Consider the following 144,179-nt stretch of genomic DNA (forward strand, 5'->3'; position numbering starts at 1 on the left):
TGACAGCTGGAGAGTTAGATGGCTGGGGTGTGGATGGACCAGTGGTTGTTCCCATGTTAAACCATGGAGTACTTTCCCCTGTTCCCAGTGTATTTGTGCCCAGTTCTTAATGACTTCTTGTTCAGGCTTATTCATTATTCTCTTTATCGCATTAACACAGTTCCACTTAAATGGCTTTATATTCAGTATCTCTCGGAAGAGTTTATCCCGCCCCATAACCATGCCCCTACGGCTTCTCTGTTATCCCATTCTCCCTGTCACCTCTGCATCTGCTTGGCGCTCATTCGGGTTCTCTTCCTCCCACTCAAATCTTGTGTTTCTCAATCTTGTCGGTGTCCCGCTCTCAGTCCTCTCTCTCATTGGACCGACTCTCGGTGAGGGTAGCAGGGTGTCTTGCTGACTCACTGGCTGGGTGGTTTCGGCACTGCTCGAGGGGTGCACGGCCCATCACAAAGTGATCATGGTCATGCCACCCACGGGATTAGGATTCCCTTCTCTGCTTCGCTTTGCTTGGAAATGTCAGGTCTCCAGGGTTTCCCTCTCACGTCCAGGACCTCTGGCTCCGCGGCTATCCTCGGCTCCACCTTCTCCAGGCATCACGTTGCCAGGGGGTTTCACCCGCTTGCACTCTTCTCTCTTTCTCTCTCTCTGTGCTTTGCCACTCCTCTCCTCGGTGTGCCCCTGTCTTCAGTCTACTCGTTTCAGCTATATGTACCTCTCTCCTTAAAGAGACAGATCCTTGTGCTTAATGAGGTATTTTAGTTTTGTCTGCAGCCACATCTCTGGATCTCATAATGTTTTCACATTTGACAGTTCCATTCATGCTACGATGATGGATGGTCTAGGGAGTTTCTTACAGTGGCAGGCGCCCTTGTCCCCTAAGGGGGAATCTCTCCCAGTGAGATCCCACTTGCCCAGACCTCCAGGAAGGGTATTGTGCAGTGCGCTCACCTCCCTAGTCTCAAAGGTGGAGGCTCCCCCTTGTGAAGAAGGGATGAATACCCTTGATTCGTCACAAGACCCAAACAAAGACAATTGAAGACGTCTGTGGGAGAGACAGCCACAAGATCCAACTAAGGTCACCACAGTCATGCGGTGACATGCGATCGTACATCAGTGAACACTGAATCAGCCCCACCACAGGTTTCCTTAGAGCTAACCGGCTGAAATGTTGAGGACAGGAGAGCTGGATATCTGCAAAGTTCCAAGGCTCTGGAGAGAATGATGACCTCTGCAGTGAGGAATCCCAGGAGAGTGCTGGTCAGTCCACCAGTTGGGTTAAGGACACTTCTGAAGGCTCAGAAGGCATGGATTCTCAAGCAATGGTTGAGACTGGTTGTTCCACCGGTCCAAGGGTTGTAGCACCAACGAGGGTCGTCTAAGATCAGGCAGAGGGACAAGGCCTCATCGGGCCAATCATTGGAGCTGCAGGGGTCGTCAGCGGACTGCTCTTCATCATAGATGGCAGGTCTCCAACATTGATCTCATGAGCAGTTGCAGGAGCCCTCCTTTTATCCAAGATTCAGGCTGGGAGCAAGCCCAAGTGCACCAAATGTAACAATCTGCAACATTCAAACAGCCCAGGGTTGCTCAATCATTGACAACCAGTGGTCATCACATCCATCCAGCAACAAATCTTGGGGCACCAGATGATGTGGACCTGGACCAGACAGTTTCAGCCTCTCCCTTTCTCTTTCTCTCTCTCTTAACCCTCTCTCTCGTCCCCCCTTTCTCTTCCTCTCCCTCCCCCTTCTCTCTCTTTCTCTCTTCTCCCCTCCTGTCTTTCTCCCTCTATCTCCCCTTCTCTCTCTCTCTCTCTCTCTCTCTTTCCCTTTCTCTCTTCCCCTCTTTCTCCCTGTCTCTTCCCCGCTCTCTCCCACCCCTTCCTCTTCTCCCACCCTCTCTCCCCTCTCTCCCTTCCCCTCCCATCTCTCTCCTTCTATCTCCCCCTTCTCTCTCTCCATCTCCCTTTCCCCCCTCAATCTCCCCGCATCTCCCCCTCCATCCTTGCAGAGACTTACTTCATTATCCCTATTTGGAATTAAATGCATTCCTGTGCAAATGGATTCATGTTTGTTTTACTGTACTCTTCTACATTACACATGTCTGTTTCTTCAGATGAGTACCTACTCTGGATACACAAAAGATGAATAGGAAGGGTATTGCATTTCCCATAAACTGTCTCATTTGAATGTTCACTTAAAGACACTTAATTCTGCTATTAAACCTTACAAACACTCCGAAGTGTGTCAGAAAATAAGTGAGGTTTCATGGACAGATGTCCCCAATGATCCAGGATTAGACACTCTGACCAGTTGCAAGAACCCTCCGTTTATCAAAGATTCAGGGTGGGAGCAAACCCAAGCGTGCCAGTAACAATGCAACATTCAACCAGCCCAGGGTTGCTCAATCATTGACAACCAGTGGTCATCACATCTATCCAGAAACAAATTTTGGGGCACCAGATGATGTGGACCTGGACCAGAGTGTCTTAGCCTCTCTCTCTCTTTCTCTCTCTCTTCCCTCTCTCTTTCTCCCCCCTCTCTCTCTACCCCTCTCACCCTCTCTCTCTTCCCCTCCCTCTCTTTCTCCCTCTATCGCCCCCTGCCTGTCTCTCCCTCTCTCCCCCTCCCCCTACATCCCTGTGGAGACTTACTTCATTATCCCTATTTGGAATTAAATGCATTCCTGTGTAAATGGATACATGTTTGTTTTACTTCACTCTTCCATATTACACAGGTCTGTTTCTATAGATGAGTACCTACTGTGGATACACAACAGATGAATAGGAAGGGTATTGCATTTCCCATAAGATCTCTCATTTGAGTGTTCATTTAAAGACACTTAATTCTAACATTAAACCCTACAAACACTCCAGAGTGTGTCAGTAAATAAGTGGGGTTTCACGGACAGAGGTCCCCAATGATCCAGGATCACACACTCTCGTCAAGGGGTAGAAGAAGGGATTTGAATTTAGAATGTATTGTTTCACAGTCACCCTCTGCCCCACTAATCAACATCTCCTTTATACTATTAGTTGGATGGTAAATATGTTCCTGTCAGCTTTTGGATTGTGTGTGATGATAGTGAAATTCATTTCCCAATAGGGATGGTGTGTGATTATGGTAAAGTTACAGTCCCCACATAGACTGTGTGTGATTATAATAGTGTTAAACTCCTAACATAGAAGGTGTGTGATAATGGTGATGTTAAAATACCTCATGGAGACGCTGTATAATAATAATAATAATAATAATAATAATAATAATAATAATAATAATAGTAAAGTCCCCATAGAAATGTTGTGTAATGATTAAGTCCCCACGGAGTGTGTGGTGTGTGATTATGAAAAGGTTGAAGTACCCACAAGGACAGTGTGTGATTATGATAATGTTAAGCTCCCAATTTAGCAGGTTTTTGTTGATGGTGATGTTAAAGTATCTCATGGAGATTGTGTTTGAAAATAATAATGGTAAAGTCTCAATAGAGATGATTTGTGATGATGTCCAGGTCCCCACAGAGATGGTGAATGTTACTAATATAGTTGAAGTCCCCACATAGGTCGTGTGTGATAATAATGATCTTAAAGTCCACACAAGGATGGTGTGTGCTTATGATACTGTTCATGTCCCCGCAGAGATGGTGTGTGAGTTTGATGATGGGAAAGTCCCCATAGAGGTTTTGTTTGGTGATAATTATCTTCAAGTCCCAGCAGAGATGGTGTGTGATTATAATGACATTAAAGCTCCTATAGAGATGGTGTGTGCATGTGATTACTATGATGATGTCGATGTTAAAGCTCTCCCAGAGATGGTGTGTTGTCTTGATAATGTTAAAGGACCAAAAGGGAAGCTATTCAATAATAACGATGTTGAATTCTCCACAGAGATTGTGTGTCATAACAATATTACAGTCCTCACATAGATGGTGCATGATTATGATGCCAAACCTACTCACAGATGCTGTGTGATAATGGTGACGTTAAAGTCCCAGTAGAGATGGTGTGTGATAATGATGTTGCAGGCCTCAGAGATGGTGTGTGATTATAATGATGTTTAAGTCCCCATAGCGATTGTGTGTTATGAAATTCATGTACAGGTACCCATAGAGATAGTGTCTGAATACAAAGATGTTATAATCCCCACAGCAAAGTTCTGTGATGCTCGTGGTTTTCCAATGGAGATTGTGTGCCATGATGCTGGCGTTCCTACAAAGTTTGGGTGTAGTTATGATGATGATAAAGTCCTAACAGAGATGGTGCTTGGTAAGAATAATGTTAAAGTCCATACAGATATGGAATGGGATGTTAATTATGTTATGTAAATGGGATTCATTCATGTTACCACATCTCCTGCTTTTCTAGTGCACTTGTTTCCCCATGTCCTGCACCTGGTTGGTCCTGCTGCTTCATTCAGGGCGGCCTTCCGCGTGGAGCTGACTTCACCTTTGGTTTGTGTTTCCATCCTATCATTCTTTGACACCTGCTTCCACAACTCTAATAGCCACTGCCATTTGCACAGCCTACAGGCCCTGAGATGGATCTGAAAAAGAGGAAGCAATGGGTTTCTTAGTGGGGGAAGAGGGAGAGTGCACAAGTGCTTTTGCTGTTGAGTTGGTAGTTTGTTTGTAAAAAACAGTCTGTATGTGTATGTTTGCTTCTATGTTTAGGATAGGTGGGTGTGCAGGTGCCTGTGCCTGTTTGGGCGGGCTTTGTGTGCTCATGGCATAGGGGTGCATTCACCATGTTGTGATTGTGTAAGTTATCAGAAGGGGTGTGGAGTGTTGCTGTTTGGCGTCAGTGTGGGTGTGGGGTGTTGTGGTTACTGTCTGTGGCTGGCATAGCTGATCAACATTTACTGTTAGTCATCTAAAATTCGCTTAGGCATTGCACTGAGAATTTTACAAGGTAATGGCTTCCCTGGCAAATCTCCTTTGTATGCTAGGTACTCATTGGTTGAAGTACTGTTCTTTTAAAAGGCATACATCTATATACCCATGTTTTTCTATGTCCTAATATTTGGAAATAGGGTCGCATGCCCTCTCACAGAGACTTCTGTTCAATAGAACACTTTCTCTGAACAGATGCCCACACCATTAAGTTGCAGATCCTGCTCCTCTCATTGTGGCTGTATGAAACCGCTTCAATCGCTAAAGCCCAGAAGGAGTAGCTGCAATCGACAAGTACATCTGAAAACCTTCTTTCCTCTGCTTCAAAACATGTACTTCATTCTTTCATATAGTGCATCAAGACAACACATTGGGCCTGGCTATTGTTGCAGTTGGGGGTCAGAATGTCCTGCAATGTTGGACTCTGAAGTCCCTTCAGTATGGACATTTGTGGTTAATGCTTCCAACTCTTAATTAGGAATTTCCTTTCTGGATTCAATCAAAAAAACGATACGCTGGGGTAAGTTTGATCATCCTCCTTGTGATGGTAAATGATTGTACGTTCAAGCAGGGGATACATCGACTTGTGGATCTGGAAGTGGCAGCTGGGTACTAGAGGTATGTAAAGATGGATCTAATGGATCTCGGGTTAGGGTTGATGTTCCACAGGTCACAAAAGCATTTGTAGAGATGTGGGAGCAGGTGACGGAGAACAGTGGGATGGAGCCATGGATTGGGGGTGGGTTGGCTCTGTGTGGCGGGCAGCTTTGAGTGGGGTGGCGGGACAGGCCGAGTTTGGGACATGGGAAAACAGGTGTGTTGGACAATTGGGAGATGTGGTAACAGATGATGAATAAAGCATTTACAGAATTTACGGGAAGAGTTTAAAAAAGGTTGTAAGAACATTTACAGATAATTGCAATTGAGACAAGCCCTTAGGGGCTGATCTTGTAATTCCCTGAGCCGTCGCTAATTGAACTGAGTGCACTCAAAACCCAAATAACCTCCACATAGTTTCCATCCTCAATATGACACTTAACTTGTTTATGCGCATCCATTGGATAAGCTGATGTTGCGCTGGGTGGGGAGGAATGTGGGCACGCTATCTAAGGATGATTGAAGGGAGTGTCTGCGGTCTCTGAAAGAGGTGCTGGCGTTGAGTACCAGTTTGCATCTCATCCAAAACAAATCATTGCAAAAGTATTTCTTCTCAAAGGAACACATATTTCAAAAGGGCTTGAGTAGGGGTGACTGATGCCACAGGGGCTTGATGAAAAAAAGGTACAATTTGTCATATTCTGTAGGATTGTGTTATGTTACTGTAGTTTATGCAATGAACCATTGCCATTTGCATGGTTTCCAGGTGCTCAGGCTGTTGGGGAGGGACCCCCAGGTATGCCAGAGGGACACTGGAAGTCTGTGAACTTGACGGCCCAACAACCTCCCACAGGATACACAGAGGACTCAGTCAACGGCAAGTTTAACTGCAGTTTTTTACAGACAAAACCAACAGGGATCAGTACAGGAACAAGAAATATTCATGCACATCTCGCTATTCCTGTTTTTACTTCCAAATGGCGTAAGCACTTCGTCACAACTTGGGCCCCTCTCCAGAAAACCTATCGGGCCAAGTGATTGAGTAAAGAGTATTCTATTACCTATATAGGACATTATATATGTTATTCTACTGGCCCTTGCACGTCAGGTGGCTTGGCTGTCACATCCCATGACGTCTATCTTCTACATTGTTGCAGAGTAATGGTCTCATCATTGGCTTGTGTCCCCCTTCTAGCCACCCCTGGACACTAAATTGTGATTGATCAGTGCTGTCGACCCCAGGCCTGGGACTTGAACTAGCTCACAGCACCCTGTGCACCTCTTCAAGGTGATGAGAATGGCTATGTGTCTGCATTGTAACTTGTGTGTACCACCTTTTTCTCATGAGAATGCGCATCAGATGTTGCAACAAATGTCTCCATCTGTGCTTGTTTTCAGCTGGAAGAGACTCTCTTTCCCACCATCGATCGCTATCCATTGTCTGCTTCGGCCGAGTCACGTGTTCGGAGACCATCATTTTGAGCCTAGCAGCTCTGAATTATGAAGCTTTTATTTGTATATTTTGCAACTGGTCCCTTTGTCGTCTGAGGATTGGAATGTCATCCATATCTCTTGAACTTGGCTGTGGGTCCTGTCTCACTCTCTGTCCATAGCAAAACAAAAGAGGTGATGGCTGGATGGTTTAGAATAATTCTTAACCTCTGGCATTGCTCTGGGCAACCCTCCAGACCATCGTTCTTCGCCTGCCAAGCCATTTCAAAAGGGGAAAGACCATATGCAAATCAGGCTTGGTTCCACCCCCAAAGGGGTAGTCCAGCCCGAACTGCTAGGTCACATCCCTTCTGCACAAGACCACAAGCATCCTCAGACATGTTTCAGCCTTGTTGGGCGTCATCAGTGAGGAGTAGCTTGGGTCTCTAGGCCCAGCAAGCACGGGACCCACATCTGGGCACACCCGTCCCACTCGGGGTGACAATAGCAAAACAAAAGAGGTGATGGCTGGAAGGTTTAGAATAAATCTTAACCTCTGGCATTGCTCTGGGCAACCCTCCAGACCATCGTTCTTCGCCTGCCAAGCCATTACAAAAGGGGAAAGACCATATGCAAATCAGGCTTGCTCCCACCCCCAAAGGGGTAGTCCAGCCCGAACTGCTAGGTCACATCCCTTCTGCACAAGACCACAAGCATCCCCAGACATGTTTCAGCCTTGTTGGGCGTCATCAGTGAGGAGTAGCTTGGGTCTCTAGGCCCAGCAGGCACGGGACCCACGTCTGGGCATACCCGTCCCACTCGGGGTGACAATAGCAAAACAAAAGAGGTGATGACTGGAAGGTTTAGAATAAATCTTAACCTCTGGCATTGCTCTGGGCAACCCTCCAGACAATCGTTCTTCGCCTGCCAAGCCATTACAAAAGGGGAAAGACCATATGCAAATCAGGCTCGGTCCCACCCCCAAAGGGGTAGTCCAGCCCGAACTGCTAGGTCACATCCCTTCTGCACAAGACCACAAGCATCCCCAGACATGTTTCATCCTAGTTGGGTGTCATCAGTGAGGAGTAGCTTGGGTCTCTTGGCCCAGCAGGCACGGGACCCACGTCTGGGCATACCCGTCCCACTTGGGGTGATAATAGCAAAACAAAAGAGGTTATGGCTGGAAGGTTCAGGCTTGGTCCCACCCCCAAAGGGGTAGTCCTGCCCGAACTGCTAGGTCACATCCCTTTTGCACAAAACCACAAGAATCCCCAGACATGTTTCAGCCTTGTTGGGCGTCATCAGTGAGGAGTAGCTTGGGTCTCTAGGCCCAGCAGGCACGGGACCCACGTCTGGGCATACCCGTCCCACTCGGGGTGACAATAGCAAAACAAAAGAGGTGATGGCTGGAAGGTTTAGAATAAATCTTAACCTCTGGCATTGCTCTGGGCAACCCTCCAGACCATCGTTCTTCGCCTGCCAAACCATTACAAAAGGGGGAAGACCATATGTAAATCAGGCTCGGTCCCACCCCCAAAGGGGTAGTCCAGCCCGAACTGCTAGGTCACATCCCTTCTGCACAAGACCACAAGCATCCCCAGACATGTTTCATCCTAGTTGGGCGTCATCAGTGAGGAGTAGCTTGGGTCTCTAGGCCCAGCAGGCACGGGACCCACGTCTGGGCATACCCGTCCCACTCGGGGTGACAATAGCAAAACAAAAGAGGTGATGGCTGGAAGGTTCAGGCTTGGTCCCACCCCCAAAGGGGTAGTCCAGCCCGAACTGCTAGGTCACATCCCTTTTGAACAAGACCACAAGCATCCCCAGACATGTTTCAGCCTTGTTGGGCGTCATCATTGAGGAGTAGCTTGGGTCTCTAGGCCCAGCAGGCACGGGACCCACGTCTGGGCATACCCGTCCCACTCGGGGTGACAATAGCAAAACAAAAGAGGTGATGGCTGGAAGGTTTAGAATAAATCTTAACCTCTGGCATTGCTCTGGGCAACCCTCTAGAACATTGTTCTTCACCTGCCAAGCCATTACAAAAGGGGAAAGACCATATGCAAATCAGGCTTGGTCCCACCCCCAAAGCCAGTGGTTCAGATTCATTCAAAACCTTCCACCCATCACTATTGTGCTTACTGTTTGTCTCACTATGTGAGAGAGGGTATGCCCAGACGTGGGTCCCTTGCTCGCTGCGCCATAGGGAACCAAGCTGCACCTCACTGAGGAGGCCCAACAAGGCCGAAACATGTCTGGGGTTGCTTGTGTTTCCGTGCAGAGGGGACCTGGCCTAGCAGTTTGGACTGGGCTGCTACCATTGGTGGCAGTACCTGACTGATTTGCATATGGCTGGTCCCCTTTTGCAATGGCGCAGATGGGCTAAAAAACGGTGGTGTGGAAGGTTGCCCAGAGCAATGCCAGTGGTTCAGATTCATTCAAAACCTTCCACCCATCACTTTTGTGCTTACTGTTTGTCTCACTATGTGAGAGAGGGTATGCCCAGACGTGGGTCCCTTGCTCGCTGCGCCATAGGGAACCGAGCTGCACCTCACTGAAGATTCCCAACAAGGCCGAAACATGTCTGGGGTTGCTTGTGTTTCCATGCAGAGGGGACCTGGCCTAGCAGGTCGGACTGGGCTGCTACCATTGGTGGCAGTACCTGACTGATTTGTATATGGCTGGTCCCCTTTTGCAATGGCGCAGATGGGCTAAAAAAACGGTGGTGTGGAAGGTTGCCCAGAGCAATTCCAGTGGTTCAGATTCATTCAAAACCTTCCACCCATCACTTTTGTGCTTACTGTTTGTCTCACTATGTGAGAGAGGGTATGCCCAGACGTGGGTCCCTTGCTCGCTGCGCAATAGGGAATCAAGCTGCACCTCACTGAGGAGGCCCAACAAGGCCGAAACATGTCTGGGGTTGCTTGTGTTTCGTGCAGAGGGGATCTGGCCTAGCAGTTTGGACTGGGCTGCTACCATTGGTGGCAGTACATGACTGATTTGCATATGGCTGATCCCCTTTTGCAATGGCGCATATGAGCTAAAAAACAGTGGTGTGGAAGGTTGCCCAGAGCAATGCCAGTGGTTCAGATTCATTCAAAACCTTCCACCCATCACTTTTGTGCTTACTGTTTGTCTCATTATGTGAGACAGGGTATGCCCAGACGTGGGTCCCTTGCTCGCTGCGCCATAGGGAACCAAGCTGCACCTCACTGAGGATGCCCAACAAGGCCGAAACATGTCTGGGGTTGCTTGTGTTTCCGTGCAGAGGGGACCTGACCTAGCAGTTCGGACTGGGCTGCTACCATTGGTGGCAGTACATGACTGATTTGCATATGGCTGATTCCCTTTTGCAATGGCGCAGATGAGCTAAAAAACAGTGGTGTGGAAGGTTGCCCAGAGCAATGCCAGTGGTTCAGATTCATTCAAAACCTTCCACCCATCACTTTTGTGCTTACTGTTTGTCTCATTATGTGAGAGAGGGTATGCCCAGACGTGGGTCCCTTGCTCGTTGCGCCATAGGGAACCAAGCTGCACCTCACTGAGGATGCCCAACAAGGCCGAAACATGTCTGGGGTTGCTTGTTTTTCCGTGCAGAGGGGACCTGCCCTTGCAGGTCGGACTGGGCTGCTACCATTGGTGGCAGTACCTGACTGATTTGTATATGGCTGGTCCCCTTTTGCAATGGCGCAGATGGGCTAAAAAACGGTGGTGTGGAAGGTTGCCCAGAGCAATGCCAGTGGTTCAGATTCATTCAAAACCTTCCACCCATCACTTTTGTGCTTACTGTTTGTCTAACTATGTGAGAGAGGGTATGCCCAGACGTGGGTCCCTTGCTCGCTGCGCAATAGGGAACCAAGCTGCACCTCACTGAGGAGGCCCAACAAGGCCGAAACATTTCTGGGGTTGCTTGTGTTTCGTGCAGAGGGGATCTGGCCTAGCAGTTTGGACTGGGCTGCTACCATTGGTGGCAGTACATGACTGATTTGCATATGGCTGATCCCCTTTTGCAATGGCGCAGATGAGCTAAAAAACAGTGGTGTGGAAGATTGCCCAGAGCAATGCCAGTGGTTCAGATTCATTCAAAACCTTCCACCCATCACTTTTGTGCTTACTGTTTGTCTCACTATGTGAGAGAGGGTATGCCCAGACGTGGGTCCCTTGCTCGCTGCGCCATAGGGAACCAAGCTGCACCTCACTGAGGATGCCCAACAAGGCCGAAACATGTCTGGGGTTGCTTTTGTTTCCGTGCAGAGGGGACCTGACCTAGCAGTTCGGACTGGGCTGCTACCATTGGTGGCAGTACATGACTGATTTGCATATGGCTGATCCCCTTTTGCAATGGCGCAGATGAGCTAAAAAATAGTGGTGTGGAAGGTTGCCCAGAGCAATGCCAGTGGTTCAGATTCATTCAAAACCTTCCACCCATCACTTTTGTGCTTACTGTTTGTCTCATTATGTGAGAGAGGGTATGCCCAGACGTGGGTCCCTTGCTCGCTGCGCCATAGGGAACCAAGCTGCACCTCACTGAGGATGCCCAACAAGGCCGAAACATGTCTGGGGTTGCTTGTGTTTCCGTGCAGAGGGGACCTGACCTAGCAGTTCGGACTGGGCTGATACCATTGGTGGCTGTACCTGACTGATTTGCATATGGCTGGTCCCCTTTTGCAATGGCGCAGATGGGCTAAAAAACAGTGGTGTGAAAGGTTGCCCAGAGCAATGCCAGTGGTTCAGATTCATTCAAAACTTTCCACCCATCACTTTTGTGCTTACAGTTTGTCTCACTATATGAGAGAGGGTATGCCCAGATGTGGGTCCCTTGCTCGCTGCGCCATAGGGAACCAAGCTGCACCTCACTGAGGAGGCCCAACAAGGCCGAAACATGTCTGGGGTTGCTTGTGTTTCCGTATAGAGGGGACCTGGCCTAGCAGTTCGAACTGGGCTGCGACCATTGGTGGCAGTACCTGACTGATTTGCGTATGGCTGGTCCCCTTTTGCAATGGCGCAGATGGGCTAAAAAACGGTGGTGTGGAAGGTTGCCCAGAGCAATGCCAGTGGTTCAGATTCATTCAAAACCTTCCACCCATCACTTTTGTGCTTACTGTTTGTCTCACTATGTGAGAGAGGGTATGCCCAGACGTGGGTCCCTTGCTCGCTGCGCCATAGGGAACCAAGCTGCACCTCACTGAGGAGGCCCAACAAGGCCGAAACATGTCTGGGGTTGCTTGTGTTTCCGTGCAGAGGGGACCTTGCCTAGCAGGTCGGACTGGGCTGCTACCATTGGTGGCAGCACCTGACTGATTTGTATATGGCTGGTCCCCTTTTGCAATGGCGCAGATGGGCTAAAAAACGGTGGTGTGGAAGGTTGCCCAGAGCAATGCCAGTGGTTCAGATTCATTCAAAACCTTCCACCCATCACTTTTGTGCTTACTGTTTGTCTCACTATGTGAGAGAGGGTTTGCCCAGACGTGGGTCCCTTGCACGCTGCGTAATAGGGAACCAAGCTGCACCTCACTGAGGAGGCCCAACAAGGCCGAAACATGTCTGGGGTTGCTTGTGTTTCGTGCAGAGGGGATCTGGCCTAGCAGTTCGGACTGGGCTGCTACCATTGGTGGCAGTACATGACTGATTTGCATATGGCTGATCCCCTTTTGCGATGGCGCAGATGAGCTAAAAAACAGTGGTGTGGAAGGTTGCCCAGAGCAATGCCAGTGGTTCAGATTCATTCAAAACCTTCCACCCATCACTTTTGTGCTTACTGTTTGTCTCACTATATGAGAGAGGGTATGCCCAGACGTGGGTCCCTTGCTCGCTGCGCCATAGGGAACCAAGCTGCACCTCACTGAAGAGGCCCAACAAGGCCGAAACATGTCTGGGGTTGCTTGTGTTTCCGTGCAGAGGGGACCTGGCCTAGCAGTTCGGACTGGGCTGCTACCATTGGTGGCAGTACCTGACTGATTTGCATATGGCTGATCCCCTTTTGTAATGGCGCAGATGAACTAAATAACGGTGGTGTGGAAGGTTGCCCAGAGAAATGCCAGTGGTTCAGATTCATTCAAAACCTTCCACCCATCACTTTTGTGCTTACTGTTTGTCTCACTATGTGACAGAGGGTATGCCCAGACGTGGGTCCCTTGCTCGCTGCGCCATAGGGAACCAAGCTGCACCTCACTGAGGAGGTCCAACAAGGCCGAAACTTGTCTGGGGTTGCTTGTGTTTCCGTGCAGAGGGGACCTGACCTAGCAGTTCGGACTGGGCTGCTACCATTGGTGGCAGTACCTGACTGATTTGCATATGGCTGGTCCCCTTTTGCAATGGCGCAGATGGGCTAAAAACGGTGGTGTGGAAGGTTGCCCAGAGCAATGTCAGTGGTTCAGATTCATTCAAAACCTTCCACCCATCACTTTTGTGCTTACTGTTTATCTCACTGTGTGAGAGAGTGTATGCCCAGACGTGGGTCCCTTGCTCGCTGCGCCATTGGGAACCAATCTGCACCTCACTGAGGAGGCCCAACAAGGCTGAAACATGTCTGGGGTTGCTTGTGTTTCCGTACAGAGGGGACCTGGCCTAGCAGTTCGGACTGGGCTGCTACCATTGGTGGCAGTACCTGACTGATTTGCATACGGCTGGTCTCCTTTTGCAATGGCGCAGAAGGGCTAAAAAACGGTGGTGTGGAAGGTTGCCCAGAGCAATGCCAGTGGTTCAGATTCATTCAAAACCTTCCACCCATCACTTTTGTGCTTACTGTTTGTCTCATTATGTGAGAGAGGGTATGCCCAGACGTGGGTCCCTTGCTCGCTGCGCCATAGGGAACCAAGCTGCACCTCACTGAGGAGGCCCAACAAGGCCGAAACATGTCTGGGGTTGCTTGTGTTTCCGTGCAGAGGGGACCTGGCCTAGCAGTTCGGACTGGGCTGCTACCATTGGTGACTGTACCTGACTGATTTGCATATGGCTGGTCCCCTTTTGCAATGGCGCAGATGGGCTAAAAAACGGTGGTGTGGAAGGTTGCCCAGAGCAATGCCAGTGGTTCAGATTCATTCAAAACCTTCCACCCATCACTTTTTTGCTTACTGTTTGTCTCACTATGGGAGAGAGGGTATGCCCAGACGTGGGTCCCTTGCTCGCTGCGCCATAGGGAACCAAGCTGCACCTCACTGAGGAGGCCCAACAAGGCCGAAACATGTCTGGGGTTGCTTGTGTTTCCGTGCAGAGGGGACTTGGCCTAGCAGTTTGGACTGGGCTGCTACCATTGGTGGCAGTACCTGACTGATTTGCATATGGCTGGTCCCCTTTTGGAATGGCGCAGATGGGCTAAAAAACAGTGGTGTGGAAGGTTGCCCAGAGCAATGCCAGTGGTTCAGATTCATTCAAAACCTTCCACCCATCACTTTTGTCCTTACTCACTCTCTGTCCAGCCTGAATCACTTCAGTGGCCTGAGGCCTGCTGTAATTTTCCTAAACCTTATAATGTGGTTTCCACAGTGTCCATGCTGTACTACATTTCCATAGGTTAGTCAGACTTGGCTCAGTCAGGTCCCGTAGGGGCTCTTGCAGTTCCATAGGGTTATTCGCGGGTAAGCATCTGCTGTTTTTGTCCTCTAACTGTACAACTGTACGCTTATGTTCTTCGTGTATTTGAGTGCGTGTTTGTGTCCCAAAGTGTGGATCACACGTGTGCTTCATGTCTAAAGCTGCTATCTCATGGTGTCTCTAACGAAAAGCAACATGGCTTCTTGGGGTTTAGTCCAAGCTGTGTATATAGGTTTCTCTAATCATGGCCTGTGGCTCTTCATCCACACATGGATAGGACTGTATGCCCCTTGATCCATATGGCTGGCTGAGGGGATACCTCTCAACATACTTGTCAATCATGGGTTTGTTGGGAATTCGTCCAAAATAGAATGGGTGATTACAGTGCTTTCTGGCCTTGTCATGAATTTAGTAGGAGGGATAGTGGTGGCAGGCTTCCCCATTCCTCTTCATTCCATCCTCTGGTTGACCTGTCAAACACACCCTTATACGATAGTCCTTTTGCTCTTGGCTGCCATATCTACGTTATTCCTCTGAGGTGCCCAGAGTAGTTAGTGTGGTCATCGTATGACCAGTTCATGCAACAGCACACTCCTTCAGGGTTACACCAAACCCACTTCCCTTCATAGTACTTTCCATCAAATGGGTTGTCCAGCTTTATTGCTCCAATTGGGAACAGTTCACACTGTGCTATTCTTTCTCTTATCTTGTGCCTTTCTGCCACAATCTCGTCCTTTGTTCCTCCTATATTCACATCCATCAGGATCTGCATCCCGATAGCTTCCTCTGCTGTTTTCTTGCACCTTGCCATGCAGATTTTAATCCTACACATGATGTTGCTGCCGGCAGTAGTGCTCCGATTATCACTTTTCGTCCATCTGACAGCCATGATGGCATCCATAACCATATGTACGCTATCCAGCTCTGGTCCTTTCCTGTCGCCCTGGCTTCTTCTTCCATTTTGGCATGCATCTGCGCCAGCTGCGCCACTGCATCTGATAGTCTTCCGCTATCTTCATCATTGACAGGTAGGAATGTGCAACAGGAACTCCCTATCTTTGTGCAAACTCCTCCTTCCATGTCTGTGAGGAGGTCCAGAACATATCTATTCTGGAGTGCCACCAACCTTATTGCTCTGAGCTCTCCCTTTATTGTGTTGAACCCATTCACTTTGGAGTTGATCATCACCATCAGCTCCCAGTGGGTGATTTGTAACCACTTTGCATTTGTGTACGTTTGTGCAGATGGTATAATTGATGCAAAGAACATTTGTGCCCAGCTGAACAGACTATGATCTGCAGGATTTTTGTATAGTTCTGTTTCTGATGCCTCTGAGAAGTAATTTCCTCTTCTCTTTAATGTGCTCCATCCTGATGGCTTGGCTGCTTTCTCTGCCTTGGATGTTGGTACCACTTCGATTGACCTTTTCTTTCTTTTGTTATTGTCCATTTTTGGGAACTTATTGAGCTTAACATCCTGATTTGGCACGGCCAACGAAGGCATGTTGATGTGTACCATCGAGTAAACTCCTCCCCAGTCAGTATGCCTTCGATCCGCAAGCCCATATGTGGTCCGTAAGTACTGCAGTTCCTGTCTTCATAGCTGCATGTTGTTCAATGCTACTGCATCCAACATTTTTGCCAACTTCAACTTCACCATTATTCTGATAACACAGTGCTGGTGTCTTCAGAGGTATGATTGTATGATTGGCATCAACTAGCTTCATTTTCCACCCATGTCAGTAGGTTTGCACTTGTGTCCCATTCTTTCAGGCACTTGTTGTTTTCTTCCTGTACCTTGTTCACTAGCAACTGTGCTAGCGTCAGCGCTTTGCTTCCCACCACTCCATCCTTCCATCCATCTTAAGTGTGCACTTGGCCATAGCCCAGTATCTGTGGTCTTTCACAGCAACTTGCCTTTCCTCCTGTCTCCTTCACTCCTGTCCTTGCACATGGTAGTTCCTTCAGGGTAAGTCTTTGTTTTTCCTTTGTCAGGCCCATCAGTTATGTACTGTATAGCTTCATCTAGCTGCCAATAATTGTTCATAATGTCTAATGTCTTTATGTAAATATCCTCATACGGGAACGTTGCTTTAGATATCCATCTCAGTGCCACTGTCTTCCCTTGAAATCTTCCTTGAGTTGTCACCATCGAGAGATACATTTGGCATTGTGCTCTTGCTTCTGGTATTTCAGTTGCTATGAACGTTTTGGAGGCACTCATAGCATAGTGGATTAAGGAGCAGACATAACAGTTCTCCCCGGTGGTTTCCTTACCTACCTTGTTCATGTGTTTGTACCACATGTTATTAGACACTCAACAGTGTCGGTGAGATACACGTCTACCCCCTTCATGTCTGTGTCAACACTGCACTTACCTCTCCTTACCTTATCAGCCGTACTCTCCTGTCCACCTGACATGGTCATTCCACCTGCTCGGGTTGGGGAATATTAGAAGAGGCTGCAGCGGTAGAACTAGCACTGCAAGCAATTTTCCAAAATACAAATATAATAACACTGCTAGGAATAAGTAGGACCAACAGAACCATCACATCTTTTAATATGTCATTCATTTTCACTTACGCTGCTTGATCCTTGCAGCTTGAAGAAATAGTTGCCAGCCTGAAATGTACGAATAAATGCATTATTTTGTTAGTATTGTAAATGCTCTTAAGCCCCGTGGACCAAATAATCGCTTATGGCGAATGCAAACACTTCTTCCCACACTTTTCTTACTGATGGGTCTCTCAGTGTGGCGAGGACGGGAAGATTTCCATGCTCAAGCTGTGGGTATGTTTCGGCCAAATACTCTATAAAGGCAAAAAAGTACACTCCTGCGGACTGGGCTCTGAATCTGCTGGGTCTCCTCACAGAATGGACAAATGAAATTGAGAAAGTATCAGGGTGATGGACAGAGGGCAACACGGACAATCATCAACAATTACTACGACTTTCACGTTGGTTATGTGCGGAAAAGAAAAATAACAAACAGACACTTCATACCCAGAGGTTTCTAAGCGTGGACCTGGGGATTGAACCTGTGTTGCTTTGTGTCGTCTTACTTCCAAGGCTAGCACTTTGCCCCTGAACTATCCTCCCAACACCCTGTAGCTCTCCTAGGTGCTGAGTATTGTACTTGTCGGTCAAGGTGACCTTGTTTTCAGGCAAGGCCGCTGCTTTTTAGCACTTGACATCAGCCTAGTAGTTCCAGATCAGCTTCCTCTCGAGTATGACAGCACGGTCGGCCACTTTCTCCACGACGTGCGTACCCGTGAACCTTGGTGCATTCCAGCGCCTTATGACACTTCTGAGTAGGACAAAGTCCCCCACCTCACAGGGTTTTTAAATTCAGAGTCTTGTGGTGCGCTGTCGCATTTACTCTCTTCACTGTCTTCTGGGCCTCCCCGGTTTCATTGTATCTAGCGAGAGATAAAAGAAGCACCAACCACCAAAGAAGTAACATAGTCATGCATCTCTTGCCCTAACACATCTGCACTATTCTCACAATCCTTCAGTGCTCTTGTGGGAGGAGCCAGGGGGAGATGCATGTGCCATCCCGTCACCTCCTCATGCGGTGTTAAATGGTGGTCAGACCCAGGTTTATTGCGCAAAGCAAACAGTGCGAGTGGTAAGCAGTGCAGCCAACTCCTTTATGTGCTCTGCTGTGTCTTGGCCATGCACTCCTTCAGGAGGCCAATTAGGGGTTAAAACACCCTATTTGCTTGTGGTTCATACGCACAGGCAAACTTGTGTAGAATGCCCAACAAGGCTGGGATGTGCTGGAATATTTCCTTAGTGAAGTGAGGTCCATTGTCAGACCGCAGGACGTCACACAGGCCCATTGTCAGACCGCAGGACGTCACACATGCCCCATCTTGGGAACACTTCCCCGACCAGGAACGTAGCTGCTCTAAGGGCATAAGAATGCGAACAGGGGCCTGCCCAAATCCACCTCGAGAATGGGCATACAACCACTATCATGTAGCGGTATCCTTGGAAAACCTGGATCATGTCTACATAATCTGCATGTAAATGCTGGAATGGGCCTACTTCCCTCGGTATGGCTCCTCTCACAACTCTCAGAGTATGCCCTGCTGTAAACTGCTGGCAAATCAAACAATTCCTACTCAGAAGTGTCTTCCAAATTTGGACCGAACCATGTTTCTTCAATGCGTGTAGCAATGACCTCCTTCCCTGTGTGTGTTGGATAGTGCAATTGTGTCAGTGCAGTGTTCAACAATGCTAGTGGCATCACCACCTTTCCTGTGTTATCCTGACGCCATAGGGCATCGGTTAGAGACATTGTGCATCCCCTCCTTGTCCACAGTTTCTTCTCTTCCTTGGGTGCAGCTCCCTGCAACTCCAGGATCTGTGCTTCTGGCAGTATGTTGTACCCCTCCTTGAGTACCATATTTCTGGTGCACTCTCTCACATTTGGAGCTCCTCCTAGTTCCGATGGCTCCCCAAAATATGCTGTACATTTTGCCTCAAGGTCTGCTGGTTTGTTTTCCCTTGAGATGGGATTTTCCCCTTTAGTGTATGCTTGGCACTTCACTATTGCTACCTTTCTTTGCTAAGTAATTACTTCAATTAATCTGCCCAATAAAAGTGCATGTTGTACTGGAGTCCCGTCCGCCCTTCTGAAACCTCTCCTGAGCCATCGTGACAGTCCAGAATGTACTGTGGACGTCAAATAGGTGGAGTCAGAATATATTGCCACTTCCATCTCTATGCTGTGTTTCAGTGCCAGTAGTAGGGCCACTAGTTCTGCTGCTTGTTCTGAGTAATGGAATGGTACTTCACTTGTCCTGTCTTCCTTCAGTCTTACTACTGCAGTTCCTGTATGCCTGACTCCATCTCGCTGATCAATTGTTGAAGACCCGTCAATGTAGAGCACGTCCCCCCCTCAAGTGCAAACTCCACTACCATGCAAGTGTCACTGAACATCTCTATGTTTTCTGTACAGTCGGGGGCATAGTCTCCTACCTATAGGATATCTACTAGAAATGTTGCATGGTTGACAATTCTTCATCTCACTATCTTCAGTCCTACATTTGATAGTGTCACCTTGTATCCTGATGCTCTTTGCGTAGTCAGAGTACTCTTTAGCTTCTGCAGTATTGCAAAGAGGGCGTGCTCCACGTAAAGAGTGGTGTTGCACATCATGGTTATTGCTGCTGAATTCTCCACGCAAATGCAGCAGCTGCCAAAGCGTGTTTGAACTGATGTTGTCCTCTCATTACTGGGTTGAGTTTCCCACTGTAGTAAGCTATTGGCTTGTGTTCTATGTTTGTCTTTTGTGTCAGTACTGCCTTCATCACTACAAATTCCTTTTTGTAGGCTGAGATCCCTAGCACTGGTGCCGTGCTTTTTGCTTCCTTCAGATCTATAAATACGTCAGATCTCAGTGGTCCATGTCAGTGTCTTATTTCCTTTCTGTGCTTCCTTCAGGGTGCCCAGTAGTGGCCTTGTGTATGTTTTGTAGTCAAAGACCCATGATCTGTAATAGTTGCATAAGCCTAAGAACTGTTGCATTTCCCTCACTGTCGGTGGGCTTAGGTGTCTTGCGTATTGTCTCTGCTCTCTCTGGGGTCATCTATCGGCCATCTTGGGATATTGTCTATCCAATGTATAGCACCTCCTTCTGACAGTACTGTAACTTGTCCTTGTTCACCTAGATTCCCTTGTCAGCTAACATAGTCAGCGTATTTACTGAGTCCTTCCTACACTGATCTTCTGTCGTGCTGCAAACCAAAATGTCATCTACATACTGTAAAACTGTGTTCTCCATTTGCATGTTGCTTAAGTCCATCTGTATCACTCTGTTAAAGATAGATGTGACTCACAGTAACCTTGTGAAAGACGAGTATGTTTCCACTTCTGATTTATATACATAAAGCTGGTCAAGTATTGTGAGTCTGGGTGTAGTGGCACTGAGAAGAATGCATTCTTCAAGTCAATGACCGTGAAGCCATTCCCTGTGGTACTTCCCTGTATTGTATTTGTAACCAGTAAGTCACACTCATCTTGAACACCATTTCTATTTCTAGTCTCTCTTCCCTGAATAGCTCTTCATCTGTCTCCATGCCCGTCCCGTGTCATCCGTCCGATGTACTGCTATCCAATCCTCTCTCGCAACCAGTGCATCTATTTCTATTGGCACTATAGTTCCCTCTTCCTCGTCCATTGGTAGCTCAGGCTTGAATAGGTACTCATTCGGAACTCAGGAGACCCCACACGGCAAATCAAACAATTAGAATACCTAATTTGCAAGGAGATAAACCGGAAACTTCATGCAATAACACTCAGCAGATACTATAGAAACCAAAGAATACCTAGGGGCTTACACATACAACTAAGACCAACCCTCTGTAAAGAAAATAAGGAGTTTGTAAAAAGATGGGAAGCTATACTCAATAAATGTTCTCTTGATCTCATTCTACTAACAATTCAAGAATTGGTGAAAAATCTTAATGAATTGGGGCAGGAAATAGCAGAAATAGAGAAGGAACTGGTTGCAACCCTCAATCGAGAAGAAGTAGATGCTATACTAGAGGACATCAACACAAAATTATCTGATTACACAAAGGAACTAGAAAGTAAGAAGATCAGGAAATTTGAAAGGGATACTTATGACTAGTTCAGGAACAGATACTGAAAAAGATACTATCCAACAAGAAGAAGAATCCACTCCAGGTACTTCTGGAGCAACAGGGAGTTCAACAAATCTTGATAGAAACAGAGTTCCTTTTTTAGACAGAGGTCGAAGAGAACAAGAAGGGGCAAAAGAAAAACGAAAAGAAAAACCAAACACAAGATTGCAGCAAAAGAAAACATAGTGATCAATTTGTCTTCGAGAATGTTAACACCCCTGGAGAATCAAACCTTACAGAAAGGGTTGAGCTATGGTCCTACATATGACAGTACCCTTTTTGAGTCAAAAATTGAACTCTACAAATTAGTACGCAACATGAAGTTGAAAGTGTTTTTCAGTGAATTGGAACAGGACAAACAAATGGATGATGATCCGTTAGATCTCAAAGAGTTTAGAAACAAGAGCAACTTCATTCCACCTATCACTGTACCTTCTGTTGAAATATTTCAAAAGCAAGTTACCAGAGATCTAGAGAAAATTAAATTTGGACATTCAAAGAAACGCAATATGAAACCGCACAAACTGAAATTGATCAAGGATTTGTATGGAGATGAATCTATCACAATTAGATCTGCAGACAAAGGGGGCAGTCTTGTACTACTCAATAGTCAGGACTATGACCAAGAATGCATCAGACAACTGAATGACACTAATGTATATGCTCTACTTGATATTGACCCCACAGAAGAAATTAAAAAGAACTTGGAAAGCCTACTTATTAAAGCAGAAGAGTTGAGTTGGATTAATCATAATACGAGAAAATTCCTGACTAACTCCTATCCACGCATTCCGCATTTTTATATTCTTCCCAAAGTTCATAAAGATCCCCTGAAACCACCAGGAAGACCACCAGGAAGACCCATAGTAGCTGGGATAGACAGTATCCTTGAACCACTGGGTAAATATATTGATTTCTTTTTACAACCCATCATTCAAAAGACTAATACCTACATCAAAGATTCCACACATTTTTTACAGCTACTTGAATCTATACCATTCAACTCCAATAACATTAGTTTCACCGTAGACGTCAAGAGTCTCTACACATCTATTCCCCACGATCAGGGTCGAGAAGCGGTGGAATGGCTACTTTTGCAAGAAGAAGACATACCAGCTCAAAAGGAGTTTATAATGGCATTACTAGAATTTATCGGTAACAACTCCTATTTCCACTACAAAAACTCATTTTTTCTCCAAATAGCTGATACTGCAATGGGGGCAACAATGGCCAACGCATTTATGTATAAATTTGAAACCGACTTTGTTCTGAAAAAAATCCAATGGAATAACAACATAGGATTGTGGATCAGGCATATAGATGACATTTTTGGTATCTGGACAAGTACGGAAACCGAACTACTAGAATTTTTTCAACTATTTAAACAGTATTGACCCCAGGATACAATTCACTCATGAACATTCTAAAGAAATCATACATTTTTTGGATGTTGAAATAAAGATCACAGACCATGGGTACCAAACAACCATTTTCAGAAAAAGTACTGATCGCAATAACCTTTTACATAGACTCAGTTTTCACCAACCAAGCTTAATCAAAAATCTCCCCTACAGCCAAATGCCAAGGGTCAAAAGAATAGTTAGTGACCCTACTGATTATGAAAAAGCGGTGAAAGACATGGGAGATAAGTTTTTGGAGAGAGGCTACTCTGAAGTTGAAATAGAGGCGGCGGCAGTCCGCACAGCGACACAAGACAGAAAGGAATTATTAAAACCTCAAACAAAAAACAAATCAGCACCCATTCTAGTCTTTGTATCTAAATTTTCCAGACAAAGCAATCGAATCAAACAAATAATCAAGAAGAACTGGAACACGATAACTTGTGATCAAAGAATAGAGCATCTGTTCAGGGAATTCCCAACTTTCGCATATCAACGCAGTCAGAATTTGAAAGACAATTTGGTGAATACCAAACCTCCACGCAAGAAGAAACTCACAGACCGTATTGGCACATTCCCGTGCCTCAATTGCAGTAATTGTCAGTACATCATGAAAGGACCAACCATTAACCATCCCCATTCTGGAGAAAAAATCAAATTAAAAGATTTTGCGACGTGTGACACCCAAAATACCATCTATGGTATCAAATGCCCCTGTGGACATTTTTACATCGGACAAACACAACGTACAGTGAAGATTCGCTGGAATGAACATAGACCTTGTATTAGGAATCGAACAGTCACCTCGGCGGTAGCAAGACACTGGTGTGAGAAACGTCACAGTTTGGCACAAATTAAATTTGTTATCCTAGAAGTGGTAAAAAGGTATAACAAATATGAAAATTTGCAAAAGAAACATGATCAACGCGAAACTTACTGGATTGATCGTTTGGGGACCCTGGCACCTAGGGGGATCAATGAAGAAATAAACTATATGTGTTATCTGTAATTCCCTTTCTTTTCCTTTAAGATGTTTTCCTTGAAATTTGCTGTGATGGATTTCCAATGACACAGTGGGCTGTTTTTACGAAGATATTTACGGACAGTTTTCATTTGATTACAGAACAATGAACTGTATCTTATTTCTGTTCACTAACTTCTAATGATATATTTGATTACACATTTCTTGTGTTCCACTTTATGCTTTTTCACCACTTGACCTAGATATGCATCGCCAGTTTATGCAGCACGAGAACGATTTCGATATAATTGTACTGATTGAGCTTAATTGTTTCTTTATTTATTGTGCATTTTCATCATATATTGCTACATACCTATGTGACAGCTGCTAAGACACACGACATTGTTGTTCGCTTTACCACTTAGATATACGAGAATGTTGTGCGCCTAAGTTACAAGGGTTGAAACACCTACATGAACAAGCATCCATTCTACGGATCACGTTTCTATAGTGATGAGTCCCGCCTCCCGTGACGCCACGGTGGTGGGACCCAAGGCGTACGTGCTCAGACACGACGCCGTTTTGGTCACCATGGGAACGTTTAAATTTCCAGACTGACATTCGCGCGCGCACCTGTGCGAATGCGGCTGACACTGACTCAGCGTTGCTGCACGGTAAGGCTGACTTTACTTCACTCCCTTCTCGGTATACATGGCCTTAATTGTTAACTACTTGTTACTGATTAACCCTCTGGTGGTTTTGCAGGAACTTGAACTGCAAGTTGTTGTCTTTTCCACTTGATGGTAATACGAACACGAACCATTTGGATATATAGGTATGAACAACATAATTTTTTTATTCAGTTCTGCCTGACTTACGCTGTGATAGCAACTAACGTGTTTTTATGCTTAGTGATTGACTTAGAATTTCTCTCTTTTTTTCATATCATCATCATTATGGAACACTTGGATCTGGTATGTGTTTGGAATTGCTATTGTGATAATCGTCACTATTACTGTTGATTTATTGATATATGTGAACAGATTATTGATTGAATGTACCGCCCTGATGAAGGGTTTCTTCAACCGAAATACATTGGCATATGTACATATAATCCTAGCCTTATTTTGGCGCAGCCTCATGGAATATGATATCTAAATATTCATTTGAGTGACTCTCTAACTAAGAACTACCAGGAGATGTGAATAAACATTTCTTTAATACATTTAGTTAATGTTCACAATTTATTTATATTTTGGGCAATTGGTCCATATTCTAATGTGCAGCCCTATTTTAGGGCCAACTGAGAGCACCGTTTTTTTGATAGAGCAGTTCAACTCTATCTTTTTGCCTGTAAATATTTTTGGTCCTTATGCCATAGGACCTCTTTAGAACCGGGTGCCCCAGGTTAAAGTTTATTAACTAAAATCTACCGTGGACTAAATTTAATTAACAGTATTTTTGTAGTGCCCACCTTTTTACTTAGTTTACTCATTCAGAACTCACCACATCTTCCCTGCAATTATTGGAAGTCATGCATTGGCAATCTCAGTACCATAGTGGAACACTTCTGCGACCACTGGCACCCCCTCTGTACTTTGTGTCCGCAATAGGCTTGGACAATCTGTCTTACATTGAGCATGTGTGCTCCTGGGGTGGAGCACACTATTCCCTTGTCTGTGAATGAGATGGTCATGTTCAGTCTGCTCACAGTATCTTGTCCCAGTATGTTTACAGGTGTCTGTCGAGAGTAAAGTAAAGGCAGTGATAGATTGTGATCTCCTGTAGAAAGTGAGATGTTGTCTGTGAAAGGAACCACTTCCTGAGCACCAGAGAATCCTTGAGTGTTTATGGCATCGCCTGACAATGTAAACGCTCCTTCCCTAAGGCAGGACCTAGTCGCCGCTGTGTTACCAAGAAAGGAAAAAGTTTTGTCACCCATCGCCACCCCTATGCGAGGTTCTTCCGCAGGGTTGGGTGTGATCAACAGGATGGGACACATCAAGTTATCTATGGGCTGTCCTATTGAGGGTACAGATACATCCAATTCCCTGTAAAGGGGTTGTTCCCCACCATGGTAACTCCTCCTAGTTGTCTGATAGAAACTGTCGCCATTGAGTCCCCGTGTGTTGCTGCGTCATTGCTCTGTTTCTGTGCTAGTTGCTGTGTATTCCCTCAAATCTGAAGTGCCTGTAAATACTGCAGTGCCGGTACTGGCATCTGTGGTACCTGCATTTATGCTTGTAGCATCTGTTGATGTGTGCCCTGCATCTGTCCTTGTTGTTGTTGGTCCTGTGCATAGTAATCATCCTGGTTCCCTTGATAAGGCTGCCGGCCCTGCGCTCCCCTGTTCTGCTGCATCCCCCTGTACCTACACACTCTTGAGATGTATCATAACTGCTCACACGTCCAACACTGTGATGGCTCCCTCCCTTGTCCTTGGAAACCCCCCCAAAAATCTTCTGGGTTCTTCTGCACCTATTGCCCATATCCTCAAACCCCCCCGGAAAGCCCCTTTGGTTCTGATGCATCTGTGGTTCGAATCCACACCCTCTCTGTTGGCCCTCTCCCTCTGAACCCTTGCTGGGGACAAACCCACACCATGAACCCTCCCCCATGGGCGGTGCAAACTGCTGTGGTTGTGCCTGCTGCTGCTGTACCTGTGGGGTGGGGCAGGTTAAGACCGCCCCCTCCATCGCGTACTTCGATAGTTTTCTCTGTAGTAGTTTTGCTTCATCTATCTTCCTGTCCTCTGCCTTTTTCTTAATCTTCTCCTGCCATAGCCTACAATGATGAACTATCGTGAGTTGTATTTCTGGCCACCCTTTTGCTTCCATCCCTACCAATTTTCTTAAACTCTTCTGGACAGGCTCTGTTAGCCCCTGTACTAGTATGTGATAAAATATTGCTACTGTTTTGTCCCACAGCTCTCGAGTTTCAAGGCGCCAAAGCTCTTAAATCTCCTGAATTTACTGCACTGGGTCTTCATCTTCCCTCATCTTCTGAGATGTAATTGCCCCAATGTCTGATGTGTCTGGGTATTTTGCCCTCAGGGCTTGCCATACTTCAGCTCTGCAGTTTGCAAACAGTGACCTGTCGTGTGCTGTGTTTTGTGTCGTCACCCCTGGGAACTCCATCCTTTTCCATTCGTTATCAGCTGCATCTCTTACAATCGACACTAGGAGTCCCTTTACATCTCCCACAGCTAACCTGAGTCCCACTGTCATTTTCTCCATTTCATAGATCCACTTTCCAGCCCCTGCACTCAACGATGGTAGCCTACACTTCACATTCTCCTTGTCTGTATGTTTCCATGGTACATACTGAGGTCGTACCCCTTCATAATAAGGGCATCCGCGTGAACCCCACCTCCTCATGCATCCTTCTAATCAGCCCGACTTGTCGTCCCCTCGCTCGTTCTCAATGCCTGCTCATACATCTATTGGCTCTAGCATGGGTACTCTGGTGCTGTCGTCATAGCTCCATGTTAACCGTCCCCTTGAACAAGCCATTGCTGTCTCCCCTTTCCTTTGTCCTGGGAGGTCTCTAATCCTATCAATATATGTAGTGGTGTCCTGTTGGGTGTGCACGTCGGTTGCCAGTCATATCTGCTCATTCGGGCTGCCCCCTCTACCTCCACCTGTGTGCATCCTAAACTCCCATGACACCCGCTTGTCTGTTCCTGTCCCCGTTGACTGGGATTGGAACTGCTTCCCCTCTCGGCCCCACTGTACCTGTCCTCATTGTCAGACCCTGTGTCCATGTTACTACAAAAATTGCCTGCGAAACTCAGTCTTCTCGACATTAAGTCTATGTTAGGCTTTGTGCTAAGGTCAATATCCCTCAAAGAGTACTTGCTTCCTCCTCCCCAGCCCCCAAGGCCTGCTCTGTCCCTTTCTGTGGTGCTCCTGCCTCTGGTGCTCCTGCCTCATGAGCTTGTGCTGTCTGGTTCTGTCTGTCATCCTCGAGTCTGTTGCTTCCCCTCTCTAGAGCTCCTTGTGTCTTTACTGCCCTTATTGCTCGCTCGTACTCCTCACTGCATGCTCGTTCCCATGCCAATCAATCCAACTGTAACTTCCACTGTTCCAACTCTGCTAACTCTTCTTCCACTTCCCTTGTCTTTCTATCCTGCTGCTCTTGCTCTACTCTCTTCCTTTCCCTGAGGTCTCTTTTGATCCTCTCGTCCCTTTTTATGCACTCCTTCTCATCCTCCTCCTTCCTTCATTCCCTATCCTCCCTCTTCAGCTTCTCTTCTCTCCTCCTCTCGCTGTCCTCATCGTCTAATCTCTCCTCCCGGTCCTTCTCCCTCCTATCCTCCTCATCCATTATCTCCACCCAATTTGATGCTTCGCTGCATCTCTTCAGACCCTCCATTGCCTCAGTCGCATCTTCTGCCTCTCCATCTGTTTTCCCTTCCAGCTACAGGAGTATCTGTCCTCCTATCCACTCATTCGTAGCTATGCTCCTGAGCCCCTCCCTCGCGCCCTTCTGCAACTCGCCCCTTAACATGTAGCTGACTGGCCTGTGCCGTTTGGCCTCTCCTCTTAGCATATAAGGAGGTGGCTTATATGTCGGATTTGAGTACCCCTCTCCTGCCGTTAATTATCGCATTGAGTACATCCCTTGCTCATTATCTGTGTTGTCAGATGCTACACTTGGAGGAACATGGGGAGATGCGGAGGGATGCCCCCCTGGCTCCTTCACCTCCTGCTGGCTTACCATCCACTGACGGCCCACTCTATCCTCCTCGCCCTCCTGAAATATGCACCACAACTCGAATATGGCCACGCGTTTCGTTAACTTCTTCCCTTGTAGGTACCCTGTATGTGTGTCAGTAGTGATTGCTGCACGTCTTTGGAGAAACTCCCACAAGGTGGCCATGGTTTAGTTAACTTTCCCTCTGTACTTTTGGACCACTCTATGATATACTTGCAAATCTTCTCCCGATGAGGTGGGGGTGTCTTACACAGGTGCTGAACGGGCATGTGTCCCCCTACACTTCCCCTGATACATATTCAGTACCTTTACCTGACCTCAAGTCGAGGGTTTCGACAGTCCGCTGTTTAGGGAAAAAGGTACAGTATAATGGCAATACTTTTCAGTTTCTACAAGCCTCTCTGGCTCCACAAATTATTAGGCATGCTCTGTGCCCTGCCCTACTTCACAATCACTGTCTCCTCAAGCACACCCACAATCTTGTGCATGCGCCTTCCTCGCACCACCACTGATTCACCTTGTCTGCCAATCACAAGTTTCCGATACTAGCTCCTCACCGTCTCATGCTCAGCGTGTCTTATGTGCAAACCCACAGGTGACGTCACCAATCTATTGACCCAGGTAGTGCAGAAAAATCAAATACTGCAAGCACATTGTAATACCCCATTACTCCCAACCCACACAAAAAACCCACAGTTGTCTTCCCGCCTCCAAGCAGAGTATGCCAATATTCTCTTGTGATCAAACTGTACCTGCGGCGTTGCCTCACATCCAAAATGTCTAACTCCAGGAGACTTAATCAGTCGACTCACCTTCCGCAATCTAGGCCAGCTCCCTTGCTAACCCTTACGGGGATACTGTCATCTATGACCTGAGCTAAAACAGTCAACCCACAGGAAAACTACTTATTTACATGTCTTCTGTCATCCGTGCCCTCGAGTCAATAATCTAGGTTATTCACCAGAACCGTTTACCTCTGAAACTGAATGTGCCCTAAACATAGAAGAAGGACTTCTACCTCTGATCCTATCCCTACTAACTTTGAAAATACTCAACAATACTTTGGCAATACTCAACAACACTAAACAATACTTCAAAATACTCAATACCCTCACTCACACCCACAGTTGCCGTTAGACTGTGTCAATACTTACACTCAGCGGCCTGCTGGCACTGCTCAGCTGCTGACTGCTCCAGAAGGTGCTCACTTCCCCACCCTGGTCTGCCTGGACTCTTCGCTGACTTCAGGCAAAGGGCTCCTGACGGTTTTTCCATGGGCACGCGTTTTCCGTTCTTCTCGAAATATGCGAGGGTCTTGCAGGCTCTCAGGTGCAGCGGCGGAGAAGGTGACCTGGTGCCAGGCTGGCACAGCCATCCATCCTCTCTGCTACCAACTTGATGGGGAGGGACCCCCAGGTATGCCAGAGGGACACTGGAAGTCAGCAGACATGGAAGGTCCAACACCCTCCCCCAGGATACATGGAGGACTCAGTCATCGGCAAGTTCAACTGTCATTTATTACAGACAAACCCAACAGGGATGAGCACAGGAACAAGAAATATTCATGCACATCTTGCTCTTCATCAGCTTGCAGCCTGGTTTTACTTCCAAATGGCATCAGCACTTCATCTGTCACAACTTGGCCCCCTCTCCAGAAAACCTATCAGGCCAAGTGATTGGGTTTTGAGTATTCTATTACATATATAGGACATTATAGATGTTATTCAACTGGCCCTTGCATGTCAGGTGGCTGGCCTGTCCCATCCCCATGACATCTATCTTCTATCTTGTTGCAGAGTAATGGTCTCATCATTGGCCCATGTCACCCTTCCATCCACCCCTAGATACTGAACTGTGATTGGTCAGTGATGTCGCCCCCAGGCCCGGGACTTGAAGTATCTCACAGCACCCTGTGCATGTCTTCAAGGTCATGGAAATGGCTATGTGTCTGCATTGTAACTTGTGTGTACCACCTTTCGCTCATGAGAATGTGCCTCAGACATTGCAACAAATTTTACAGTCTGCGCTTGTTTTCACCTGGGAGGGTCTCACTTTCCCACCGTCGATCTCTGTCCATTTTCTGCTTCGGCCATGTCATGTGTTCAGAGACCACAAATTTGAGCCTTGCAGCTCTGAATTATTTTGATTCATTTGGATATCCTTCGCTGGTCCCTTTGTCATCTGAGGATTGGAATGTCATCCATATCTCTTGACCTTGGCTGCGGGTCCTGTCTCACACGTCTTTCTCTCTCTCCAGCATGAATCAGCTCAGCACGTCTCTTTCTCAGAGGTCTGAGGCCTGCTGTAATTTTCCTAAACCTTATAATATGGTTTCTACAGTGTCCGTGCTGTACTACATTTCCATAGGTTTGTCACACTTGGCTCTGTCAGGTCCAATAGGTGCTCCTGCAGTTCCGTAGGGTTATTTGCAGGTAAGCATCTGCAAGCTCTGCTCAGGATCTCTTACACCTTGTGGTATCTGCATTGCTGCATTTGGCTAATGGCAAAAACAATAAAAGCAATTACAGTATGTATATGAGATCAATTTAATGGTTTTAATCACCATAATATGATTGCTTATAATGACTTGTGATTAGTTGTGTATCTAATGATTGTTTAACTTACCTTTTAGAAGTGTCATTAATGAAATATGTGTTATGTTTTATTATACAAAGAGTAAAATGGTGTGAATGAAGCAATAACCATGAAAAATCCCCAAACGAGAATGAGAATGTCAGAATATTGGATGAAAAAATGAAAGATGATAAATAATGTATTCACCTTTGCGTCACGCAGCAAAAGTACTGTAGGAAATTAATAAATGATACAATTGTATGCAGATAAAGAGTAGAAGCATAACATGTTCTTAATGATACAGAGGGAGTGGTTAAGAGAAATAAACCAAATCCAGATGTTGAAAACCAAAGGAACAGTGTAACCATACATGCAACGGCTAACAAATGTGATCTACATCCTGATGAATGTTCTACATTTAATGAAATAACAGAAACGTGTTGGGGATACGAGGTACACAGATACAGCTGGTATCCCTGAATACAGCAACTCAAGTGAGAAGTAGAACAGTAATAGAGAAATATTAACTCCTATGAAAGTTTCATGTTTAGATATAGCCAATATGTAGAGAGTACAGTCAAGCACTATAGGACAGTGGTAGGTAACCTGATGTTCTCCATATGTTTTAGCCTACAATGCACATCAGTCCAGTTAAGTAGTGTCAACAGTGAACGATCAGTCAAAAACATCTGGTGAGCCACAGGTGATCTAACCCTGCAATAAATAGATTGTAATCTTTAAATACGCTGCTAAATGCTTATGATCAATATAATTGGGATAAGATATGGCAAAAAATGATAATGTTAGGAAAAGGAAAGATAGGTTACTGTTTTTTTGTCTTAACACCGAGTCACATATTCAGAACAGTTATGAAAGGGGAAGGGACCTGTACAGGATGTATTGAATGTGGTCAGGGTAGACATAATCTGCTAATATCAACTGGATATCCAAACTATTTTAAAGATACGAGTGCTGTGATCGGACATTAGTAGGATGTGTATTTACAAAATGGATGGTACAGTTTTAACTTCTGTCAAGTTTTGTTGTATGTTGTGGTTAGAGGCCAGAACAGACAGCACCCAAGTTCAATGTTCCCTAAAATGGTTGGCCTGGGGACAAGTATCTAACCACTCTGTTTTAACTGCATTGGGCAGGGGATAACAGTGCCAGTTTGTTGATCAGGACGTGGGTTTGGGTGGAGACCAGGGTGTGAATCACTTATTGAAGACCAAAATCAGAGACGGGGGCCCTATGCAAAACGACAAGGTTATATAGTTACTGGGGCAGGTGCTGAAACCCTACTGAGGGACTCGGGAGAACATTCTGGATGTGGATAAAATGCAGGTGTGGTGAAACACTGAGTGCTCATTGACTGCATCTGTGTGTTCTATATTAGTACTGCATTTCCCCTCCTTTAATCCAGTTTTTTAATGGTTTGCAGTTATTTTCAAATGTTTAGGAAAAAGCAAAGAAGCCGAATGGCTATGTGTGGTTGTCTTTGTTTGTATGAGTGTTTAAACGCTCTCCACAAGTGCGTCGACTGTAAACATGACCCCACTTTGGCACATTATTTTCAACAGAGGCAAAATTCCTATTCTGCAGAGGTGGGCAACATACAACTCTCCCGATGCTTTGGCCTACAACTCCCAGGGAGTCCTAAATTGCTTGGCCTACCCCTGATGTGTTCTATGCATGGTCCCCGTAAAACAAAAAGACTGTTTCGAGGTTCAAACTTCCACAGGAGTTAGATGAAAGCGGCGTCCACATTAAAAGCTGCATTACCTGCACGTCTATCTTTGCAATTAAAACTGACATTTAGTTTGCAGCCTACCCGGGAAAAGTCATTTAATGACATACGTCGTGCTTTGGGAAAGGCAATGGTCCTGCGAAGCCTAGAGCGCCTCTTAATAAATATGCATGAAGCAGTTCTTTTCATTCCAATACACCAAAGGCAGAATTCGAATCTCTATTTCACCCAGAGAAGGAACGCTTTCTTTTCATGTCTTTCTTTTTCGGTTCCTAAATATAGTTAGGAAAATGCTAAATGTATTTAAAATATAAAAGCGTATCCTTTGTTCCATTGTGGTTAAAACTCAAAATACCAAGTACGTGTAAATACTGGATTACAAATGTGCTGTTCGTGGTGGTAAATTAATTAATTTGATATTTCATCTTTCATAAATCAATCACATGAACAAAAATATAACCCTTTCTCAAATCTAGGTGACCTGCACCTAACAAATAGTTTTGCTTTTTATTTAGGAATGATTCTTAATTTTTGGTTTCCTTGCTTAAAAACCTAATGATAAGATTCATCGATATTGAGCCATATATCAAAAAGGGGACTAACTGAGCTCGAGAAAGCTTTGGAGTATGGCCAGCAGATGACTCTATGTTCCTTGTGCACTTCTAGTACATTCCCGGGCTTAATTTTAGAAATCATTGGAATTAAGTACGTTAGTCCAATTTGTTCAATTGAAGTTGGGCCTCATTACATGTTTGGTGGTATCCCGCCGGCAAATCTGGTGGGAAACCACCAAACAGAATTATTGTTTCCGGCACCTGGCCTGCTGGAATTTCCGGCAGATTACAAGTGCTGGTGATTCCATGGGGGAGTCGTCGGTAATACTAGCAGTTTTTGATGGTGGGCTGCTGGAATTACCTCCAGCTGTCAGCTGGAGGTATTTCCCGCCACCCCACCACCAAACTCGGAGTTGGCCAGTGCAGTAACGTGCCAGTAAACGGAATCACCAGTATGTTTCCACTGCAGAAGCCAACTCATAATGAGGCCCACCTCTCCTACAAAGCATCAGTTTCATAAAGGAATGCAGAGGACGGACTGGAAAAGTGTTGTCCCAGTGATATGATTACTCTAGGCAAGTGTCTGTATTTAGATCTTTGATTTAAAAGTTAAAGATGTTCAAAATTATAGCATTGCGAGATTATTTTTCAAATCCTGTGCCCCACGATGGCTCTTCTCCATTAGGTGAATAGCCCATTTCTCATGTTTTAACTCTTCAGTACATGTATCCCAAAAACTGCTTTTCAATTCTGTTTTATGCCTTTACAAAATCTGAAAGTTAAAGTAAACCACCTGAAATCAGAAAAAGGAAGAGGCAGCGTGTTGTGAAGAAGCAAGAATGAGAAACCCCTTCTGCTGCATGTGATCTGCTTCACTGCACTAAGGGGGGGACCCTGATGTACGCCAGGACAGTATTTGCATTGGTTGAGTTCTACACATTCGGTCCAAGGACTCAAACCACATGGTCTCAGCCAACCAAAATCAACCAAGCCAATGCAAGACGGAAAATCCCTTTCACCGGGGAATCTACTGCATGCGCGACCTGGCACTGATGCAACGTACAATGCAGCCTTCAATTTCCAGTGTGGGCCTTCTTTGGCGACATTTAGTTTTCTCACTCTAAACCACCACAAAATGTATAACTGATGAACAGACTGTCTTAAGTTTAGATCTGTCTTCATTGCTGGAAGGCAACATTTTTTATAATAAGGATAAAATAGTTTTTTTAATTCATATCATACGAATTGGGCCTTATCACGAGTTGGGCAGTATCCCTGGTGGTATTACCGCCGGGGCTATTAGCGATACCGCCAAACCCCCGGCACTATTACCACCGGATCACGGGTTTGGCGTAACTGTAAGTCTCCAAACAAATTCCCCATTCCCCATTGGGCCCAATGGGGAATTTTCAGCGCTACTGCCACCGGCAGTATTAGCGCGCGGTAATAGCGCTAAAAATCAGCAAAATCGCTGCGCATTTGCCCCAGCTCAGAGCTGGCGGTAAATCCTGCCAAACCTATGATTTGGCAGACCCTTAAATGTGACAGTAATAGCGTTACCGCACATTTTAGGGTTACCGCCAAACTCGTGATGACCCCTTATAGTATTTTCTGATCTTTCAGTTTTTTCTATGTGACCGAGTGCAGATTTTTCTTTAAAGTGGATTGAGGAACTTGCGTGTGGTATGACCAGTGATTTAGGGCGGCCTGGCAACTCTGTGGTCAAGCCGTGTAGGGAAGTGTCTGCCTTCATGGTTTGATCTTATCTAGTCTGTGATAATGAAAACTCTTTGCAGTTGTAATAGATTAAGCAGCAATAAGACAGCTTGAAGTGATTTCAAAGGAATCTGAAACTGTGACCTTTTGAACAGGACAAAACTGAAAACCCCACCTCTCCTGCTCACCTGGGGACCCTCACTTTCCTAATCACCTAAACCATATGACTTAACACTTTAGACCCATTATGCCAGCCCAGCCAGTACGCGTTAATCTCAAATCTGAATCTTTTTTCGTCCTGTGAAAGGTTATCTTACTTGTACCTATGTTTTTGTACTTGCTTCATTGTAAATTATTATGTTTGTTAGTGGCGTGTGTTGTGTGACGTTATTGACAGAAGTGTTTGTCAATGGTCCAAGACCTGTCTTGGACCTGTAGCCTCAGCCCAAGCTATTCTCCTTTCCTAATTTGTTTCCCCCTCTTGTTTTCCCTCACCTCCTTATTGTATGTACCTTATCTCCCAAGAAGCTTTGAAATGGCACTCCTACAAGATCGCTCCGTAACAAAACTCTTAAATAAACAGATAAATAAATAAATAAATGCCTCTACACCAGATGTCTGCAACGCAACCTGAGACTCTACAGATGTTTTCGAATACCACTTCCATGATCCCTCAACTTTGATGGTTGGAGCTAATAGGATTTGTAGTCCATAACATCTGGTTGCAGACCCCTGCACCTAGCCCACCAATTCCGAAAGCTGTGCCCACTCATGTATAAGAAAGTAGGACCCAATTCACAAAAGGACTGCTTGCTCTCCAAAACACATACAACCACTTTACATCTCAAACAAACCCACGACTAAAATGCACCTCATTAGCAAAAGAGCATAGAAGGGCAAATATTTCACATGTCCCTGATCCTTTATGAATGGGACTCCTGCCAGGGGCACATTCACAAACCTTCAGGGACATCCGAGTCATTTAAGACATTAACATTTTAACACTCGTTATTTTATTTGTGTGCAATTTACACATACAAATTCGGTGTAATTGTTGATTTCCTTTTGTCAATCTCTCCACCAAAAGTGGATGAAAGGGCTTTTGGGAGAAAGTGTTCGTTTTGCGAATCAGGCTCTGGATTTGTGAAGACTTTCTCCTGAAAGACAAAGGTATACTTCATGCAATCAAGCACTTACCAACCAGTTCATCTGTACGTTTTCGATTTCTTACTTGTATTGTTTTGCTCAATACAATATTAAAAATGTATTTATTATTAGTTTCATTTTAGAAAGATATTCATTAACATTGTTTTCAAAACATGTTCTTGGATAAATAAATAAAGAATGCACCCTTAACAGATTTGTTATGAGTTACAAAACAGATCATCATTATCACACTATCACAATCCCTTAAAAAATAATTAATTATCCCCAAGAAGCACAGTACAAGATAGCACTTTAGATAATTCAATAACATTTCCCATCCATATTGGCTACGCACTTAATTGGCAAGTCCTCATAAGCCAGATACACATTAGATGATTCATTTAGCTGCAGTGAAGGCTGGCGAATTTGTGTAATTAGAGGGTGTAAATATGTGCCACAAATAGGTTAAAGTGACTGAGTGTAGCGAGGGAGCCCAATCCAACTAAGGGAAGTTCGGCTGGTTATTTCCCCGACAATTTGTTTTGAATCATTGGTTAAAATGGGGCATTATGCAGCATCATTTCTGTGAATAATTGGGTAAAAAGTCAGTTTGCAATCGGTTATGTAGGGTAACCCACGAAAAGATCTGATAGGTGCAAGTCACCAACAGTGCACAGGAGCATTTCCCCAAACATTTTCATGGTGCTATTCCCCATAATGTATGTCCGTATTAAAAACATTTTCACGCTGGCTGTGCCGATACATTTCCATGCCGGCTGTACCAATATATGCCAGTATTACCATATACGAACATAGTCATGTTTGCGGAAAATGCCAGTAATGATACTATGAGAAAACATGTCCAAGCTGACTCTGCCAAAATATTTCAGTATCTCTATGTAAGAACATACACCTGTTGGCTTTGCCACAAAATATCATGCCACAAAATGAAAAACATGTCTAACTAAACTGGATGCAACAATATAGGTAAGTCAAGACATGTCATAACACTTTTGTTTGTTTTTATCATAAAGGCTCAGTAAAAAATGCCATCCCACAGTAACTAGACTGCTGCACCAAAATATCAGTCTAACCAGATAACAACACTTTTCATGCTTGCTTTATCATAGATGCCCAGTAAGAAATGGATAGATTGGTTGCGCCAAAATGACAGTCTAGCCACGTAATAACACATATCATGCTTGCTTTATCATAGATGCCCAGGACAAAAGTCATGCCACAGTAAGACATGGCTACAGTGGGCACACCAAAGTTCCGGTCTAGCTACGCAATAACACTTATCATGCTTGCTTAAACATAGATGCCCAGATAAAAAGCCATGCCATAGTAAGAAATGGCTAGGTTGTCTGCACCAAAATGCAAGTCTAGCCACATAACACTACTTATCATTTTTTCTGAATCATAGATGCCCAGAAAAGGTTTTAACATAACTATCCCCAACCTATCCAAACCAGTGTACTGGGCTACACAAGCACACACACATGCCTTTGCTATTTCAATGTCGTACTCCGTAGGGTATGCCACGGGATACGAAGAAGTAGAGCAGACCCGCTCCTACCAAAGACAAAAAGACTTTCTTCCTGAGAGCACGGCTTGCGGGGTATAATAACCTGTCAGGCCAAGGGCTCAGGCAAAAGGCAAGAGACACAGCAGAGCTGTTGGTGTCCCTTTAGTGCAGCTGAACCTACTTGTGAAGGATCACAAGGTGAGTTGGGGTGGAATGACGTCAGAAGAACACAGCTGATGTCCAGAAGTGAAGGCACCTGTTGAAGGTATATGCGTAGGCAAGGGAAATCCCTAACTCGGGCGGAACGAGGGTGCAACTGGGGCAGAAGAGGGCAAAGTAATCCAGTGGAGTGTCAGCAGAGGGTCCATGAATAAAGTCCCAAAAAAAAGGGGGAATCCAAAACCCTTTCACTTAAATCAGCAGAGCGTCCACAGAAGTGAAGGGAAAAGCATTCCATACCGAACCACAGGAAAGCGTTTGACCTCAGGGTGAGGTGAGCATGTCCTCGCTTAGCAGCAGAGCGTTGGAGGAGGCGAGGACACATATAAACAATGAAGAAAGCCCAGCTAAAGGTCAGCGGGAGAACACCAGGGGGAGAGACTAGAAAAGCAGGGTGACAGGACTATCAGAAATGGATGGGTCACGCAGAAGCAAGCCAGGAATCAGTCTGTGGTCAAAAACACAGGGGGAAGCAATCCGAAGGAACAGGGAGCCAGACACAGAATCAAAATGAGGCGTGGCACGCATGGAAGCAAACGTTCCACGCCCTCATCGAACGCAACTCCTGCTGGATAATGTAGTACCATGAACACAGCGCCAATGGCGTTGCCTTAAGTGCCATGGCCAATGTTTTTGGTCCTCTGTTGAATCTATTTTTCCCCTTTTTTCTAGAGCTGGTCCATCTAGTACGTTCAAGTGACCAATCTAGTTTTCTAATTAGCGGACCAGAACACTTGTTATTCAGACTTTAAAACTTCAGGAGGCCTTCTTTTTTGAAACACATGAGTAAACATGTACTGAACAAACAATTACTTGGGTCGATTGTTAGACTTGTTAGGCAACTGATGATGCTGTCTGTTTTTTTGTTTTTTGCTGTTGAATTTCATTAGTTTATAACTTTGTTTTACAGATTTTCTTGTATGCTGTGATGTGACGTTTTGCCCATGGACAATACTAACCCACCAATGATTTTGAAATTGGTTGCTATTTTCTGTACTGTACTTACTTTTGTACTATTATTTTTGTATATCATGATTTGTATAGGAGAAAAATGACAAAATGACTGCCAATACAATAAAGCAGTAATCTAAGATACCGGATTGACTCTGCAGTAAATTCTGACTCTGCAGTAAAATCTCTTCTCCCTAAGGATACTTGGCTTACTATTTGAAGCATGTAAACGTAACTGAACTAACAGAATATTATAGGCATTCTAACAGGAATGTAATGCCAAAAAATGCATATGTGGTTGGAGCCCCCTTTTTTGTTCTCCTAAGTGCCATGGCAACCATCAGGTCTTTCCCCCACGGGCACAGCAGTATCTTGGAGAGGCACGGGCATGACATTCATTCGTTAATTCAAACAGACATTTACAAAGCATTCACTCCCTCATTCACATACAGCATTCCCTTGTTCATTCACATGCGCACCCCTAGACCATCCATCCATCCATCAATCAATCAATTAATACATTTTTGTTCAACAATAGTTTTTACAAAGAATAATACGAATTTAAAAGCCAATAAAGAATTTTTCATGAACAGATAAAACATACAAATATTAAAACAGGATACATTTTAAGACCCTAGGCACGCCTGAGGGTGAGTCATACAAACAGGCAACTCATTCACGCCTATCTACCCATTTCTCATCCTGATCATCCATGCTTGCCAAATGAAATGAGCCACTACAAACACAACCTCCTCATTAACTGAACTAGAGACCCAATCCATTGCTTCATGCGTGCACCTGATCCCAATCTTTTTTAGCATAGGTTTCAGCCATTTATTGCTGGGTTTCGAGTAACGTGGGCATAAAAACAGGAAATATTCTGTTGTCTCACTTAATGTGCCACATGCATAACATAAGTTGCTTACAATAGATCCCTTCCATTTCCCCACCTTCTCTGTCAAGGACAATGAGCCAAGACGAAATCTAGCATAAAAAGCCCTCACATTGGGATTTTTGATTTGATCAAAATTCTTTTCCCTACCTGTACAGTTACTAACTTGTAGGTAACAAGCAATCCCAGGGATTTTGACTGCTTTTTCTAACAGTTTAGTGTCCTTAATCTCCCAGTAGTTTGCCTTAGGTAGCTCAGGCCTTGCTTTGTATTGATAGTTGGATATTCCCAAAGATGAGCCAAGCCCCGAGCTGCTAACCCTTTCCTAATTGATCTAAACCAAATAAGATTTCCTGAACCCGGATATGCACATTCTTTAAGGTGGCTTTTATATTTATTTATTTATTTAATATACACTTAGCCAAACCGACTTTGTATAAACATACATCTCATTCCATTAAAATAATAAAAATACTAATGCGATAAAACATGATTCATATCTATGCTAATACACACACTTCACTACAGATTATTTATCATCAAATTGTCATCACATAATCAACATTTATAATGGATTTATGACAGTGAATCTAAAATGTTCATCATTTCTATCCATCAACATATTCCTTAAAATCAATTTGTCAGCTCAATTAAACATATTGTCAAAGGATTTTAAGTATTTGGTCCCTAGAGTTTGTAGACTCTCACAGTAAATTAAAATATGTTTTATGGACTCAATGTCTGCAGATCCAGATAATCTACACAGTCGAGTGTTTTTACATAATCCTAGTTCATGCCCATAGATCTCAAGGAGTGTTGTTACGTTGAATTTTAATAGCAGGTATTGTGGTACTATAAAGCTGTCTGGGTATGTTACCAAATATCTAAGAACTTGTGTACGGTCCATCAAGTATTGGATACAATTCCCACTGTGAACATTGGATGCCAACTGTATAATATCAGTCTCTCAACTGTATATATCCAATTTGTGTTTAACCCATGTTTTATTTGCTAGAAGCTGATTGCCTTGGGCAAGATATTCAAATCCCATTAGCCATGTCTCATTCTTAAGTAACAACTTGCCAAGAGTGCAACAATAAGCAAAGTTCTATAGACCTTTGAATGCTTTTATTACATTGACCATAATAGTCCCATTATCAAGACTTTTACGTTTTTCGTAACATCGGAGCATTCTGCAGTTATAGTCTACCACATTCCTTTTTGTTCAGTCTCTAATCTCAAGTATTCAATAGATACATTTCACGGCATTCTAAATAGCAGCTTTAATATCTTTAATTTATTTTATAGTCGTCCAAATCCTTACCCAGAGGATTAGAGGTTTTAACTCCAACACCTCAGAGATAGGTTTTATACCTATTTTTTTCTGTGTCAGGATTGATGATCTTGCAGACAGAATCCTTAATAATGATTTCAGAAATATGTTCACTGCTCTCTGTAATATGAGCAAATTTACATGGCCCCAAAGTTCACCACCATACAGTGCTCTAGCTATGGCTCAATAGGCTGCTAGTGGGGCACCAACAAATCATCTACCGAAGCGGCACGAATAACAGAGTATCCCTCCCACTGCCTGTTCAGTGTACTTTTCTCCACCTGAGGCTTACATGATCCATTACAGACAAATCTAATCCCCAAGTAATTAAAAGATTTAACTTGTTCAAGAAGGGCACCACCTAAGATTATCTTAGAGTGGATTAATTAATTCCCATGCGCACTCAACTACCCATACATTATGCATGCATACATACATACATAGCAGCATACACATTCATACATTCAAAATACAATTTAGTTTCTAAACATACCTTCAGCCCCGGTGCGGATGCTGCTCCTCACCGAGGTACCGCCACCCTTGATGAGGGCCCTCTGGCTCCAGCGCACAAGAACAGGATCCAGGAAGCATGCACGCCAGAGCCAGAATGCACCACTGTCACTACCACGGATAGTCTTAATTTTGCAGGGAGGTGCTGGAGCACTCCTATGCACGTTCAGAGGTGCAGTTTCCCTGTCTGCATTTCTAAGGGGCCATGCACGGCTGGGGAAGCAAAACGCACATGGCCTGCATAGTCCATTGTCTAATTTAAAATTTGTATTTTCACTCATCAAATACGTTACATTAAAATCAGAACAGTTAGTGCATTTTATCAAATTGGCAAATAGATTCAATTAGACAATAAAAGTCTGTTAAAATCGATCATCAGTTAAAGGAAGAAAGGAAGAGAAGAGAGAAAGCACAAGAAAAAGAATAAGGAATAAGAAATGGCAATAAAATAAAAACACACATTAAGCGCACAGTTAACAACATAAGTTACATTGTTCAAGCATTAACCATATGTATCAAGAAAAGATCCCCAAATGTCTGTAAGTGTATCCATGTTTCCAGAGTGCTTGTAAATTGCCCTCTCATATGTGGAGATAGTTAATAACTCATCTATCCAATTATCAATACAAAAGGAGGTCACAGACTTCCACCCCCTTAGGATCATTTTATTTGTCACCATGCAAGCTCGGAGTAGCCATACCTTCTTGTGAAATGGCACATCCTCCAATGGTTTTGTGTCTCCTAGAATCATAATAGATTCCTTCATTTCAATTGTGGAGTTCAAAACCAGGCCCAGCCTTTCACAAACACCTTTCCAAAAGTCTCTTGTTTTGGGGCGGGCCCAGAGTAGATGACTCAAGGTACCCTTCTCAAGCTTGCATTCCCAACATTTCTCAATAAGATGTCTTTTGAACATGCGTTCCGGACTCTAATAGGTCCTGAAGAGGAGTTTGGTCTGCAACACCCTCAGTCCACAATCCAGGCTCACCAGGCCAACATTATTACAGCACCGCTGCCAGCAATCTCCATCAATTCTCTCACCTAGCTCATTAGCCCAGACATTGGTCAGCTCAGGGTCTCCCTGTCGACTGGACAACAGTATGCCATCCATACATTGTGGCCGCTGGATCTAGTGCACGTTTGCAGAGCTCCAGCGCTGCCCATGCTATATTTTGAGTCATTATTTGCGCAGGATCGATTTTGGTGGCGATGATTCCCCTCAGTTGTCTGTAATCTGCATAGGTGCAATCGCTCACGTCAAAATCATTACACAGACATGCAAAGGGGACACAATATCCGTCCTTGATCAGATCCCTTATGTATCTAACTCCTCCCAAGAACCAAGATGGCCAAAAAAGCACTTTTCCAGTGCAGGTTAATGTAGGATTCATCCAGATCAATACATCCAAGAATAGGTACGGGTCACATCCAATCCGGCGTGAAATGTTACACCAGCACACACGCATGAACGCTATCAGGGGATTCTTTAGTCGAGACGGCCTGTTGACTGTTGTCAAAATGGCTTTTGGTGCTAGATGAGAGACTATTGCACTTGGCTACAATCTCAGCTGGAATTTCTTCCTCTGTACCCAGTCTGACTTAAATGTCAGATGGAAAATGCAAGATGATAATCAAAGAAGTTTGGCAAAATCAGACCACCTTGTCTCAGTGGCAGCTGCATTTTCCATAGGGCCAACTTCAGTGGTTTGCCATCCCACAAAAACATTTGTATAGCACTATCCAGCTCTTTGAAAATCAATCTTGGCATCTTAATCGGGAGCATTGAGAGGATGTCGTTTTTTCTTGGAGCCATATTCATTTTAATGCAATTAATTTTGCCCCACATCGACAGTTTCAGAAGTGCCCACCTCTCCATATCAGATTTCAGTTTGAGTATTATAGAACCAAAGTTCATTTTGGTAACCTTTCAAGTTCTAGCACGGCAAGGTATTTAATTTTGTCAGAGCACCAAACGAAGTTTAACTGGCTACATGTGTGCCTCATGCATGAGTTGTTGATGGGAAGAATCTCAGATTTGGTCCAGTTCACCTTGTATCCTAACACCATAGAAAAGCGCTGAATACCCTCCATTAAATGTGGAATGCCAGTGTCTGGGTCACTAAGAAACACCAACAGTCATCAGCGTAGAACAAATTTTACGTGCACTTGCCCCTCCACCAACTCCATGGATATCTTAATTCACACATAGCATCACAGCCAATTGTAGGATGAACAGTAGAGGGGACAGCTGACTTCCTTGTCTAGTGCCCTTTTTTAAATTGAATGGTTCCGAGATCAATCCATTTGTGAGCACACTGGTGTTAGGGTCATTATAAAGGGGCCTCATCCATTGGCTGATGTTCTACCCAAATCCCATTTAATCTAAGCACTCAAATAGGTATGGCCATTCGACCCTATCAAAGGCCTTATCAACATCCAGAGAGACCACTGCAGCAGGACGCCTTTGCCTACATCCAATATTAATCGCCTCGTGCCGTCACCCTATATTGTCTACCACTGACCTTCCTGACACAAATCCCACCTGGTTATCATGCACAAGTGATGGAATAACTGGTTCTAATCTTTTCACCAGTATCTTCACCAGGATCTTGCAATCAGTATTAATCAGGCTAATCGATCTATAGTTCCCACATCTTGTTGGTGATTTGCCTTCTTTGTCAAAACCATCACCAAGGCATGACACTTAGAGTTTGGCAAGTTCCCAGATCCGAACAAAGTGGTCAGAACATCACACAATAGCTGTAGGGCACACTCAGGTAAGATCTGATAAAATTCAGCAGGTAGTCCATCAATACACAGCATCTTGCCCTCATGGAGTATTGAAACTGCCAGGCTAACTTCTTCCACAGTTATTGTGTTCTCTAAATGCATGGCTTGCTCATTTGAGAATCGTGGGATGTCAACACAGTCTAGAAAGCCTTTTATTATATGTTGGTCACAATTTAGTTCTGATTTGTAAAGTTCTTCATAAAAACCTCAAAATATTTCATTTATGCTCTTCTGATGTGTCACCAGTTTGTCAGATGGTTCTCTAATCGCAGTAATGCATTGTTCGCTCTCTGCAACCTTTAGTCTGTGCGCCAGCAACCTTCCAGCTTTTGCCCCATAATGCATAGTCCACCTGGTCTGATTAAATTTTGTTTAACTCATATTTCTTTTTCCTGAGTTCAGACCTTACATTCTGGTTCTGATTCGTTGCATATTGTTTCTCCAGTTTTTTTGCATCTTAAGTTCATTTATTTAATTCTTCCTCTTTCATTTTCCGGTTTTTCCCCGATTTGGACATCAATACGCCTCGTATATAGCACTTCGATGTTTCCCAGACAGTTGAAACAGCGATATTACAGAACAAGCATCTGAAAGAAGAGATTGTGAATGAAGTTGAGTCTTTTATTGCATAGTGCATTGTCAATGCACAATCGGGAACAGTTTAATTTGGCTCCTCCATGATGGGCAACGGTAGGGGTCGGTGACCAATCACCCATTATGAACGAGCCGCCCCTGTGTGGCAGAAGTAGGCGAAAGAGACAATCAATGACACAGGGCAATAGACTCAACAGTAAAGTTAGGAAGGTGAGACTGCATGAAACACGCAGGAATATAGCGTTAACAGGAGCATAGCTGCAGATCCAAAAACGAATCAAGAACGCGTCTGCTTTTCCGCCCCCATTCTGTATTCCCTGATGTACCATTTGTATACCCACGTCTCCATGACCTTCCATGTGTACCCTCAATATGCTATCCTGGGGGTACCTGGTTGGAAGAGAAGGAAGAATTTATCAGAGTGGTGATGAAGGGGGCTAGGTTTTTCGTTCCCTCTTTAATGAAGGTGGCTGGGCAGATATCCCCTTGGCAGTGGGAAGGTTTTAGGCTTTTTATGATGTCTTCTACTTCCTTTGAGGTAATTTGTGAGAGAGAAGGGTGTGCAAGATTGTGAGGTTTTCGCTGGGTCAGGAGCGGACTGGGAACCGTTAGTGAGGCTTGCCTTTTTAGCTTCAATCTTATTTTGGAGTAGAGTGATTTTATCTGCGAGGGCTTGCTGGATTTTTGTGCACCATTCTGCATTTTTGATGCAATCTTGTGAGGGCGGTGCAGGGGATTTGACCTCTTTTAGGATGCTGGATTTGGCATTTTGGATTCTTGAATTATAGGCTTCTTTTTTTGCTGAAAGGATAGACGCTTTGTAAGTATCAGAGTCTGACGTAAATGCAGTTTTGTTGGTGATGGAGGGCGATTTATGCCAGGTGGATTCTGCTAATCTTTTGATGTTTCTGAGGCTTTTTAGTTTGCGGGTGAACCACTTATTGAGGTGTGCGATGGGTTTGGTTTTCCTGAGTTTAGGAGGAGCCGCGATATCTAATGCTGATTTAAGAGTGTCATTGTAAAGGTCTACCAATTTGAGAGGGTCGAGGCTGCTGAACTTGGTCTCATTGAGGATGTAGTTAATGACGAGGCTGGAAGCTGTCTATGGTGATGTTACCTACCCTGAGAAAAATCATTTAATGACATACTCGTGCTTTGGAAAAGGCAATGGTCTTCATTTGAGCTGCGAAGCAGAGAGCAACTCTTAATAAATATACATCAAGCAGTTCTTTTCATTCCAATACACCAAAGGCAGAATTCAAATCTCTATTTCACCCAGAGAAGGGCCTCTTTCTTTTCCATTTCTTTATTTTTTTTAATAAGTTCAATTGGTTCCTCAATAAAGTTAGGAAAATGCAAAATGTATTTAAAATATAAAAGTGTATCCTTTGTTCCATTGTGGTTAAAACTCAAAATACAAAGTACTGTGTAAATAATGGATTAAAAATGTGCTGTCCGTGGTGGTAAATTAATTTTATATTTAATCTTTCATAAATCAATCACATTAACAAAAATATAACCCTTTCTCAAATTGAAGGCGAGGTGACCTGCACCCAACAAATAGGTTTTATTTTGATTTATAAATAATTCTTACTTTTTGGTTTCCTTGTTTAAAAATCGAATGATAAGGTTCATTGATATTGAGCCATACATCAAAAACGGGACTAACTGAGCCCGAGAAACCTTTGGTGCATGGTGAGCAGATTACTCTATGTTGCTTGTACACGTCTATTACATTCCCAGGCTTAATTTTGCATATCATTGGAATTAAGTGCGTTAGTCCAATTAGTTCAATTGAAGTTGCGCCTCTTTACATGTTTGGTGGTATCCCGCCAGTTAATTCAGTGGGATACCACCAAACAGAATTACTGTTACCGATAATTGGTCTGCTGAATTACCAGGTGATTACAAGTGCTGGTAAGGGTAGTTACTTCCCATTCCACCACTCCATGGGGGGAGTCACCAGTAATACTGGCAGTTTTGATGGTGGCGTACCGGAATTACCTCCAGCTATCAGCTGGAGGTATTTCCCGCCACCCCACCACCAAACTCTGAGTTGGCTGGTGCAGTAACGTGCTGGTAGACCGGATTACCAGCACGTTACCACTGCACCGGCCCACTCATAATGAGGGCCATATCTCCTACAAAGCATCAGTTTCATAAAGGAATGCAGAGGATGAACTGGAAAAGTGGTGTCCCAGTGATATGATTACTCTAGGCAAGTGTCTTTATTTAATTAAGGTGCCACTTACCCGTTAGATTTTTAATTTTTTCATTTTTTTTCATTTGTTAAGCGCACAAACAGCCCATGGGCATTGTGAATAAACGGCAAGGTTTACAGATGCCTGCATGTAGGTTCAACGACAATAGTAATAATGGATCCAGGCAGTAGTGGTTGTTATTAAACAGCCATGTTTTCAGTGCTTTGCGAAAGGTCCAGTCATGTGCTCGGAGTGAACGGGCATTGATGAGGGCACATTTCAGTAGTGGCAGAGTTTGTTCCTGTACTTTCTTAGTGTTGGGGTGCAGAGATGTGGAGACAGTGGCGGGGGTGTTCGTGGGTGCTATGGGCGTAGGGTTGGACTGAAGTGGCGCAAGGTTGGGGACGAGGATGGAGGAGACCTTGGTGGAGAGATTGGGGAGATTGATGCCGGAGAGGCAGTAAGGCCAACAGTATCGATGGGTGGGGAGGATCTGTTAAAGGAGGAGCTAGCTTTGGGGTCCTTTATAGTGCGAAGGGCCTTATTGGTGCTGGTATTCCTGGCCGTGATATCAGGGCTAGGAACAGTTTCTGCAGTATTGACATCTTCCACAACATATTGTATACAGTTTAAAGCCAAGACATTTGTATCATGAAGGACAACGTTGATGGCCAGTGTGGCCTCTGTAGGCATGGTATTACCTCTGTTTCTAGAGCCATTTTTGGAAACAGCACACAACAGTACACTCTCTGGGCAGATAGCTGTAGTCATAATGTTCACCTTGATGGTAGGTGGCAAGGTAGAGAGCGTGCCTCTGATGTTTTGTTGCGCTGGAGAGGGCAGGGATGTGGCTGCAGGGTGGGATACCACTGAGGAGACCTTAGTTTTGGGCATAGAGTAACGTATCATATGTGCATCTTTGTTGATCCGTGTGAGAGTGGGGCATTTGTCGGTCGTTGGTGGGTGAGAGATGCTTTCCTGAGCATCTACTTCGTGGATCAGCGCAGAGAACTTTTTCCAGAGGTGTGCTTCTGATGCTGGAGGATTGGCTGGAGCTGGCCGAGGGGCGGTTGGCTATGGGGGTTAGTGTGGAGTGCATTCTTAACAGGAGGTTGCATTTGGTGGGTGTCTGTGGTAGGGAGAGATAGTCAAGCGGTCTGGTGCGCACTCTCAATCAGTAATTGCAATGAAGCCGCGGGACGGACGGGTGAGTCAAGGCTGCTGCATTAACGGAGGCAGGTGAGCAACCGTGCTGGTAAGGCCGTGGTATGAGTGGTGGTGCTCAAGTGGGGCTCGATTCGGGTGTGCTGCTGTTGAGAGTGGGCCTGGATTGCCTGGGGGGGTGGGCTTCTGATGATTTTTTGAAGTGGGCAGGGAAGGGCGGTGTTGTGGAGAGAGTATTGAGGTGGCTGGAGTGCTTGGGTTTGGGCCTGGGCAATGCCCTGTGCTCGTTTTTGTTGAGCCACTGGAGTGTGAGGATCCAGACATAGGTAAGCGGCTGGTGCTGCGATCGGTGAGAATGGGGGTGGTAGGTGGGCCGGCGTCAGGAAGTGGGATGTGGCAGAATCAAGATGTGCCTAGAGCACTGGAGGGTGAAGGGACGCGGGAAGGGGTGAGGTGGGCGTATTGAGAGGTTGCAGGCTTGACTGAGGGTCAGCTGATTACCTGTACCTGGGACCATGGATAGTCTTGTTGGTAGTTCTGCGGGTAGTGGTGGATCATCTGGGCATCGCAGGCAGAGAATGGCAGAGACTGTGAGAGGCCTTAGCTCCTGCCCTTTGCTCCGGGTCGGCTGCAGCGGTCGGCTGGATGGGGCAATCCCATTTGACGAAGGAAGGCAGCCAATGTGAAGTGGTGCCTGGTGGAGGCAGAGCCTCGTTGTTGTTGTTTGTTTACCATTGCAACGGCGACAGCCATCTTAGATACCCCAAGCTCCTTGGTGTGCTGTCGGTGTTAAGTTGTCTTGGGGATGCTGGTGCTTCTGTGCTGGATCCTTTCTTCTTGGAGACTGGCAGAGACTGTGAGAGGCCTTAGCTCCTGGCTTTTGCTCCAGGTCAGCTGCGTGGTCAGCTGGATGGGGCAATCCCATTTGACAAGGAAGGAAGCCAATGGGAAGTGATGCCTGGTGGAGGCAGAGCCTCGTTGTTGTTGTTCATTACCAACGCAACGGCGGCGGCCATCTTAGATACCCCGAGCACCTCTGTGTGCTGTGGGGGTAAAGTTGTCTGGGGGACGCAGGCGCTTCTTTCTTCTTGGAGGCTGGCAGAGACTGAGATCTTTGAAATAAAAGTTAAAGATGTTCAAAATTATAGCATCTCGAGATTGTTTTTCAAATCCTGTGCCCTAGGATGGCTCTTCTCCATTAGGTGAATAGCCAATTTCTCATGTTTTAACTCTTCAGTACATGTATCCCAAAAACTGCTTTTCACTGCTGTTTTATGCCTTTACAACATCTGAAAGTTAAAGGAAACCACCTGAAACCAGAAAAAGGAAGAGGCAGCGTGTCGTGAAGAAGCGAGAATGAGAAACCCCTTCTGCTGCATGTGATCTGCTTCACTGCACTGATGGGGGGGCGCTGATGTACTCCAGGACAGTATTTGCATTGGTCGAGTTCTACACATTCGGTCCAAGAACTCAAACCACATGGTCTCAGCCAACCAAAATCAACCAAGCCAATGCAAGGCGGAAAATCCCTTTCACCGGGGAATCTACTGCATGCGCGACCTGGCACTGATGCAACGTACAATGCAGCCTTCAATTTCCAGTGTGGGCCTTCTTTGGCGACATTTATTTTTCTCACTCTAAACCACCACAAAATGTATAACTGATGAACAGACTGTCTTAAGTTTAGATCTGTCTTCATTGCTGGAACGCACATTTTTTATAATAAGGATAAAATAATGTTTGAACTTCACGTCACAAGAGCTTACAGTCACAGTATTTTCTTATCTTTCAGTTTTTTCTATGTGACCGAGCGCAGATTGTTCTTGAAAGTGGATTGAGGAACTTGCGTGTGGTATGACCAGTGATTTAGGGCGGCCTGGCAACTCTGTGGTCAAGCCGTGTAGGGAAGTGTCTGCCTTCATGGTTTGATCTTATTTAGTCTGTGATAATGAAAACTCTTTGTTCGACATATTAACAACTGGAAGAGAGCTCCTACCAGCATGTGTAAGAGGCCAGATAGCGAAGTGAAAATAAATACCCCCTATCAGCCATCAAAGGATATTGCAAGTCACCTCTGAATTCCAATCCCTTGTAAAGGAAATTGGTTTTTGTCATCATTTTACTTTTTGGTCATAAAACTCCTTGGAAACTTGCTGTATTTTTTAAGAACAGCTTAGTGGGTCCTTTATCCCATATATATTATATATACATTGTTTGGTGTTTTATATTTATAATTCACATCGCATAATAACTTTCTTCAGAATTTTGTAAAAAGACATTTCATTTTCAGTCTAGCAGTTTTGTATTGCACATCTGATCTTTTTTTATTTATTTTTTTAGGAAAACACGAGGAAAAAAGAACTCCAGGGAAAGGGTGACACGAAGACATTTTATTGCCCCTTTAATACAGAACAATATTTCTAGCCCATATAGTGGACAAAATTGTTTTCCCACATATGTAGCACAATATGCCTATGTTTACTTGTGTGCCAGTGTGTGTGCATCATGCAGGTGAGGTACCCCCCCAAAAAACAACAACAAAGAAGTATTTGTTTCTGAAATAAAGAAACGCATAGTACGTTTTTCCGCATATGGGTCAATTTGCAAAACAGGAGACATGTGGTCTAGCCAATGAGCTTCCAATTTAACTAATATAGTTTACACCGCTACTTTAATGAGGTCACCACCTCATGCTTTCAGAGGCATCATTGAACCGTTGACCTACTTGAACTCACTGGCACATTGGTGAAAATGGCACAGTCAACACAGACACCAATTGTTTGTGTGAAGAAGCTTGCATTAATTTGACAGCTCAAAGTTCACAAAACTAGGCTAAACTGGCTTGCTGCCCCTAACAGACTAATGCCCGATTAACGTGAAAATACATGTAACATCGTATCTGCTTCTTCCACCCCCTCCTGTAAATCAACTGCCCTAGATCAAATCCTCTCCTTTTTTCTTATTACCAAATCAGGGATAAATACAAGGGTACCTAGAAATATAATAGGTCCTCCAGGTAAGGTATATCAGAACTAAACAATGGACCTAGATATGTGTGCGGCTAGAGTCAGTACTGTCACAATTTACAAAGACAATTTTTCGAATATAAAAATATATTTTATTTATTTTTACACACAGTTTTCATGTTCTTAAATCAGAACATATTTGCACCACATAAATGTTTTGACATCATCGTCTCTTCGTTCAATCATTGATTCATACACACACACTGGTTATTTTTTAAACAGAAAAAGTGAGACCTCAGTTATCAGAACAAAACATAAGACAATCCTCTTTGTATCAGTGCTATTTTAGTAACTTAATATATGATTAGATGTTCATAGAGTAGTTGTAATTCCTCTCCCTTGGATCTAGATATGTTTTGGTCGATCTTAGACTGAATTAAGTCCTCTTATTACTCCGACCTTCTTCAGGATCTAGAAACCACTCTTTGGGGTTCCCATCTAGCACGAGAATGTGATGTCTTCTGTGGCATATCTCTAAAAAAAGTAAAGACACCCAACAACCTATTTTACTCTAGCCTCATTGTTTTGATAAGACACAATTAACTGGTGTGTATCTCTTATTACTTAAGACATTCATCCCCACTCACCTCTAACCACAATAATGTCAGGGGTAGTGTTGATGCCGGAAATCAATCCTCCAGGTTATTGAGTTAAATTTCATGCCCCAGAAATATAGAACACAAAATGGATATATACATAAATAAATATCCTGTCTTGTCATCTAAGCTCAATATGTATATAAAGCTGTCAATTGAATATGGATCTGCACTTACATGTGCCTTTCCTAGATGCAACACACAGGGATCCTCTCTTATTGATATATCTCAAACTTAGTAAGGTTCCTCTAGATGGTGTGTTAACGGGGCTCTTTACCTCATCCGCTGCCACTACAGAAAAATAAATAAAAAATAATTTAAAAAAAGGGCGCCAATCAGTCTACTCACCCATTGTACCACACAGTTGCAGAACAAAAGCACAGCAATAGGTTGCCACAACTACTCACCACCTCACTTTGAGTTGAATGGAAGAAGCGTGCTGGTAGTAACGTCCTCCGATATCTCTTAGTGTTCTAAAAATGATTTTGGAAACATATCCGCATTTTAGACCCACTAATTGACTGTAGTTCCCTTTGTGCAACATTATAACTGCGAACCACGTAGCTTGTTATATATATATAGCCTGAATACTTCAGACTATATAACTATGGTCCCCTCAGTTACCTGACAGTTCACATGGCCCTAATCCTGTCCAAACTTCTAGTGGCAGCTCACACTTATTTACTGCGATACTTCTGCTATGGAATCTCGAATGCGCACATATTGCATAGGCCAATAACCCCACATAGTGTTACACAGCGTTTCCCTGTCCTTTTCAATAACTCTCATATGTATCCTCACTCCCTGATTGAACGAGTCACATTTAATCACACTGTTCTAGCTGTAGTGCCCGTATTATCTGCATATCTCTAAAAAATTACAAGCATATATGGGCAAAACGCTTGTGCGTGTCTCATTACATGGGGGCGCTTTCCTCGTAGTCAATCGAGATTAATCAGCGGTCATTCAAACACTTCTGTGTACATCCTCGCTCCCTTGCTGTACGCATCTTATTTCGGCAGGCGTGGTTACAATCCAAGCATGGGACAAAGAAAAGGGACTACAGGTTTGTGGCCTCCCGGAGTGGTAATAGAGAGAGGACTGTGACGTGAGTCAATGGATACTCACATAGCTACAATACCGTGGCCCGCAGCGTATCTACAGAGATTATGCATGAATTTCCAGAGCCCGTACTACTGTATAAATATACACAGCCCAGACTCGGCTTGGAAAATTAACTTAAAAAATGTTTATATTTCCTTAGAAACTGACAGAATACATTTGACAAATATAAATCCAAAATATATTTGTTTTTAGAGGAGTGTGTAGAACTATTGCCCGAATTAACAGGGCCTCACACATACCGCCTCCCCTATGATGGCATATCTGTACATCATATATCACAATGATGTGACCTACTAAAAAAGAGAGAGACAAGGTGATCTACCTATGTTGGATAGATAGGAAAAACCAACAGGGGATCACCATGAGGTGTTAGAATCGGTCCTCAGGTGGCATATCTGTATATCGTGTATTACAATGATGTGACCTGCTCAAAGGAGATCTCCCTAAACTGGACAGAGTGGAAAGACCAACAGGGAGATCACCATGAGGCGTTGTAATCGATCCTAAGGTGTAAGTCAGTTTGTTCCAAGTAGTTGGAAACTGTCAATTGGGGAATCACAGAAGAGTGTTATGAGCCACATTCAGGTGTGAATCAGTTTGTTCCATTCAATTGAAACATTCAGTCCCTGCTTGACAGAATTCAGAGCATAAATCCATCTTTGTTCTGCCCAGTGGAGTACTGTTGACATATCCCCACCTCTCGTTGGTTGTTTAAATGTCTGCAGTACAAACCATCTGATATCTCTATCGGTATGTCTTTTCAAGTCAAAGTGTTCCACCAGGGGTTTGTCAGGAACATGATTACGTATACATGAGCGATGCTCTGATATGCGTTGGCGTATCTGGTGGCTCGTTTTGCCCACATAGATTTTGTCACAGGGGCACATGATTATGTATACCACATATTTTCGTCAGAGAGTTGGTATGCCCCTTCATTTTCCATTTTGTTTCACCCCATTCAAATGTTTTTCTTGTCTCTGTAAATTGATATGCCACACACCTGCCACACTTATAGTGGCCCACAATGGGTTCCAGACCCCATTGATTTCTCACAGTTTGTTCTGATGTTTTTACTTCACTGTATGTGTGAACTAACTTTTGCCTCAGGTTTGCACTTCGTTTGAATGCAAATAACGGTTTCTTGACCAGAGTGCCGGAGCCTTCATTTGTGCTGTATATCAAACACGACTTTTCTTTTAATTCTACATGAGTAATGAAATTGTATTAACTGTTTGACTTCTTTTTGAATGTATATAATCGTTTGCACTTGCAAAAAAATTGGGTCCCCGGAGAAACTGCCAGGCAACCTATGCATGCCACTCTGCGATCAATATTAGACATTATAACAGCGGATGGATTGTCGCATAGGTCTGTCTGGAGAGAATACTGCAAGGGTGCCAGGAAGTGACCAGCGTGAATGTATGCATTAATGCAGCTTGTCCGGTTTCCTCCTGAATCCAATATGTCTGTGCAGCCATACCTTCAATGCTCAACGCATATGTGACTTTGATGAAGCCTTTACATTTCTTCATTCCTAGTCATTTTAGATCATGTGCCTTTCATAAGTTGCCCCTGTGACTTGACACTCATCTATTTGGGGGAGGGCAAGAACAACGGGTACATTTTTTAGCTCTGATCCAGGTGGAACTGCAAATAGACAACCTGTCCAAATCAACCAGATGAGCAGACAGCCGAAGGCTTTCCTCAGTCCTTTTCCAAATATCTTCCCAAATCTTTTCCTCTGCCTCCCCCTCTGCATCATTTAATTCCAAATAAGACAGCTAATTGCCTGTAACATCATTGCACGTCAATTCAGCTTGACCCACCTGCTCCTTATGTCGAATGCTCTGTTAGTGTTACAGAAGTGTCTTGTCTAGTGGACACTGGAGCTACCCAGGTCCCATGGAAAGCTTCATAATTTCCACATGTTCTATGTTCACATGAAGTCACACATGCTGTGGGTATTGGCGGTCAGCTTATACCCCCCCCCTATTTCACAACCTTTGCCTGTTACTCTGGGTACTATCTATGAACATCACGTTTTTCTGCTGAGCCCTTAAAAACCTGTGAACGTTTTGGGATTAGAGCGATATGAAGAATGGGTTGCACTATTTACTGTTCCCCAAGTGGTACTTATTTGGAAGTCCCCATAGATAGGTAACTAGAGTTTTTGGTTGACGGATGAACCGCAGAACAGATATCCCTCGTTGCAGCAGGGATTGGTGGATCAAGTTCCTCCGCAATTATGGTTCTCATATGCAAATGAAGAACATATATTCAATGCAGAACCTGCGTGTAACCATGAACCCAGACAAACCCCACCCCTGTATCCCTCAAAATTAAATTTTTAGGGAAGCAGAAGAAGTAAGAAATCCTGTCATTCAATCTATACTTCAGCAAGGGATCATTGTACCGACCCAAAGCTCTTGCAATACCCCAATCCTGATATGAAGAAAGCAGATGAGGTGACGTATTGATTGTACAAGATCTCCATGCTGGGAATACAGTCATTCTGTCGACTTTTCCTCTTGTCTTAAAAGCTGCAACCATTTTGTCTTGCATTTCTGCACACGCAACCCACTTCACAGTTGTAGATCTGTGTTACGCATTATTTGTAGTACCTGTCCACCGTGACAGCCAATATTTGCTCACCTTTACTTATGAAATTTTGCAAAATACCTTCACACCTTCACAAGCTTTCCACAGACGTCCTTTAGTGAATCAAGCAGTTTATGACGAATACCTTTTAAACGGATGAATACCTTTAAGTACATATTCCTGTTTATATGCAACAAGCTGTGTAATGTTTCAATTCAACTGTGAATTAAGGTGCATGAGTACTACAATATTATTTTATTTGTTTTGACTTCAGTTAAATACCTGGATTTTTGGTTGCATACTGCACCCTTTGACTACCCATGGGCCGAAACTGGCCATATCGGAGGCATTTCCCTAGAAAAATAAAGATTTGCCATTGTTTACTCAAAACCACTTAAAGATTTTTCTCTGCAATGTACTATTTCGGTTATGGAAGTTATGTTATGTTATGTTATTTTGCATTTATATAGCTCCTTATATACCATTGGTATGGTCTAAAGGCGCTGGTAGGTTGAACGCCCTTGGGAACTGAAGTTCGGGTCAGTAGAGAGAGTAGAGAGAGTCCAAAGGTGCGTGTGCGCACCAGGTATGTGTGCAGCTGGTGCGGAATTTGTGTGGTAGCTGCTTCTTAGCGGTAGGTGTGGTGGTTGAGAGATCAGGAGTATGTGTTCGCTCTGGCAGGATTTATCCAGACCGAGTGTGGCTGTGTTAGGCCTGAGGAGAACGCCTGGCTAGGAGTGTGAAACCAGCAGTGTTTACTTAGAGTGATGGGGAGTGAGCGGGAGATGTTGATATGAGAACAGTTATACCGAATGGTGTCATAGGGCCTCATTACGACCCTGGCGGTAAGGGGTTAACGCCAGCGTTAGCTGCGCCGACCCCTTACCGCCAACTACGAGGTCCCTTAGCGCCATGGCGCTTTTAACACCTGCTTTTAGCAGGTGTTAAAATCCATGGCGCTAAGGGACCATGGAGTTAATTACGCCACCGTAATTTACGGTGGCGTAATTAACGCCTTCCCCACTCCCATTATGCCCTATGGGGCAAAAATGGGAATGGGGAAGGGTAAATGGGGATTGGGGACTTACCGCCCCGCCGACCTCGGAATGGGGCGGTAAGTCCGCCAACCACCATGGCGTAAACGTAGTTTACGCCATGGTGGTAAAGTCACGGCCCAGGCGGTAACTTACCGCCTGGGTCGTAATGAGGCCCATAGTATCTCTGTGTTCTAGTTGAGAAGTGGTGTAAAGAAGAGAGTAAGCGTGGGGTGTGGTATGATATATGTTCTTTCAAATGTTCCCTGCATTCCAAAGAGCATATTATGTACGTCACGCAATTCTATGCGATCAGGTCCGTTCTATGCATTTTTATTCATTTCAGGCGTTCAAGATTGCCCTACACACTCCTGTCTGCTCGACACACTCACGCACTCTAGTCCCCCTTGCGTGCTCTAGTCTATCCCTCATTCTCCAGTGTGCCCCATTCCATACGCATGCGCTCCTGTCTTCCCCGCGCATGCACTCCTGTCTACCCCGCGCATGTACTCCTGTCTGCCTACGCACTCATCCGCTCTGTATACTCATCCGCTCTGTATACTCATCTGTTCTGTGCGCTCATCCACTCTGTACGCTCATCCGCTCTGTACGCTCATCCGATCTACACGCTCATCGATCTACACGCTCATCGATCTACATGCTCATCGATCTACACACTCATCCGGTCCACATACTCATCCGCTCAACATACTACTCATCCGCTCTACGTACTACTCATCCGCTCTACGTACTACACATCCGCTCTACGTACTCATCCGTTCAACACACTCATCCGCTCTGCATACCCATCCGCTCCATACACTCATCCTTCCATGCGTTCATCCACTCCACACACTCATCCGCTCCACATACTCATCCGCTCCACACACTCATCCGCTCCACATACACTCATCCGCTCCACATACACTCATCCATTCCACACACTCGTCCGCTCCACATACACTTGTTCGCTCCACACACTCAACCGCTCCACACACTCGTCCGCTCCACACACTCGTCCAATTCACACATTCGTCCAATCTGCACACTCGTCCAATCTACACGCACTTATACATTTATAGAGTAGACGTAACTTTCCACAGACAGGCTATTGGGCACACTTGAAAGTGCAACTTTCCACTGACAGGTTATTGGGCACGCTTCTAAATGCAACTTTCACAGAGAGGCTATTGGGCACACTTCTAAATGTGACTTTCACAGAGAGGTTGTTGGGGACACTTCTAAATTCAGAGAGAGGCTGTTGGGCACATTTCTAAATGTGACTTTCACAGAGAGGTTGTTGGGCAAACTTCTAAATTCAGAGAGAGGCTATTGGGCACACTTCTAAATGCAACTTTCATAGAGAGGCTATTCGGCACACTTCTAAATGCAACTTTCCACAGACAGGCTATTGGGCACACTTCTAAATGCAACTTTCTCAGAGAGGCTATTGGGCACACTTCTAAACGCAACTTTCACAGCGAGGATATTGGCACACTTCTAGATGCAACTTTCAGTGAGAGGCTATTGGGCACACTTCTAATTTCACAGAGAGGCTATTGGACACATGTCTAAATGCAACTTTCAAAGAAAGGCTATTGGGCACACTTCTAAATGCAACTTTTCTCAGAGAGGCTATTGGTCACAACTTCTAAATGCAATTGGGTACACTTCTAAATTTTTCTCAAAGAGTCTATTGGGCACAGCTTCTAAATGCAACTTTCTCAGAGAGGCTATTGGTCACAACTTCTAAATGCAATTGGGTACACTTCTAAGTGCGACTTTTCCCAGCGAGGCTATTGGGCACAACTTTTAAATGCAACTTTCTCAGAGAGGCTATTGGTCACAACTTCTAAATGCAATTGGGTACACTTCTAAATGCAATTGGGCAGACTTCTAAATGCAACTTTTCTCAGAGAGGCTTTTGGTCATAACTTCTAAATGCAATTGGGTACACTTCTAAATGCAATTGGGCACACTTCTAAATGCAACTTTTCTAAGAGAGGCTATTGGTCACAACTTCTAAATGCAATTGGGTACACTTCTAAATGCAACTTTTCTCAGAGAGACTATTGGGCACAACTTCTAAATGCAATTGGGTACACTTCTAAATGCAATTGGGCACACTTCTAAATGCAACTTTTTCAGAGAGGCTATTGGGCACAACTTCCATTAACTGTATCAGACATCATTGACGGTTCTTGACTAGAAACCGCCCGTTATTTTGTGTGCCCAGCAGCCATTTTGTGGGCCTACTTTGTGGACTTATTTTGGAAGTTCGGTTAATCGCCTCATTAACCATTAAATATGCACGTTTTTTATAACCAACAACCTATCTCTGAGAATGTTGTATTCCTGCGTCTTTCAGAGTGGTAAATCCTAAGCTGTTGCTGTGCGGTAGTCCCCATGTTCTTATTCACATTTGCCCATCCTTTGTTTCTAATGTTTCCTTGACAATCTCTAGTCCTAGAGGTCATCAAGTATGTGATCAGTCACGTATCTCTGAGCAGTGCTATGTCCCCTAGGGTATTAGTAGCACTATTAGTCAAATGTATTTATAAAGCGCAGTTTATCAACGGGTGGGCAGTCTCAAGGCACAGTACAAATTAAATAAACAAACACAGTATACATAAACACAGAGCCACAAAAGTAATACATTCTAAACATGACATGTTAAACCAAGGCAGCATAAAAGAAACCTCTAGATAAAATTACGGCACATAAAAGGTCAGCATATGCTGCTTAAGTCTAATTTTAAAAACGGACAATGTGGAAGACTTTCTAATAGCTAGTGGATATTGTTGCATGAGAAACACCCAACCTAAGGTGTGAACCAATCTACTCCCAAAGCAGGTTGCATTATGTTTGCTTACGGTCAGCAAATCCTTGGCGCTGCACCTGGGGGAACGAGTTGGAATGTAGTGCTGTGCCCTCTTAGTGAGATAACATCGGGCAACACCACAGACAATCTAATACTCTCATCTCAGTTTTGGACTCTATAGGTAGCCAGTGCCGGGATCTTCTTTCTTCTGACACAGGGTCAAACTTACTTTAAACGCAAATCACCCGCACTGCACAATCGAAAACAGCCTCAAGTTTGAGGAGGAGTTTCTTTTAGTTACCCAATAGATTGACGGGCAGTATTGAATACGCGATAGCACAACATCTTGAACCAGAGTTTTTACATGATGTTGATCCAGCAGATTAGAACATCTACTAATAATGTCGAGATGTAAATGTGCTTTTTTAACCCCCACATCTACCTGTTTGGCAGACGACAGTTGATCATCACCTACGTTCATGACGGACTCTACAGGTATAGGAATGCTCCAAGCCCAGTAGGACATACAAATGGGAGGGAAGATTGGGACACCCTGCCAAACCACAGAATTTCTGTTTTATCATCATTCAGGCATACACATTGTTTTGCATTCAGTGTTGCACAAAGTCTAAGCACTCTCTTTCACAACTTGACTTTCACTAGAATTACTGTGAAGGACAACAAAAATGTGAGTTTCGTCAGCATTTAGCTAGCATATCACTCCTTTATCCTCAATTAGCTGTGGCAAAGGGTACATGCAGCTATTAAAAAGCAGGGGGGAAAGTGCTGACGACTGTGGTACACAGCTGGATATCGAATGGCTAGTGGAAACAAAATTGCCCAGCTGGACCTTCTGTTGTCAGTCCTTTAGAAATTAATTCAGCTATGCTGAAGCGAGACCAGAGATATTCATGATCTATTTTAAGCGTAGCAAAAGCATACTGTGCTGCACAGTGTTGAATGCTGCAGAGAGATCTAAGAGGATAAGAGCAGCAGGATTTCCTCTACCCCGTAATTCCAATAATTTGGGTCCGCGTTACACCACTTGATCTATTTCCCTTTTAAAAGTTGCCTTGAGTAGCTGATTGTGAGGGCTCCATTCTTTGGTGGTAGATTGAACGCAATATCTGGGAGCACCCCCGTGCTACACTCTGTCGATAAAACTACGATCGTTCTATCCTTGGAACTCAATACAAGGTCCTACAGGCCCTATTCCTATTAAATGATGCCTGTAATAAGGAAGTGGCCATGTAGGGCCATGGCTCTGCCAGACTGGGATTTGCAGGGGCTGTGAAGGTGAAGGCTAGATAAGACCAACATGAATGGGTGTTTATTTGCAAGTTTTAATCTATTTCTGGGTAGTTTTCCTGGGAAGAAGCCAACAAAATGTGAATGTGTGTGATCCTGCTGATCAAGCCGACTCCAACATGTTTGAATAAATGGTAATGTCTGATTGGGGCGTTAGACCCTTAGACTGACCCTAATTCCCCATGAATGTGTAGTGTCTGGTATTTCTACTTTGTACTAGACCTGGAACAGTAAGAATATGCCAACATGACGACTAGACCAGAAGAAGACCTGCTCTAACTTGCAACCTTCCAACGCACACCTTATCCTGAAATTCTGCTAGTGACTTGTAGAAAGCAAACTTTCAGTTAACATCGTGAGACCATTGAGACCCAGAAAACATGAACCCCTCGTTCTTCATCCCTAATCACAGGAGAGTGATTCGCCGCCACGTTTTCGAGGGGTTCCCATCCGTTGCACTTTAAACTAAACAGAAGGACCCTGATAGTTGATTTGAGATGGTCTTGGGTACTATTAACTCTAACCATTACCCCTTAACTTGGATTGGTTCCCTTGGTTCAGCTGATATTTGCCTTCAAATCACTGGGGCATAAGTAGACAAAACATTTTGTTTTTAATTGTGATACGGTTACAAAAACGTACACATTAATGCACACTATCAAACATCATTATTCAACCATTATAACACAAACTTTGAAATATTATCACATTATGTAATTAAATATACAATTGAAATGTTATCCTTCCAAAAGTGTTGTGAAAACCTAGTATGGACATCAGTGGTTTTGCACGCTTTCATTCTTTAAACACACTCTGTATTTTGCCTCCAAGCTGTTGCCTGAACAGAATACCACCTTAAAAAAGGTCTGCATAGAGCCAACAGATTTTGAGCAGCGTCGGTGTGCATGTTCCTTATTTGTAAACAATGTCTCATCAAGATTCATGAACCGGCTGCCAATCAAAAGGTATTGTTGAATATTGGGAGAATCCCCTCAAGTGTTAAGGACTGGACAAAGGGGAGGAGCATCAGGGTAATTGCCTACCTCAAGAAGTCCTGTATCTCCTCAGTAACATACACCTTGGGAGAAGGCTTGGCGAGTGATCGTGCCAATCAGTGGCCATGTCTCTGCGACCAGAGGACACTGGTTACCTGTATCAGAAGGCACACATCACTTCTTTGTCCTATAAATCCGTTTAAGGCAATGTAGTAAAATATCTTGGAGACAGCCAAACTCAATATTTTTAACAGAAGACGCTCTTTCATCAGATTAAAACCGTTTCATAAATTCTTAATCCTGTTGAATCACCGGGTGCGGGTTGAGGGGGGCGGGATATAGGTATCTTAGTTTCCTTTCCCAAGCGTGGAATACACTTCGAGGGATCTACATCTGAACTTCACATTCTATTTCTTGAAACAACTTAAAATTATCGGCGCCTAGAGTCAATTTAGTTTGAGGTGGCACTTAATAATGCTTAAACTTACCTCGCCATTGAAAAATAGTTCCAACTACAATCCTATATGTAGTGCGGTTCTTTCACGTCACTACAAAGAGAATAATGCAGCTAGGGGCATGCCATGCTACAGTCACTCGAACGTTCCTCTGATGAAACAACTGAATTGCTTTATGCCGGGGGTATGTGGTTTTCCTATCTGCACACAACAGGAAGTCATCATTTGAAAGCCTATATTTCTGCAACCAAAAAAAACAATATTTCTTTACATATGAAGTCTGCGTGTCTGGGGTTTAAGGTAGCATGTCATGGAAACACTAGGACCCTGGAAAACATGACACATTTTAAGAGGGCATCATGCAGTGACTTTCCCAGAGGCAGGGCTGAATCTTGCTTTCTCTCTGGATGCACCCAGTCCAAATCAGATCACGGCAATGAAAGCGACAGTGGAAATATGTTTGATGCAAAATGGGTTCAAATGTGGCGTGACCCGATGACTACGTGTCAACGGGACGCATCATTTCCAGTCCTGGGCTTGCCTTTTACCAATCATTAGTCCTAGGTGTGTAAATCTAATTAATAAAATTCCTGTGAACCAAGACTACAACTAAAAAAATACTTATGTTTGTCAAATGGCGCCATCTTCTCTCACCAGTAGACTGATGCTGATGAAGGGGACTCTCTCCATGGTTGCTTGCAGGGGTGTTGCTAGCTCTGGAAAGGATCGGGGGCTATGCTAATGTTGGGACTGTCGGGACTCGGGGCTAGCTAGTCTTTTGGTTGTATCCTCTGAGCTTCTATCCACGGCTACAACCCAAAGGCCCGGGGATAAAGCCCCCTCAGCCCCCCCTAGCAACGCCTCTGGTTTCTTGCAACATTTGAATGCAGTCAACTCGCATCAACACTCACTGGGATACGCGCATCATGATGACCTTCGTACTTCTTCATCACCATAATGAATATGCAGGTGGTAGCCGCTCACTCAGGTTCTGCACATTCAATGGCCCAACCCTGGCCTCCATGTCCCTTTGTGAGGAAGAGATGTGTTTTGTGCCAGAGGGCAAGGACAAGCACAACTCCTTTTTTGACCAAATGCACAAATCTAGTAAGATGGTGCCCTTCTCTGTGCGAATCTATAAATGCCTTTTAAATTTCCGATTTGCGCATTTTGGGCAAATTCACAATTGCACTTCCGCAAAGCAGATTTTATGTTGCCATAAATTGTGCCTCGTAGTGAGTATGGCAGTGTGGTAAAATTGGTGGTAAAGTGGTGGTAATTCTGTTAATGCCACATTATCACTGCATTAGAGTACCCCTGTGCTACACATTTTGGCAGCAAGTGTAAAAAATAACTTCAGCAAAAAGTTGGAGGGGCGTCCTCCACTTTAATGCCGCAAATTGTTGGAATTACAGCAGCGGAATTACCGCAGGCAGTAATTCTGAAAAAAATCCCCATAGAGTCCTAGGGACCCCAGAAATTAGGAATTACACTCTTGGCACCATTCGTAATCCCATTTTAAATCCTCTGACTGTGGCGGTAACTGTATTCAAGTTTGGCATTCATTTTGCAGACTTACTGCCGATTTACCCGCCAGACCCAAGATGAAGCCCAACATGTTTTGTGAGTCTGGCCAAATGTCTTTTTTTAAAGATCATTTTAAAGTAGGGATTTGTCCCAGCATTAAATGAATAACATTAAGTTTATGCCTGAACCAAATTGTTGGTATTTCAACTTCTAGTATACTGGGGAGAGGTTTACGAACACTACATACATATTGTTGTGTAATCACAAATGTTCTATTATCAATCTTGTTGTACATTCTTTGAGATAAAGGGTTCCTCACCTTGATGTGGCCTAAATCTTTTCTTATTAAAGCTAATCTTTTTCAAGTACAAGAAGATTAATTCTAGAGTCTTGCCCAGATCCAGAAGGCGCAGGAGATACTCTGCAGCTTCCTCCCCAACATTTCACAAGAATGCTGTCCTCTGGATAGTTAACATTCCATGTTCCATGCTTACCTAGAGCTCTAGAGCAGCTAGTACCAGAAATATAACAGCACTCTGCCGTCTCAATTATTTTCTTCCAAATCACCAATTAACTCTAATTCCTCACCCTCACATTCTCAGACTTGGCCTCTCCTCCCCCTCACTTCCGCGCCTTAATGCGTTCTGGATACGTCACCATCACTTTGCTGGAGATTCTTGGTAATTTATTTTTGCAAAGCCAACAACACTGATTTCCTCCTCACAACATGCATGACGCCCTTCACAGTATAACTTGGCCATGGCATTCTTCTCCGCTCTGTTTTGTCTCAACGCCACATTTTCTTAAAATCTGTGACCATAATATTCAACTGTTCGAAGCATCCATTTAATTGCAGATGATACAGCACAGCCCAGGCTTGTTTTGCTTTAACAAGGTTTCAATTTCTTCTGAGGCACTCTGAACCCTTATTGCCAGGAATAAACCCAGAAAGCCCATCCTTGTCACAAATATGATGAAGTGGCCACCATCGTAATGTGTCCATGTATTTATTTGAAGAACAGATTGTCGATTCGATCAGAAATGACTTACAATCCCACATTTACAGATGACGGTGGCATTCCCATGAAGGGTGCCCGTACAATAGCACAACGATGAGTACAAGTGTTAAGCCAGTTCATGAGGGAGTAAACAAGTGGGACATATATCAGGGACAAAAGGAAACAGAAGATAATGTATATAAGAAAACAGGTGACTTAGAAAGGTAACATTAACCTAAGGGGGCAAGTGTTTCAAACTAAAGAGGAGTACTATTTAAATATAGAAAATTACCTTATTCACAGTCACTGGAGTCAGTGGTGGGGTCAAGACGTGAGCATGGGGGAGAGGGCAGCAGGTGCTCCCTGTTTTACAAGTAAGTGAAGTTTAAGCTGAGCTTTGAAGAGATTCATAGTTGGGCTGGCTGTGATTGCTTTGGGCACTGCGTTCCAGTGGAGTGGGGTAAGTAGGGAGAAAGAGTGGAAGTGAGAGGAGGCACAGGAAGGGTATGAGACAGTGACGTTGAGTGCAGGGGATGATCAGCAGAAACAAGATGGTGAGTAAAGAGAGATACAATTAGACAGGTACAGAGGAGCAAGACCATTGATAGCTCTGTAGACTAAAAGAAGGAATTTGAAAAGAGAGCAGTTGTGCATGGAGAGAAAAAACAGCATGTTGTCAGTAGGTAAAGGTGGGGGGAGGATCTGGACCGGTTGTAGAGAGTGAAGTTGAGGACTTTGTCTAGAGGGAGGAAGGAGCATGTAGGCAGTCCAAGAAGTAGGCTTGAGTGGTAGCCAAGTTTGCTGAGCACGAGAGTGGAGATTAGAGTTATTGTAGAGTGGTTACTAAGAAAAGGACACATTTTGCAACTCTTGAGGAGGTTAATACAAGCAGCAGAGCCAGTGATGAATTGTTGTAGTCGTTGGTCACTATCAAAGAGGAACCCAAGATCACTAGCCTTGTGTGAGGGTGCAAGAAGTTCAGGTGGGAAGGTAATAGGAGGGGAGAGTAGGGATGGCATTGGAAGCCAGGAGAAAAATGACTTCTGTTTTTGAAGAGTTCATCCTGATGCAGCAGAGAGCCATCCAGTGATGAATTGCAGTGTGACAGTTCATAATTCGTGCAGAGATGGACGGGTGAAGGTGGGAAGGATCAGATAAGTCTTCCTAGGGAAACAGGTATAGATGGTGAAGAGCACACGTTCAAGCACTGATCCTTGGGTCTTGCTGCCAGGGAGAAAGGTGGGGTCCGAGGTTTGCGAATTCCAAGAGGTGCCAAAGGATCAACCTTTCAGCAATATAAAGCAATCATTATGTATGAAATAATTGTTCTGTTGGGCCTTAGACATCTAGGAATCGTTCCATTAAAATGAAGGAAGAGGCCGTCATGTGCACTAACGTGCACACACATTCTCTCTGTCTCTCTCTCTTCTCTCTCTCTGTATCTCTCTATCTCTCCATCTCTCTCTCTCTCTCTCACACACACACACACACACCCTTTCAGTAAGTCATAATGTCAGAAACATATATCAGGAGGCAGTATTGACATCAGTAAAGTATTCAGACACGTTTGCCATCAGCCAATACCATATCAGTATTGCCTCCTTTCACAGGCTTTACAAAACACTGATAGCTTTATCCTACGTCTTAACTCACCACTATATCCCCTACCTTTCTCATCTTTGCCCTGGGTCCCTACCTCTCTCCTCTCTACCCTCACCCATCATACCTCTGTCCTCCCTACCCCCATCCACACTCCCACACTGCTTTCTTTAAAACAACTTTTATTTAACATACTGTGAGTTAAGACGTTTGCATGAACACAAAGATCACAATTCAAGGGCAAGTTGACAAGGGGTACAGAATAACATAAGGTCTGCACATCAGGAAGAAATTCTGCAGCCAAGAGTTCCACAAAACACAATACCCTTGAGTCTTTCAGACCAAACATCAGTGTACCCGTTGAATTCCTTACTTACACCAAGGAGAAGGTTACAGAAGTGGGGGTTTGACCACTATCGCTGGCTGATTTTCCGCAAAGTCAATGAAGGGATTCCAGACAGACATGTATTTGTTATACCTACCCTCACATAGTGCAGTAACTTTGTCTGCCACCAGGATGTCCCAGATTTGTTTCCACACATCTGAACCAATGGGCCCTCCACAGATTTCCAGTTACGAGCAATCGTTAATTTAGCTGCCAGTAGCAAGTGTCCAATCAGGGTGGCCATGGGACCCGACAGGGGGAATGCCCTATTACCAGTATCACCTAGCAGCACTACCCGGGATCCATAGGAAATGACAACACTGTGACATCTTTGATTTTGGACAGCACCTCCTTCCAGAAGAGTCCCACATGTCCAGACCATGTGGAACAAATAACCCATTGCATCACAGCCACGCCAACAAGTCACTGAGTAGTCAGCTGACATGTGGTAGAGCTGCTCCGGTGTGAGGTACCAACTGTAACAAAATGTATAGGGACATTCCCTATCTTGTACGCATTTGGAGGATTTATGGATTCTCGCCCAGATTTGTAACCAAGACTCATCCTCTAATCCCCCATCCCCCCAAGTCATTCTCCCACTTACTCCTATAAATCAGATGAACCACTATACAGCAGATGAACCACTGGGTGCCCCGTGTCCAATAGCTCATATAATTGTGATACCCGGCCCCGAGAAGAACCCCCCAAATCGTCAGCTCGAGAGCACTCAGCTGCCTAGTGGCCACTCGTTTCGTGGGCGGATGGAAAGCCCAATGTCTCAGTTGCGCATAATGAAAACACTCTGTTTCGGGCAGGGCAAAGGTTTCCTTACACTCCTGAAAGGTAAATGGGCGCCCATCCCGATATAGCTGCTATAGAATCTCCAACCCACCAGTCACCCGTGCCTCAAACCTCCTCATGTTGCATTCTAGCTGAAAACTCGGGTTGTTTCAGATGGGTGCAAGGGTACACCCCCCTGAGCTATGCCCCACCTGCAGAGTGCCCTCCCCATATAGTAAAGTGTGTTCCTAGTAGCGGTTAAAATTTATAAACTGCACTTGGACACCAGAGACCTCTTCTTCAGGCATGGAAGATGAGTCATCCTCACTACCGAGTGGGCAGCTCGATTGTTTCCATTTACGTGCGAAACCTGCGCCGCCAAGTTATAGTGAAATACGTCGCTGACTCCCTGACCCCCCCCCGCCCATGTGGGTTTCAGTATACCCTCATGGAAACTCTCTTCCACTTATTCCGCCATATGAATTTAAGAATCTTCCTCTGAAGTGTGCAAAGCTCTGAATCAGGTATCCTCAATGGCAATGTCAAACAAAGGTAACAGAGGGATCAGATTCATTTTGACAGCAATAATCCTGCCAAACCAGGATATTTACTGTTCGTCCCACCTTCTGAGATCCTCAGACAATTCCTGGAATAAAGGTGGGAAATGACACCTAAAGTCCTACGAAGTATTACTGGGAATACGTACACCCAGATAGGGGATCGAATCCCGGGACCATTGTACCTGAGCCAGTGCCCCGATCGGGCCCATGTCTTGGGGTTTTAGGGAAACCTCCAGCCCATGCGACTTGTCGAAGTTAATTTTGAAGCCAGAGACCATATATATATATATATATATATTAGCGGCCCTGTAGTTATGGTTAAGTTGCTCAACCCATAGGAATAGCACTTTTTGGGAGGCTTATAACTTCACCCCCCTGGACAATCCTCACCAAACTTTGCAAAAACAGTATATGGCCCCCGCAAAATGATTCTGCGAAGTTTGGTGTGGTTTCGTCCAGGGGGGGCAAGTTATAGAGGGGTTCCCAAAATGTGTGGAAATCCTAATAGATACAATGAAATCAAACCGCTGGGCAGATTTTCACCAAATGTACGCCAGGAGCAGTGGCTTGGTCCCAAAAGCATGCTTTTGTAAATTTGGTGTAAATCCGTCCAGTAGTTTCTTTTTAAAATGGCCAAAAATAATTTGTGATATCTGGGTCCGGTCTGTGGACTCACTTCCCTATTCGGTCTGCGGACACCCCTCTGGACAAATCAGGGCCTGGCATGATGTCCGCGGACATCGGATGTGCCCGCTGATTGGATGGTGAAAAACATGAGCTGTATCAGGTATTTTGAAATGGGCGCCATGTTGCATTCGCGGACAGCCGCCATTGTTCACGGACATCGCAGTGACAACATATTAAAAAACACAACATTGGACTTGTCAAACAAATGAAACAATCTCTGGGGAGGTGAGGGGTGATGAGAATGGGATGGGATATGGCCTTAAAAAGGCAGAAACCAGTTGTTTTTCCATCTCCGAAGTCTGCAAACAGTCTGGATGTTCTGGGACAGTCCTGTGATGTTCACAAACATCTCGGATGTTTGGGGACATCCATGCCTATTTCTGAATTACATGGTTGGTAAAAATCAGTTTTGGATGGCTTATAACTTTGGTGTGACTCAATGAAACTGCATGACATTTTGCAATATCATTCTAGAACGAACCCTGAATGGTTTGGTACTGTTTCACCAAGATGGAGCAAAATTAGAGTGGGGGGCCCAAAATGTTTGAAAGGCTAATATATTTGGTGCCATTTGACAAATCTGCACAAAAGTTTGCAAAAAGATTTTAAACTTAGATTTGAATGTTTCTGCAAAGTTTGGTGGGATTTTGTAAAGCAGAAGCAAAATTAGAGGGGGGTCTTTACATTTTTAGATGGTTTATAACTTTGTTGCCATTTGACGAATGTGCAAGGTTTTCAGAAAGATTATAGACCCAACATTGAATGTTTGTGCGAAGTCTGAATGGAGTTTGTCAAGTGGGAGCTAAATTGTATGACTATTTTATGTACGTACATTTTGACGCCTTTTCAAAAATTAAAACTTGGACAGATTTGCAGCAAACTCGTGCAAGGAGCATTGACAAGGATCTGAAAGCATGGTTTTGCAAATGTGTCAGCGTTTTATTTTTTGAAAAGAGTCATAATGTAGTTACATAAAATAGTGATATACCTTTAGTGACTGAGGTATAGCCTGTCGCCATTAGTGATGTCATCGTTCATGTCCTAGGTGTTAGTCTTAGCATTTCATGGTGGTGGCGTGAATAATGGTTGCTTAGCTTAACATAACTGGCAAATTTCTGGGGGCTTTCGGTTTTACTTGTAACCATAACGTCCCTTTAAAAAAGTTTTTTTTAATTGAATGTCATAGGTTTTTATTAGTGCAACTTAACCATAACATCCCTTTAACAAAGTTTTTTCATTGACATATATATATATATATCAGTGAAAAAACTTTGTTAAAGGGACGTTACGGTTACACGTAAAACCGAAAAACCCCTGAAATTCAACAGTTATGGTAAGCTAAGCAATCATAACTCGCGCCACCACAGTGCACTGCTAAGACTAACACCCAGGACATCAAAGATGACATCACAAATGTTTCATTAATGCCTGAACCAAGTTTTCTAGATCTTTTAACAATGTAGGGGCACTGACATACCTAAATGCATAGCACCACAGTGCAGGACAACCATATGTGGACTGTTCACCCTAGCCATATCTTGGCAAACTTCTACAATTGCCTGCAAATTGAAACCAGGCACAGTGCTCCACATCACCTCCACTCCTTTTACATCAAAATTCTTTCCCACATTCCTACATTTTGCATACTTCTCCAAACCATTCACAAACATATCTCCAAGCCCCACCACCCTGACTGTCTCCACCTCCACCATCTTCACTACACACAGCCTCTCTCAATAAGAAGCATAACCTCAACACCTGATTGGCTAATCCTCAAAATACACTCCCATTTCATGCTTGTAAGCCCCGGATGTAGCATGTCCTGTCTGCAAACAGCCACGCTATCCGCGGAACGCATAAGAAACACTGGGGCAGCCTTTCCACCCTTTCCACTTCACTCTCTGCACCATTCCCGCATTGGATACTATTAAGCAGTCAGACGACCATTCACCAATCACATGCATGACCTCTACATCTAACTCCATCATTACAATTCAGCACTTTAGATGTACTGTTGATCACTCTGAGTACAATTGCGCTATGACTGCAAAGCAACACTACTAAACTCTCCAACATTTCTACTTCCAGATTCATGCACATCCACATGCATGAACACAAAGTACAGGTATGAATATTTTTTGCACAGTACATCATACATGTCAACATTCCGACCCACCTGGGAGGGACATTTCCTCCGAAAAATCGGGAGACGACATTTGTGCCATAAGAATGCATTTGGCAAAGATTTATTTTTGGTGGGAGAGTGTGAAAAAACAATATTTTTCACATAAATCTCGTGAGTCTCCCGCCGAAATCGGGAGGATTGGCATGTATGGTACATGTACATCACTTGTATAAATGCATATAAACAAAGTAACTGCCACTTGCCCTGTGCAACCTGTCAAACAAGCGTACTGTCATTTCTCCCATCTGCTATCATCAAGTGTCACTTGCAAAATTGTCTGCTCTCTAAATGTTTATTTACCCATGTTATTAACTGCAATGTGCAAACTGTTATTTTCTTCATTCATTCTATCATTTCTCTAACCACTGCCACGTATTTAACCACATTTCAACCATGATAGCATTTAATGCACTATAGTTCATAAGATGTACATACAATTTCCTTTCTATACATTCTGCATATTTCACATGCATTCTATCATTTCAACTTCCTTTACAAATTACTATATTTGCAATCAGACAAAACACACACAGCTATCTAACAAAGTGTCATTTCATGTTAAAAGATGGGAGAAATAACTGTATAATTATGGAAAAAGGCTTTCAAGTGCGTTATAAAATTACACGCAGCCAGGATGAGTACCTGCATCTTTATTTATGCACACAGATAGCCAATATCATTTGAAAGGCTCCCAGCTGAAACAACACCACTGCCTCTACAACTGTTCTTCCAATCTAGAAAGCTCTCTCATTCCAGCTGGTTGCCCATTCCGTTCTAGATTTCACAACAGCATTCAACTATGCACAGGTGCAGTCATATCTATCACATAATCTACAACTATGTACAGTGTTGTAAAGCAAGACATACAATATCTCCCCCCTTCCCTTTAGTCTGCAACACAAGCACCAGATCCTTCCTTACAACCCTTACTTTATTTCAAACTCTCCCATCTCCAAGCACCACAATATCACCCAGTACTTTACTAATCACCTACTGAGTAATAACCTGCTGAACCCATCAAATCCTTCTGATTTATTTCCCACACCTTCATAAACACATGCATTGCATACTTTACCATACAGTTCCTGCCACTTACCCTGTAAAAATAGCAAACAAAGCATACCTTTATTTCTTCTATCTCCTAACATCCAATAACTCGCCTTACGAAGCCAAGTGTGCTCTGTGCACTTACAATTGTACTAATTTCTAAAGCACATTCAACTAACAGATTCTACATAAAATATACAGAATGCACATAGGCAAAGAAAAGTGCATATACATGCTATGCACAGTTATCAGAAAGCACTACTACTGCAAAACAAACAAATCCATGTCTGCATTAACAACAGTGCTATTAACACACATATTTACTAACTTCTTTCTTTCACAATTGCAGTGAAGACCACTCTCCTGAAAAGCAATAGCGTCTAAAGTACAAACAAGAACTCAGAAGAAACCTACCATTTCCATCCAAAAAAGTAAGTGCAATACTACCATAATGTTCTAACTGTTACTCAAACACTGTAGAACTCTACTATTCTAGAACAAACAATTGTATTTACCCTGCAACATTAGATTCAGTACTAGTGCTTCCCCTCACCAGCTCCATACTTTGTATTGCAATCTAAACACCAGTATAGTGCCACACAAATACAAGAATAGCCTTCCCAACCTGATGTAGCAGCCCATTGCACAATCACACACCTCTAAATACATCCTTACCATCATACTCAGACACTCATGCACAAAGCACACATACACTGCACAAGATCCCAACCCACACTTTCTTTTTTCTCCAACAGACCCCAAAGAATGCCTACCAAAAAGCAACTCTGTAGAAAGCAACGCGAAAGTAAACGAAATCAAACTAAAACTCTCCAAAATAAGCATTCAACTCTAGCAGAATTTGTACAAAAAGTTCATACAAAACAGCTAATACAGTCATTAACCAAAACAAAACAAGCTTCCAGTACAGAAACTTTGCCTCCTCTTTCAAATGTAAAACGAAGCAGAAAGTAATTAACAAGACTACAGCTACCACTAGTGCTAAAACTGCACCTATAAATCTTGATCTAGCAGCAAGTAAGCATACCAAAAATCTTTTACAAAATAATTTCTGCCACAGAGTCCTTCAGAACCTTGTAAAAACAGAAGAGAAATCACGCACAACCCTTAAAACCTACCGTAGAAAATTAATCCTAGAAGCTCTCATAGACAGTGCAATCCTTCTCAAAAGGAAATTATTTATTTTAGTTTTAAACAGAATGAAACTAACAGAACTAAGTACTAGACTACAAAAAACACTTCTCAATAAACGAAATATCAACAAAGATAACTTCACAAACATCTGTGGAGGTGAATGGAGTCACACCACGGCCACATAACCATATTTCAATGAAGAAGCACACAAACAAAAGCAAATAAACCCAATTGCCATACATACCAGTGTACGAGGGTATGAAAAAATGAATAATACCATTATGGAACAAGAAACGCTCCTCACAAAAATATCCCCAGAAAACTCAGTATCACCTGTCCATTTCACTCAACCAATACGTCCAGTCTACAAATGGCCATGCACATCAATGTGCAACATTGCCAAACAAATCTTTCAAATCTTAATGCCACTTCCTCAATCAGTATGTGAAAGGCAAAGACAAATTCAAAATTACTAACCCCTTAATACTTTGCAATTACTGCATTGCAAAACTTGACAACAACCAAACACCTTCACATGCTATCACAAATAACTTGGAATTATTGCCATTATCAAAACCCCTGCAACAACTCAACTTATATGAGAGCATCATAATTCAAACAGTGCACCCATTTCAAGCAATAATACGCCTCCAACCAAAAACAGTATAACTAAATCCCTCTGAATTAGTGAAAGGCATTCATGGCAAAGTAGTTTATTTGCCATTAGATCTCAAAGAAAATTTACACACTCTGGGAGTGCAACGTCCAATAGATCAATCTTTAATTATCTTAGTAAATGGCATACCTACAAAAGGCAAAAAATGTTGGCAACAACTCCTGGACTTACATAAAGTTAGACAAGCTGTGCAATATCTAAAAGACAACAATGAATACTACAGAGAAATTAATATTGAAGAAAACCTGAGGGAAACGAATGAAATAATTCAAGTGTCATCAGAAACTGGTCAATTTCAACTTCTAGATCCTGCTAGAGTATCCAATATTTTAGACCATTATACAATTCACCCATTACACTCTAAAGACACCATAGTTGATGCACTGGAAACGTACCAAATTCGACAAGCCAAAGGATCTCCAATCAGCATATGGGAAAAAAGTATAGAAGCACGTGCCTTTCCTCTACTCTTTCCTACTGGAAAAGGAGGACGGTACGATGATAGACCCCCACAAATAACAGCATCAGAATACCACTCTTTACGAATGTATTCTGAAGACCCCAGATTCCGACAAAACGTGGAATACATATTCCACCTTCTCTTTGAAAGTGAACTAGCAACTCTATGCTACGGAGTTGCACACACATTGAAATCAGGTACCCATTTTCAAAATATGTCAGCTACGGAATTACTACAAAAAGTGCAAGAAAAAGATGAGATTTTACAGTCAAGCATTACAAATCTTTTAGCAAACATGCGTGGTACAAATGAATACTGGTTCCGACATCACAGCGATGTATGCTGTGTGATAAGAAACCTTGGCCCACCAACTTGCTTTGTGACATTAAGTTGTGCAGAATATGCATGAGAAGATTTACACGATTTCTTACGCATAGCAAACAAAAACAAAACAAACATAGATATAAAAACATCAGGAGAACTCTGCTCTCTAGATCTTGTGAATGTATCAAGATATTTCCATCATCGCTTCATTGCTATGCTACACTTCATTTGTTATAAAACTGTTCCTCCCCTCGGAGAAGTGCAACACTTCTTTTGGAGAAAAGAATACCAAGCCAGAGGAGCACCACACATCCACATGCTTTTGTGGATTAAAGATGCTCCTAAATTTGGTCAGGATAGTGATGGCACTGTTTTGCAGTTCATCCACACATATGTAAGTCGTGAAATCCCTTCATAAAAAAACACATAGGAGGTCATTACGACCTTGGCGGTAGGGGTTTAACGGGGCCGGTAGAGCTGCCGGCCCCGTTAAACCCCTACCGCCTCATTACGAGGTCCGCTCGCGGGACCCAGTAAGGTCGCCTGGTAAAATCAGGTGCCCTTAGTGGGTCCCATGAGCAGGCCAGCATGCTAACAACGGGCCCGTCATTAACGGGCCCATTGTTAGCATCATCCCATTCCCATTGAGCCCTATGGGGGCTCGAATGGGAATGGGGATGCACAGGGTCTGGGTTCCCTGAATGGGGAAATACCGGGCCCTCCAAGGTCAGAATGGCCCAGTATTTCCCCATTCAGTGAACCCGGACCCGGTATCCGGTATGGGGGTAGCCATGTCGCTAAAAGTGGCATGGCTACCTTCATACTCGGAATGACCTCCATAGTGACCTTCATGCACAAATTTTACAATTTCAAAGACACAGATGTGGGAAATATTGTTGTTGCAAATATAAAAACAAAGGGAAATACCACACCAAATGCCGTTTTGGTTTCCCTAGACCGGTTTCAACAACAGGTCAAGTAAACAACTTCATGTCTTCAGTTAGACATAGGGCCTCATTACGAGGATGGAGGTAACCATGCAACTATTAGCGGGTCCCGGGTCCGGGTTCCTTGAATGAGGAATTACCAGGCCATTCTGACCTTGTACAGCCCGGTAATTCCTCATTCAAGGAACCCAGACCCGGTACATCCCCATTCCCATTCGAGCCCTCTTAGGACTCAATGGAAATGGGGATGATGCTAACAACGGGCCCGTTAATAACGGGCCCGTTGTTAGCATCCGGGTCTGCTCGCGGGACCCGCTAAGGATGCCTGGTAAAACCAGGCATCCTTAGCGGGTTCCCGCAAGCAGACCTCGTAATGGGGCGGTAAGGGGTTGACAGCTCTGGCAACTTTACCGGCGCCATTAACCCCTTACTGCCGTCCTCATAATGAGGCCCATAGTGTCAAAGGTAAATCTCCTAAGAACACATATTACATAAAAAGAACAGAAGATTCAAAATACATCAATGATTACAATGCAATCATTGCCTTCCAATGGAATGCAAACATAGATGTGCAGTACATTGCAGACAATTCAACTTCAGTTGCATGATATGTCACAGCCTACTTAACCAAAGCAGCGAAATCAGAGCTTCAGGACCTCTGGGATGACATATCATCTGACAAAACACTATCACAGAAATTGTACAGCTTAGGCATAAAAATGCTCTCTCATAGAGAATGTGGCTGCTATGAAGTTGCAGACTGTTTAACCGGTACTGCCTTGTATGGAAAATCTGACAATATAGTATGGTTAAGTCTTGGTCCTGCTATATCTAGAAAAAGAGTTCTCAAATCATATGAGGACAAAGAAACAATAGACAAAAATGATCCCAACAGCGTAGACATTTTGAAAAACAATTTACTGAACACATACTACCCAAACAGAAGTACCACTTTGGAAACCATGCTTCTATAGCACGTAGCCCAAAACTTCACATACAAAAATAATATTAAACCACATGAAAAGAAAGGTAGATACAGAGTAGCAAATTGTGAAGGCAGCTTAGTGAAACTTACCAAACACAGCTTAATTAATCATATCTAATTGTCATTAAAAACTCCTCAACATAAAGAACTGTATTACATGTCCCTGCTACAACTTTTGAAACCACGGAGAAAAGAAGAAGACTTACTGAATACGTATGACTCCTATAAAGACGCTTTCAAAGCAAATGAAAGCACTATAACAGACATAGGGCCTCATTATGACCCTGGCGGTACGGGGTAAATGGCGCCGTAAAAGGTGCCGGCGCCGTTTATCCCGTAGCGCCTCATTACGAGGTCCCCTCACGGGACCCAGGAAGCAACGCCTGGTCAAACCAGGCGTGCTTACCGGGTCCCGCGAGGGGAAGAGCGAGCAAACAACTCGTAATGGCCCGTTGTTTGCTCCCTCTCCCATTCCCATTCAACCCTATGGGGGCTGAAATGGGAAGGGGGAAGGACCGGGTCCGGGTCCTTTGAGGGAGGAATTACCGGGCCTTCTGAACTCGGAATGGCCCGGTTATTCCTCCTTCTGAGGACCCAGACCCGGACGCGATTTTGGTGGCAGCCATGCCGCCAATAGCGGCATGGCTACTGCCGAACTCGTAATGAGGGCCTACTTTACACAGTACCAAACGATGTTGCACAATTAACAGCAACACGAAGAAGAACTCCAGGCCCAAATAGATGTGGACACTCCTGACAGTAGTCAACCTTCTGTAACAGGAAGCCAAGAACTATTTGGACAGCCACTAATAGCAAATGAGGCAGAATTAGCGATGGCAGAAGTAGAAAACACTGAGGGCCTCATTACAAGTATGGAGGTAGCCATGCCCTGCCACCATACCGGGTTCTAGTACCGGGTTCCTCCAATGAGGACTTACCGGGCCATTCCAATCTTGGAGGACCCGGAAACTCCTCATTGGAAAAACCCATCCCCATTCCCATGTGAGAACCCCATAGGGCTCAATGGGAATGGGGAGGGAGCTAATAACGGGCCTGTTAATCACGTGCCCGTTATTAGATCCCTGGTCCCCTCGCGGGACCAGCTAAGGACGCATAGGCGTCCTTAGCGGGTCCCGCAAGGGTACCCCGTAATAGGGCGTCCCATAATGAAGGGTGCCGGTCCCTTCATTACGGGAGCGCCAGCCTCGTAATGAGGCCCATAGTGGTTTTAGAAGAAAAGCATTTGGTGGATGAGGATAGGCGTTTTTTACTTAATTCTAGATATCATAAGGAACTTTCTAATTGTTATTTGTCTAAGTCAAGAGGAGTCAGCGGGCCTCATTACGAGTTGCCCGGTAAAAGCGGGTTCATTACCGGCATGCCGGAATGAGCGGGTCCATGCTCGTATAAACCCGCTAACAGCGGGTGATTACGAGTGCACGAGCACGCGCGTTCCCCCATGCCGGTAGTGGCAATACTGCCATTCCGATAAAGGGCCACCAACCCCCCTATACCGGCATTGCGGGGCCCGCCCATAGCGTTACCGCCTCATGACAACCCCTAAATACCGGCACGGTAATACCGGCACGGTATTACCGTGTTCACAAAAAACAGACTCGGAAATTACGTCATCGCGCAGGAACGGGAAATGGGCCGGCAGCCATCTTTAAAAACACAATCCATTGCCATCCTCCACAACTACAAGTTCTTACATGTTGTTCTGTGGCAGAATAGAAGCAGGATGTCCAAGTCTACCAAGAAGGCGACCCAAAGGAAGAGAAAACAGCGTTTTTCAGACGCTGAACTAAGCATGCTTGCTGACACCCTGGCCCAGCATGCGGACACGATCAGGAGCACTGACATGAAGCATGCGGCCCAAACCAAAAAAAAAGAAGTCTGGAAGGAGGTCGCACAGAGGGTGTCAGCAGTGGGAACCACCCCAAGGAGTGTGCGTGACTGTAGGAAGCGGTGAGGAAGATCCTGGTGGAGAACAGGAGGGCCGCAATGGCGACAGGCGGGGGCCCACACTCTGCAGTGAAGTTGACGGCATGGGAGGAGACCGCCAGTACCTTCATTGACCCTGAATCCATCGAGGGAATTGGAGACCAGGAGGCGGGCGCCGCATCATCCACAGAAGAAGGTGAGTGACCCATCAAGTCCATATAGGCTAAACCATGATGTGGCACAAGTGATGTGGAAGTGAGACTAGGCAAGGCAATGCATGTCCCAGGCCCACATCAACATATCCAATCAAGAATGTGTGGAACACCCTGCAACACACGCATGCTGAGTGCCAATCCCAATGCCAACACAAGTGTAACATGACCCAACCGTGCCCATGGGACTCACCACACAGACACCATACCGATGCCATACCACCAGCCATGTATTAATTTCCCACATGCCCCCTCAGAACACCAAATGCCACACCCCAGAAATAATTTGATGCATGAATGTATGAATGTACATATCGCAGCGCAATACATCATAGCTGCCATTGGACACCATCACTGATGACCTGCATCTCTTCTATCCCCCAGGCACCGATGAGGAAGATGGAATGCAGGACAGGGGTGCAAGTTCATCCACTGCACGGCAAGGGACCAGGGCCACTGCCACCCACCAGCCCAAGAAACTGCCCAGAGCAACAGGCAGTGTGCCACACCGGGCAGTAACCCTGCAGGAGACACCTGCAGCCACAGTACAGCAGCAGCCACCCACAACAGTGGGAGGCGTTTCCATTCCCGCTCCGCCAGCCACTGCGGACGTTGTGGATACAGAAGTGGAGAATGAGGGTGACATCATGTCTGGCACACCCACCCCAAACCCCATTACCAGCCTACCCCACCCTACAGAGGCCGAGAGCATGGATGATCCCTGCCTCCACGACTCGGACCTTGGAGACTCAGACATAGGCCTCTTTGAGGAGGACTGTGCCCTGGACGTGGGCCCCACGCAGGTGCCATCCTCCACCCTGCCTACCACCACCCTGCCATCCACCACCCTGCCTACCACCACCCTGCCTACCACCACCCCGCCCACCAGTACTCCTGCAGCCAACGACTCCTTTGAGGCTCGCCTGTCAAGGGTTGAGGCCTGACAGGAGTTGATGCTCGAACTCATGCGGCAACAAATATCCAACGGGAATGACTCCATGAGGGCCATTGCCACAGCCATTGCATCCAACACTGCTGCTGTTGAGGCATCGACACGTGCCATGAAGGAGTGTATGGGGGCACTTACACAGGCCCTGCTTGCGAATCTACCTCAAGCGCAGTGCCCACACCCTGGGGCAGGCATGGGACTGATCATCGACACCTCCACTGCCACAACCCCTTCTACCTCGGCCCAATTGAGCCCCGTGCGGTTGACGCGGAGGAGTGCACAGCGCTTGACCATGGCACCCCCGGATCCCATAATTGCAAAGAAATAGAATGGGGAGACAATGACATTTTGAAAATGTACGTTGGTGAAGGGACCACTGTTTGTTGGACATATGGGGACATTTGGGGTTTGTAGGGTGGGTGAGGGAGTTTACTTGGGTATTTTTGGGGTTTGTAGGGTGGGTGAGGGTGTTCACTGGGGGTTGTGAGGGGATTTTGTTCACATTATCACGTGTCTTGAAAATACACCTGAAAATCATTGGCTGGACATATTTATTTGTGTGCATGTACATTTAATCTGTGATGGTGTATAGTGGGGCAATTCTAACAAAACAAGTGTGCATGTCCACATGCAGACAGTGTGTCACAGGCACATTACATTTATGGTCCCTGTGTATCAAAAGTATTCGTCAATTAGTGCTTGGCATACAGCATGGCCATCCCATGCATCACGTACTGGCAGGGGGGCTCCTTCGCCTCCGTCTCCATCCCCTTCATCCCCACCCAGCCCATGCATGTCAATGTCAGGTGGCAGTGGTACATTCCTTCGGACGCACATGTTGTGCAGAATGACACAGGCCATGGTGATCTTTGCCACCTTCTCAGGCCTGTATAGGAGTGCCCCACTAGACCTGCTTAGGCTGCAGAACCACGCCTTCAACAGGCCAAAGGTCTGCTCAATCACAACACGGGTATGAGTGTGCACACGATTGTACTCCTCTTCATGGCTGTTCTGTGGGTTACGCACAGGGGTAAGTAGCCACGGCCTCAAGGGATATCCTCCATCACCTACAAGCAGATACAAATAGGTGTGTGTCACTCTGAACTGCCACCTTCAGGGAGCACAGTCATGGAAGCAGCTATTTGGTGTGGGCATGCACATGTCCCTGTACGTGTACAAAATAGTCACCTAGATGCAATGTATACTGTAATGAGGTGTGGTACACTGGATGGGGTTCAATAGATGATGCAGGGTGTAATCATGCATGCTCTGGCAGATGTGCTGTGGTAGTGCGAAAATGTTTGGCCTCCAAATCATGCTGTATATTCTTTACTATGCATGGTCACACTAGCCGCATTGCCACTGTTGCTATCCTATTCAGTCATGCATTGCTTGCCATCACCATGGTGCCCTGGTTGTGCTTCTTAGTTCTTGTCATCCATATGCAATATTTGTGATATGTGGCCCAGTGATGTGTTATGCTCCGTTTGGCTGGTTCAGGTGAGGAGTGTTTAGCTCTGGATGTATTCTCCACTCACTGGCTAGTGCCACCCAGGTGCACTCCCCCCCCCCCCTCTTTCCCACCCAGGTGCACTATTCCCCCCCCTTTACCACCCAGGTGCAGTAACCCCCCCCCCTTCTGCATCCACACACATCAGTACCCCACAGCATGGCCATGGCACTGTTGTACAACTTACCGAGCAGCCAGGCACGTGGTTCAGCATGTCGCTCCATGTGACGGGGTAGTGTGGAGTTGCGCAGTACCATGGCATCATGTGTGGATCCAGGAAATCGGGCGCAGCAAATTGTGAGGATCTTGCTGGAGTCACATACCATTTGCACATTGATGGAGTGGTATTGCTTGCGATTGTGGTACACCGCCTCTATGGCATGGGGGACTACCAATTCCACATGCGTGCAGTCGATGGCACCAACAGAATTGGGCATGCCTGCCAGTGCATGGAAGCCTACTTTGGTTTCGGCTATCTCCTGGACAGTCCATGGTAGGGATATATGGGTGCTTGTGTGCTTCAGGAGGGCATCCAGCACTTGGTTCAGCATGCGTGAGAATAGTGGTTGTGAAATGCCATGCAGCTGGCCCACTGTGTGTTGGTAGGTGCCTGCGGCCAGGAAGTGTAGCACAGACACCACCTTTAGTAGTGGGGGAATGGCAGTGCGTATTTCTATGTGGCTGGCAATGTCATTCTGTATCATGTCCACTGTGGTGGTGATGGTGTCACGGTCCAACCGGTACAGGGTGTGGATCTGCTCAGGGGTTAGGTTGAATGGGCTGGGTCTGGTGCGAGGGATTGGTGGCTGCCTACGAGGCACTGGTGGCTGCGCTGGTGGTAATTGCTCCGTCTGTCTCACCATCCTTCTCCTCCTGCGTCTCCTCTGTGCTGCCTGTTCTTGATGCTGTAGTTGTTGCTGTTGTTGCTGTAGTTGTAGCAGTATAGGCATGTCCTCCAGCGCCATGATTGCAACTGCTAGTGGTAGCATTGTGGTGTAGGAAGGGGTGTGGTGTGTAGGTGTGCTCCTTTTGTACTGGGCCACTCTACCTTGCCTACACCTGTGGGGGGTGGTTGTGGTGTGTGGGTGTGCTCAGTTTATACTGGCACAGCCTCCATTGACTCCACCTGTGGGGATCGTGTGCACCTGTGGCAGCTGCCTTGTATCCTGCTTGCTGTTTGCGGGTGGTCCGCAATGCCTGTATGGCCGGCATCATGCAGCCCGTGATTACCGGCTTCACGATGCCGGGAATTTGCATGTATGCGTGGGTTGGAATTACCCCCTATTACCGGCATGCCGGTATTTGCTCCCTGAAGGGGCGCGTGTACGCGCCTATGCCGCTATTAGCGGCACCGTTGTTTAGTGTGCTGCTAATACCGGGTTTGCGGGTCGGAATGCAACGGGACGGTAAACGATGCCGGTATTACCATAACGGGATCGTTTTTGCCTTACCGGCATACCTCGTAATGAGGCCCATGGTCTTAGTTTTGTTGGTGTTGATTTGGAGGCCATTAGGTTTTGCGTACTCGCTACGTAGGCATAGTTGTTCCTGGATCCCCTTAGGGGCACTGTCTAGTACAACAAGGTCATCAGTGTAGCCTAGCCAGTCAATAGAGGAGTGGGCGAGTTTGGGAGGGTAGATGGCTTGCGAAGAAAAGACTGAGGATAGATCAGAGAGATACAGGTTAAAAAGAGTGGGAGTGAGAATGCACCCCCTGTTTGACTCCAACATAGGTAGGAATCGACTCTGTGACCTTGCCCTAGCCGGTCAGCCTTACACAGACTCTTTTGCACTTGTGCAGAGGCACAATCATTCTTATCAGACCCAGGGAGATTTAGCAGACTAAGGGTGTACGATCAATTGCATTCTCCAGGATCCCTATAATCCGTATGTTGTTTCGGCCGGATCAGGGTTCAAGTTCAGCACATTTTTTCTTAAGTGATGTTACTTCTTCAGTAAGGGTAGCTATCTCACTTTTCAATGTCTCATATCATCCTCTGTATCATCGATTCTGGTTGCTCCCTCTGTGATCTTTGCTCCTTCTTTCTCCAGTTTCATTTTAAGTGAGCTAATGTTGGCTGATAGGTCATCCAGTTTGGCGTTAATAGAGGAAAAGCACTCTTGCATTTTGGTGAGGATCCTTTGTAAATCTGATGTCTCCATGGTTGCTGTGGCCTACCCTCCTTCTGCCATATTTGTGTTTTTTGCAGGAGGTCTGTGTACTTATTGAGTAAACACCTCGATGTTACCCTTGTTTTTTGTTGGCACCTTTTGTCATTTCTACATTGCTCAATTAACTTGCTTTCCTTTTACATTGTGGGCATAGGATGATTACGGTAAACCACTGATTGTGGAGAGAACTTATGTAAATATAATATCACCGGACCATGTGCTAGTATTTGGTAGCCACAAGGAGTATGGATCCTGGGGTAGTAGAATCCCACCTTTGAGACATTTGGTAATGTCGCAGGGTGAGGCTTGAGCATCAGTTGCAGCACCTGGGCCAGTCACACGTACGTAGGAGATATAAAAGCTTTCATCAATCCTAGGTCTCAAGGTGCCACACTCAACGCTATTCTCATGATTTTGGACAGCATTCACCCTGTGGAGCACACAACGTACATGTGAAAGCAGTGCCGCGATTCAGCCACCCGATCTCAGGTTATCAGGTTGTTTCACCGGCAGCTGTGATCTCCATCTCTGCAGCTGGGGCCCTGGCAAAATAAGATGCACAACAGCGCTGAGGTGATCCAGCGTGGCTGTACTGCCCCACAGGCCCCTACGTCTGTAACACTGGCAGAGATTGACCAGAAAGGAGCTCTGTGGGAGTTTCATTCTCTGCCACATCCCTCTGGATTGCTTAGAGAAGCCTGCCTTAAGCCTTCTAAAAATAGCTGCAAAGAAGGTGCACCAAGGCGGAAAGGGAGCCATGAGGTGCGGAGCCTCAGATGGAAGCAGCTTGTTGTCCCTCATCTTGTTGGCCCTGTAGGACTCCATGGGGAATTTATCAGAACTACTACAGGCGGTAATTCTGCTGCAGGATGACTTTCAGTGCTCAAGTTGATCATTTATCTTCAGCATTTTGCTGGAGGTACATCCTCCACTTTATAGCCAAAACCTATAGTACGGTCGTGTGGAAATGTTGCAGCAAAATAGTGCTAATGGAATTACTGCCAATTTTTAATGCACTGCTGGACTCGTAATGAGGCCCAAAATTCCGGATCTTTGCAGGAAGCCTAGACAAAACTCCCTCCACTATAAGAAAGGTGACCCAAGTCAGTGTTAGCAAACAACAACTATATGGACCTATCGCACAATGCATGCTGCCTGCCAGCAGGCCGTTGGAAAGAGTTGAGAACTGGTCATAGAGAGGGATTGTCCGGCCCTTGGTTTCTTTTCAGCAAAACCCAACCCACAATCCTATTAAAGTAATGTCAATGAGGAGAACATCCAGAGCTCTTCACACAAGACAATCCTCGGTAAATCAAACAAATCAACCACATTGTTATGTACTAAGCATGTTACTCATAAAGAAATTATAAAAGGCAGCCCAACCAAATTTTGAAGAGGGGTTGGTTCAGCTAATTTGTCCTATTGTTTATTAGTGTTTTGTAAAAAAGAAGAGAAACCATTGTTGGATGTCAAGGAATTGTCACAAAGTGACCATGGGATCAAGAAGGGATTGGACAACACACTTATGCCTTAAATTGCATTTTTTTCGAAATTTCAAGTATAGGTTGAACCAAATCTAGGAGTGACGCACTTGTTTTCTGTATTTTGATTACTACCCCCAACCTCCCTCTTCCCCTTGGGTAAGGAGTCAATTTGAGGTGGTGGGTTACATAAATGTCTCTGGTAAAATAAATGTGCGAGCGACAAGTTCTCTGGTTCCTTTGCTGTCTCGGTCTTGCTCCTTCCTGTTACTATGGCAGATCAGTGCTGTCATAGGAAAAAATGGGTGGCCCCAAAAAAGAAAGGCTCACAAACCAAAACTCTGTCATATCTACTTGCCCTTGGGTTTTTCTTGGGGGTTTTCCCTGTCACTCACAGTCTCTGGGCGAGATGAGACTCTCTTGATCTTCTGGCTTTCTTCAGTAGGTCTCTCACTGGTTTGGGTATGGAGAGTAGTCTCCTCCCGTGGATTCTGGTTTGGGAAGTTGTTGCCAGCTGATAGGAGAGACGTCTTGGTTTTGGGTCCCGCTATCACCTAAAGGAACCACAATGCTGTGCAGGGAGGAGACTAACTGATGGTTCCCACTTCATCAGACTCTGCACTAGACCTCTCACTGCCCTCTGTCTCAATGTCCTAGCTCTAGTGCCCACCATCACACTCTCTACCCTCCTCGACATGTCACCACATGCTTGTATATCTATGGGCCTTCTACTGCTTTCCTCACCCTCCTCCTTGCTAGCCACTGGCTTTCCGTACATCTTCTCAATGCTGCAGCAAATTTCTGTTCGCCCACCCACCAGAGTTAGTTGCGGAAGATGCCTCTATCACCTCTAACTGCTAATTAGTATTTCTGACTTCCCGCCTCTCTGTACCCCTCAGCCTCCCACTCTTACACTATCCAATAGTTTTTGTATCAGCTTTCTTCTACTCCCACGAGTCTCCTCTCTATTCAGTTAATCTTCCTCCATGTGTTCACTCTCTACCCCCTCCTCCAATTTCCTCTTGATGCTCACTGCCTCACATACTCTCCTCCTGACTTCTTCCTTTGATCTCCACCAGAGCCGGCCAAAGGGGCGGGCGAGCCGGGCGACCACCTGGTGCGCCACGCCCCCCAGGGCACCATTAGCCCCCGCAACGGCAGCTCGGGAGAGTCTTTCAACGGCTCCGCGAGCTGGGGTAGTGGGAGAAGGTGCAGCAAGCAGGCTTTTTCTATTAAATGGGCGCATTTAATGACAATAGGGTGCTGTTGTCAGCACTGCATTGTCATTAAATATACCCCTCCACCGCGGGCACTTTTAATAACAAAAGGTGCCATTAGCCCCCACCACGCCAGCTCAGGGGAGTCTTTCAAGGGCTCCCCCGAGCTGGTGTAGTGTCAGAAGGCGTGGCAGGCACCTCATTATTATTAAATGCGCCTGCGGCGGCAGATCGCATCTAATAACAATAGGGTGCTGATGTGCTCTATTCATATCATTACTTCCCCGCCGGAGCGAGGAGGTTAAAAAAAAAGAAGAAAAAGAAAAGTGGCTCATCCTGGCCTGCCCCTCCTCCGCCCCGCCCCCTGTTGACCAGGGCCACACAAGGGGCGAGGGGGGGGGTGCCAATTCACCCAGGGTGTTGCTGTCCCTAATGCCGGCACTGATCTCCATTTCATGTTTTCCTTTCCCTCTGGACTCTTTCTTCCCACCTCCACCTGGTATTCTCATTCTCCTATTCCTTCCTCTTGACGCCTTCCTACCACCTCCAGCTGAATTTCTCCTTCTGCTACTCATTTCTCCTGGCTCTGCCCTTCAATTTCCACTGGCTGTTCTCCTTCTCCTCCTCCATTCTCCTGTCACCTTCTTCTAACCTCCCCCTACCTCTCAGCTCCACTCTCCAGCCTCCTACTTCCTACTTGCACTTCTGCTAGCCAGCTCCAATACTACACCTCCCACTAACACCTACTTCCAACACCCACATTTTTGGTTGGTTTTCCCTCAGGGTTGTATAGGGTCTGGAACTTCACTATTTGCCCGCCCTTGCTCAACTAACTTCAGGTGTGTATACGTTTTTTTTTAAAAAATCCCATTGTCTATGGAAAACGTCATTGCACCCTTCCTGCCATTCCTCGGTTTCTGCCCTTTCCTTTTGTGCGGATGCATTAGGATGCTTAAAGGCTGGCTGCCATTATCTTGGGAAGTTAGACCATATCAGTAAATACTCAGAAAGTCATCCCACACCTTTCCGTACAACCTCAACTTCCCTTGCCTCTTGTAAACCACCCTTTCCATGGATGCAAGGGCAGACATCCCCTCAACCCAATCATCAAGAGAAGGCGCATTCCGCGACTTCCAGCCCCTGAGGACCAACTTTTTGCCCAGACAAGCTCCACGGAGTAAAAACTTTTTCAGTGACACAGAGAGATCATCCAGCAATTCTCCACCTCCCAAAATCATTGTCATAAAATCCAATTCAACATCCAAATTCAAAACACGCAGACAGGCACCACAAACATCATGCCAAAATCCCTGTACACGCACACATTCCCACAACAGATGTTCCAGACTTCCCTGTCCATTCCCACAACACCAGCATTCATCTGAGTCCATCAGCCACCTCTTAAACATTTGCTGCGGGCTCCAAAACACTCTATTGAGGATCTTTATCTGTCTTGACCGTTCCACCATATCAATTGCACAGAGTTTAACATTCGCACACATATCCAGCCACATCTCAGGCGAAATCTCACACCCCAACCTCCTTCCCCATTCATCTCTCAAATCAGAATTTTCCTTATAAGCAGACACAATACAATTATATATCCTGCTAGCAATGGAACAACCACCTGGCTTCCTCTCCATAAGATAGAGATTCACCATTGAACTTCCTAGCTCCGCCACATCACCGATACATCTTTTCAATTTCCTGAAGTTTTCAGTTCTGAAATTATCAATGTGAAACTTTGCTCGTAACTCACGTTCCCCAATCCACCCTCCATCCACCAGAACATCATCAATCCAGAGCACCCCGCCTAGAAACCAATCCGGCCAGAATAAAGACCTGCCCCCGATAGCAATGAATGGGTTCAACCAAATAGATGAGTGAATGGTCCTTGAAGCAACCGAGCCCAACAATTCATGAACCTGTCTCCACGTCTCTCTCAGAAAAACCGTCAAAGGTGATTTATTACATGACTTGTTTGTCGCCGTGAGAATTGCCCTTGGAGGGAGCGGACCCAACATACTAGCCTCTGCAATTACCCATTTATCAGGCAAATCCATCAAAAAAGGCACAATAGAATGACTTGAAAAGGCTAAACGATATGCCCTGAAGTTCGGTACTTCCAGACTACCTTTTTCTACTGGCAACTGAAGTTTCCACAATTTAAGCCTAGGCGGCTTATTATCCCACAGGAATGACTGCAACAAACCATCAATTTTTTTCCAGTAATGTAGACCAATTTTCATCGGAAGCATACCTAGAACATAATTAATCTTTGGAGCTGCATTCATTTTGATAGCGTTCACCTTGCCCCATAGGGACAAATGAAGCAAAGACCACCTCAAGATGCTAATTTTCAAATCAGTACATACCTCATTCATGTTTACCACAACCATCTCATCCACCAGTGGGGTTAGCCATATACCCAGGTATTTCAGTTTCCTTTCACACCATTGAAACCCAATCCCAGTAATCAAGCTCTTGTCACAATATCCTGAAATTGGCAACACCTCAGATTTAGACCAGTTAACCTTAAATCCAGCCACTGCATGAAATCTATCCAAAACATTCAACAAGGCCGGAAGGGACACTGTTAAATTCCGTAACAACAAAAGTAGGTCATCCGCATAAAATCACAACTTTTGGTCAGCACCATGAAAACTCAGACCCTGTATCCCCATGTCACTCCTTAAGGCAATCGCCAATGGTTCCATGGCCAAAACAAATGTCAGGGGGGATAAAGGACATCCCTGACTCGTACCCCTCCGTAGCACAAAGGAATCTGACAATTGCCCATTAGTTCTGACAGCGGCAGTCGGACAAGCATAAAGCAAGACGATCCATGAAATAAACTCCTCTCCCAAATTCATGGCACGCAATACTGAAAAAAGATAGTTCCAATCAACACGATCAAACGCTTTCTCCGCGTCCAAGGAAATCACCGCAACATCATCATCCATATCCTGTGCATGTGTCATCAACAACAATAAGTTCCTAATATTGCTAGATGTCCTCCGGCCATGAACAAAGCCCGACTGATTAGTGTGCACTAAGTTCACAAGAAGATTCTGCAAACGAAGAGCCAATAGTTTCGCAAGGATCTTATTATCAGTATTAATCAAACTGATCGGACGGTAATTCGAAGTCAAACAACCATCTTTACCCTTTTTTAGAAAAAACGATATAATGGCATGACTAGTAGAAGCAGGAAGCTAACCTCCCACCCTGGATTCTATGAACATATCCCACATAAGTTCTACCACTGAATCAGGTAAGATTTTATAAAATTCAGCAGGCAGACCATCCAGACCCGGAGACTTGCCCGAGTTCAACTTCCCAATCGCAGTTTTCAATTCATCCACAGTCAAAGCCTCACTCAGCATTGCATTCTCCAAATCATTCACTCTAGGTATTTCCAATCCATTAAAAAAGGAATCATTCAATCCATTGACACCCAACTCACTTTGATAGAGTTTCATATAATACTCCTTAAAAGTCTCATTAATCAATTTCGGGTCACAAGTCACCTGACCATTCTCTCTTTTGATAGAAGTGATAGATCTTTCTGATTGCTGTTGTCTTAATCTATAGGCAAGCCAGCGATCGCACTTTTCACCATAATCAAAATAAGAACATTTCAATCTAAACAAATCCTTTTCAGACCTTGCTTTCAAAGTCTCATTCAGCTCCCTCTGCAGTTCCCTAAGTTTTCTCCTTTTCTCCAGATTAACTGAGTCATTTATCAAATCCTTTGAAAGCTGCTTAATATTTTGTTCCAAATCCATCTTTTCCTCTCTATACATTTCCTCTTGCTACTGGACAAACCCAGGATCAATCCCCGCATCGTACATTTAAATGCCTCTTAGACTGTCCCAACACCAATTCCTTCTTTCCTATTTTCCACAACAAATTGATCAGCCTCAGACCTGATTTTATCTACTATCTTCTCATCCTGAAGATGTGAGGTGTTCATTTTCCAACAAAAAGATCTGGAAGTATCAAACTGCAAACCCATATTCATAAACACAGGTGCATGGTCAGTGACAGCAATACAGCCAATCTCACAGCTTACCAGATTCAAGGTTGCTGATCCAGCCGTGAGAAACATATCAATACGAGAATGTGAATCATGAGAGCTAGAATAAAACATGTATTCTCTCAAATTAGCATGAAGTAATCTCCAACAGTCTTCTAAGGCAAATTCAGAAATAAGTGAGCTAAAAGAACAAAATGTCGGATCCCTCCTGCAAACAGCACTGGATCCGCTCCGATCTTTGACAGTATCAATAACCAAATTAAAATCACCCCCCAGAATAACATTCCGGCAAGCAAAATCCTGCAGCATTTGAGCAACTTTTCCAAAGAATGAACCATCATCCACTGAGGGAGCGTAAACATTGCAAAGAATAATCTGAATTCCCTGAACTTCCACCAAAAGTGCAATGACCCTACCCTCCTTATCAGAGCTAGAGTTTAAGACCTTAATCAGGGAATTCTTCCGAATCAGAATAGCAACCCCTCTACTCCTGGACGAATATCACGAGACAAAAAATTCCCCAATCCATCCTTTGCGTAACATATTAACTTCATCCAGCAATAAATGGGTCTCCTGAAGGAAATAAACATCACTGCGCATATCCTTCAAACAATTAAAAATTGTTTGCCTTTTGAGCGGATTGTTTAAACCATTTACATTCCACGAGGAAACAGACAACTGGTCACCCCTCCCAGACGACATTGCAAGGGAAAGGAAAAAACAACAAAAAATCAAATCAAAAATACTGTACTTATAAATACCAAAAACCCTCCCCCACCCCCACCTGCAGAAGTATGAATCCAACGTCAACAAGAACTAACAAACCCCAAGCCACCCCCGATACCCCTCCCAATCATATAAAGATATCCCCAACCAGAAAATATCAAAGTTAAAAAGAGCCCATGCAGGCTACAAGTAGCCTAACAGCACAACATAACCTGAATCACTTGTATCACTTCAAAAGCATCCCAATCATTGAAACAACAGGTGAAAAGGATTGCAACAGCAAATATATCTGAAACTAAATAAACACACCCATCAGACCACCCATCAAAGCATCACTGATCCGTGAGGAAAGCCTACCCCCTCCAAGTAAAAAGAAAGAAAAAGAAAAATAAAAAATAAAAAATAAAACAAAAACAGCACCATAGTAAAATAGTAAACAAATATCAATGCAGTAACATATATATCAGGCAACCATGGTGTAAATCCCCATTCCCGTCCAAGTCCAGCTGTAAAATCACAGATTAGCATCGGCGATCTGAATTGCAGTATGTGAAATAGCCATCCTGTCGCTTTAACGCACATTGGGCCTCATTACACGGTAGGCGGTGAGCCATGGCGCTATTAGCGCCATGGCTCATGCCGGTAAAATACCGGCACCGCCTTGGCGGAAAGGGGATTTACCGCCCCATTCCAAGGTTGGAGGGGCGGTAAATCCCCTTTCCGCCATTGCCCTTCCCCATTCCCATTTCTGCCCCATAGGGCTCTATGGAAATGGGGAAGGCGCTAATTACGCCACCGCAATTTTGCGGTGCCGTAATTAGCTCCGAGGTCCCTTAGCGGGTTGGATTTTAACGCCTGCAAGAAGCAGGCGTTAAATCCTCCAACCCGCAAAGGGACCTCGTAGTACGGCGGTAAGGGTTAACGGTCACCGTTGCCATTAACGGTGACCGTTAACCCTTACCGCCGTCCGTGTAATGAGGCCCATTGTGTGCCACCAGTCACAGTACCTAATAGTGTCCTGGACATAGCTAATCAGATCACAAAATCAGTGTGGTGTGACCACAATACGGGACTGCGCCATAGAACCAAAAACCAGCATGAAATCATGAGGACTTTACATCCCATCAATACAAAAAGTCAAGATGCCACCTCTTTGCCTTATATCTGCCTTATATCTGCAGACATAGCATAGCATACTAAAAAAAAATGATGAAAACAACTGGGAAAACGAAAAGAGGGGTTCCTCATGCCTTTATTCTTCCCTTGACCAGTATCCAACGGCATATGCTTTTCAGCATGTGCATGATGGCGGAGACAACTATGTAGACTTTGACTTCAAACATGCTTTTAATAATGAATCAAAACCAGCATGCATGTGATGGCACCACCACTGTTCACTTCCGCCTTGCTTCCACCACATACTGATCTCCTTAAAAAATATAGACATTTCAAAAATAAAATGCTGTACTTTTATCAGGTAGCCTTGCCAAAAAATACATGTTCAATAATTTAAATATTTCCAGGCCCCCGTATCGCACCATTTTGAAATGTCAATATACCACAAATGGGTTATGCTTGAGGGAGTACCTGTTGACAATAGATGTTTGTACTTGGCATTAACTTGAGCGTCCCAGACTTATAAACTGAACCAGCGCAGCGCTCATCCGATGTGCAGTGACCTCCTATGGCCTGTAATCCACTAGCCAGCCATCGAAGACTGATTCTTACCGCACATCACTTTCCCATGACATCAAAGTCTATATCAGGAGGTTTGGACTGGAGAACACGCAAGTGCCCCTGACATCGGATTCCTCCAGAGGCTGAGAAATCTAGGAAGAATCTCGCTGTCTGTTTCAATAGAACTCACATCACATCACTCCAGCGTATTCAGGGGATAGTGAGCAAAGCATAACATGCCTGTGATCCTCCTGGAGGCTGTTAGTCTTTCCGCCTAAGGTTCACAAAAATTATGCCCCTCCGATATCATCCCGCGACCTCCATCAACACGTACCTCGAAGTTCAGGAAGCAGAGGACAGCTGATTCCAATCCCCGGACTGCATCATTCCGGGACTCCATCAACACGTATTTCGAAGTCCAGGAAGCCGAGGTCAGTCGATTCCAACCCCCGGACCACATCACATCCATTCATGGGAGGAGGGAGAGCAAACCGGAATGCACCGCTCGTTCCCTACGCAGCGCCACCCTTCACCGATTGTAACACCGACACGTGACGCGACGCGCAGTGAAGTGCAATGCTGCGCGTCAACGTGTCGGTAGCGAAGGTCCTATACTCCCTCCCTCCATTGAAGCCACGCATCAACACGCTGTAATACGGCCTCGAATGCAGATGAATTAAAATCTGCAACTGAATTCAACACCCAACGCCATTTTCTTATATTAAATCCAATGAGAAAAAAGAAAAATATTTTTTAAAAGAAAAAACCACATCACACAAGAAAACGAGGGGGAGGTCCATAAAATGTATCAATGTGAAATCAGTCAGCAATTGTGCTAGATTTATCCCGAAGTGCCTCAAGCCAAGACATAGCCTCCTTTGGGTCAGAAGTTATTCTCTCTCCCTCTAGCAACACCAAAGTCAATGAATTATATCTATTCAAAATGGACTTCACCTCCAGGGATTTTGCCAGATCCTTCACACCCTTAAAGCTCTTCCTAGCCATCATGACCTCTTTAGGGTAATCTGGAAATACAAAAATAGGTTTCCCTTTGTAATGAGTAGATCCCTTAGACTTAGCAGCAAGCAGCAGACCTTCTTTCTTCCTGGCCAAAACAAAAACCACCATTATATGTCTAGGTCTGGACCCCGGTTGTTTACAAATCCTATAGATATGATCTATATCTTCCTCCTTAATCGACTGCAAGCCAAAGCAATCTTTAAAGATCCCAGTAACTACTGAAATCAGGATCTCAACTCCAGGGTCTTCCTCTACTCCAACTAATCTGATATTTCTCTCCTGCAATTTAAAGTCCATTTCCAATCTCCGGTCTTTTTCATCATGAAGGTCCTTCTTCAAATTGTTATAGGCCCTGTAGCTCCCCGCCATCTCCGAGGTCATTGAATGTGATTTTCTCTCCAACTCCTCCACTCTGCCATCCAGATGGCATACTTTAGAGTTCAGTTCTGCCAAGGTAGTCTTCACTTCAACCATATCCAGGGACACTTGCTTCAGAAGTTTGGAGATGTCCTGACTGCTAGGATTTTCATCTTCCATCGCCATCAATTGTTTCTGTTTCTTTGAAGTAGGATTTTCTGGTTCATGAATTTTCTTTTTGAATTCATTATCAATCTTGAAATATCTTCAGGGAGGGGACCAGGAGCTGCAGGTTCAAGCTGCTGTCACCTTGGCCAACATTCCGGAATCGTATTGCATTATATCTATAGCATTCTCACTGTTTCCCGTACTATGTCGAGGACCTGCCAAGAGCAGATTTCTGAACTGTAGGCTATAAATTATTGGGCACACCTGTTATGAGGGGAAACAGACCCCAGAACATGTGGTATACGTAAAAGAGACACCTGGAGCTCAATCTTTGCTTAAATTGTAATTGTAATGGGTTATTTACAACGCACTTAATACCATGAGGTTTCTAAGTGCGGACCCGGGGACCGAACCTGTGATGCTCCGTGTCATCTTGCTTCCAAGACGAGTGCTTTGCCCCTGAGCTATCATCCTGGCACAGTGTCAATGGACAGCTGCATGTAGACAGCCCCTGCCCGCTTAAGTAGCACAGAGGGAAAAGCCGCCTTTCTTTGAGCTGCCCTTTGGGTGGGTTCCTGTGACTTGTGGTATGTGGCTATGAGGAGAAAGGAAATAGTAGAAGTCACCTGGCCACTCCCAAATGTGTGCTTATACAGGGATTTCTCTTGATTAATTCAGAACCCTGTTTCGAAGTCTTTGAGGCGTGTACCAAGGATGTATACCTCAGGGAGACTGGGCATCTCTTCTGTCTCAGCTTGGAAGGACTGTCTGTCCATGGCAAACTCTAAGTGTGCTTTGGAGAACGTTTCTTGGTCCCCAAAGAGCCACTTCACTGGGACCTATAAGTTGGGTTTTAGACGGTCTAGGTAGACCAGATATGAGCGAACATCACTTTATCTATCTCCAGAATTAAGGTTGCCCTTCCAACTTAATAGCGGGATCATAACAGCGCCTGTCCTGACTGGCTCGTCCTCGGGTTCCAGTGCTTCTGGGTCCATCCACCAGTCGTTGTGTCCAAGATAAACTGCCATGAACCGCAATAGTGGGCACTGACTACGGGCCTATATCCATCGGACAGGTCTCTGCCATGTTTGATTTTATTTTATTTTATTTATAAAGGGCAAAAAACCAGGCCCAGGGGCAACCGGGCACATACTCTTAAACATGTTACAAAAAGCAGTAGTTACAGAAGTTACTAAAATATACAGCATATATACATGTACCAAAGTGTACCATTAACAGCGTATAATACAGGGACAGAGCAGAGAGAAAATGTATATTCAGTCCTGTACCCCACATGGAGTCTGGACTGTGTCAAGGTCTCATGCGTCTTGGGAGAGCAGCCATGTTTTAGCATTGTTCTTGAAGGAGTGGAATGATGGTTCAATTCTGATAGGTGTGGGCAAGGTGTTCCAGAGTTTGGAGGCCAGGACGGGGAAGCTTACCCCACCAGCTTTTTGGAGTTTGCATCTAGGCACGATGAGGGTGTGAGTTTGGGCTGCTCTGGTAGGTCGAGTGGTGGTGTGGCGTGAGAAGCGAGCGGACAGGTAAGGTGGGGCGTTGTTGCTCAGACATTTGTGAGTCAAAGCTAGGGTTTTCAGGGCAATTCTCTGTTTTACCGGGAGCCAGCGTAAATCCGATCTGACGGAGGAGATATGAGAGCGTCTCGGGATGTTTAAGGCTGCCCTTAAGGCATTATTTTGTACAGTTTGCAATTTATTAAGGTTAGACTGACTGGTCCCTAGGTAGAGAGAACTACAGTAGTCGATTTTGGCCATAACAAGAGTTCTGGCGAGTGTGATACAGTTGGTGGAGTTTAGGAAGGGTCTACAGGCAGTGATAAGTTTGCAGGTATAGGCCGAAGCTGACCTAACTGCATTTATTTGTCTGTACAGAGAAAGCGAGGAGTCAAGATAGACCCCTAGCGTCTTAGTATCTTTGGAGACTTTAATGTCATTGCCGTCAATAATGAAGGACTTGTAGGTTTGGTCTAGTTTGTTGAGCCGATGATTTGATCCTAAAAGTAAGAGCTCAGTCTTATCATCGTTAAGGCAAAGTTTGTGCTGTGCCATCCAGGCCTGGATGACCGAGTAAACATCGTTAAGGGCTTTGGTGTTCGCTGTGTAGTCTCCTGTGATAGGGATGAGTATCTGGGTGTCGTCCGCGTAGTTAGTGTAGGAGACACCCAGATAGTCAAGCACATCGAAGAGGGGCTTGGTGAATACGTTATACAACGTAGGGGATACACACAAGCCTTGAGGAAGGCCACAGTGAATAGGGAAGGGATCCGCTGATGCCAGCGGTGAGAAGACCCTTATGGATCTATTGCTCAGGAATGAGTGGATCCAGGCATTGGCAGAGTCGGAGAAGTGGGCTGCGGATTTGAGATGCTGGCAGAGTATTTGGTGGTTGACCAGATCAAAAGCCGCGGAGAGATCGAGGAGAAGGAGAAGAGCTAGCTTCCCGTTGTCCTTCAGTGACTCCATCTGAGTTTTCAAGTCGATCAGAGCTGACTCCGTGCCAAGTTTTGGGCGGAACCCTGATTGTCTTAAACCCAGGAGATTGTTTAGTTCGAGGTAATCCTGAATCTGCAGGCAGGCTGCGAGGTCCAGGATCTTGAGCAGGAATGGGACTGTAGTGATAGGTCTGAAGTTAGTTGGGATATTAGGGTCAAGGGAGGGTTTTTTGAAGAGTGGGGCAACCAATGCATCCCCATGCTATGTATGTGCGCTAACTTCCCACATACATAGTAGTTGACAGTTTGTCTGTTGTAAGTGTACTAGTCTTCTGAGCTTTGGGCATACCAGTGGCACTTGGATCCAACTCAGCTGCAGGCAACGGTATTCCTAGTCAAATCCTAGGCATAGCACAATTCCATCTCCTAGGGTCTCATATTTGGTCTGCCCATGACAGTAAGAATCTGATAAGCTGCCTATTATTCACCTGTAAGTAGTGACATGATGAACTGGGACCAGGACATCTTTTACCACTTGGTACCCTCAGTTATTTGCTTGAAATTTCAGAAGAATACTTCAACATCTGGACACAACTTTTTGTAGCGGGGATATTACCGGAAAGGGTGAGCATCTTTGTTGGCTTAACTAATTTAACATGGCCGACTGTTCCATAACCAGCTTGCTCAAGATTCTCTTCAGGCTCATTGGTGCTTCCTGGCTAAGACCCAGGGTAGAAGCCTGCTCCATAACGATCTCCTTCATGATGTGTTTATCGGAGACTGACAAAAAGAAAACGTTCTCCACCTGTGCCACACAATCTGGGATGGTCTGGGATTCCAATGGCTCTGAAGCTGTGTCCAGCCTGTGCATTTGCACCAGCTGTGGGTGAAAGGAACTCGGCCCATTGCTCTTCTGCTGTCACTAGGTCCCTGGTCTGTGTCAGATTGTCCCAAGCATTTAGCTGCCTCACTGGTTCCTAGTTGCTCCACTGCCTCAACCTCCTCCTTGAATCTTCCCAGATGCCTTGCAATGACAGCCCAGTCTACTTTGGATTCATCTGCACTGTCCTCCTCAGAGCTTGACACAGAGGCGGGATGGTCAGCCCTGGAACCATCGCAGAAGGAGATGAGTTTTTCTGCAGGTGGGCATCAGGCTCTGCTTGGTCTGAATGCAGAAGGTGGGTGCCCTAATCCAAATTGGCGCTTCATGGGCTAGGCTAGCCAGTGTAGCCACCTATCTCTGCACCTAACGATCACACTTCTGAAAACATACATCACAAAGTGACCATAGGGTCAAAAATAGATCAGAAAACGTGTTTATTTATTAATCAGCACTTTATTCAAAATTAGAAGCATAGCGTGAGTTTTATGTCTTGCTTGGTACCTCAACCTTCTCCTTGCCCTCTATTTCTCTCTATATCTCTCTCTCCTTTTACCAGCGCACTGTCTTGCGCAGTTGTATTTAATTGTCCGAATTGGAGTCTCAATGGTCCCCAAACTATTTCCTGGCTGGACAGGAGAACTATTGCTGTATTGTAGGCTATAAATGATGGGTTACTCCTGTCTTCGGGAGAAGCAGACCCCTGAGCGAGAATGACATTTGGGAATACCCTTGGGGTGCAATCTTTTCTTAAAGGGACAGAGTCGTAGGGCCTCCCCATGTAATATGCGTCTGCCCTGCTTAAGTGGCATGGTGGGAGAAGCCAATATGATCCTACACACTCTGTCCCCTGAGCCTGGCATTGCGCATTTTATGGCAGCACTCGGCCCCATGGGAAACACCGCCATACGCTTTCAAGCTAAGGCAGTGGACCTTGTCCCTGGATGGATCAAATAAGGTTGAAGATGGATCAAAGGACTACCTCCCACTCCCAAGTCACTGGACAGAACCCCTAGGGTAACCAACTGGAGGTGAACAGCCACTCTACTCATACTGTAATTCTACTGCATATTGTCTAGTTGTGTTTTCTGCTGTTTGCGAATGACACACTGCAGCAACCTGGCCCACCAAGCCACGAAGCAAAGGCCTGCTCCAAGCGTACATACTCTCTGAGCCCATATGGCCTACAGCATTTATGTTTGTGTAGCATTTGACAGCAGGTAAACAAAAGCATTAAAATAGAATCAAAAACACAAACCCAATCCAAAGGTACATTAAAGCAAAGTAAACATGAAAATGAGGGTTCAGATCCAGGAAGTCTTTTGATTTGTCTTATACTGCACGGTGCAGCCACTCGATCCCCTACAGAACACCTTACGACACTTACATTTCCTGATGCTTCATGATCCTCTTTTTTCTTTTCTTTTTTATGAATCGTTTTTATGTTGTTATTTTTAGCAACATAAACAACATGACAGATCATACTCCACATCATATTCTGGTATTCAATTCCCCTTAATATAGCAGTATTCTCCCACAGGTCCCTCCCTTCGTCTTATAACCAATAATCTGGCCTCCACCTTTCCTTCCCATCCGGAGCAGTATCCTATTTGTCCTTTGTGACTTTCCGTTTTAGTGTTCATGGTTCACCCCCAGCCTGCCTATTCACCTCTTTCCGCATCCCATCAGATCCCATTTCCCCTCATACCTTTTCAAATTTCCCTGGGTAGCCTCTGTGCCTTAAGACCATCTACTCCGGAGTCTTACAGTGATCCATCCCCTCCTTCCATTTGGCCACTATCGGCATGTCTTCCATTCCCCATTTATTTGCCAGGTCCCTTTTCGCCGTCACCAGCCCAGTGTTGATTAATCTCTTGCAGCCACCCAAGCTCATAAATTCTCCCAAAATATGCAGCAGAACCACTTTGGGGCATCTCGGTATCTCATTCCCCACCAATAAGGACAGGGTCTGCAACACTTTCTCCGAGTATGCCATTACTTTTGGGAAGCCCCATATCGACTGGAAGAAGGATCCCGCCTCGCGTTTACACTTCAGACATAAATCATTTTCCGACATTCCCATCCAGTGTAGGCTTGCCCTTGAAAAATACACCTGGTGCAATACCTTAAGCTGCACCAACCGGAGCCTTGTGGACATGTTGACTTCTTTGACCGATATCTGTGCCTATAACCACTCTTCTGTTTCCAATTTTTGTGCTGTAAAATTACTGATCGACTGATGCAATATCATAATGGCCTGCTATCCGATACTGTCAGAAAACAGATTGACCTCTAATGGTGTTTGTTTCCCAATTGGGTTTGCAGTGCATGTGGCAGTCTTGTGCGTGAAGTGGTCTCTTAACCTCAGTCCATATCTGTCTTGGAGTTCGGGAATTTCCTCATGTTTTTTTCATCCAGGATGTCCCCAACCCCAGGAATCTCCCTATTAAGCCATCTACTTTGCCTGCCTCTCTTATACACTTCTGGAATGTTTGGGTTTTCCTATAATGGTGCCATCCTGGTGATCAGGCCTTTAGAGCCCACTACTCATGTAACCTCCTTCCTTATCTCTACGATCCTTCACCCTGCTGATGGCAAACCTTGGCCTCCCGGGCTCCCGTACAGCACCTGCAGCGGGAGTCGATCCCACATCGTATCAACCTTCATCCTGGTGTGAGCTATCAAACATCCATTAATTTGCAATTACTAGCTTTGACGCCCAGTTATATTTGCGTATGCCCAGTACTCCTAGGCCACCCTCCCACACTGAGTTCTTCAAATACTTTAGCGCTATCCAAGTATTGCCCTTTCCCCAGATAATCTCTCCCAGCAAGGTATCTATTTTAGCGAAAGTAGCTTTAGGCACCTTTAACAGGTTGTTCTGCAGTATGCACAACAGTTAGGGGAGCGTAATAATTTTGAATAGGTTGGCTCTCCCTATTAGGGTCAGAGGGAGGGTCGCCCAATGCTTTGCACCCTCCTGTAACCTTTACAGAACTGGCTCCAAATTGTTCGGTAGGAATGGTTGTTCTTCTGTATGTATTTGAATCCCCAAATAGGTGAATGCCCCCTCAGTAATTTGCAAAGGGCACCCTTCTGGCAATGCTTCGCCCGATCCTTCACTGGGACATGTACTGATTTGCTCGAATTGATTCTGAGGCTGCTATATTTCCCGAATTCCTGAATTGTGGTGATGGTACTGGGTCCTGTCTGTTTTGGATCTCTGAGTTTTTTTACAGGTCTTCCGCATACAAGGAGATGTGGTCCTCCCAACCCTCCAGCTACATGAAACCCATCAGATGTCTGTACGTTCTGATTATTTCCATGAGTGGTTAAACTGCAATAAGAAACAACAGAGGAGTCAATGGGTAGCCCTGTCTTGCATCCTTTTGAAGTAGGATTCTTCTGGATGTGTATCCATTCACCCTGATTTGGTCTTTGGGGTTTGCGTATATCAGTTTCACCCATTCCATATATCTAGCCCTGAATCCCATCTTCCCCATGACCTCCCAAAGGAACTCCCACCTGACTAGTCAAAGGCCTTTTCTGAGTCAAGTGCCAAAATGGTATGTGGGCCCTACACATCCTTCACTTTCTCAAGCACATTGTGGACTCTCCTGATGTTCATTCTGATGGCCCTTTAGGGGATGAAACCACACGGATCCGAGTGAATCAGTCTGCCTCTCACTTGTATCAGTCTGTTTGCCAGTAACTTGGCCAGTAGTTTTGTTTCGCCGTTTGGTATGGAGACCGGCCTATATGATGAACAGAGCTCCTTCGGCTACCCTTTCTTGTGTATTACCACAATGGTGGCCAGGCGTAAATCTTCTGGCAACTCCCCTTTGTCTCTACTTGGCTGAACGACTCATTTACCCAGCCGTTTCCAACACTCGAGGGGAAGCCCGTTCGGGCCTGTGGTCTTCCAGGATTGCAACTGACCCATTGCCTCCTGTATTTCTTCGATGGAGGGTTCCCTATCCAGTTCCTAACTCTCCTGGTCATCCACCCTGAGCAGGGACACCCCTCTCAGGTAGTCCTTAATCTTCTCTACCTCCAATCCATACCTTTCACCGTACATGTCCCAATAATAATAAGCAAATTCCTCAGCTAACTGCTGTCCACACTTGTGACTGTCATCCCTAGTCGACACAATCTCTCTGACCCATCTCAACTCTTCCTCCCTCCTCTCTAGCCATGCCAACATCTTCCCCGACTCGTCCCCTATCTCATAAACTCTGGCTTTGGCTGCCCATTGTGCTTTTCTGGCCTCATTGGTTGCTACCATATTAAAGCAAATTGAATCCTGGTTTAATTCCCTCTTTGCTTGCGCCATCCTCTCTCTAATATAAGTGTCCTCCTTGTCCTTGATCTCTTTCTAGGTTAGCCATTTTGCCTCTTCTATACCTTTGATGTTGACCAATCTCTAGCATGGCTCTCCAATTATCCTCTTTTTTCAGTGTATTAGTAGATGATAGAACACGTGAAGGAAATTCCAAGAGTTAAAAGCAAGCGCCATATTTCTTTACCGTAAGCCCAGAAGCTAAAATCTCCCTGAGCTTGACTCTCATTGCTGGCTCGATTATTTTAGGCATTGCCAGTTAATCAGATTTCAATGCAGGACTTTAGAATGTAGCTTGGTACTTTTCACATCGTATACCATATTTGCTGGACATTATTACACAATAAAGTTTCACAATTAGAGATAGAAATAAAATGGGATTGCGTAAGATGGTGTTTAAAAAGTTGCAATACACCATTAGACTAGTAATACATGACAATTCAAATAGCACACACAACAAACATGTTTCTTCCAGCAACTAAATAACAATGAATTGTGATGTTCAACTCAAATAATACATATTTATCAATCTTGAAATTACGAAAAGGCTGAGACATTTCTGACCTACAGGTTACATTGAGGTCTCTGCTGCAGGCACATTGAAAGCTTTATTAAACGAATAATGTTGCCATGTGAAAGGCAATATAATAAACTGTGCAACTTTAATTGTAGTGCTCTATAAGGAAAAGGACAGATGTGAAGTTATATATAAAGCTAGAACATGTATTATAAATTGCATCATATCTGTTGATAGAGCCACATATTGTCAGTTTACTATTATAAGTAAATTCTGTTTAAGGTGTGCCATTTTCTGTTCTACTGGACAGAATATTCCTAGCAGGCTGCAGGGATGTTCTATGAATTCGAATTCTCTTGAAACCATTTGTTCATGTAAAAGCAACCCCTAGTTAAGCTCTCTGCAAAGCAAGAATATCCAGACCATATTAATATACCACTTGCAATGCTTCTAAGACAAGTACTTAAGAGAATGGGATATGAATGCAAAGTTCAAAAATGGCCATAAATACAAGCACTACATTGGAAGTTTAGAACAGAAGATAGTTTATTTTTAGTTAACTTGATAGACAGCTGTGAGTTGATTCATTCTGGTCTGGCACTCCTGGCACGGGTCACTTGGCAGCTAGGGGCATGCAGTGGGAGTGGAGTGAGTGTGGAGGCCCACAGGCCGGAGCCACGAGGGCAGCAGGAGTTTTACAGCATGCACAAATCTCTCAAATTCTTCCTATTTTCAAAAATTGAAAATTCATAGACAGCATGGTGTTGCAAAGAAGAAAGAAACAGGAATTAATCCTGCAGGGATGTCATTTAGGGGTCACCAGAAGTCGCAGCTGCGACCCCTGAGGTCTCCCTTGCGACCTCTAAAATAAAAACAAAACAAATATTATTTCTTTTGTTTTTCTTTTTGTAATGCAAGCTCCTGGGCTGTGGCCAGCACCATGTGGCTCTTTACTTCTGGAGTTGCTGGCTTTCTTGTTCAGGCCCCTTAAAAAAAGAAGACAAATAAGAACAGGAGTGCCACAAGTCTAACACTTTAAGCACTGACCCTAAATAAGAAAGAATAAGAATACCAAATAATGTGTCTTTATTTCAGGCACACTTCAGGGGGTGAGTCACTGATTTAGTCTGTTCTTAAACGCCTCAACTCAGCCTTCATCTTTCTGAGGTCAATAAATGAGTACCAACACAGGTTGGGTGATATTGGGTGTATATTTTTTCTATATAAAGCGCTTAAGCGTAAGTGTTATATAATAACACATCATTTGGTCGTGGATGTCTGCTTGCATTCACAGTAATTTGGTAATATGGGCCTATGCACTGATCTTAATGATACATATGGTGATCCATTCTTGTATGAAATGAACATCACATTATAGTGATATCGTAACCATATTTTTCGTAGTGTACAATGCTATGTGATGCCACTTCCTTTTTTGTCAACAGGTGAAAGGTTGTGTTCTATCGCTTCCTGTAATATCAATTTGCGGTGGGGTCAAATGACATCACTTCCTGTGATGTCATCAGGGGGCAAGGGTCGTGTGATGTCACTTCCGATACCCCTGGCATTTTGGTGAACTGACGTCCCTGGAATCCTGGGGCATAGGAGTGGAAAAGGGAATGACGAACTACAATGGTGACATTTTCATTATTTAATTGCCTTGTATAACTATATGACACCAATACTGGCTCAAATAACACCATTAGACTCTATTGTTTTAAACCAGAATTTATTTAAACACTAAGGAAAATCTGTAAATGGCAAACACGCATTTTGCACATCCTGCTCCATAGGAAATCCTGGGGACTCTGCAGCTTCTGTTTCACCAGCACGCCTTCCATTGCGGCCTCACTGTGTGCTGTGATCGGGTGCAGAATGTCGGTCCTCTTGCTCTTTACTAGAACTCTGTGGAACATCCTTGTTGTGTACATGGTTATTCCCTGTGGGTCATTTTGATGACCCTCTGTAATTGCACAGAGTGAACTGCTTCCCTTTGCACTTTTGTACAAAAGGTCCCCTCCATGCAATTTGTGTCCTTTCCACCAGAAATTGGAAAAGTGGGAAGCGAATGAAGGAGATTTTCCGCCTTCCCGTGTTCACTTTTCCACTACTTGGTGGAAAAGTGTAAATGCTGCCGGGAAAGTATGCCTTGCAGGCAGCATTAACAGTGGATTTCTATGGATTTCGACTGGTTTTACTATGTGGTAATTGCATATGGATTCTATAGGAATCTATAGGAATCCATTGCATTAATGCTGGCGTTAATGCACCCACATTTATATGGCGGAGCGGGAAATGGAGGCGATGCTATGTCCGCCTCGCACTGGAGCTCCGCCTTACAAACCGAGCAAAATGATAAGGATTGCAAAAAATGCCAGTAAACACATTTACTGCTAGTTTTTGCAATTCACTTCAACTGGAAAATGTCGCTCCCCCCACCCCCACCGTCGCAACTGAGGCCTTCATGTGACACCAGAAGGCTTCCGACAGTTATTATTACGCGTCCAAATGGCACTCAGAGTATCGACATCGGAAGTATGGAGTGCTAAACTGTGCCTTCAGTGATTTGAACCTGAACATGAGCACAGACCTAAGCACCTAGCGCATAAATAAAAAAAAGCTGTAAGGTTGGATGTGTGTGTGCAACCATGAAAACATGTTTTGATTTCATAGATAGAAGTCATTGAGCCTCATTACGAGTATGGAGGTAGCGATGCCGCTTTTAGCGGCATGGCTACTCCCCATACCGGGTACCGGGTCTGGGTCCGGGTTCCAGGAATGAGGAATTACCGGGCCATTCCGACCTTGGAGGGCCCGGTAATGACCTTTCACGGGATCCTGACCCGGTACATCCCCATTCCCATTGAGCCCATATAGGGCTCAATGGGAATGGGGAGGATGCTAACAACGGGCCCGTTAATAACGGGCCCGTTGTTAGCATCCTGGTCTGCTAGCGGGTCCCGCTAAGGACGCCTGGTTTTACCAGACGTCCTTAGCGGGACCCGCAAGCAGACCCGTAATGAGGCGGTAGAGGGTTAACGGCAGCTCTACCGGCGCTGTTAACCATCTACCGCCTTCCTCGTAATGAGGCCCATTGTCACTGAAGTATGGGTGACCAGACATCCTGGTTTTGCCGGGACTGTCCCAGAATTGGGGCCTATATGTCCCCCTGTCCCAAGATTGTATTATATTTCAAATCCTGTCCCGGTTTTCAGGGAAGAGGGGTGGGGGACGAACACGGAAATATTCCAGGTCAAGTGCACCGAGAGATTCAACATAATAATTAAAGTGTGTACACAGTGGCACTTAAGCTAGCTCTTTTTCATTTCAGGGATGGGCTCGAACACACAACCTTTTGGGGGATCGCCACATGCGTTCCGTGACTGCACCCACGGGGATGGCTTTGAAGTCGGGGGTTGGAGGCACATTTCCAGGGGGATATTGGGAGTTGGGGTGTAGTCCTACTTTTATGTTTATGGCCGTCCCGGTTTTTTATTTTGAAAATCTGGTCACCCTACACTGAAGTGAATGCTTGCACTGGAAGTTCCGATACCGGCCTTTTTTACGGTCTGAATATCTGAGCTCTGCTTATCGGCTGTGTGTGTGATTAGGGAACAACAGCAGCGGTGGGGACACTACACGTGCGTGGGCGGAAGTGGTGCGCGTTTCCATTGTAAAAGAGCAGCGCTTGCGTGTCAGGGGCATTTCCCTATTTTGCTCTGTTAACTAGTTCTGTGGGAGTCTTACAGTATTCATGTCATTTATCTGAATTCGTTCTTTTACAGGAAAAAGCTTCGAGATGATGCAGCCGCCAGAGTGGAGATGTCGCTGCTGCTCCTAGTCTGCAGGAAACGCTATAGGTCAGGCAAATAGCAGCAGGTTTATTTAAAGTGGCATATATACGGCAACTATGCAAGGGGAAGACACTGTCCATACGTGTCATGCGTCGCACACATCACCAGACACACTCGGCGATAAACTGTGCCCATATTGGCATGGCCCAAAATGCGCCATCCTTCTGTCAGGTGTGGAGGTCGACTTTGGAGGAGAGACTCCAATGATGAACTGCTCTGCGACCTTGCGACCCACACCCTGCAACTTCTCTCGCCCCATCCAAGCCATGCTCACCGAAATCCCGTACATATGAATACACTTTCCATAAGATCACGACATTCTGGAAGAGTGATTGATGCCTTTCGTACCGAAAGAAGTACTCAGGTCAAATGACCATGTATTAGATTGTGAACGCCGACCAAAACCCCTGCTGAGGCTGTAGAGGGGCCCTTTCCCATATATAAGGAGACAACAATGCATGCACTCATAATAGCGATAAAGTGCCACTCATTGTAGGTTCATTATTAGTGAGAAGTAACACAATGATTTCTGCTGTGTGTCATTAAAAAAATACAACGGGTCCACTGTGATGCAATAAGATGGTAAAGTGTCATTGCGATGCAATAAGAAAGTAAAGTGTTATTGCGATGCAAAAAGAAGGTAAAGTGTCATTGCGATGCAATAAGGTGGTAAAGTGTCATTGCAATGCAATAAGAAATTAAAGTGTCATTGCGATGCAATAAGAAATTAAAGTGGCATTGAGATGCAATAAGGTGGTACAGTGTCATTGCGATGCAACAAGAAATTAAAGTGGCATTGCGATGCAATAAGAAGGTAAAGTGTCATTACGATGCAATAAGAAAGTAAAGTGTTATTGCGATGCAATAAGTTGGTAAAGTGTCATTGCGATGCAATAAGAAAGTAAAGTGTCATTGTGATGCAATAGGTGGTAAAGTGTCATTGCGATGCAATAAGAAATTAAAGTGGCATTGTGCTGGGAGCTATGAGACAGTTAAAATCACTTGTTGTGGCCGATGTTGCAGCCATTCACACCATGTAGTATTCTCCATAGTATCACCATTCTGAGGGTTCAATGGGAAGTGTCTGGGTGCAGAGAATGCCGGATATGAACTAGCAGAGCAGCAAGTACTTGCCTCTTCCTGCTTTCACTGGAAGTGTGCTCCCACTTATCTATCGAAATTATCTTCCACGGCACAGCATGCAGAATAGTTTTTTCTAAGTATAGATCACAATCTCTAATGGGATCAGGGAGTCAGGAAAGGGGCCCATTAGAAGAAATGCTGTGCAGTATAAAAGCTGCATGCCTCCAACAGTTGCCATTTAATCTTCACAAGGATAGCTGACCTTCACAGAGAACTGGGCATGGAGATGTTGGAGGAACATCTAGTGAAGCTGAGTAAGAACTTCTGCCAAGGACTGGATCAGAACCCGAACCCTCTGATCAGAAGACTCGCTGCCACCACTGCAAACCCCTTGAACCACTACCCGAGACCCATCACGGTGAAGACCCTGTGAAACCAGCCTTACTGTGACAAGTGCACACAGACCAAGAAGAATCCTAACCCGTGACTACACACTCAACCCGAGAGGATGGAGTAATGAGGCTCAAGCCTCGGTATGCACAAATCACCGCTGATGGATAAAATCTATCAGCAAGAAGACAGGCAGCAGTTGCCATTTAGGTGGAAGCTCTTGCCTTCTTGTTCAGGTGACACCTATGGATGTAGTAAGAGGCCCTTAATATCCAAAACCACAAGAGAAATAAATTTGCCCTCCAACCAATATGGGGTCCACTGAATAGAGGGGCCATCCGCTACTACAGCAGAGGGGGCTACATGGATATCCAGTACCCCTTACTTTGAGCTGGGCCTCTATCAGAAATATCCGTGTCTTATCCCAATATTTAAGGCAGCATTTCTACAAACACAATGTATCCTCATTCATTCGGACACAACACACGTATGCGCTGCGCACTCGCTCACAGCCATGCACACCATTCACATGCATTGTGCACACAACCCATGCATATTTACATACATACACATGAATATTTACAAACACAAAAATGGTTTACCTGTGTCTCCAGTGCCATCGCCTCGATGCTCTTTCCTTCTTGGCCTGCTCTACCAACCGAGGCCCGCTAAGCACATGCTACATGCAGGCAGAAGCCGGGAAGCTCTGCAGGAGCACCACCCAGTCCAGCACCCTGGCTTCTGATTAGGCGGGCCAGCCAGAGTGAGGGCTGAGGCATGGGACCCGAACATGCTGGGCCCTGCACCGTGGGCCGGGCCTGTGCAAGCCTGGGCACTGGTGCCGGAGCGGCGAGTCTCCGCCCCTCACGCTTACTTCAACCTGTGAGGGATGCATTGATGTGTCACCAAAGTTGGAGGATGGGGAGCAGCACCCTTGTCCCATGGGAGCAGTACTCAGTACACAAGGAAATAAAGGAGACGTCTTAGATACTATTGTATTGATGTCACGTGTATGTGTTCCATTATCTGGAATGCCCAAGACATGAAATCCATTTTGACACAAGTCTGTTTTGGAGCATTACTTTCAGGATCTCACAAGCAGCAATGAGCGGCACGTTTGCTGTATGCGCCATATGGGCTTGGACGGCGCAGGCCATTTCCGGTGCTCTGTGAAATGTGTGCTTTTCCTGCTCCTTTGAGTTCCTCGTGGTGCCTGAGAAAGATGCGCCTGCTGGGGCTCACCCCCACAAGGAGTGATAGCCCTCAGGGGAGACGCACTAGGGCCACGCTACCTCCATTTGGGAAAGGGGAAGCTCCCTCATCCGCAGTGGCCCGCCCATTGTCGGGCGCGAGAGCTAGCCATTTACTGACACGTGGGTATGAAATCCGAACTGGAGGGCGAGACGGATAGAGGGGGCCTGGGGCGTGCAAGACTGGTTGGAGTTTGGTCTACTTGTGTAGGGGTTAAGAGGAGGGTGTTGGGCAGGAAAAGGGACGGCGGGTGGGGGGAGGGGACAGAGAAGGGGTTGGTTCATGTTTATACTTTTGAAAATGGCAATAAAATGCACTTTCAAAAAAGAATAAGATTGTGCAGAAGATCAACAGCACGTCTGAAACAAGGCACAACTTTATTGTTATCAAACAAAAGGGGTATGATTTGCCGGGGTAATGGCGACTGCCCCCGCCACCTGGAAGTTGGCCTCAATCACAGAGAGATGAAGGTGTTGGAGAAGATAAACCCAGCAAGTTTGGAAATGGTCATCAAGCTTCAGAACAAGGGAAATGTTTCCATTGCATGTCATAGCATATTTATATATTGAATTGGAGCGGAGCATTTTTGGTGGTATTACAACTGGTATTTTGATGTTAGTGCATGTTAGCATTTACCGTGAGCATCTATATTGATGCTCGTTATTCTCTTCTAACAGAGACCACACAGCATCAAAAGGCTGCCGATGAAGAACACGCAAGCAAGTGGCGAGTCTCCTGCTACTTTCAAAAGTAAAGAAGTGACAACTCATGGTGCAGAAGCAGCACAAGATGCAAGTGGTGCAGACAAAAAACGATTATTATCTTTGCAAATGACGTCATGCTGCAGGCGGTGAGAACCCTTGTTGAGAAGTAGTCTTCAACGAGGTGAGTTGTGGGAACTGCTGCGGATTGTCTAGATGGCATGCAGGAGATTACCATCAGCGACACCAGCAGTGCTGCTGACAGCATTACACATTAGGAAGGTGTCGGAGGAACTTGCTGTGTAATGGGGGGGTGAATGAATGAAAAGACAGAACAGACTAGTACACCTTTAGAGCTTGCCAGTGAATAGGGATCAGATAGATTTATCTGGGGACAGTTGATCCGCAGTGCACGGGCAGATACCAATTGGGAACGCATTGATAAACTGACGATATCAGTGAACACTTCCATTGAAAGATATTGGGCCTCATTAGGAGGCTGGCGGGCGCGGAATGAACGGAGCTGGTAAAATACCAGCACCGTTCATTCCGGGCCCCACATTACGGGTTTCTTCGCGGGTGGTGGAATGCACATCTGGTCCAGACCAGACCTGCATACCGCCACCCGTGAGCAAACCAGGATGCTAACAACGAACCCGTCATTAACGGGTCCGTTGTTAGCATCCTCCCCATTCCCATTTGAGCCCTATGGGAGCTCAAATGGGAATGGGGATGTACCGGGTCCCGAGAATGGGAATTACCGGGCCTGCTAAAGTCAGCATGGCCCGGTAATTCCTTATTTTTGGGACACAGACCCGGTACCCGGTTTGGGGGTAGCCATGCTGGTAAGAACGGAGGAGCCTCATCAACAATATCACAAAATGTATGCAGACCTACAATCACCACAACAGAAAGGTTATGCCAACTATAACCAGTATTATTTGCAAGCACACAGGTACCACAACACCCGAAGGGCATAGACCACCAGTCATTGGATATTCCTCTAATGTTGAAGAAGGGTCATCTTCAAGTCATTTATTGAATTTCTTCCTCAATGTGGTAGAGAGAGTCTTTCCTTCTCGCAGACTACTCCCAATAATCTGTGCATAAAGCTTGTTGTATTAATTATCTAATGTGAAAGGTTTAAGTAAACCAAAACACACATTAAAAATGCTAAAATATGTGCACAGTAAGGTGTGCATAAATATAAACTCCCAAACAGGAACTGAACATAGGAGTAAAATTGAAATCACGTGTGCCAATTTCTTAAAGGATGGCATTAGAACAGGCATGTCGTTTAAACAGTTTATTATTTTAAGCTTTGCCAGGTGTTCTGCGTTCTGCATGTTGGCCTTGCCAATAGCCACCATTCAGTTAGTCTCTGGTTTTAGTTGGGTTGGGAACTTGGGTGTCAGTTCCTAGTATTTAGTAATTGGGTTTACAGTCAGCAACCAAAAAGTATCCAAAGGTATCGGATACTCCTGTCCGCTGCACACCTTGTCGCTGAATAGATCAGACAAAATTTAGATAATGATGTTGCAATTTTTCAATCCAATATCATGCATATTCTTTCAAAATAATATACTTCCAATGATACAATTACAACACAATACAATTTGAGAAAAAGAGTTTTCTTTATAGTTGTTGATTTCAGCACAATGTGGTTCGGAAAAAAACTCCCTTCATCAGGTGCACATTCAAGGTTCTAAAAGTAATTGAAAATCCATTGGTTCCATATGTGGTGATAGGTTTTAACATACTCAATAATATAGAATGTCATTTTATATCTGAGGAAAATACACTGCTCAGTCCATTGGGTGTTTTGTATGTACATTTGTCATGCCCTTTATGGTTGTTAGAAATGTATATGCTGTTGGCCACCATTGTGTAGGCAAAACCTTAAATGGAAGGCACTCACAGTAAAAATAGAGGTAAATTGTAAAGCCCACAACAGAATAATTGGTGAAAGAGGAAATAAGTAAAGGTTTGGGAAGCATGCGACTCGTGTAACGCTTAGGTGTCCATTTAGGAATAAAAGAATTGGTGTTTCCCCCAAGGAAGAGCAAGATCAGTCGATACAGACATAAAGTATGTCAGAATAAATACCTGAAACGGGAGGATGCACTCAGATAATAGTGCTGGCACACATGGAATAGTGCAAACCTATATGCAGATTCTACAAAAACAAAACAAACAGTGTATGGGTATATAGGCTGAGTAATAGCATAAACTGGAATAAAGGTACTGTATTAATGACAACAATAAGTATTACTTACTTCATGAGGGTCTATTTAAGGACCATGTGTTTGTTCTCTCTAAACGATCAAGATCCTAGGAGAAGAGTATGAGGGTAGCATTAGAAGCTAGGGTCTAGCCTATAAAATGGTGACAAAAATAAGCGTAGCAAATGTGTAAAATGTATATTCCCTGTGGTTTGGAACGAGAGGATTACCTGCCCCGGTAACGATCGGAGGAGCGGATCAGCATAAGAAGGCAGAGAGCCTGTCTCGTGCCTTCAGTTTATGCAATAACTGTGGCAACGAGTGTGGAGATCGAGGACAGACATTAGTCCGTCCTCTCATAAAGTGTAACACAGGTTTAGAAGGTTACCATTGGAACCAGTAGTGGAAGAGGACAACTGACTACTGCAAATTCAGTATGTAGACTAAAAGACGTACCCGATCTGTAAACCAACTGTAGAATAACATGGTAAAAACAGGCGCAGTCGCGGATGTGTAGCATATAAGCACACTGCTTGCTATTGTAGAGTGTATTGTGGAACGGCTGAGGTTCATGGGAAATGTAGTCTAGTCAGAGCGAGCATGCTCCGGGAGTTAATTGAAAATACAACAAGCGTTTAGGGTGGTTAGGAACAAAGCGAAAAAATCCTCAGAAGTGCCTAGGGTTTGAAAGATTCAAGAAACAAAGAGGAGGTACCCATTAAGTATTATACATACAACTGTGTCATAAATAATGTGCATAGATCAAAGCATAGTGAGTGTAACATATTGTACAATTAAAAAGCGAAAATAACCGAAAAAAAGGGGACACTCATAATGCTTTCATGATCCTAGATTCACAAATCAGAAACTGATCAATGGAAATGGACTTTGAATATCATAATTGTAATTCACACAGTTAAAAGAGTTTTTCTAGCGCTCCATCATAAATTGCATTTTTAACATTCAGTGTTTAGCAGTAATCACAGTGCTTAGGCAATTCACTGTGGTGGAATACAGAAATACATTCAAGTGAGTGGTGAATCTTAAACAAAAGCACTGTGTAGAAATAGTAATCTTACCTATAGTAAGAAATATAAAAGGAGGAACAAACTCTCATGACATTTGTATAACTAGTACAGTTTTCAAAGGAATAGGTTCAATGAATCAGTGTTTAGTATGCAGAGATTAAAAGATGTTAATGAGATCGTCCAAAGAAAAGGTTAAATCTCATTTATAGAAAACAATGAAGGTTGAACTCTTTGTTCATTCCTTTTGGGAGAACCGTGTCTAGGAGATGAATCCAGTGCATCTCTCTTTGCAATAATTTCTTTGTCTTCTCCCCTTCTCTGCCTGATGTCCTTACCACCTCAGAATGACAAACCTAATCTGTGCCAGATTGTGTCTGTGTTCCCTGAAGTGCCTGCCTGGACACCAGTGATTGGGGATTCTGAGTGTGGATTTTGGATTTATGTCTCAAGCATCTTTCTTGTGTTTATCGGTTTGTCCAACATAAAGCATTCCACATGGGCATTTAATCACATAAATGTACCGGTGCTATTGCATGTCGCATAGTCTCTAAATTCGATTTTCTGACCAGGGTGGGGATGTAGGATGTTATCGCCTTTAATAATATTGTTGCAATAACTGCAACTGAATCATGGGAATGTGCCTTTCCTCTTCGTGGAAAAGGTTTTCTGTGCCTCTATGTTCATTCTCTCAGCTTTAACTTGTCTGTCCTTGAAATTTCTTCCTCTCTTGTATGCCATCATCGGTGGTCTTGGGAAAAAATTCTTGAGAAAAGGATCATGTTGTAGGTACTTCCAATTATTGCATATTATCCTCGGTAGATTAATACTCATGTCTGGAGAATTCAGATATGTACAAAAGTGAAATGCCTTTATCCTTGTGTGTATGATGAAGTACTGTCTTCATATCTATGGTGTCAGCCTTATCTTTGGTTGCTGCAACAATATCCGAAGGATATTCTCTTTTTATGAATTTATTCTATTGTTCCATGTATTCTTTTTCTAAGGAACCCGTATTAGTGGTTATTCTTTTTATGCGTAGAAATCGGCGGTATGGAAGATTTTCTATCATCTGTTTCTGGCAAAAGCTGGCATAGTGTGGAACATTATTGACATCTGTAGGCTCTCATGACATTTGTATAACTAGTACAGTTTTCATAGGAATATGTTCAATGAATCAGTGTTTAGTATGCAGAATTGAAAAGTTGTTAAAGGGGTCGTCCAAAGAAAAGGTTAAAACTAATTTATAGAAAACAATGAAGGTTGAACTCTTCATTCATTCCTTTTGGGAGAACTGTGTCTAGGAGATGAATCCAGTGCATCTCTCTTTGCAATCATTTTTTTTGTCTTATCGCCTCCTCTGCCTGATGTCCTTACCACCTCCAGGATGACAAACCTAATCTGTGCCAGATTGCGTCTGTGTTCCCTGAAGTGCCTGGACAGCAGTGATTTGGGATTCGGAGTGCAGATGTTGGATTTGTGGACCAACCATCTTTTTCGTGCAGATCTGTTTGTTTGTCTCTGTAGGTCTCCTTACTATGATTATCCATCATCATACTAATACCCGGGTTAGTATTAAATTAGACAATTCTTTTTGTATTATTATTAATATACGCGTAGCCAAGAGTTGGCTTTGTAGATACATCCACAAAAAGACAAAGAATACAATTCATATCCAAGACTACAATACATACATCTAATATAAACATTACTATACAGGCAACACATGAATCTTAATAAAATAACATCTTTAAAATCCACAATGTAGAAAATATTCAATATATATCTCTCGATAATTCACTCAAAATATTCCTACAATTCCAATAAAATGTGATGATATAGAACATTAAATTGATATCATTCCCATGCATAAGTGTACTCCACATGTTAACCAAGTCAATAAAACTGCTATCATTTCGATATGACTTGATATACGAAAGCCTAATGGACGCAAGCCTTTCACAATGCACTCAAATATGTTCGAGTGTTTCAATAGTAATATTCCAACATAACCAACACTGTCGTCTACTCCTTGAGTTCCCCAAACGTGCACCTCTAATCTCCAGGACCTCACTGACATTGAATTTGAAAGCAATTATTGGCGTACAATGCCACTATCAGGGTATGCCGTTATACAGGAGGGATCATTTACACGCAGAAGTCTTTATTGAACATAAGGTCCATTGTTGCATTTGGTGGCCAGTTCAGTGAGGTCGGTCTCTAAGCTGTGTTCCATAACTTTCCTTTTGGGCCAGCGTTTACAAGTCACATGGTGAGGACTGTCTATGCCATTTATTCGCCCTAATGTCCCTTCTTTGGCCGGTCGATCTACTTTAACAAATGCCTCAATATAAATAACCATAACAGTGCCATTGCAAAGCAATCTTACTCTTTCATACCACAGCCCCATTTTTTCAAGCGTTACTGCCCATATGCTTTTTAGGTCAAATTCCAGTCTAATAAATTCAACAGAAAGTGTTTTAGGCATGCAAAAGGGAATGCGCAGCATATTTGCTTCAAATTTGCCCAGTTCATCTTTGTAACAATGCCCCCAAACCTCCACTGCATACATTTTGGTGGGGACGATCTTACTAGTATAACAACAGCACAGTGTTAATCGAGCATCCACCATTCCTCCCACATTGAATGCACTACTTCACTGTACTAGTTTCATACACTTGTGTTTGGTATTGAGCCAGTGAGGAGACCAGCTCAGATGTTCACTAATTATGGCAAATCAGGCACATTTTCTTCTTGGCCCTGTCGGTGAAAGCCATTATCTTAGTTTTTGTAATATTAACTCATAATCCACTTAGTTCCACATACATTGATAACGCATCTAACATAGTCTGAAGGTCTTTAGGTGTATGGTCAAGTAAGAGCAAGTCATCAGCATAGCCTAGACAACTGACCTTTAGAGAGCCGAGTTTTACTGGGTAATGGTTCACATTGCTAAAGGCTGTAGCTAAGTCAGCCAAATATAAATTAAAAAATGTTGCCGCTACAATGCAACCTTGTTTGACCCCTCTGCAGGTGCTTATAGATCTGGATAATTTGCCCCTTCCATCACTGGGAACGTTTACAGAGGAATCATAATGCAATAACATTAGCATCCGTAACAGGCCACGTGGGATGTTCCAATCAACAATTTTCTCCCAAAGCCGGTTCCGCATAACAGTATCAAATGCTGCGCTAAATTCTATAAAGGCTCCATACACAGCCATCTGCCAGATCTTGCGTGCATACTCTACTGCTGTCACTAAAATCATAAGGTTATGGGTGGTATTAGATTTGGCACGAAAGCCGATTTGATTGTGGGGGAGAATATTACTTTCATTAATCCAGTCTGTTAATTCTCGAAGCAATACTTTATCAAATATTTTGCCAGGAATATCAGGCAGCGCTAGTAGCCGATAATTAGCCAGATTTGACCAACAGCCTTTTTTGTAGACCAGTAGAATCATGCTCTCATTGCAACTCGATGGTAACACCCCACAGTCTAACAATATGGTTAAATACAATACATAAAGCCTTTCACCATTTACTAGGTGCTGGCTGAATAAGGCCATTGCACATTCCTTCAGGAGCAGCAGCGCAGGAGTTATTTAATTTCTCAATGATATTGATAAGCTCTGGCACTGATGTTTTGCATCTGCAATGCTCAGACGGTACCTCAATAATCGGTTCCAGGGGTAGCCTGGCCCCAAGAGTAGATTATATGTGTTTTATCCACTCCGTTTCCGACACACTGCTGATCATCAAGCCATTTCTCTTCGTACTTCTTAGAACTGTTAGGCAATTTGGGAAGAGTCATGCAGTGGATCCCCACTTTTAGGTTAGTCAAGTAGGGGTGTATACTGGCGCCCACATTGTTTAATCTTGACTTGGCAGATCTACAAGATGTACTTAACACCGATAAATCTCATCCCACTAAATTCAGTGATAACTCTGCTCCTGCTGGACTACACTCCTAAAGGACTACAGGCACAACTTAACATCTTGAGCACGTCTTCTGAACCAAATGGCCATAAAATGAATATTGGAAAAAATGAAAATAATGGCCTTTGCACCTACTTGCTCTGCACCTAAGTTGTATAATTGGATGCTTAATAACAATAAAGTAGAACTTGTAACATCATATAAATACTTGGGAAATATTATAGACCACAAGTGGACTGCACAAATGGATGCAGTGAGCACCAAAACAATTCAGCAAATTGGGGCACTTAATAACTTTGCCAGTAAACACACGATATTCAATTCTCAAGATATATCGTACTCAAATAATATCTTGTGTAACCTATGCAGCTGAAATAAGGGGATGATAAATATACTGTCAAATGAAGCAAACTAGAAACTAAATCTCTAAGAAGTTTACTCAGATTGTCCGCTGAAACATCGGTTGGGTATATATTACTTGAAATGGACCAACTGAATATCATGACTACATTAATCCGGACGAGATTTATGCTATACTGGAGATGTTTGTGGTCAGCCCCTGGCATGCTACTTTCACATCTGCTACAGGCCTACAACAATAGGAAGCTGTTTCTAAGTCATTGTTGTTTAACTACTATATACAAAACGGTAACTTTAAGGTTTCCACAGTTACCCACGAAGACACACTTTCTTCCTCTTTTGAGATACAAACAAACTATACGAGTGATCTTTAAAGAGTATGACATTGAGTCGTCGATTATAAGGATGGCAACGAAAACTAACAGTGGACCCTTCATTGAATATTTGCAAAACCGCATGGTCCATCCTGCATACTTGATGGCATACCCTACTCATTACACTGCTCATAAGTACCTAAAAATAAAATTTAACTTGGGAAATTCGCTGGAAATTATAACCCAAAAAGTGATGGGTGGAATGTTTTGAAAAAATCAGAACCACTGGCATTGCTCTGGGCAACCTTCGACACCACCTCTGCACGCAAACACAAGCAACCCCAGACATGCTTCTGCTTTGTTGGGCCTCATCAGTGAGGTGCAGCTTGGTTCCCTATGGCACAGCGAGCAAGGTACCCACGTCTGGGCAAACTCTCTCTCACACAGGGAGACACACTAGAACTAGAACCAAAAAAGTGATTGGTGGAAATAGCAGGAGCTAGGCAAAATATCTGACGCCATTTAAGACTGGGTAGATTGTATGGGGAGGAGGTTATTGAAACTACAAAACACATATTAGTAGAATGTACAAGTCTGCAACTCATTCATAATGACACACTGAAGGCATATTTTTCAGTGGGAATCAATCCCACCCCTACTTCTCTCTGGGAGTCTTTCATGAATGGGAGTGATGTTAACCTGACATATCATCTTATTAAGTTTGGAGATACTGTATTTGAGATTCTAGATGTGCCATCTCATTAGTTGCGGGATTCATTCCAGGAGAAGGGATTTCCTTCTTTCAGGTAGAATTGGGTAATATTTTTACACATTAAGATATGCTTCTTTTTTTGCACTATTTATTATTGTATTATTATTATTATTATTATTATTATTGGGCACTAGATTTCATATTGTGGTCTTATATATATTTAATTCCGCTATGATCCACTTTATTTTATATGTGAGTATATAAAGTCCTATATTACAATGACTAATGTATACTCTAAATGCAAAAATAAAATAAAAAGATGTTAATTGAACGAATGCGGCAGATAACGTGTTCACTTACTTATTAGTGCAAAGAAATGTAATTGATGGAGGCATTTCACAAAGATTACTATGGAAACCGCCTGCTCTAGCAGGCACTTACTGCTGGTGGATTGCACAGGAATTATCTACATAAACATCTGCATCAAATCAGATTGTGGCGTAAATGTGTGACTTTATGCCATGCAAAGCGGATGGAGCAGGCGGGAGCGTAACATTAATTCCATGCCGCAGCACCACCTGCATAAAACAACAAAATCCCCCCGTGTGGAATTCGACCATCTGCATGGTGGATGTGGGCTTGCCTGGGCTTTTTTAGAACATTTTATGTAAATGGATGCTGGTAGACCTGCCTCAGGAAGATGTGTGGGGCTAATCCACAAACATTTTCCTATGCTCACAGCACACCAAACACACAGACCCATGGACTCTGGCATAGACACAGCCTACAGGTACAGTCTGCCCCTGTTATATTTTATTGTAATATGGCTGGAGAAGAGGGCACAATGTCATCCCAAGAAGGGGGAGGAAAAGCATCTCCTGCCATGGACGGCCTTATTAAATGTGTAAAATAAGAGCAGGGACCCTCTTTTTTGAAGGGGGCCTGACTCCAGAGGGTTAAAGCAGAATTATCAAAAGGAGATGGAGTCAAAGGCTACCTTTGTCATTAACGCTCTGGTAGTCTTCTTCTGATTAAATGACAAGGGCTCCATGGAACCGCCCTGTTCCTTTGTTAGCCCTGCAGCTGGTGGCAGAAATTAACATACCAATAGAGAGTACTTCAAACAGGCCCACAGGGGGACTGGCCGCAGAGGATAACAAAGGAAATAGGAAACCCAACAAATCTTTCATATGTAACTGTGTCAACCTGAAGCCAGCTCCCACCGCTCAGTATCAATGAGAGTGAACTGATATGTGTGAGTCTATTGTTGCAGTGGACATCCCCCGCTAGGGGTATCTCATTCATAAAATACAAGAATGTGGTTTGCAGATGGTTGGATCTAGTTGGAGCCCTGTGCACAGCGTAGTCACCCAACGATGAAAGTACTATTGCAGTCAACGTTTAGAACACTGCCAGGTAATTTTGAATAATCATTGATCTTGATATAGAGACTGTGAAAGGCATGAGCAAAGATGTCATGCATGTCCTATGTCAAGAGAGGGGACTTCCCCACAGCACCAAGATTAATACTCCTGAGATGCTGATCAGCCTGCAAGCTTGTGTACGAGCTAGATAGGCTGGGAAGAGACCCCAGGGGACGTGCTAGGCCCTGTGTACCCGAATGTCGAAGACCTTCCACAAGGGGCGGTGGAAGATGGCGAGGAAGACAACCTGAGTAGTGTTTCTTACCAACTACCCCTCAGGGAGGCAACTTTGGTTTCTCAACACTCCAGAGTGTCAGCCAGGTCAGGGGCTAGTGCAGCATTCTGCAGGTCCCAGGCCTTGGCACAGCCTCTAAGGGGCCCAGTAATTGTTCCTGTTGTAAATGATGTAGCGGCTAGAAAACTCCTGTTGGAGGAGAGGGGAGACTAAGATTGGAGGAGCAAAAACAGTGAGACAAGGTCACCATAGAGCTGCGCAAGCTGGAACTCGAATAAAAGAAGAAGAACAACAGATCCACCTCTAGCAAGGGTAGAAGTAGTGGTTCAAACCAAGGTTCCTGGGACCAGCCTAGGCATCACATCCCCAATGATTTAGTGCAGGCTTATGAAGTGGGGAAGGACAGTTTTGATTGGTTTGAAGCACTCTAGCTGGATCTTTAGCTACACGAGGTGGAGGAGGTATGGTGGGGTGCAGCCATCATGAGTCGCTTACCGACACAGGGGACTGATGTAATTCTTCAGTTAACTCCTCAAGAAAGTCCCATTTATCAGAACATGAAGGCAGCCCTTCTCAGGAAATTCTGTAAAACCCCAGAACAGTATCTCAAGAGCTTCAGAGAGCTCAGAAAGAAAGTGGGCAGACATTGGAAGTGTTCACACACTTGTCATTGAAATATCTGAGCGGGTAGGTGTCTGGCAACAAAGTTGACACATTTAAAGGGATGAACAATTTGATTGCGTATGAGCTTGTCTTGAAGAATTGTGAAGTCGACTTACACCAGCATCGAGTGGACAAGACTATTGCAGACCCTAGGGAGCTTGCCAAAGCTACCGACAGGTTTTGTTAGTACTCAAGTTCAGAAAAAAGCTCAGGCAAGCACACACAAACCAGACGAGAAATCCTGTGACAAGAAAGTTAACAAGGATGGGAAGGACAAAGGTTCAACCCACTCCTCTTCTAAATTGGGTCCCCAAAAGCCTTAAGCAAAACCCCACAACTTTAGCTCAGCCGTACCCCCAGAAAAAAAGAGGACAGGCACCCCTAGCATAGGGACACCTGTATTCTCACAACCCAAAAGTTGTTCCTTGTGTGAAGGAGCTGGGCCATAGGAAAGGGGGTCCCACTGGCAAGGGCTTACCCAAGCAAGCCATTGTGAATGTTGGACTCATGGAGGAGGACCTCCCACTAGGCCAAGGAGTGGCTGAATGTGGACTGGTTGCACTGAGTGGGACTGGTACCAGATCTCCGGTAGAGATCCCAGTTTCCAACAATACTCAACTGTTCTTAGAACAAGTGTATATCAATGGACACAAAACTCCTGCATTCAGAGACACTAGCATCACTGCTGTCACACGGCAGTGGGTGCAGTCAGGACAGTATGCTGCTGGTCCTGATTGTAGAGTCACTGGGGTTGACAGAAAGAGTAAGTGTCCCTTGGCGGTAGTAGAGTTCAGTTGGTGTGGTGAAACCGCCCAGCACTGTGTAGCAGTGAGAGACTCCTTCCCTGTCCAATGTCCGTTGGCTAATGATGTTCTTGACCCAGAGATAGTCGCTGCAGTCACCAGATCGAAAGCCAAAGAGGCCACCAGATTGCAAACTCTCAGGGCCATAGGGCCTGGAGTGCTTCCAGAGGGCTTGTGTGAGGGACCGTTGTGGCCGGTAGCTCATGGTGCAGTTCCACAGACTGTGGGTCACCTACTCCTGTGGGAGAGGGCCCAATAGCCACTGACAACCCTACACTCGTAGGCGGGGACTCAGTGACATCAGCGTTGCCTGGCTCAGCACAGGAACCTGAGGTGGAGGATCAGGTAGCATCAGACCTAAAGGGCCTCCCCAAGCTGGATGAGTTTACATAATCTGGGGGCCTTGATCAGGCTGACTTCTTTAAAGCCAAGAAAGAGTGTTCCACTCTGGCGTGCCTGCGGAAGCAGGTGGAGGACCAAGCTACACGCCTTGAAACACTTGTGCATAGGCGCGTTATAAATGCAATATCATATCAAAGCCCCTGGACTGCTCAATGGTAACTGGGAGGATGGACTCCGGTACAGTGTGCTAAAAGACTCTGAGGTAGGGGGCACCAGAAGGTTGGTGATTCCCCAATGCCACAGAAAGTTCCTTTTGTATTTGGCTCACCAGGATCCTTTAGTGGGTCACTTGGGAGTTACTAAGACATCAGACCGGTTGTCTGTGCACTTTTACTGGCCCCAGTTTGGGTAAATGTTAAGGAATTTGTCCGGTCCTGCCCGACTTGTCAGACTTTTTGCAAGTCAGGTGGTGCCACGTAGGTCCCTGAAACAAGTGCTTCAGGCTCTGCAGAATGCAGGTCTGACTGTCAAGGCCATGAAGTGTCGGATAGCGCAGGGCACATTGGCTTACCTAGGCCACCTGGTCGGTGGAGGTAGGAAACAACCTCTTGAAGCCAAACTAAAGGCAGTGAATGATTGGGACATCCTCACCACACAGACACAGGTTGTCAAAAGAGAAATGATATTGTGCCTCCTATTGCAATAAGTATATGTATATTGGCCTACGCCAAGTTGCTCGAAAGTCGCTTGCGAAAGAATCCGTGTTGCAAGGTCCTGACCTTAAATCAATGTAAGCCGCCATTTTAGGCCAATCCGCCATTTTAGGATTCGCTTTGTAAAATTCACCCTGTGAGTTAAAATGGTGGACGATGTCATTCCAAAGTACACATGGCTGTCTTGACCTCTGTACATAGCTAGTATGTAACTTGCCTGCAGGCCGCTTGTTGAGGTTGTGAACTGAGACCTTGTCCTTCATTGACTTGTGTGTAAGGGATTACTCGTGTAAAGAAACTAATCCACGAGTATACTATAAAAACAATGTATACAAATACTGAACATAGAACACTTGTTTAACCACATTGTATTAATGTTTAAGAAGACTAACATGGAAAATCCCAGATTACACAGTTGCTGTATAGGCTTGTTGATACATGTATTAAAAGCAAACCAGTTATATGCGGTTGTTCGAGACTTGGCATGAACCCTAGTTCGGTGATGTATTAAGTGGAATATTAACCCGAACTGGGGCTGGACATCGTGCTCACAAAGTGTATAAAAAGCCAATGCATTCTAATGTACAGCGTCTCTCACTGAACACACTGAACCACGCTGGAGTTCGTTGTGTTGTACTGAGGGCCGATAGCTATCTGATTTTGCTCTGTTTTTGTAACTGGATTCAGTATAAAATAAAGTACTTTGTATGTTCCTTTGTAACCCGTGTTCGGTGTATTTCCTTTTGGGGTGCTCAGCCTCGATATTTTGATTTTGTTTTCACAGTTGGCGCCTGAACAGGGACCCGCAAGATTGATGCCGGATTGTTGAAGGTTGACACACGCTATCGGACCGTGATCGGATGGTGTGACAAAAAGGGGCCCCACTGAACGAGACGCGACACCTCAGCAGCGCTGCATGACTCGATCCCTGGACGATTAGCTTGTGGTCTGAGACGGCATCTTGAAGAGGGTCCACTTATCGAGGCGGGCAGATTTGCAGAAATCACCATACATGAGGTAAGATTAATAAGGTAAGATTCTTTGAAATCCAATCGGACCGCCTTAGGTTTGTTCAGGTGAGTCGTGAACCGACTCTTAATTCAACCCTGAAAATTTGAATTTGGCGCATTGTATCTGCAGACACAATTATTGACCAGGTAACACCAATAATTTGATATGCCTGGGAAATTGTCTACCTGCTTCGGGGCGTTGTTCCGCAGCGATAGACAATCTTTGGAATTTAGCCGTCTGGCACCACAGGAGGGGTCGCCGGCATGTACTATGTACTGTAAGCATGGCATTGGAAGTATAGTATTTAATGACATTTGGCACAGACAAACCAGACATGCTTCCGAACTTCAGTGGCCAATCAATGGTAGTTTTGAAATCCCTCGTATTGAGTATTTAGAGTCAATTCTATTGAAGAAAAAGGCTAGACCTGCAGCATTTGATGTTTTGCAGAATTGGAAAAAAGAAGCGTTGCAACAACTTAAAAGTAGAGAAAAGCATGTGCGCTGTCATAAGACGAACGCCGAGAAAGCATTATTGTATGACCAAGATAAACATTCTGAATCGACTAGGAATATGGATAGGGCTTTCTCACTTGGAATTCAAAAAATATATCCATCCAAAGACCTCCATGCTTCCGATGAATTTATAGATAAATTGTTAAATGAACGAAGGCCTGGTGCCTCTGCGTCACCTCGTATGTTCCTCTTCCTGCTGCTTTGCCTCTTCTTCTTGTTATTCCTGCTCTACCTACTGTTGTTCCTGTTGTTCCTGCTACACCTAATGCTCCCCTTCCTCCAGCTCCTCCACCTCTTCTTATCGCACAAGTTACAGTACCTCCATTGAATTTGCCTGCTCCCTCTCTTCCAAGTGGTCCTGAGCCGCTTGTAATCGATCGAGGTGCAGGGTCAAAGGTTGTCACTCGCAATACTGTACCACCGGAGAAGAAACGTGAGTTAATTGCATGGGCTAAGTATTGTATGGAGAAGGATGATCAAGCTAATGTTTTTACCACACTTTGTAATATGGATAATTTTGCTGAGAAAAATGTTTTTATTGAAGGTTTAGGGATTCAGTTATGTGTAATGTGGGGAAAATTAAATAATACAGATCTCCCGCAAGGGTTAAGGGATCTAAATACTTTAGCATTTTCTAGAGACACTGTGGAGAAAGTGAATGAGCATGTCGACAGGTTATTTGGGTATAGAAAGGAGTTAGAAAAGTTGCAGAATGAGGATGACGAGGAGGAAAGTATGAATGTACAGAAACGGTTCCTTCCTTGTCGTAAATCGATATCTGAGGAAGCACGAATTTGTACGAAGGACGCGCTTAGATGGAATTCGGATATCTCAATAACTCCAGTTGAAGTATATGACACATATAGCCAGTATATGCCAGAAATGCAGAGGAAAGTGATACAGGTAATGATAGAGTACGTACAGGATGATTGTGTAAAAAGAAAGATTAGTTGTCCCACAGAGTTACTGAGTATTTACAAAAGAGCTTTTTCACTTGACACTTCTTCGACTGCTTTAGCGCTCGATTTAGCTCTGTTGCTTAGTAAGCGTTCGGAGTCACCTACTTCTCAGTTGCCTATGAGAGAGGTTCCTCCGACATTTGTCCCGAAGGTTGAGATTGCGGCCGATGCTGCACGAAATATAGTCGCTGTGAACATTCCTGCACATTATTTATCTCAGTTCGTTCACGTCCCGCTCTCGAGACAGGAAGTGAATACTATTAGGCAATCTATTGCTGACATTAGGAAAAATCTGACAGGATTCTATAAAGAAATAGAGTCCGTCTTGCAGTCCTCAGTGTTCACCTTAGGAGATATTGATTTGTTATTTCCTGTACTCCTGCCCGTAGATTTGTGGAAACAAGTTAGAACTATAGACGACGTGCCAGGGTTGGGAAATACATGGGTGAATAAAACTAGACTCGATGGAGAAAGGCCAGCTGGTGAAAGACCGCCTCAGGTGATATTAACTTTGCATGATAGAATCATTGCTAAATTGAAAACCCTAATTCCAGAGAAAAGAATTATATGGGACAAACTTACGGCCTGTGTCCAAGGAAAGTCTGAGGGTGCTACCGAGTTCTTTAATCGGTTCGAACAGGTATTCTCGGATTTCAGTGGACAAGACCTAGGCACAGAGTCTGGGAAAAGGTTGTTTGTGGGCACATTTGTGCGTGGATTGCTGGCTGACATCCAGTCACAAATTATGTCTTCTGAGAGCGCTTGGCAGCGAAGTCCCAATCAGAAGTGCTGCATATGGCTCAGTACTACGAGAACCCTGTCAATAATGAAAAAGATAGGGTTGAAAAACGAAAAGGCGATTTGAAAACTAAAGTGCTATTGCAGCAAATTGTTAGAGGCCACAGAGGGGGTAGTTCTCAGATTAGTGGTCAGTATGTCCCACAAGGGAATGTGCCCTTGGGTCCTGTGAACATTTACCAGTGTGCATATTGTCATCCAGAGGGTCATTGGCGAGCACAATGCCCCGTCCTTCAACAAAGGTCAAATAATACGTTCGGAAATATGGGTAGATGATCCAGAGGTCGCCCGGGGGTAGGGGGCCTGGTAGAGGTCAGTTTACACAGGATCTTCAGCAACCTTTCTCACAGGATAATCAGATTTCGAATGTAGACACCAGGAACATATTTGATCATCCTTCTGCTGCATATTTATCTGAAGAGCTTCCTTTTGATGACATTCTGTTTCGTTAGGATTGCCCGAAGCAGGGTTTGAAACCTACACCTATTCCCGTCAATCAGAAAGGTCCCTACGTTGAAATGATGGTGGGGAATAGGAAACATCAGTTTTTGATAGACACTGGAGCACAGAACATTGATCATTCACGGGTTCCAAACATGCCACTGTCAGGGCAAACCAATGTTTCTGTAGGGTTTTCTGGCACACCAGTTGTTTGTCCGGTTTCTTTGCCGGTACCTATTTCTTTGGGTCCCTTTACGGACCACTGTCCATTTCTGTTGACTTCGAATTCTGGAGAGAACTTGCTGGGGTTGAATCTGTTAAAAGAATTAAATGCAGTGATGTATTGTTCTTCTGATGGAGTGAGCTTGACGATTTCACCACAGCAATTTTCTGTCTCGCAATTCTTGACTAGACCTTTGCCCTCAGAATTCATTAATGTACCAGAGAGTTTGTGGGCTGTCGATGACAATGATGTCGGTGTTTTACAGATTGAACCTGTTTAGATAGTTTTGAAATATGGAATTGAGCTGCCACGCATTCCCCAGTATAAGATTTCAGTTGAGGGTGAGCAAGCTTTGAAATGCATTGTTTCCGATTTTGTGCATCGTGGGGTGATTGAAGAAATTTCAGGAAGTTTGTGTAATAGTCTGATTTTACCCGTGTACAAGAAAGTCGACAATGCAATTCCAATCCATTTCATAATTGATTTACGTGCCATTAATAAAGTCGTGAGTCCACAATTTCCAATTGTGCCTGATGTAACGACAATCCTAACCATGATTCCAGCTACAGCTATTTACTTTAGTGTGGTGGATCTAACGAATGCTTTCTTTAGTATTCCTATACACAAGGATAGTATATACATGTTTGCGTTCACCTTAGGGGGACGCTCATTCACATTTACTCGTGCACCTCAAGGGTACACAGAGAGTCCTAGCATTTGTAGTTGGGCTTTGAAAGAATACCCTTGAATTGCCCTCTACCTGTACATTGCTTCAGTACGTTGATGACTTGCTTTTAGCTGCAGACTCTGAGAGCGCCTGTAAGGAGGGCACTGTGTTATTGCTTATCCATCTAGCTAAGCATGGGCACAAAGCTCTGCTTAAAAAATGTCAATATTGTTGCCAGGAGGTCGCCTATTTAGGCTATCTCCTGTCAAAAGAGGGAAGAAGATTGACACCTGAAAGAATAAAACACATTTTTGGCATGTCTGTCCCAAATACACAGAAGGAAGTTAGAGCCTTGATAGGTATGGCTTCTTACTGTAGGTTGTGGATCCCACATTTTTCACTAGTGATCAAACCGATGTTGGCTTTGACAAAGAAGGGCATTTCTTCGCCATTGCCATGGAACGTGGTAAACCAGCAGTCGTTTGACTTGCTTAAGACTGCATTATGCTATGCACCAGTTTTGGGCACACCAAACTATGAAAAGGCCTTTGTGTTGTTTGTGCATGAATGTGATGGATGTGCTTTGGCTGTATTAATGCAGGAACATGGAGGGAAGAACAGGTCGTGCGGTTACTTTTCTTCCGCCCTTGATCCTGTAGCATGCGCTTTGCCAAGATGTTTGCGAGCTGTCGCTGCTGCTGCTGCGTCTGTAAAACAGAGTGAGGGAATGTCCTAGGCCATGATCTAACCCTCATAGTGCCTCACTCTGTAGATGTTCTACTGAACCGAACTCAAACGCAACACCTCACTTCTGCACGGTTGACAAGATATGAATTGATCTTGTTTGCTCCTCACATTCAAATTAAGAGGTGTTGTGTTCTTAATCCGGCTGAACTCCTACCTTTCCCGCAAGATACTACTTGCGGTGATGAAGAGCCACATGATTGTCTGTATACTACCGCACAAGAGACAAAGGGCCTCATTACGACCCAGGCGGTAAGTTACCGCCTGGGTCGTACCTTTACCACCATGGCGTAAACTATGTTTACGCCATGGTGGTTGGCGGACTTACCGCCCCATTCCGAGGTTGGCGGGGCGGTAAGTCCCCAATCCCCATTTACCCTTCCCCATTCCCATTTTTGCCCCATAGGGCATAATGGGAGTGGGGAAGGCATTAATTACGCCACCGTAAATTACGGTGGCGTAATTAACAACAAGGTCCCTTAGCGCCATGGATTTTAACACCTGCTAAAAGCAGGTGTTAAAACCTCCATGGCGCTAAGGGACCTCAGAATCAGGCGGTAAGGGTCGGCGCTGTTTACGCCACCGTAAAACCCTTACCGCCTGGGTCGTAATGAGGCCCAAAGGGTAGAATTGATTTGAAAGACACTCCTTTGGATAATCCGCAAGGAGAACTGTTTTGTGATGGCTCCTGCTTCAAACTTCCGGATGGTACATCCACAGCTGCTTATGTAATCACTACATTAAGCACGGTTGTAGAAACTAAGAGAATCATGCATAATTCTGCGCAGGTCGAGGAGATTATAGCATTGACCCGAGCTTGTGAACTTTCCGAAGGGCTTGCAGTAAATATATATATACTGATAGTCAGTATGCCTTTGGGGTGGTTCACAACTTTGGGAGACTTTGGTCAGAGAGAGGGTTCCTAACTTCACATGGCACCAAAATCCAACATGGCTCCCTAATAGTACAACTACTCTCAGCGCTTGCACTCCCTACTCAGTTAGCAGTTATGAAATGTGCAGCACATCGAAAGGTTACAGATGATATAGGGAAAGGGAATGCTTTCGCTGATCAGATAGCTAAACAAACTGCTACCGATCTCCTTACGGAGATGTACGTTTCAAGGGAGACTGTAAATGCTTATGCAATGGACGAGGGTGTTGGGTCTGTACGGGATATCCAAGCTGATGCCACGTTAGAAGAATCCAAAAGGTGGGCTGAAGGCTTGGGGAAACTTGATGATGACGGGTCTTGGGTGGATATGGCGGAAGGGAAATGGCTACTCCCTGACGCGTATGTAATTATGATGGTCATCATGGCCCATGGTCCTACGCATGTATGTGCCAAGAAGATGATAAAAATGTTAGAGAAAGTTTGGGTAAATAACAAAATTTCAAAAATTGCCCAGCGCTACGTCCAGGATTGCATGATTTGCCTACAACACAATGGGCCTCATTAGGACCCAGGCGGATTTCGCGGTGCTAAATGCACCGCGAAGCATGGCGGAAAGCCGCCGATAGCGCCATGGGGGTTGGCGGATTTACCGCCCCATTCCGACCTCGGCGGAGCGGTAAATCCCCAATCCCCATTCTGCCCTTCCCCATTCCCATTCTTGCCCCATAGGGTATAATGGGAGTGGGGAAGGAGTTAATTACGCCACCGTAAAATACGGTGGCGTAATTAACAACGAGGTCCCGTAGCGCCATGGTTTTCTCCGGCTGGTAAAACCAGGCGGAGAAAACCTCCATGGCGCTACGGGAACTCGTAGTATGGCGGAGAGGTACGCCATGCACTACGCTGGCGTAATACCCTCTCCGCCAGGGTCCTAATGAGGCCCAATGTGGGAAAGGGGACAGTATCTCCAAGGGGAAGTTTTGGGCCATCCTCTGTCCCCTTCGAAGTGATCCATTTTGACTTTATTGAAATGGAACGATGTGAGAATAAAAAATATGTGCTGGTGGTTATCTGCGCTTTTAGTAAATGGGTTGAGGCTTTCCCTGTTAAAGATGTTACAGCCATGACTACATCAAAAATCATGTTGAGGGAATACTTCCTGCAGTTATGGCTACCAAGAGTTATATGGTCGGACAATGGTCCACATTTTGTCGCTGCTGTAATTCTGCAGATATGTACGGCATTGCGAATTGACAAACGGTTCCATTCGGCCAGACATGCTCAGAGCGCCGGACTAGTAGAAAGACACAACGGTATCATCAAGAACAAGCTCGCTAAAACGTGTGCCGGCACCAAACTAAAATGGCCAGACGCCTTAACGACCGTGTTGTTATCCATGCGTACAACCCCTCAAACTAAGACTGGGCTCTCTCCATTTGAGGTGGTAATGGGGAGACCTGCCAATATTTGGAACCTTCCTAAATGCAATTCATTGAGAAATGTTGAAAATGTATTACTTTCAGACTATTGCAGCCAGTTGACTAAAAACCTGTATTTGATTTATCACCAGGTATGAGAAGCTTTACCTGTGCGATACTAGGGCCCGGGCCACAGCATGCAGCCTGGAAGCTGGGTGCTCATCAAAGCATTTGAGTGCTCTTCCTGCCTTGCGCCTCGCTGGCATGGGCCGCTCCAAGTCCTGTTGGTCACCCAGACAGCGGTGCAGGTCTCTGGGAGAAAGAACTGGATCCACGTGCCTCACGTCAAGAAACTTCCTCACCCTGTGCCACACGTTACAGAAGAAACAGAACCCCTCGCTGATACTGCAACCAACGATCCCAAAGCAGTAAGTAGCACTGAGAGTGTGTCGGAGAAGCTGCCATTTTGTCTCCACACTCTCCAAAACTTTTGCATCCGGAAACTGCTATTACAAATTCAGCATCTTCACTTGTTTCTGACACGTTGCTTCCAGCAGGAAGTGACGACATATTGTTTCCGGATCAATCAGTACCTGGAAAAGTAAGGTAAATCTGTGTCCAAGAAAATAGACTTACGGCACGTTTTTGCTGTGCATCTGATAGACTTACGGCACGGTTCGGCTGTGCATTTGAAGAAGAAAAGGATCATCGAGGGCTTGTTTTTGCCCAAATTTGAGAAAGGGGATTCTGTTGGCTAGGGTTGTGGAAGGACTAAGAAGTCGCTCAACCGGGAGGTCGCCAGCAACGAACATTGGGGTATCCATTTGAAGACTACAATGCCTGCTACCGCTACCGCTCGTATGGGACTTGTAAATAAGGGGGTGACCAACCGGGACAATGGACAAAATGCCTGGGCCCCGAAAATGTATTGCTATATTTTTATAATTATATTTGGGTTTTTAACAGTTGCTGCCTTAGGATTGTGGTACCTTGAGGAAACTCGTTCTTTAGAACTTTTGTTACCTACTGAAAGTATACCTATTGTTCCTACTCCCTTTGTACATTTGCATACTCTATCCCCTAGGGACTCTCAGCATAGACAAAGGTACCACAATAACACTCTACTGCTTATCATGAATGCTACGCATGCCATTTTTAATAAGTCTAACTGTTGGGTCTGCTCACATTTACCGCAACACGGGGATAAGGGGCTAGGTTGGTATATTCATCCTTTACCTTTGACAACTGCTTGCTATGCTTCTCTTAGAGCACTGTTCTTTGGCCGATGGAATGATAGCATCTCAGGGAACTTTGATGGCACCAATTTGAATAGTTTTGAGAAACGTGTTTTGACTCCCCTGGGATGCTCGATTTTTGCAAACAGGAGTAAACCTAACGTTGCTTCTATTAGGCCTTCTGACAGACTGTCTCGTCCCTTCCAATCTTTGATTTCCTTTAAGATGGCTCCAATAGGCAATAAGGATGCCATGCCTCCTTCTTACACTGTTAATCATAGCTCTGATTCAGTTTCTTTTTGCATACAGAGGAATGGAACTCAGTCAATGGGACATTTTCTAGGTTGTGCCAACGTTGCAAATTTGACTGGGTAAAACAGACCTTTGTATGTATGTAGGCAAACCTGTCTACTTTGTCTGTGGTAATGTAGCATTCCCATGGTTGCCCAGGGATTGGCAGGGAACCTGTTATTTAGGGATCCTGTTACCTGTGGTGTTTATAGCTAGTACAAGAGAAGTTTTAGAAGTTTCAAAGGCTCGTCCACGGCGGGATGAGAATGGTGACACCCCAGCACAAATCTTGGGAGATATAGCTAAATCAGATGTACCATTTTGGGGCCAGAGAGCGAATTCAGAAGATATCAGAAAACTAGCGAGAGTACTGGAGAGAACCATCAACCGGACCACGGACATATATAATATGACGTTAGAACAGAAGGCGATAAGACTAGTAGCACTTCAAAACCGGATGGCATTAGATGTCATTCTGGCTGAGCGTGGTGGAGTGTGTAAATTAGTGGGGTCTGCTTGCTGTGTTTTCGTACCAGATTCCTCCCCAACTATCTTCAAGGCAATACAGAATCTGCACGTCCTTAGTTCCGAAGCGCATGTTCCCGAGGGAAACTGGAATCTAAGCGCTTGGTCCTGGGACTTCTTGCGATCTTGGGGTTGGAAGCTACTGTCTTGCTAATTATTTTGGGAATCCTGTTGTTTCTTTGTTGCTGTATTCAGTGTCTACCTATTTGTTCTATGCTAGGGGGATGTTGCGCACAAGCGATAGGTTCGATAGGACATAAAGTGTATGCCCCAGATAAAACTTCCAAAGAATATGTGTTGAAAGAAATTTTAGAAAATGACCTAATGGCAATAGATATTTCCGACAGTGATTCGGGATGCATGGACGATGATGCATGGAGTTATTTGCAAGGAGATCCAAAGTAGTTTTAGCACTTGGCATAGGCCAAAAGGAGGGTTTGTCAAAAGAGAAATTATATTGTGCCTCCTATTGCAATAAGTATATGTATATTGGCCTACGCCAAGCTGCTCGAAAGTCGCTTGCGAAAGAATCCGTGTTTCAAGGTCCTGAGCTTAAATCAATGTAAGCCGCCATTTTAGGCCAATCCGCCATTTTAGGATTCGCTTTGTAAAAGTCACCCTGTGAGTTAAAATGGTGGACGATGTCATTCCAAAATACAACATGGCCTTCTTGACCTCTGTACATAGCTAATATGTAACTTGCCTGCAGGCCACTTGTTGAGGTCGTGAACTGAGACCTTGTCCTTCGTTGACTTGTGTGTAAGGGATTACCCGTGCAAAAAAACGAATCCACGAGTATACTATAAAAACAATGTATTCAAATACTGAACATAGAACATTTGTTTAACCACATTGTATTATTGTTTAAGAAGACTAACATGGAAAATCCCAGATTACACAGTTGCTGTATAGGCTTGTTGATGCATGTATTAAAAGCAAACCAGTTATATGCGGTTGTTCGAGACTTGGCATGAACCCTAGATCGGTGATGTATTAAGTTGAATATTAACCCGAACTGGGGCTGGACATCGTGCTCACAAAGTGTATAAAAAGCCAATGCATTCTAATGTACATCGTCTCTCACTGAACACACTGAACCATGCTGGAGTTCGTTGTGTTGTACTGAGGGCCGATAGCCATCTGATTTTGCTGTTTTTGTAACTGGATTCAGTATAAAATAAAGTACTTTGTATGTTCCTTTGTAACCCGTGTTCGGTGTATTTCCTTTTGGGGTACTCAGCCTCGATATTTTGATTTTGTTTTCACAAGGTGAGAGCCTTCCTAGGCCTCATTGGGTACTACCAGTCATTCATCAAGGGGTATGGGACCATTGCCATGCCCCTGAATGATGTCACTTCAAAAATGTTTCCAAGAAAGGTAACTTGGACCCCGCCTGTCAAACCTCCTTTCAGGATTTGAAGGTTGCATTGGGCAGAGCCCCAACTCTGTAAATGCCAGACTATGGTTAGGAATTCATTATCCAGACATACGCCTGTGATTTGGGGATTGGAGCAGTTTTAGTGCAGCTGAACTATCAAATGGTGGAGCAACCTGTTGCCTACATTAGCAGGTGATTAAATAAAGGGGAAAGGAACAGGGCCATCATAGCAAAAGAGGCTTACGCGGTTGTATGGTCCTTGAAGAAGCTGAAACCCTATATTTTTGGGTCTCACTTCAAAGTCCAAACAGAAGTCCAGCCTCTTAGATCGTTAATGGCCATGCAAGGGGAGAACCCTAAACTCACAAAAATAAGAATTGTCTTGAACTAATTTTATTTATTCTCATATGTTTATGATTATCCCACTTGGAAGGACGTGGTATTTATATGTAGCCACTGTGTCTCAGGATTTTGTTTCATTGTTATGCAATTGGTTGTCTTTGTGGTGCCCTTATGCCTCAGGGTCCATAGCATGCAGTACAAATAAATAAATAAATACATTTTGCGGTGGGCCATATCCCTACTGGGATTACATATGGACATTCAGCACAAGCCAGGCTCCCAGCATGGGAATGCAGATGGTCTAAGCCGGTACTTTCGGCTAGATGATGAACCAGACCCTCAGTAAGGCGGGGCTAATCCACACAGATTTTCCTATGCTCACACCACAACAAATGCATAGACCTGTGTACTCCAGCATGGACAAAGCCTACAGGTACAGTCCGCCCCTGTCATATTTAGTTGGAATATGACAGGAGAGGAGAGCACAATGTCATCCTAATGTCATCCCAGCCTGATTAACTGACAAGTGCTCCATGGAATCACTCAGCTCCTTTGTTAGCCCTGCAGTTGGTGGCAGAGATTAACATATCAATATAGGCTACTTCAAACAGGCCCCCATTGGGCCTGGGCACGGAGGATAACAAAGGAAACAGGAATCCCAACAAACCTTTCATATGTAACTGTGTCAACCTGAAGCCAGCTCCTGCATTTCAGTATCAATGACAGTGAAATGACATGTCTGAGTCTATAGTTTCAGTAGAAAACCCCCGCTAAGGGGACCCCATTCATAAGTTAGAAGAATGTGGTTTGCAGAAGCCAGAGAGCATGGTCTCTCGTCATCCTCAAGGGAGATCTACCGGTTAAAGATGGAACCACACAGGGAGAACCATTAACCAGAGAGACTCTTTGATCACAGCAGACAAGAAGGTGAGTAGGACCTAGTATCACAGGGGATTGAGCCCAGAACTCTTTCTGTTGAGAGAAGGGTTCGGCCAAATTGGTTCTGGGACACCCCTTGTTCCTGTAGGACACCCTTAACGTTTCCTGTTGCAAAGCACTCTGGTAATGACCTTACACATACATGAAACTGTTGGTAGGGACCACAGGATTGGTTCACTAAGGTAGGCTCAGCCAACACCAATCAATGAGGCCCACTTGGCTTTAAGAGAGGGCTTTAAGAGAGGGATGCAGCCCCTCATTCAGGCATATCATCTGAAGATATCACTTGAAGCATGACGAAGAACTCCTTGGACCTTGAGGTACAGTCAGCTTTACAGCTTCCACCAGTGAAGGAATTCCAGGAACATTCAAAGAGGGCAGCAGGATCCCTCCCCTTAATTTCTCCCAGGGAACAGGGGGAAAAGCATACTCATAAGACCCTTCAGCCAATTCAGAGCCAGTGCCGAGCCAGCACACAGCATGCCCTGATAGGCTTTGCAGCAAGCTCCCTGGACAGGGACTGCCGAAATGTGTCTGTACCTGAAACCAAGAACAAGAGAGCTTCCTGCAACACACGCCCTAGCTCTTGCCTGTCCGCCTTGAAGGACAACTCAAGCCCATTGAAGAGGCAGGGAAAAGTGCAATGACAAGCACCTGTCGCCATCTGCCTTAAAGGACATTCTCGAGCCAGTCGAGATACACAACCGCCTGCATCGCTGACCGACGTCAAGCCTCGAGCTGCCGCCATGAAGCTGCAGTCGCTGAAGTAACCCGAGACATCTCGACCAGAGCTCCGAATGGCCAATCAGCACTAAGATAACGATTCCTGACCCTGAGTCACAGTGAAAGCCTACCGGCAGCCATTCGCCAAGCTTTGCTTGCCGAACCCTCTTGCCGCTGGATACCCACCACTGACTCTCATCTCGAGTGCTGTCGCAGAAGTTTGAAAAGCCAACTCCAGGCTGTCAAGCATCAAGAACAACTACAGCAAGAGGTACATTGTGGTTCTGTCCCTCTGGTCCTTCCTAGACAAGCCAAGAAGCCATTAAAATCTACTTTGGTTATTAACCATACCAACTACCCTCCTGTCAGTATCCATCGGGCAACCCTTTTCCCTCTTAGAAACACTCTGTTCTCTGCATTCAGGATGGGTTGTATTTCGTACAGTTATTATGTTGTCTGTTGTGACAATAATAAAGTAGATATTTGTATACAACCTTGACTGGACACCCCTTTTATCATTGGGTAATAATTATATTTTTGCTGTTTTGCAAATAACCAATGATACAGGACCTTTAAAGGAGATACGCCTGACGTTCCATCCACATTACCAAAATTGGACAAGGAGGTTTATAATTTTAATTGTATTTATTTCTGATATATTAGAGGTGTGGGGCTGATTGATGGTTTAGAAACGAATGTTCACCCATGGACCACTGGTACCATGGAATTTGATTTGTCACACCCCCGGAGTAGTAAAAAATGTAAAAACATATGTAAACCTTTAATGCATGTTATTCACACGTTTTACCACTCCGTGGGGATTGGAAAATGACACCCTCAATATTTGACAAATGCCAGAGGCAATATTTCTGCAGTGCCTCATGTGCTATTTTTGAACTGTAAACTATTACATTCCTATCCCCATTTAGAGGATGGAAAGGAATATGGGGCAGTATAGAGTCACACGTTTATTTCCCTATGAAAATAAATGTCTATTTGCAGTTTTATTTGCTTTTGTATTTATGTAACAACAGAGTGTCATTTTGAACGGAATGGAGTTACCATGTAGGCAGTAACAGAGTATAGGCAGTCCTAGAGTAAGATGATAAGAGTATTGTTGGATTGAATGTAGTCTACCGGGTGGGGATGGGGTAAGAGTAAAAATATGAGCCAGAGACAGGGATTGAATAACTTAACATCCTTAACATTGAGAGCCTAAGGCCAGTGATAACATATTAACACATTGCATAGAGTAATTGTGAGGCCAGAATGGAGGAGAGATGGCTTTGGGGGGTAGTTTGGATAGAAGGGTGGAGGGGAGTTGTGGTGTGTCTTCCACTGCTAGCAGGTGGAGTTTGAGCCTCGTTTTGAACAGTTCCACTGAAGAGACTGCTTTGTTGGCAGGGCCAGAGGGAGTGGGGGGGGGGAGTGCTAATCCAATGGAGTGAGGCATGCAGGGAAAAGGAACGAAGGAAGGAAACGAGGGGAAATACACAGAAGGGTCTATACTGCACCTTCTGTCCAATACACAGCAAAAGCGGTGAGAATAGGGACACATAGAGATGACCACAGAATCATGTATCTTTCGGGTCTTTTAGTTAAAGTGGGTGCGTAGGGGAGTCTTTAACACATCTCTTCCACATGAAGGACAACATCATTTTTGCATGCTGGGGAGGTGAAATATGTTTACCTCCAGCTTTTTGGAGCAGTTACAAATATGTGGTATCCAACCTTGTAATCATCAGTACATTCAGTAATTCAGATAGCAAAAAAAGAGGCAGTATTTCAAATACCACCTGTTTTACTATTACTCTCTAGGCCTATTGACTTTTGCTTCTGTTCCATTAGAATCATACAATGAAATTATGATTAGCCAACTCTTCACGCAGTATGCAACTGGAAAAATAGGCACATGAAAAATGCCAATAACACATCAGAAGGAAAGACACTTTATGAGAAATGTGGAAATACCAAAGTTTCACTGCCAACACTGACACCTTTGAGACCATAAAAACCATTTTGATCATACTGAAGGAGGGAGGGCACTGTCAAAAGTAATAGGTTCAGTCAGAGATGTAGTCCGGTATTATGAGGTTAAAGTTCCATTGGCTCAACAGATCTTGGATTCATTGAAAGAGGAGCATGTGTGAAGGACATCTTTTGAGGAGAAATAAGTATTTATGGGGGGCAAATAAAAACCAGGATCATATGAACTTTCCAGATGAGAATATGGAATCCTAATTGTAGGCCCTCTTCCAAACCGCAAGACCTTTGCACTGATCATGCCCTGGCCCCCACACATGGTTCCATGTCGTTTTACCAACAGGAATGACTTCTAAGTAATTTTCTTCTAAGTAATTCCTTTGAGAAAACTCACCAAATGAATGTATTTTTAATTTGGGGGGTTCCTCCCCAAGCCCCCTTTTCCCTATACTAGTTCCCCTACCACAAGCCCCTCCCCACCCCTTTTAACCAGTTACCCCCACACCCTATATATATTTGGTGAGTTTTTTCAAAGGAATCACTTTGAGCTAAATTACTTTGAAGTAATTCTTGTCGGTAAAACATCAGGATACGCCCACACATAACCAACCATGGAACAAAGTGCCTTCTGGGTTATATTATAGCTCCTCCTGTGGCTCACCCATGTACATTTGTTTGCTGGAAATGCTCATTATATTGCATTGAAAGATTTATTTTGGGTAGTGATATCTGCATGGTGTTATTCAATTGTGAATAATATAAGTACATTTTAATTGCAAATATACATTGACTAATGCCTTGAAGGTGGAGCTACATTAATCTTCAGCTTTTCATCTTTCATTTGAAAGTCAAAGATAGGGAATCAACGAGATATTAGAACTGTAGGAAAAATTGATATAATTATCGACTATGGACCAATTTCTAGCCATAATTAATACCATAATTCATACATTGCAAACTTATCAAACACAATGTTTTCGCTGGGGATTCTAACTACAGTGGTGTCCAAAGGCAGATGTAACATGTTATGCCCTCAACAGGGTTGGAATGGAGCAGCAGATCTTGGGCAGAAAGCTAAAAGTACAGTAAGCAATAAAAAAAAAGAAGACAAGAGAAAATCATTTCCACATTAAGAATAATGGATACTACAAATGTACACATCTCTGAGTTTCAGATTCAGAAAGTTTAAAACCTGATTAGTGGGTCTGTTTTAAATCTTCAAATACTTAATCCCATGACATTCCTCCGATCTCATGGTTAATCCATTGGGTGTCAAGCTGGCTTTGTTTCAAAGGGACTGGATAACAACCACAGATAAAATGTAAAACTATTAAGTTACACAACTGTTTCTCCAAACTGGATAAACTCAGGGGAGTATTGCCAACTTATCTGAAGCAGTTCCCCAATTCAAATCAGAGAACAGAATTTCTGCGGTTTCGCATGAATATAATACCTACTGCGGAAATCCTAGGAGCACGGTCCAGGAGGTCCCTTGTGGGTGCAGATTATACACTGTGTGGTGAAACTGCAGTTCAGTCCCTACACCATTTATTGATCTCATGCTCGGAAGTTCAAGAATTGAGACTGTCACACTTAGAACGTTTGTGGAACATCCTTCTTGATTGAAATACTGTGGACTTCTGGGAAAGAGCCTGCTCTAGCCATGAAATCTTTCCAATAGAAGTACTGAAATTGTTGTGCACTATTATGAGTTTATAACATTGCAGAACTTTGGTTGGGTTAATGCCTATTGCTTTTTTCTTTATCTGATTTCAAATGGCTTTCCTTTCATTCTTTCTCTTTTTATCCTTTTATCATTTTTTTTAGTCATAAATTTAGTAATGTATATTCTTAAAAAAATAAGTATGTTGATTTGCTGTTTGTGAAAAGTCACATTGTTGACTGTAACACAATACATAAATAAATAAACAGACTATGATATTGAAGTTCTCTTGCCATTAGTATGCACGCTCTAGGTTCCATGTTTATTTGGTTAAACCAGCTAGAAACAATAGTAGCCCTGTGTCTCTCACAAGTCGGAGTAAATCTGTGTGTTCCCCCCCCCCCCATGCCCCAGTAGTACCCGGACAGACTTTGGTCTTCTGCACCACAAATGATGAATGTACACCATGGAAGGTGCCCTAGTTAGTACCCACTTAGTTTTCACTTAGACGATTAATGTTTATGGCAACTTCCTGACTGTAAAAATTGGTAACCCTATTATGCACTCCTCTAGGGACTCAAAATCCCAAATACCTTAAGACCTAGAAACGGAGAACACCCACACTGGTATTCTCCCTGTACACCAGTTATGTACGTAGTTCAGAAATTCAAATTCTCAGAAGCAACATTATGATAGAAAGTCATTTTCTTTTATGAAAAGCAATTTTTATAAACATACATTCTGTTTGTTACACAGAACAAATAATTTCAAATCAAAAAGCATCAAAAGGCATTCATCAAATGAAATTTGTAATTTGTACAACATAAATCACTTAGTTCAGTGTTGTGACATGCAGCTATTAGCTGTAATTGTGCAATGGGCTCCTCTGAAGTTCAATTTCAAGAGACAGGGCAACTTTACTTGCAGAGAGTGACAGACCTTGAAGAATCTGCTTGACAACACAGACATCATTCTTAAACCCGCTGATAAGGGAGGAGCATTAGTTTTGATGAATAAATCCGACTATCTCGATGAGATAGAATGCCAACTGATGGATACGGAAACATACAAAGAAATCCAATTTAACCCGACTGAGAGTGTGAGAGTATTGATCAAGTAGGTCTTGTATAATGAGGAAAACAGAGGAGTCATTTCGGACAAAACCCGCAAATTCCTTGATAACACACACCCCATCACCCCGGTGTTCTATATTTTCCCTAAGATACATAAGAGGCCCATTAAACCTCCAGGACACCCTATCATTGCAGCAACAGACATCCTGTTGGAACCCCACTCCAAGTACTTGGACAGGATTCTACAGGCATTGATCCAAGACACTGCCACTTACATAAAGGACACCATGCACCTTTTGCAAAAACTCAAGGGCACTCAATTTGAATGGTAGAGACACGCTGTTCATCATCTACGTGACTTCCCTATACACTAATATAGTGCATGAAGCGGGCTTGGAAACAACCAAATGGTTACTGTTAAGATCTGATAACTGCCAAAGGGCCTCATTACGAGTTTGGCGGCAGCCATGGAGCTAACAGCCGCCAAACCGGGCTCCTTTACCAGGTTCGCAGAATGGGGAATTACCGGGCCATTCCGAGTTTGGAGGGCCCAGTAATTCCTCCCTCTGGGAACCCGGGCCCAGAGCTTCCCCATTCCCATCTGAGCCCCCATAGGGCTCAATGAGAATGGGAGAGGGAGCTAACAACGGGCCGGTCGTAATTACGACCGGCCCGTTGTTAGCTCCCTCTTCCGCTCGCGGGACCCGGTAAGGACGCCTGGTTTTGTCCCGCGAGGGGACCTTGTAATTTCGTGGAACGGGTTTAACGGGTCTGCCTCCATTAGCGGAGCCCGTTAACCCGTTCCCCGAAAGTCGTAATGAGGCCCAAGGAGACAGACTTTTCATATTGACACTATTGAAGCTTGTCCTGATGAATAATTTTTGGAAATTCCAAGAGAGGTACTTTTTACAGTTCTTGGGTACCAGCATGGGTGCTGCCATGGCACCTACATATGCCAATACATACATGTGTTACTTGGTTACTGAACACATGCTCACTTCACCGAGATGGATGTGTCACCTTTCCATCTTTGTGCCCTACATCGACAACGTGTTTGGCATTTGGACAAGCCCTCCGGAAGAGCTGGAGGAATTCTTCTAAATGATGAACGGGATGCACCCGAGGATTAAATTCACGACCCTAACAAGCAAATCTATGATCAACTTCTTGGATGTGGAGATTTACAGTAAGGGCCACAATCTGGAGACCAGGATTTTCATGAAACCAAATGACAGGAACAGCCTTTTATTAGCAACTAATTTCCATCCACAAAGAACCATCAACAGCGTACCCCTGAGTCAATTTCTCAGGTACAGAAGGAACATAGGAACATTTCTGAGACTGATGATTATGAGCGTCAATCTACGTCCCTGCAAAAGAAATTCAGAGAGAGAGGCTATAATCCTACCCTCATCTCGAACATTGCCGAGAAAGTTGAAGCTATTGTTAGGGAAAGTCTCTTGACAACTAAACCACCCAAGAGGAGTGAACCACTAGTCTATGTGATGACACATTCCACCCAAAGATATAGAAAAAAAAAAATGTTCAAAGAAATTGGCCTATGCTCCAAATGGACCCCCAATTACAGCCACTGTTTCGAAAACCACCTACCTTTGCCTATAGGAACAGTAAGGCACTGCGTAACAGCCTAGTGAGAGCAGAGATTCCAATTGCCGAAACACGAAATACTCAACATAAGGAGAAACAACCTTGTCCTAACTGTCAGCATTGTGGTAATATAATACTAGATAACACCATCACGCACCCCCACTCAGGGAAACCCATCTGGCTGAAGAATTCTTGTACGTGCAATTCAACAAATATTATATATGCACTAAAGTGCCCTTGTTGTTACTACTATGTGGGCATGACAATGAGGAAGGCCAAGACGAGGTGGACCGAACACAAGTCAAATATTTGCACAAAAAGTCTAAAGTCACCTGTAGCCATGCTTTTTAAGAGGCAAGGCATAAAATAGCACAACTGAAATGTGTGATCTTGGAACAGATCAGATTAGGCAACAGAGGTGGAAACATCCATAAAAAACTATTACAAAGGGAAATCTTATGGATTGATCTTCTTGACTGTCTGAGCCTGAGGAGTATGAACTGTGATTTTGACTTGATGTGTTTTGTTTAATCCCTGTTATATTGGTTGAGTGTCACTATGATAATTTGAAACATTAGACTGTAAGTAGGGGACTACCTACAGAGATATATTATTTATTAGTAAAACAGAATTGATTTGATTTTCTAGTTGTTTTAAAATTTCTACTGTGATATATAGACTGTGAGTGGGCTTAAATCTGAGAGGTGTTATAGATTTAGAACCGACAGATTTTGTAGATCTGTGCGTCAGATATTGATTGAATAATGCCATAGAACCCCAGCTGGACGATGACAGCGTATCCATATAGAGGTGATGTTCTGTTGCTTGGTTATATCTAATACAGAAGCCTCAATGGCAGGTCTAACACAGTAATGCCCCTATAACCGCTGCAACAGAGTTCGGAGCATGTCCTCCGGCCCATAGCCCCAGGCACCCCCTCTTTTTGCCCTTTGATTACCAGTTTGCTGGTTATTCTTAATCCAAATCACTGCACTGCATGGGCCCTGTGCCGTGCTTAACATTTTTCCCGGACTACAAGCATGAGTAGGGCACCCTGCAAATTTCATCTGCATTTTTGGCCCTACTTCCTGCTTATACAATTCTTAAAAGGTTCTTTGAATTGGTCAATTTAGTTTGGAGGTATAGTTATCTTGCTGTAAAATACATTGAAATTTAAAATTCATTTGAGCAATATAGTTGCTACAGAAGCAGCCCCTTTGCCCGCTAAAATCTTTCCTACTTTCTTTTATGAATTGTACATCTCTAAATGATGCTTGACAGACAAGCAGTGCAGCTGTACACTGACGTGTCAGCGCGCCTCGCAGAAGTACTATTCCTCGAGTCCCACACCAATGTGGTGTCTTGGCTACGTCGCAATGACACGCATGCGCACCAGTGCAATAGTTACTATATACAGAGTGGGGTATCGGCCTGCGTGTCGTGCAGATGGTCGGCTCCTATCCCTCACTGTGTTTCTTAAGGTGAGTGTACTTTTCGATTAGTCAATCGTTAGGTACGACATACATACCGGATTACTGGCCACATTTAAATATAGACAGTGACACCGCCGGCTCGCAGTTTAAGTGGTACCTTGTGTACTGACAGCGGGCTATGGCGAATATACACAGAAGCACGCCGCAGTCCTCAAGATCATTACGTTTTAGAGTAACAGGATCTGATACTAATTTTGTAACATCGCGCTCTTACTTATTTAACTATTCACAAATGCGGGTCACGCTGCACGTGAATAACACAATGATAGACACTGTATCAAACACATAACACGCAATCCTGGAGCTAAACGCATATAGATCATTGCATTTAGTGCGCTTCTAAATACTATGCTATTTCTACTTCACCTGCTTGGTACAAGGATTATGGTATGATATGATATGATAGTATATTTATATAGCGGCTATACACAATGTGTTTCAGAGCGCTTCAAGGCAAGGAAGGGAACAAGGGAAAATACAATGACATTCTTACAGGCCATGAACAGTAAGGATGTGAAATTAACTATTGTACTCGGCCTGACAACATTTCAGATACATAGATAAGGAAGGGAGGGGGAGAGTGGGAAGGAAATGGAAACAGACAGGCGACTACCGTACTAGGCCTGACGACATTTCTGGTAGAGCCAGAGAAAAACAAAAGGTGAGGGAGAGGGGTGCAGAAAGGTTGGGGAGGAACAAAACAAGCGACTATCATACTAGGCCTGACGACATTTCAGATAGTGCTGGAGGGGCCTGGGGAGGAAAAAAACAGTAAGGGGAGGGGGACTATGGTGTAATTAATAATGCAGATACTCAGGCAGTAGAATTCATGTGCTGGTGAAGGAAATGATGTCACGTAGAAGGTACATGTGAGAGCTGGAGTATTTATCACTAACTGTGGTCCCAATGAAAATGGAAGGGGCAAGAACCAGCGATTTGGTTCTGGTGGGGTGGATGTCATGATAGGGATATTGGTTTATGGTGGGTCTGTGGGGTGTTCCCCACAAGTTCCCTAAAGGGTGCTGTCTCTTTTTTCGAGTGCATTGATTGAATAGAAGCTTGGATGTTTTTGTGCATTATGGAGCATGTTGTCTTATTGGAACTGGACATCCGGTGCAGTGAGGTGAAATAGCAAAAGGGTGTCTGCCGAAGCCGTGGTGCTACAAAACTCTGTTGAAATGTTACAAGGATAGTCA

Source organism: Ambystoma mexicanum, chromosome 5p, assembly GCF_040938575.1.
Source record: "Ambystoma mexicanum isolate Mex_15411 chromosome 5p, UKY_AmexF1_1, whole genome shotgun sequence".
In the NCBI taxonomy this organism is placed as follows: domain Eukaryota; kingdom Metazoa; phylum Chordata; class Amphibia; order Caudata; family Ambystomatidae; genus Ambystoma; species Ambystoma mexicanum.